At 38.1% G+C, this 144,179-nt stretch overlaps 1 protein-coding gene and 1 pseudogene across 1 annotated transcript in view; both read right to left on the bottom strand.

Annotated features, from left to right (window-relative positions):
- The window catches only part of LOC128638111 (C-X-C chemokine receptor type 3-2), a 3,349-nt gene extending 1,098 nt beyond the window's left edge, over positions 1-2,251 (bottom strand). The window contains exons 1-2 of the mRNA XM_053689974.1: positions 2,159-2,251; positions 1-407 (exon numbers count right to left, since the gene is read on the bottom strand). The exon at positions 1-407 is cut by the window's left edge and continues 1,098 nt beyond it. Of these exons, the coding sequence (XP_053545949.1) occupies positions 1-407; positions 2,159-2,215 (464 nt within the window). The 5' untranslated portion in view covers positions 2,216-2,251. The remainder of the gene's footprint in view (positions 408-2,158) is intronic.
- A 72,609-nt stretch (positions 2,252-74,860) lies between these two features.
- On the bottom strand, positions 74,861-113,672 carry LOC128638937 (C-X-C chemokine receptor type 3-2-like; annotated as a pseudogene).
- Positions 113,673-144,179: the final 30,507 nt, after the last annotated feature.

Below are 144,179 nucleotides of genomic sequence, written 5' to 3'. Positions count from 1 at the left end.
CTCTGTTTTTTATGAAATTCTATCGCATGCACAATAGACAAATATCGATTTATGCTGATACAAGCTAGAAAGAAGATACCACTGTACATATTCATAGTAAAAAGTGCTCCCAATATTTTACATGGAATGCGGCCGAAGATCCATCCATGGTTGAATTGAGATGCCCAGAAGGGTAGAGTGAAACCAAGAAGTAGGTCTGAAACTGCCAACTGGAACAAATAATAGTCTGCCAAGTGCCAACTGCAGCGTCTGCTCATCAAGACATGAAGTACCAGCCCATTTCCAATCAGACCCAGCAAAAACACCAATGAGAAGGCTATAGGGATGAAGATCTTGTTAAATTTAGCAGCTGCCTCCGTCGTGCAGGGGGATACATTGTTTAATGAATCAGGCAAACCAGTAGGACTCTGGAGAAACATTTAAATATATATCAGATGTCTATGAAGACCATTCTTTAACATAAATTACTGTTGCAGTATAGATTATCAAAAAAATAAAGTTAAACTGGAAAAATACAATAGGAAATAATTTTAACAAGTAAATACATTAACAAGTAAAAGCATAAAAACAATAACATTGTTTCCCATCAACATCACTGCTTATTTACATAAACTTTTAATTTCTTAATAGAAAATAGATTATGGTTTCATAATATAATCAAGATGGTGGAAAGTGTAAGACTTACCTTTTTAATACTACGGTAATGTTCAAAGATAAAATGAATCCCACGGCACACAGCTTTAAGAAACATGAAACTAGAGATGGACAAATGTTTCTCAACATTCGAAAAATAAAAATAATTTTAACACGTTCGTTTGTTTTGAATTTCGAATATTTGTACAACAATCTAGCATTCGTTTAATGTAATAGTATTTCTAATGTTTTTTTAAATGTAATATTCGATTACAAATGTTCTAATAATTTGATTAGAATTATTCAATATTTGAATTTGAAAAATTTAAATTGATATACAGGTATTTGTAATATTTCTAATGCTCTCTTTAAAAGTAATGTTCGAATTATATGCACTATTCAAAATAGAAACATTGAAATTGATATATTTGTATCTATTATGTATCAATTTACTAAATTCCCTACCACAAAGAATTTGTCAAATCAAATGTTACATTCGAAATTTTAAAATGTGGCTATTCAATCTATGAACATTTAAAAACGAAAGTAACATTCCAAAACCGGAAATAACAATCAATTTCTGAATTTTAATGGATTTTCATTCTTATCAACATTTGATTGTCCAAAACCGGTCGACAGGACTATTCGTTCCACCAAACAAATTACACTTTCAGCACATTTGTCCATCCCTGCATGAAACCCATAATATTTATTTCACGATTCAGAGCATGCAATTTTTAACAATTTTCCAATTTACTTCTATTATCAAATTTGCTTTATTCTCTTGGTATCTAATGTTGAAAAGCATACCTAGATAGGCTCAGGAACAGCAAAGCACTACTGGGAACTAGCTGCTGATAGGTGGTTGCACATATTTGCCTCTTCTCTCCCAGTGTGTTCAGCTAGTCCAATAGTGCATTGCTTCTCCTTCAGCAAAGAATACCAAGAAAATCAAGCACATTGTATAAAAAAAGCAAACTGGGGAATGCTATTTATAATTGTATGCTCTATCTAAATCATAAAAAAATGTGTTTCATGCCCCTTTAATGGCAAACATGAAGATATTAGTTAAGCAAGCATACATTAATATCGTTGATTTTTCTTTGTTCTCTTGGTATCTTTACTTGAAAAAGTAGAAATGTACATTTAGCCACCAAAAAGCAAGCGCTACCCAGGTGCTGAACCAAAAATGGGCCGGCTCCTAAGATTACATTACTGCTTTTCAAATAAAGATACCAACAGAACGAAGAAAAAATAATAATAGGAGTAAATTAGAAAGTTTCTTAAAATTGCATGCTCTATATGAATCATGAAAGAAAAAAAAAAAAGTTTTCCTATCCCTTAAAATAAATACAGGACCATTAACATATCCTAAACCACTTCCTTTAAACCACTTCCTAATATTTTTTGTGATTCCAGTTTTTTGTTTCCTCCAATCTCACTCTATTATGTAGACTTTTAGGAACCAAATACCATTTGATTCATGCATCTTTCTTTTATTGCAATCAATTGTTAATATACTCACATAGTCATAGTCATACATGGAACCTTCCTCGTCTTCTGATATGTTAATGTCTTCCATTATACACCTGAAGTCCTTTGAGATCAAATATAGATATTTAGGTTTTATCTTCTCTCTTTTATATGAATATTTTGCTTCTTTACAGTGAAATATGTGTTTTAGTTTGAACAACAAGGACTCATGAGGAAGGAATTAAGCCCTTATGTAGAATGAGGATGTGGTTAACTGTTTTGTAAATATTTATTTTCTGTATAAACATTTTACATTTATTTAGATACAGATAAATTATGAGATGTTGGGCATTTTGTGGCATAAATTCTCATCTGTATACAAAAAGGACAATACAGTGATATGCCTTCATTAATTACTTTTGTGATTGTCATCTTAATAGATTTGCAGTCCGAACATAAAGCTGACTAGAAAAAAAGAACCTGAACATCTCTATTAATAAAAAATATACCTTAAAATTTCCTCAGAAACATCTACATCTTATTGTAAAGGGTCTTTAAGCGGCCAATCAGGATACTAGTCCCGGGACTTGCAAGGGAGTGTGCATCTGGCTTGTGCAGCATATTCATGTTATTTCCCTCCTCAGTTTAAGGAAGTTTACTATGAAATCTTTTGAAATTTCAGTGAAATCTCATGAGATCACAGTAAAGCAAAATGTGACATCAGCACTTATGAAGCTGATTGGCTGTTATTGTTTTTTTCTTTTCAACATCCAGCTGACAGTAACTGAAGCATAACTGTTCACAGAGCACTGCTGTGAATTGGAAACATTCAGCTAGATTTAGAGTTTTGTCGGTAACGACCCGCGTAGCTAACGCTGGCTTTTTTCCCCCCGCACCTTTTAAATACCGCTGGTATTTAGAGTTCACAGAAGGGCTGCGTTAGGCTCCAAAAAGGGAGTGTAGAGCATATTTACCGCCACTGCAACTCTCAATACCAGCGGTGCTTACGGACGCGGCCAGCTTAAAAAACGTGCTTGTGCACGATTCCCCAATAGAAAACAATGGGGCTGTTTGAGCTGAAAAAAAACCTAACACGTGCAAAAAAGCAGCGTTCAGCTCCTAACGCAGCCCCATTGTTTCCTATGGGGAAACACTTCCTATGTCTGCACCTAACACCCTAACATGTACCCCGAGTCTAAACACCCCTAACCTTACACTTATTAACCCCTAATCTGCCGCCCCCGCTATCGCTGATACCTGCATATTTTTTTTTAACCCCTAATCTGCCGCTCCGTACACCGCCGCCACCTACATTATACCTATGTACCCCTAATCTGCTGCCCCTAACACTGCCGACCCCTATATTATATTTATTAACCCCTAATCTGCCCCCCACAACGTCGCCGCCAGCTACCTACAATAATTAACCCCTAATCTGCCGACCGGACCTCACTGCTACTATAATAAATGTATTAAACCCTAATCCGCCTCACTAACCCTATAATAAATAGTATTAACCCCTAATCTGCCCTCCCTAACATCGCTGACACCTAACTTCAAGTATTAACCCCTAATCTGCTGACCGGACCTCACCGCTACTCTAATAAATGTATTAACCCCTAAAGCTAAGTCTAACCCTAACACTAACACCCCCCCTAAGTTAAATATAATTTAAATCTAACGAAATAAATTAACTCTTATTAAATAAATTATTCCTATTTAAAGCTAAATACTTACCTGTAAAATAAACCCTAATATAGCTACAATAAAAATTATAATTATATTGTAGCTATTTTAGGATTAATATTTATTTAACAGGCAACTTTGTAATTATTTTAACCAGGTACAATAGCTATTAAATAGTTAATAACTATTTAATAGCTACCTAGATAAAATAATTACAAAATTACCTGTAAAATAAATCCTAACCTAAGTTACAATTAAACCTAACACTACACTATCAATAAATTAATTAAATAAAATACCTACAATTAAATCTAACACTACACTATCAATAAATTAATTACATGAAATACCTACAAATAAATACAATTAAATAAACTAACTAAAGTACAAAAAATAAAAAAGCTAAGTTACAAAAAATAAAAAAATAAATTACAAACATAATAAAAATATTACAACAATTTTAAGCTAATTACACCTACTCTAAGCCCCCTAATAAAATAACAAAGCCTCCCAAAATAAAAAAAATGCCCTACCCTATTCTAAAATTAAAATAGAAAAGCTCTTTTACCTTACCAGCCCTTAAAAGGGCCTTTTGCGGGGCATGCCCCAAAGAATTCAGCTCTTTTGCCTGGGAAAAAAAACACAATACCCCCCCCCAACATTACAACCCACCACCCACATACCCCTAATCTAACCCAAACCCCCTTTAAATAAACCTAACACTAAGCCCCTGAAGATCTTCCTACCTTATCTTCACCACACCGGGTAACACCGATCCGTCCAGGCTCCGAAATCTTCATCCAAGCCCAAGCGGGGGCTGGAGATCCATAATCCGGCTGAAGTCTTCTATCAAGTGGCAAGAAGAAGTCCAGAAGAGGCTCCAAAGTCTTCATCCTATCCGGGCAGAAGAGGAGATCCGGACCGGCAACCATCTTCATCCAAGCGGCATCTTCTATCTTCATCCGATGACGAGCGGCTCCATCTTCAAGACCTCCGGCACGGATCCATCCTCTTCTTCCGACGTCCTAAGTCCGAATGAAGGTTCCTTTAAATGACGTCATCCAAGATGGCGTCCCTCGAATTCCGATTGGCTGATAGGATTCTATCAGCCAATCGGAATTAAGGTAGGAAAAATCTGATTGGCTGATGGAATCAGCCAATCAGATTCAAGTTCAATCTGATTGGCTGATCCAATCAGCCAATCAGATTGAGATCGCATTCTATTGGCTGATCGGAACAGCCAATAGAATGCGAGCTCAATCTGATTGGCTATTTAATACCTATTGTACCTGGTTAAAATAAATACAAAGTTGCCTGTAAAATAAATATAAATCCTAAAATAGCTACAATATAATTATTCGTTATATTGTAGCTATATTAGGGTTTATTTTACAGTCGTGTGCGGTAGGCAGATTAGGGGTTAAAAAATTTTATTAGAGTGGCGGCGATGTGGGGGGACCTCGGTTTAGGGGTACATAGGTAGTTTATGGGTGTTAGTGTACTTTAGAGCACAGTAGTTAAGAGCTTTATGAACCGGCGTTAGCCCAGAAAGCTCTTAACTCCTGGCTTTTTTCTGCGGCTGGAGTTTTGTCGTTAGATTTCTAACGCTCACGTCAGCCAAGACTCTAAATACCGGCGTTAGAAAGATCCCATTGAAAAGATAGGATACACAAATGGCATAGGGGGATCTGCGGTATGGAAAAGTCGCGGCTGCAAAGTGAGCGTTAGACCCTTTCCTGACTGACTCCAAATACCAGCGGGCGGTAAAAACCAGCGTTAGAAGCCTCTAACGCTGGTTTTGACGGCTAACGCCAAACTCTAAATCTAGCCGATTTTGACTTAAAATATCTTCCTTTTTTACATAGAAATGTTCAGGTGATATTTTCTTGTCAGCTTTTAACAGTTATACTGCATCACTTTCAAGTGATTTAGCAAATGAGTATTATGTCCCTTTTAATGTCCATGAAACCTAAAATATTTATTTTGTGGTATGATCAGAGCACACAATTTTAAAAAAGGTTCCAATTTAATTTTATTATCAAATTTGCCTAATTCTCATGGCTTTCTTTGTTGAAGACCATTCCTAGGTAGGTAGTGAGCACACATCTGCAGCACTTTATGGCAGGTATCACTGCTGTTATTTAGTGCTCATGAAAATGTATAACATTCTTGCAAAACTACTGCATACACTTGCACACTCCTCAGTCTACTTACCTGCTTGTTCACAAAAGATACCAAAATAAAGTAAATAAATACCCAATAGAAGTAAATTGAAAACTTTTTAAAATTATAGGCTCTGAATTGTTAAAGAAAATGTAGATGAAATGTTTTTGTCCTGTGCACAGTACTATCATTGAGAGACACTAAACTGTGCTCAGAATGCCAGAGCTATAGGAGACGACAGATTCCTGAACTGTACAGAGCCTGATTCTTCATTGATGGCACCTTGTACAGAAACAGTGAATGAGGGTTCAGAGCTTGCAAGTGGGGCTGTTCAGAACATCAAGAGACAGAAAGCAGAGGTGGAAAGGTCACCTCAATCAGCATTGAGGTGATATTTGAAGCCATAGCTGTTGATAAGTTTACCCACTGCAGAAGTATAAATAGAGAAGAGTAGAAGGTCCAGGACAGTGCTTTGAGGTGCACCAACCCACAGAGGCATTAAAAAGGAGTCAATAGTAAATTACACATAGATGAAGAGAGCTGTAGGAGGAGGGGGATGCCATTGGAGTTGAAGGCAGCTGAGAGATCAAGTACGATAAGTATAGAGTAGTGGCTCTTTTTTTATTTAGCAGAAAGAAGATCATTAGTAACTTTTGTGACTGTAGTCTCAGTTATGTTTTGGGGATGGAAGAAAGATTGCAGGGGTCAAACAAGGAGTTTGAGAACAGTAAGTGGGTTAGGTGGTCAAAAACTATTTTTTCCAGGAGTTTTAAAGTTAGTGGAAGCAGTGATACAGGGTGGTATTTTGCAGGATAATTAGAGCCAAGATAGGATGGGGATGACCTTTACATGTGTGAAAGAAGAGGGAATGAGTTACTAGAAAGGGATAGGCTGAAGATGTGAGTAAGAGTTGGAGTGAGGGTGGAAGACAGAGAAGATATTAGATGAGAAGTGATAGGGTAGAGCTGGCAGAAAGTGAGGTGTAAGGAAAAAAATAAGGAACCCACTTTATTCTCAGTGGCTGGGGAGAAGATGCAGAGTGTGGCAGAGGGGGTAACCAGGGGTGGAGATGGAATATTGCAGGCTTGTGTTGGGATGTTGTTTCAGATATTAAATGTTTTGTTTAGAAATTAGTCTGCCAGGTCTTGAACACTAACGGGGAAGAAGGGGGTGGTGCAGGCGGGTAGAGGAGAAAGTTGAAAGTAGAGAAGAGACGTTTAGGCTTTGAGGAGTGAGTATATATATGTGAGAAGAGAAGTAGGTTTGGTTGGCTAAGTGAAGGGCAGATGTGTAAGAATAAAGAATACATTTATAGTGGATAAAATCAGGTTCAGAGCAAGATTTCCTCCAGGCATGCTTAGCAGTGCAGAAGCATTTTTGCAAGTAGGCTGTAACTGATAACAATAGGTTTTGCATGGTTGGGGAGGAGCAAGACTGTCTAGTGCAGAGGAGAGAGTGTTGCTATAGTGCGCTGTAGTAAAATCAGGGCAGGATATTGTGGAAGTACGGGGAAGGAGATGTTGGATAAGGTTGGAAAATTGGAGAGGATCCACAGCATGCAGATTTCTACAGGTGAGGGGGCGAGATGTAGGTTTATAGGTTTAGCCTGTGCATTAAGATTATATGTTAGCAGGTGGAGGTCTGAAATGGAAAATGGGCAACAGATGCAGTCAGATAAAGAGCAGAAGTAGGAGAATACCAGATCAATAGAGTGTCCGTTGTGGTCAATAGGGAATAGGGTGAATTGTGGGAGATTGAAGGAGTTTGCGAGTTTAAAGAAGTTTAAAGGCAGCAGACGCAGATAGGTTATCAATGAGGATGATGAAGTCCCCCAGAATTAGGGCAGGTATATTAGGAGAGAGAAAGTGAGGAAGCCAGGTGGCAAAGTTGTCAAGGAATTGGGAAGTTGATCCAGGAGGGCAATAGATGACTGCCACTCTGAGAGAGATGGGGAGCAGTTAACTCCAAAAGAGGAAAAGGAGAGAGATGGGAGTGAAGGCAGGTTTTGATAGGAACAGGAGGGGGAGTGCAAGATTCCAACAGTGGTAGTTTGTGTTCTGTACTATATTAAGGGCCAGATTACAAGTGGAGCATTATTTACCGCTCACTCTCAAACTTTTTTGCATGTGTCAACTAGCACTGGTATTACAAGTTGAAAGTCAAAATTTTGTGCTCAGACAAAACCTTATAAAGTTAACCAGAGGATATTGCGTTCACAATATTACAGTAACCCCTTTAAAATCAATAGAGCAGCGATGTTAAAAAAAAAAACAACCCACCTACACTTGTGCTTTAACCCCCATCATAATAAGCCCCCTACTCTAATAACTCCTAGACTGCCACAACCCCCACCACAATAAACTGCGGGGGACTATGTGGTGGTTTAGGGGTTAATAGTGTAGCAGGGTAATTTGTGGTGGGGAATGTGGCAGTTTAGGGATCAATAGTGTAGGAAGTGGATAGTGTAGTTGCAACTTTTTTCTCAGCCTAAACTCTTTACGTGAGCTTTGAGTTCACATAAAAGTTTGAGAACACAATGCGATTGCATTTACTATCAACTTATAATACAAGCGCTTCTCATGCAAATTATTGTGCTCCATATATAATCTAGTCCTTTGTGGATTTTGGTTCCTTTTTAGCAAGCAAGGTAGATCCCCCTGTTTCACAATAGGTCATGTCTCTTGGTGCCTTAAGGTAGGTGAAAGCAGCTCTAAAAGAGCTCACCTCCCTCCTTATATATCGCTCAATTGCTAATATACGGCCAGATTACGAGTTTTGCGTTATGAGCGGCTCGGTAATAACTTGCAAGTTATTTCCACCGCTCACCTTTAATAGCGCTGCTATTACAGGTTTTCCAAAAACCTGCATTAGCGGGCAATATGGTTGTGTTGAGCTCCATACCGCACACAAATACCAGCGCTGCTTTGAGCTGGTTTTACGTGCTCGTGCACGATTTCCCCATAGACATCAATGGGGAGAGCCGGCTAAAAAAAAGCCTAAAACCTGCAATAAAGGAGCGTAAAGCTCCGTAACGCAGCCCCATTGTTTCCTATGGGGAAAGAAAATTTATGTTTAAACCTAACACCCTAACATAAACCTTGAGTCTAAACTCCCCTAATCTGCCACCCCTGACATTGCCAACACCTACATTACACTTATTAACCCCTAATCTGCCGCCCCTAACATTGCCGCCACCTACATTACACTTATTAACCCCTAATCTGCCACCCAAACATCGCCGCCACCTACATTAGTTATTAACCCCTAAACCTCTGACCTCCCACATCACTAACACTAAACAAATATATTAACTGCTAAACCAAACCTAAGTCTAACCCTAACTTTACTATAATTAAAATATATCTAAATAAAACTTAATATCATTACCTAACTAATTCATATTTAAAACTAAATACTTACCTGTAAAATAAACCCTAAGCTAGCTACAATATAACTAATAGTTACATTGTAGCTATCTTATTTTTATTTCACAGCTAAGTTTATATTTATTTTAACTATGTAGACTAGTTAGTAAATAGTTATTAGCTATTTACTAACTATCTAGTTCAAATAAATACACATTTACCTGTAAAATAAAACCTAATCTGAGTTACACTAACACCTAACATTACACTAAAATTAAATAAATTACATTAATTAAATACAATTAACTAAATTACAAAAGAAAAGAAACACTAAATTACACAAAATAAAAAAGAAATGATCAAATATTTAATCTAATTACACCTAATCTAATAGCCCTATCAAAATAAAAAGCCCCCCCCCCAAAAAAATAAAAAAAACCCTAGCCTAAACTAAACTGCCAATAGCCCTTAAAAGGGCCTTTTGCGGGGCATTGCCCCAAAGAAATCAGCTCTTTTACCTGTAAAAAAAAATACAAACAACCCCCCAACATTAAAACCCACCACCCACACAACCAAACCCCCAAATAAAATCCTATCTAAAAAAAACCTAAGCTCCCCATTGCCATGAAAAGGGTATTTGGATGGGCATTGCCCTTAAAAGGGCATTTAGCTCTTTTTCTGTGCCCAAAACCCTAATCTAAAAATAAAACCCACCCAATAAACCCTTAATAAAACCTAACACTAACCCCCGAAGATCAGCCAATATATTGCGAGTTCAATCCTACTGGCTGATTGCATCTGCAAATAGGATTTTTTACACTTTAATTCTGATTGGCTGATAGAATTCTATCAGCCAATCGGAATTCAAGGGACACCATCTTGGATGATGTAATTTAAAGGAACCTTAAATTACAGATGTCTTGAAGATGGAGCCGCACCGCGTCAGAAGGATGAAGATAGAAGATGCCGTCTGGATGAAGACTTCTGTCCGCCTGGAGGACGACTTCTTGCCGCTTGGATGAAGACTTCTCCCGACTTCGTTGAGGACTTCTGCCCGCTTGGATGAAGACTTCTCCTGGCTTGAGGAGGATGGATGTCCGGTCTTCAAAAACTGTAAGTGGATCTTCGGGGTTAGTAATTGGTTTTTTTAAGGGTTTATTCAGTGGGTTTTATTTTTAGATTAGGGTTTTGGGCACAGAAAAAGAGCTAAATGCCCTTTTAAGGGCAATGCTCATCCAAATGCCCTTTTCAGGGCAATGGGGAGCTTAGGTTTTTTAGATAGGATTTTATTTGGGGGGGGTTTGGTTGTGTGGGTGGTGGGTTTTACTGTTGGGGGGTTGTTTCTATTTTTTTTTTAGGTAAAAGAGCTGATTTCTTTGGGGCAATGCCTAGGGTTTTTTTTTATTTTGGGTGTGCTTTTTTATTTTGATAGGGCTATTAGATTAGGTGTAATTAGTTTAAATATTTGATAATTTTTTTTATTCTGTGTAATTTAGTGTTTATTTTTTTGTAATTTAGTTAATTGTATTTAATTAATGTAATTTATTTAATTTTAGTATAATGTTAGATGTTAGTGTGAGGCAGGTTAGGTTTTATTTTACAGGTAAATTTGTATTTATTTTAACTAGATAGTTAGTAAATAGTTAATAACTAGTGTACCTAGTTAAAATAAATACAAACTTAGCTGTGAAATAAAAATAAAACCTAAGATAGCTACAATGTAACTATTATTTATATTGTAACTAGCTTAGGGTTTATTTTATAGGTAAGTATTTAGTTTTAAATAGGAATTATTTAGATAATGATAGTCATTTTTATTTATATTTATTTTAATTATATTAAAGTTAGGGGTGTTAGGGTTAGATTTAGGATTAGGTTTAGGGGTTAATAACTTTAGTATAGTGGCAGCGGTGATGTTGGGGGAGGCAGACTAGGGGTTAATAATATTTAACTAGTGTTTACGATGCGGGAGTGCAGTGGTTTAGGGGTTAATATGTTTATTATAGTGGCGGTGATGTCCGGAGTGGCAGATTAGGGGTTAATATTTTTATTATAGTGGGCCTCGGTTTAGGGGTTAATAGGTAGTTTATGGGTGTTAGTGTACTTTGTAACACTTTAGTTATGAGTTTTATGCTACAGCTTTGTAGCGCAAAACCCATAACTACTGACTTTAGATGGCGGTACGAATCTTGTCGGTATAGGCTGTAACGCTCACTTTTTGGCCTCCCAGGCAAAACTCATAATACCGGCACTATGGAAGTCCCATTGAAAAGGACTTTTTGAAAGGTGCGGTAGTTATGTTGCGTTACGGCCAAAAAAGTGTGCGGTACAGCTATACCTACAAGACTCGTAATAGCAGCGGTAGTGAAAAAGCAGCGTTATGAGCCATAACGCAAAACTTGTAATCTAGCTGATATTAATTTATATTTGTAATATGAACACAAAACTAAAAACACTATTGATTGAACTTGAGGTACTATTTAAATTAAATAGTATGAAATGCTAAAGAAAAAACGCTTTCTAAAAATTCTGAGCATTTTCCAACTTCCCTTTAATTTAGTTTATCTCAAGTGGGTAGCGAACTTTAAAAATTTTCAAGTAAATTATGTTCAGTATTTTAAATGAATATTTATATTTAAGTATACTATATGCATATACATTACTGCACCAGCAGTTCTTGTGTTAATTCGGCCCCCAATAGTTAATATGAGAAGTGCAAAATGCATTTATAGATAGAACACGTATTACACAACGTGGATGAACAGATATATTGTAACCTTGTTTGCGCAGACTCATGGTAACTAACGGTCCCTATACTTTCAATTATGAGCCAAAATCCATGGTTGTACTACAATAACATTAACACTGGAAATATTAACCAATTAAATGCTTATACAGGACTTCAGAAACCACAAAGCTGGCCTCTTAGGTTTTATTTTCACACTTTTTCAAGACCTTTTACAAAGAACATTACTTTTGTGCATAGAAAAATAAGCTAATGCCATTTATAGATATACTTAAAGGGAAATTGTACTGTATATTTAGTTTCCCTGTGATGTGTTTACAATGATTTGTTATACCAGCTGTAAAGTTTAAAACAGATGGAGAATTGCTCCTAGGTATATTTTATACATGAAATAGCTCTCTGCTAATTGAAGCCACAACATAATCAAATTGGCTGAGCTTGCAGGTAGAGGAGATCTCATTAGCTTACCTCTATACACAACATCATCATCTTTTCTCTCACGGTACACACAGTGAAACCATTAACATTTTATTATCTCTTTGACACCTCTCCCCAATTGGAGTTTCATTTCTTCCAAACTTTCTTGTTTACACTGCCTTTCTAAAACCAGTACTAAAGCACCTACAGTATAGGTGTGGATACAATAGTCAAAATCAGCTATTTCAAATGATAAAATAAACAAAAAGATGTTAATACACTCCAGCAGGTAAAACAGATAATTGGGAACACATTAAAGGGGAGAAAAAAATAAAGTACACTTTAATATACAGTGGTCTAGATTAAAGAGACATAAAACAAGTTGGGATAGAGACAAAACATAATAATATGTACTTTAATTACTTTAACTACAAATTTATACTGCAGTGCCTCGCCATTAACCCTTTCTTTTTAGTTTCTGAATTGTAAAGCTCTAACTCCCCCCACACATTTCCTTCTATGAGGCCTATTTATCAAAGGTCTGTCGGACCTGATCCGACAGTGCGGATCAGGTCTGACAGACCTCGCTGAATGTGGAGAGCAATACGCTCTCGGGATTCAGCATTGCACTAGCAGCTCTTGTGAGATGCTGGTGCAACGCCGCCCTCTGCAGATTTGCGGCCAATCGGCCGCCAGCAGGGGTGTCAATCAAGCCGATCGTATTCGATTGGTTTGAATTGTAGCAATCTCTGTCCACCTCCTCAGAGCAGGCGGACAGGTTATGGAGCAGCGGTCTTTAGACTGCTGCTTCATAACTGCTGTTTCTGGCGAGCCTGCAGGCTCGCCAGAAACACGTGCCCTCAAGCTCCATTCGGAGCTTGATAAATGGGCCTCTATGGCTGTATCTATATCTGCTGGAGCATGCCTAGAAGCTGTGAACTCAGTTGAAATACAAAGCCTGTGTCTAAACACTGATAAGAAAGGTGGAGTTGGCTGCTCCAGGCAGCTAAGCTATGTAATTTATTTTGCTTATTTTTGAAAATTATTTTAAAATACTTGTCAGCATTTTTCAAACTACTTTTTATGCAAACTATTTTAATTAATTAGCCCTTTCAGGATATGCACAGATCTCAACCTGTTTTATGTCCCTTTAATTAAGCCTATTTCTGAAAAGTAAAGTATTTCTTGTTCTGATGTAGTGACAATAACAATATATTTAGGTTGAAATATTTTTTATTAAGTTTATATCACATTCCAAAGTAAATATAAGCTGTAACATATGGTCAAAATGGATTCAACAATTTTCCAATTTGTTTTCAACTTTTCTTCGGTCCATCATTAAAAAAGTATTTTCATTAAGATTACAAATATAGAACCTTGAGTTAGTTTTTAAATTCCATTTGGAACAGATTTCCTTGACAGAATACATTGGTTATCGCACTTGTTACATATAGTTGTACATACTTACTAAAAATATATTAGAGGCTGTGAAATCAATTGTATTTTAAATGAAAAAAATATTATTGTTTAATCCATATGAAGTGGGGTATTATGGGTATACATTACATGTGTTTGTAAGGCGTAATTTAGATACAGTATACTGTAATAATGTACACATTTTTTTATTTTCGTGTGTTTTTGGTTTAGAAACAAAATTAACATTACGGGATAATACTAGCCTGTATAATAAAATGGCAGCAGCTTTTCCCAGTCATGATAATATTATGTTTTAAAACATTCTCCCCACTGTAAAAAGGGTTTTGTAAAAAGGTGCAATTTTTACCATTGAAGCAAATGAGCCAGTTAATATACGAGGTTAGTAGAGTGAGATTTAATGAACGCAATTGGTAGAGTGAAATACAGAGGCCCCACAATGGCCTAGTACCATCAACAGAAGTGCAAAAGTTAGAAAAAATAGACAGGTGCTCGCAAACGTGGTGCACCCTATGGTGCTAGCGGGGCAGGCTGGAACTTTAGCAGTAGTCCAGCTCACTGAACGAAACCTGACTCCGATCCAATCAAAGAGTGTACACAATATTCTTTTCCAGCTTGTGTTCTGGGAATAAAAAATGGACCAACATAGCCTAGTACTGTATAGCAAGGCAAATTTGTAAGATAGAAAAATCACACAAGCACTGTTTAGTCTAGATACACATGCAAAATACTGCTCTTCTTGTAATATAGGCCAATGTGAAACATAAAACAATAAAAAAAAACAAAAAATTAATTTTTCCATATGTCATGATTGTTGTATTTACTTTGGCAATGTCTCTTGATGGTCTTATCACAAACTTGCAAAATATGTTCTTCAGCAAATTTGTAAATTGGTCATTTTAAAAAAATTGTTCCTATATATATATGTTCATTTTTGCTTTACAAAATTCCCCTTTAAAGTCAAAGGGGATTTTTGTAGAAACGCAATACACTTTCAACTAGAATAGAATTCACATGATTGCGTGGTGCCTTTATGGAAACTATCTTTAGATACTGACATCTGCAATGATCATTAACCCATATGATAATCTTCAGGCTTGTGTAAAGGCGGGAGTTGTTGTAATTTACATTCAGCTAGATTATAAGTTTTGAGCGCTATAGGGATTTTAATGACTGCCACAAAAGCAGCGTTATTTCACCTCCCTACAACGCTGGTATTACAAGTTTTTAAAAAGCAGGCTTGTGCGGGCGATATGGTTGCGTTGAGCTCCATACCCCACCGAAATCAAGCGCTGCTGTTACGTGCTCATGCACAATTTCCCCATAGACATCAATGGGGAGAGACGGCAAAAAAAATGTCTAACACCTGCGATCGCGGAATGAAAAGCTCCGTAACGCAGCCCCATTGATGTCTATGGGAAAAATAAAACTAATGTTTAAACCTAACCCCCTAACATAAACCCTGAGTCTAAACACCCCTAATCTGCCACCCCCAACATCGCCGCCCCCTACATACAGTTATTAACCCCTAATCTGCCACCCTCAACATCGCCGCCACCTGCATACAGTTATTAACTCATAATCTGCCATCCCCAACATCACCGCCACCTACATACATTTATTAACCCCTAATCTGCCGTCCCCAACATCGCTGCCCTTACATAATGTTATTAACCCCTAATCTGCCGCCCACAACATCACCGCCACCTACATAAAACTATTAACCCCTAATCTGCCGCTCCCGATGTCGCAGCCACTATACTAAAGTTATAAACCCCTTAACCTCTGGCCTCTCACATCACTACCACTAAATAAATTAATTAATCGCTAAACCTAACACTAACTTTAACGTAACCCTAAGTCTAACACCCCCTAACTTTAACATAATTAAAATACAGCTAAACTAAAGTTACAATTATTAACTAAATAATACCTATTTTAAACTAAATATAAACTTACCTGTGAAATAAAACCTAAGCTAGCTACAATATAACTAATAGTCATATTGTAGCTTGCTTAGGTTTTATTTTTATTTCACAGGTAAGTTTGTATTTATTTTAATTAGGTAGACTAGATAGTAAATAGTGATTAACTATTTACTAACTACCTAGTTAAAATAAATATAAACTTACCTTTGAAATAAAACCTAATCTGTCTTACAATAAAACCTAACATTACAAAAAATAAAATAAACACTAAAATTACTAAAAATAAAAATAACTAAATAACATAAAAAAACAAACACTAAATTACAAAAAATAAGAAACAAATTTTCAAAAATAAAAAAGAATTACACCTAATCCAATAGCCCTATCAAAATAAAAAAGCCCCCCAAAATAAACAAAACCCTAGCCTACAATAAACTACCAATGGCCATTAAACGTGCCTTTGTGGGGCATTGCCCCAAAGATATCAGCTCTTGTACCTGTAAAAAAAAAATACAAACACACCCCCAACAATAAAACCCACCACCCCCACAACCAACATCCCCCAAATAAAATAACTATCTAAAAAACCTAAGCTAACCATTGCCCTGAAAAGGGCATTTGTATGGGCATTGCCCTTAATAGGGCATTTAGCTCTTTTACATGCCCAGACCCTGAACTAAAAATAAAACCCAACCAAAAAACCCTTAAAAAAAACTAACACTAACCCCCGACGATCCACTTACAGTTCTTGAAGTCCCACATGAAGGATCCATCCAGCCGGCGAAGTCATCATCCATGCGGCAAGATGTCTTCATCCAGGCAGCCTCTTCGATCTTCATCCAGCCGGTGAAGTCCTCATCCAGGCGGCAAGAAGTCTTCATCCTGGCGGCATCTTCTATCTTCATCCATCCGGCGTGGAGCGGGTCCATCCTGAAGACATCCGGCACGGAAACTGGAACTTCAATGCAAGTGACGCAATCCAAGATGGCGTCTCTTGCATTACTATTGGCTGAAAGATTTCAATCAACCAATAGGAATAAGAGCTGCTAAAATGATTGGAACAGCCAATAGGATGAGAGCTCAATCCTATTGGCTGATTGGATCAGCCAATAGGATTTTAGCAGCTCTAATTCCTATTGGCTGATTGAAATCTTTCAGCCAATAGGAATTCGAGGGATGCCCTCTTGGATTGCTTCACTTGCATTGAAGTTCCAGTTTACGGCGGCGACCGTATAAAGAGGATGCTCCGCGCCGGATGTCTTCAGGATGGACCCGCTCTGCCCCGGATTGATGAAGATAGAAGATGCCATCTGGATGAAGATTTCTTGCCACCTGGATGAGGACTTCGCCAGCTGGATGAAGATTGAAGAGGCCGTCTGGATGAAGACTTCTTCCCGCATGGATGATTACTTCGACGGCTGGATGGATCCTTCAAGCGGGACTTCAAGAACTGTAAGTGGATCATTGGGGGTTAATGTTAGTTTTTTTAAGAGTTTTTTGGGTGGGTTTTATTCTTAGTTTAGGGTCTGAGCATGTAAAAGAACTAAATGCCCTTTTAAGGGCAATGCCCATACAAATGCCCTTTTCAGGGCAATGGGTAGATTAGTTTTTTTTTAGATAGTTATTTTATTTGGGGGCTTGGTTGTGGGGGTGGTGGGTAGTGGGTGAGTTACTGGAAAGGGATAGGCTGAAGATGTGAGTAAGAGTTGGAGTGAAGTTGAAAGACAGAGAAGGTATTAGATGAGAAGTGATAGGGTAGAGCTGGCAGATAGTGAGGTGTAAGGAAAAAAAATAAGGAACCCACTTCATTCTCAGTGGCTGGGAAGAAGATGCAGAGTGTGGCAGAGGGGGTAACCAGAGGTGGAGATGGAATATTGCAGGCTTGTATTGGGATGTTGTTTCAGATATTAAATGTTTTGTTTAGATATTAGTCTGCCAGGTCTTAAACACTAAAGGGGAAGAAGGGGGTGGTGCAGGTGGGTAGAGGAGAAAGTTGAAAGTAGAGAAGATATGTTTAGGCTTTGAGGAGTGAGTATATATATGTGAGAAGAGAAGTAGGTTTGGTTGGCTAAGTGAAGGGCAGATGTGTAAGAATAAAGAATACATTTATAGTGGATAAAATCAGGTTCAGAGCAAGATTTCCTCCAGGCATGCTCAGCAGTGCAGAAGCATTTTTGCAAGTAGGCTGTAACTGATAACAATAGGTTTTGCATAGTTGGGGAGGAGCAAGAATGTCTAGTGCAGAGGAGAGAGTGTTGCTATAGTGCGCTGTAGTAAAATCAGGGCAGGATATTGTGGAAGTACGGGGGATGAGATGTTGGATAAGGTTGGAAAATTGGAGAGGATCCACAGCATGCAGATTTCTACAGGTGAGGGGGCGAGAAGTAGGTTTATAGGTTTAGCCTGTGCATTAAGATTATATGTGAACAGGTGGAGGTCTGAAATGAAATATGGGCAACAGATGCAGTCAGATAAAGAGCAGAAGTAGGAGAATACCAGATCAATAGAGTGTCCATCGTGGTCAGTAGGGAATAGGGTGGATTGTGGGAGATTTGTGAGTTTAAAGAAGTTTTAAGGCAGCAGGTGCAGATAGGTTATCAATGGGGATGATGAAGTCCCACAGAATTAGGGGAGGTATATTAGGAGAGAGAAAGTGAGGAAGCCAGGTGGCAAAGTTGTCAAGGAATTGGGAGGTTGATCCAGGAGGGCAATAGATGACTGCCACTCTGAGAGAGATGGGGAGAACAGGCGAATGCAGTTAACTCCAAAAGAGGAAAAGGAGAGAGATGGGAGTGAAGGCAGGTTTTGTTAGGAACAGGAGGGGGAGTGCAAGATTCCAACAGTGGTAGTTTGTGTTCTATACTATATTAAGGGCCAGATTACAAGTGGAGCATTATTTACCACTCACTCTCAAACTTTTTTGCATGTGTCAACTAGTACTGGTATTACAAGTTGAAATTCAAAATTTTGTGCTCAGACAAAACCTTATAAAGTTAACCAGGGGATATTGCGTTCACGATATTACAGTAACCCCTTTAAAATCAATAGAGCAGCGATATTAAAAAAAAAACACCTACACTTGTGCTTTAACCCCATCACAATAACTCCTAGACTGCCACAACCCCCACCACAATAAACTGTGGGGGACTATGTGGTGGTTTAGGGGTTAATAGTGTAGCAGGGTAATTTGTGGTGGGGAATGTGGCAGTTTAGGGATCAATAGTGTAGGATGTGGATAGTGTAGTTGCAACTTTTTTCTCAGCCCAAACTCTTTACGTGAGCTTTGAGTTCACATAAAAGTTTGAGAACACAATGCGATTGCGTTTGAGCGATTGCATTTACTTTCAACTTGTAATACAAGCGCTTCTCATGCAAATTATTGAGCTCCATATATAATCTAGTCCTTTGTGGATATGGGTTCCTTTTTAGTCACTATCCTCATTCACTGAAGACATTGGGTGGGTGATTGTCATTTTTAGGTAATCCCCTACTAATGACATCATATGAGATTCCTCATTGCAAGCAAGGTGGATCCCCCTGTTTCACAATTGGTCTTATGTCTCTTGGTGCCTTAAGGTAGGTGAAAGCAGCTCTAAAAGAGCTCACCTCCCTCCTTATAAATCACTCAATTGCTAATATACGGCCAGATTACGAGTTTTGCGTTATGAGCGGCTCTGTAATAACTTGCAAGTTATTTCCACCGCTCACCTTTAATAGCGCTGCTATTACAGGTTTTCCAAAAACCTGCATTAGCGGGCAATATGGTTGCGTTGAGCTCCATACTGCACACAAATACCAGCGCTGCTTTGAGCTGGTTTTACGTGCTCGTGCACGATTTCCCCATAGACATCAATGGGGAGAGCCGGCTAAAAAAAAGCCTAACACCTGCAATAAAGGAGCGTAAAGCTTCGTAATGCAGCCCCATTGATTCCTATGGGGAAAGAAAATTTATGTTTAAACCTAACACCCTAACATAAACCTCGAGTCTAAACTCCCCTAATCTGCCGCCCCTGACATCGCCAACACCTACATTACACTTATTAACCCCTAATCTGCCGCCTCTAACATTGCCGCCACCTACATTACACTTATTAACCCCTAATCTGCCACCCCAACATCGCCGCCACCTACATTACACTTATTAACCCCTAATCTGCTGAGGTAGATAATTATTTTCAGCTTAATTGCTCCAGACGTAATATTAGCAACAATTATTATACATGTGGTTAAGTTGTTGTTTTACCGGGGTCTACAGGACACCATTAGAAAATATCCCTTTTGATGTGCATACTTGTTTTTCTTCATATGTTAAATGTTTTTTTTTTTTTTTCTTTCATTGTATTCTCCTAATTTTTACACAACTTCAGTTACCATACATAATTCATTTAATAATTTGGGCCGCACATATTTACACCCATTAAGGTTTAGTGGCATGGCGGTCTCCTCTTCATAGTTATCAATTTGCAGAGTCCTGAACATATAATCCTAGGATACCCCTTCTCTAAGTCTCAACTAAACACCCCTCTATACTACATTATACCCTTCATCAGAAAAAAAAAAAAAAATCTGCATATTACCCTCTATCCTTATTCACGTTTAACTGCTACATCCACATTTTAATATCCCATAGCATCTTGCTATATTAAATCCCCACCTTATAAATGGCTCTTGACTCCTGTTCCCCCTATGCACCTCTATAACATATCCCCACTACCCCTTTACATTATTCTCAGAAGGTATTACCTGTTGTTTGACACATATATTTTGTTGAATGTTTACCAGTATCTAGCTCGCACACACTATATACCGCCTACTATATATTCTGCTCAATTGTCTTAGTAACTAATCTAAAGCCAATCCCTCCCTGGTTCACATAATGACCTCTTCATATGCTAAGCCCCCCTCATTTAGTTCATAAGTTTGGAAAGACCTAAGAGTGTCCTTAGATACGTTAGGAGGAATTTGTGCTTTAGCTGTCCTTCAGCCCATCCCATTAAGTTTATAATTAGCTCAATAGAGATCCTACTAAACCATATCATAGTGACAACACGTCCCCCCATTTCCCCTTTTTCTTTTAACCAGAGCGGCTCTTGCCCGCTGAATCCCCCCCCCAAAAAATAAAACCAAGATACTAACCCCCATCTTACCACAATACACTCTGAACAGATAAATTGCTATATGGTTTACACAGTAAGTTGGGGACCATTCTTACCTGTATTAAGTTAAAGGTTATAAAAAAAGGTTTTTGTAATATATGTTCCAGTTAGTTATCTTTACCATACGCAAGTCTTTTCTTTTTACTTTCAACCATATAAATTATACATCTTATAATTCACACCCCAGATATACTTCTATAATCTCTGCCAGAACCTATATTCTCATTGCTAGAATTGCTGTTTTGTCACTTTGTACAGTTCAAGCTCTCATTCGCAGGTACTTAGTATAGTTCTGGGTTAGACATGGCATTCATGACTATATTACTGGCACCTTATGGCTTTAGACTTAGCCTATTTACTACGTTAGGATGGTAAAGATGTTTTTTTTTCTCTCAAATTTGATCTGTATCTGGACATGTGTACTGTTGCTATGTTATTGTTTATTACCTCAATAAAAAAATTATTTAAAAAAAAAAAAGTATTTTCATTAAGATTACAAATATAGAGCCTTGAGTTAGTTTTTAAATTCCAATTGGAACAGATTTCCTTGACAGAATACATTGGTTATCTCACTTGTTACATATAGTTGTACATACTTACTGAAAATATATTAGTGGTTGTGAAATCAATGGTATTTTAAATGAAAAAAAACATTATTGTTTAATTCATTTGAAGTGGGGTATTATGGGTATACATTACATGTGTTTGTAAGGTGTAATTTAGATACAGTATACTGTAATAATGTACACATTTTTTTATTTTTGTGTGTTTTTGGTTTAGAAACAAAATTAACATTACGGGATAATACCAGCCTGTATAATAAAATGGCAGCAGCTTTTCCGAGTCATGATAATATTATGTTTTAAAACATTCTCCCCACTGTAAAAAGGGTTTTGTAAAAAGGTGCAATTTTTACCATTGAAGCAAATGAGCCAGTTAAATCGCATATACGAGGTTAGTAGAGTGAGATTTAATGAACGCGATTGGTAGAGTGAAATACAGAGGCCCCACAATGGCCTAGTACCATCAACACAAGTGCAAAAGGTAGAAAAAATAGACAGGCACTCACAAACGTGGTGCACCCTATGGTGCTAGCGGGGCAGGCTGGGACTTTAGCAGTAGTCCAGCTCACTGAACGAAACCTGACTCCGATCCAATCAAAGAGTGTACACAATATTCTTTTCCAGCTTGTGTTCTGGGAATAAAAAATGGACCAACATAGCCTAGTACTGTATAGCAAGGCAAATTTGTAAGATAGAAAAAAAACACAAGCACTGTTTAGTCTAGATACACATGCAAAATACTGTTCTTCTTGTAATATAGGCCAATGTGAAACATAAAACAATTAAACCCCCCAAAAAATTCATTTTTCCATATGACATGATTGTTGTATTTACTTTGGCAATGTCTCTTGATGGTCTTCTCACAAACTTGCAAAATATGTTCTTCAGCAAATTTGTAAATTGGTAATTTAAAAAAAATAGTTCCTATATATATATATGTTCATTTTTGCTTTACAAAATTCCCCTTTAAAGTCAAAGGGGATTTTTGTAGAAACGCAACACACTTGCAACTAGAATAGAATTCACATGGTTGCGTCGTGCCTTTATAGAAACTATCTTTAGATACTGACATCTGCAATGATCATTAACCCATATGATAATCTTCAGGCTTGTGTAAAGGCGGGAGTTGTTGTAATTTACATTCAGCTAGATTATAAGTTTTGAGCGCTATAGGGATTTTAATGACTGCCACAAAAGCGGCGTTATTTCACCTCCCTATAGCGCTGGTATTACAAGTTTTAAAAAAACAGGCTTGTTCGGGTGATATGGTTGAGTTGAGCTCCATACCCCACCGAAATCAAGCGCTGCTGTTACGTGCTCGTGCACGATTTCCCCATAGACATCAATGGGGAGAGCCGGCAAAAAAAAAACACCTGCGATCGCGGAATGAAAAGCTCCGTAACGCAGCCCCATTGATGTCTATGGGAAAAATAAAACTAATGTTTAAACCTAACACCCTAACATAAAGCCTGAGTCTAAACACCCCTAATCTGCCACCCCCAACATCGCCGCCACCTACATACAGTTATTAACCCCTAATCTGCCACCCCCAACATTACCGCCACCTACATACAGTTATTAACCCATAATCTGCCACCCCCAACATCACTGCCACCTACATAAATTTATTAGCCCCTAAGCTGCCGTCCCCAACATCGCCGCCCCTACATAATGTTATTTACCCCTAATCTGCCGCCCCAACATTGCCGCCACCTACATAAAACTATTAACCCCTAATCTGCCGCTACCGATGTCGCAGCCACTATATTAAAGTTATTAACCCCTAAACCTCTGGCCTCCCACATCACTACCACTAAATAAATTCATTAACCCCTAAACCTAACACTAACTTTAACGTAACCCTAAGCCTAACACCCCCTAACTTTAACATAATTAAAATACAGCTAAACTAAAGTTACAATTATTAACTAAATAATACCTATTTTAAACTAAATACAAACTTACCTGTGAAATAAAACCTAAGCTAGCTACAATATAACTTATAGTTATATTGTAGCTTGCTTAGGTTTTATTTTTATTTCACAGGTAAGTTTGTATTTATTTTAAACTAGGTAGACTAGATAGTAAATAGTGATTAATTATTTACTAACTACCTAGTTAAAATAAATACAAACTTACCTTTGAAATAAAACCTAATCTGCCTTACAATAAAACCTAACATTACAAAAAAATAAAATAAACACTAAAATTACTAAAAATAAAAATAACTAAATAACATAAAAAAACAAACACTAAATTACAAAAAATAAGAAACAAATTTTCAAAAATAAAAAAGAATTACACCTAATCTAATAGCCCTATCAAAATAAAAAGCCCCCCAAAATAAACAAAATCCTAGCCTACAATAAACTACCAATGGCCATTAAAAGTGCCCTTTGTGGGGCATTGCCCCAAAGATATCAGCTCTTTTACCTGTAAAAAAAAATACAAACACACCCCCAACAGTAAAACTCATCACCCCCACAACCAACCCCCCCCAAATGAAATAACTATTTAAAAAAACCTAAGCTAACCATTGCCCTGAAAAGGGCAGTTGTATGGGCATTGCTCTTAATAGGGCATTTAGCTCTTTTACATGCCCAGGCCCTAAACTAAAAATAAAACCCACCCAAAAAACCCTTAAAAAAAACTAACACTAACCCCCGACGATCCACTTACAGTTCTTGAAGTCCCGCATGAAGGATCCATCCAGCCGGCGAAGTCTTCATCCTGGCATCTTCTATCTTCATCCATCCGGTGCGGAGCGGGTCCATCCTGAAGACATCCGGCACGGAGCATCCTCTTCATATGGTCGCCGGTGTAAACTGGAACTTCAATGCAAGTGACGCAATTCAAGATGGCTTCTCTTGCATCACTATTGGCTGAAATATTTCAATCAACCAATAGGAATAAGAGTTGCTAAAATGATTGGAACAGCCAATAGGATGAGAGCTCAATCCTATTGGCTGATTGGATCAGCCAATAGGATTTTAGCAGCTCTAATTCCTATTGGCTGATTGAAATCTTTCAGCCAATAGGAATTCAAGGGATGCCCTCTTGGATTGCATCACTTGCATTGAAGTTCCAGTTTACGGTGGCGTCCATATGAAGAGGATGCTCAGCGCCGGATGTCTTCAGGATGGACCTGCCCTGTCCCGGATTGATGAAGATAGAAGATGCCGTCTGGATGAAGATGTCTTGCCACCTGGATGAGGACTTCGCCAGCTGGATGAAGATTGAAGAGGCCGGCTGGATGAAGACTTCTTCCCGCATGGATGATTACTTTGACGGCTGGATGGATCCTTCAAGCGGGACTTCAGGAACTGTAAGTGGATCGTTGGGGGTTAATGTTAGTTTTTTTAAGGTTTTCTTTGGGTGGGTTTTATTTTTAGTTTAGGGTCTGAGCATGTAAAAGAGCTAAATGCCCTTTTAAGGGCAATGCCCATACAAATTCCCTTTTCAGGACAATGGGTAGATTAGGTTTTTTTAGATAGTTATTTTATTTGGGGGGCTTGGTTGTGGGGGTGGTGGGTTTTACTGTTGGGGGGTTGTTTGTATTTTTTTACAGGTAAAATAGCTGATATCTTTGGGGCAATGCCCCACAAAAGGCCCTTTAAAGGGCAATTGATAGTTTATTGTAGGCTAGGTTTTTTTTGGGGGGGGGCTTTTTTATTTTGATAGGGCTATTAGATTAGGTGTAATTCTTTTTTTCTTTTTGAACATTTGTTTCTTTTTTTTACTTTAGTATATTTTGTTGTGGGGGGCTTGCGTTTTAGGGGTTAATGGGTATATTATAGTATATTTCATTGTGGGGGGCTTTCAGTTTAGGGGTTAGTAGTTTATTTTAGTATACCTCATTGTGGGGGGCTTGTGGTTTAGGCATTAATAGGTTTATTATAGCGGCGGTGTGGACGGATGGCAGATTAGGGGTTAATAATATTTAAATAGTGTTTGCGATGTGGGAGGGCCGGCGGTTTAGGGGTTAATAACTTTAGTATAGTGGCAACGATGTCGGGGAGCAGCGGAATAGGGGTTAATACATTTTAATAGTGGTGGTGATGTCCGGAGCGGCAGATTAGGGGTTAATAAATTTATTATAGTGTTTGCGATGCCGGAGGGCCTCAGTTTAGGGGTTAATAGGTAGTTTATGGGTGTTAGTGTACTTTGTAACACTTAAGTTAGTAATTGTTTTGTTACAGCTTTGTAACGTAAAACTCATAACTACTGACTTTAGATGGCGTTATGGATCTTGTGATTATAGTGTCTACCGCTGTAATATCTGTGCTATGTCTTTTATTACAAGCACCTCCCACCTCACCTTGCCTATTTAAGTTCACTTCCTTTTCATTTAAATGCTTGAATATTGGTAAAGCTACGGATAAGTATGCACCTTCTGATTTCCTACCTGTTCTATGGAACATTATACTCTCTATTCTACTTGACTCTTCAGTCATAATTATTGGCTGAATTGGCTGTGATCCTCCAGCCTTCCTGCAACACCCTCCATATTTACATTCTCAGTAACCGCAACTGATTCAGACCACACCTACAGCTTCCACCATCCTTAGACACGTTGTGTCTTACTCACCTGCTCCAACTGATTCACGGAAGACTCATCAGCTCCAGACCGCAAGTACTGCTTCTTCCTTTGATAGACATGCTGTGTCTCTCACTCCTGCTCCAACTGTCTCACGGTCACTTTTATGTGAACACTCTCCAGACCGCAAGTACCGCAAGTAGTAAACTAACAAACTTACCTGCTACATGTTGTGCTGATCTCATTTTTCAGTTACGCTAACAACAATTCTCTTTTATGCTCATAAGCTCAATCTCTCTTAGCTTGTTCAACATATATACGAATGCTTGTTTAAAGGGACTGTATACTCTCTGATCATTTATACCTGCCATCTACTCATAGATATAACTGTTACTATTACTCAAGTCGTATTGATTTATTACTGCAGCAGCCTCATATGATCTATCAAGTCATCAAGTCTATTTGTCTCTACTATCTCAGTTACTTGATCACTGTTCTCCTTTCTATGAACACTTATCCATATTTGTGTTCTAAGATAAAGACCTCTATAACCTATTTGCAGACTATATTGCTATCTCATAGTAATCTGTTCACTTCCTGTTATAAATGAGCAGTGACTATACATACAGTGGGGTAAAAAAGTATTTAGTCAGCCACCAATTGTGCAAGTTCTCCCACTTAAGAAGATGAGAGAGGCCTGTAATTTTCATCATAGGTATACCTCAACTATGAGAGACAAAATGTGGAAACAAATCCAGACAATCACATTGTCTGATTTGGAAAGAAATTATTTGCAAATATCAAAAGTTCATCTCAATACTTTGTTATATATCCTTTGTTGGCAATGACAAAGGTCAAACGTTTTCTGTAAGTCTTCACAAGGTTGTCACACTGTTGCTGGTATGTTGGCCCATTCCTGCATGCAGATCTCCTCTAGAGCAGTGATGTTTTGGGGCTGTCGCTGGGCAACACAGGCTTTCAACTCCCTCCAAAGGTTTTCTATGGGGTTGAGATCTGGAGACTGGCTAGGCCACTCCAGGACCTTGAAATGCTTCTTACGAAGCCACTCCTTCGTTGCCCGGGCAGTGTGTTTGGGATCATTGTCATGCTGAACGACCCATCCACATTTCATCTTCAATGCCCTTGCTGATGGAAGGAGGTGTGCACTCAAAATCTCACAATACATGGCCCCATTCATTCTTTCATGTACACGGATCAGTCATCCTGTTCCCTTTGCAGAGAAACAGCCCCAAAGCATGATGTTGCCACCCCCATGCTTCACAGTAGGTATGGTGTTCTTTGGTTGCAACTCAACATTCTCTCTCCTCCAAACACGACGAGTTGTGTTTCTACCAAACAGTTCTACTTTGGTTTCATCTGACCATATAGAGAGAGATAAATGGGCGCTTAGGATCCCTAAATTGTCAAGCATAGGACAGGGTTCCCCAATCAGAACCCTAGAGACAAGATAAATGAAAAAAGTGGGGGAGTGCTGGCGCTAGGATAGCTTAGGGGCAGTCTATATTTAATACAAAAAGCAAAAAGAGGGACAAGGGTATATACTAGACCATATGAGGATACACGAAAAGTGTACAATTCACTGTGAAGGATTGGAATTGTATTTAGTTGTAAAGCACTAAACACAAATAGCAATTTGCATGTCAATTTCAATTTAGTAGATATGATTCATTAGGACTAAGTCAAGATCGGAGAATGTGAGGCCCGTATAGCAAGTTAACTGTTCAGTAATTTCAACATGTGGCTCACCGGCCGTTTATCCAGTTGATCAGAACTTGGTCAAAAAGTTCACTCTGTTAAAGTAATAATGCCTCAGTGGGCCCACTTCACATACCTCCTAAGCATGAAAGCCGTTTATTCTCCTTTATCGAACAGATCCTTCCCTCAGGATATGCGTGTGCGGGTATGCTTGGAGACTCTCAGGAACCCAGTTCTGCTCCTATTCCTTCCGCTCGCTTGGGCCAGCCTGCCCCACGGATCTCCCTTTCGATTGTGAACGGCACATGCTTGATGGCACTAGAAGGGTGTGTGCTTACCAACCAATCCCGTTACGGCTTCTGAACACAGCTGCTCAGCCTGGTGGAACGGCAGAATAACAGTAGCAAGTGAGGACAAACACCACCACTGATAATTAAAATAAAGTTTTTATTCAAAAAGTTTAAAATTATACAGGACAGCAGTATCCAGTAAAAATAGTTAAAGTGAGTGGAGCAAAAATGGGCTTACGCGTTTCAGCATATAGCCGTAGTCATAGCCTGTTATTCTGCTGACACCCTCTGTTTAAAAAGCACAATCTGTAAGCTAATGGGGTCTCAGTGTAACTCCACCTTTAACTAATTAACACCCTAGCCAGTATGTGTTGGTGAAATGGGTTAACTCGCCTAGTGTTATTAACCTGTGAGAGAATCTCCCTGCAAAAACAGCCAATATTTAATCCTAGCTATATAACATAAGCCTAGGACTGGGCTGCTACTTATCGGACTGTATCAATATATTATATTATATGGAGTGGCTTGAAAAATACATTTAGAATGACTGGCAGAGCTAATTACAACCCTGCATAATAGAAAACACATATTGCAGTGCAACTTCATGTCGAAGCACCTCTTACCATATTATCACGTATTGTGGGGATAAAATATAAATATAAAATAAATCCTTCACGCATACGTTCTAACTAGCCTCTAATTCTATTTATACCCAAAAAAGAGAGATAGATTGTCAAATAATAAGAGAACATATTAATTTGGTATATACAATTTAAATAGAGAAACAAGAGGTCTTGTATGCATAGGTATTAATATACATTGCTTACACTAACTATTGGCAGAATATAATATAATAGAAATCCCTGTAGATATAACCTTGCTAATCTCTGTGTTATGTGTGTACTCAAAAGAATTTCATGAGATTAGATAACAAGTTGATATTAATATAGACTGTTGGATAAGGAAACAAGAGGTCTTGTAAACATTAGGTATTCTAATACATTGCGTGCATTGGTATACGTATAAACAGTAAAAATGGTGTAACAAGAGGTCATGAGGTTTCAGTCTAGGGTTTACAGATAATGACCTTATTTCTTACAAATAGTTATCACGGTTTAAGGGTGAATATCCTTAACTGGTGTGAAACCTTTAACTGGTGAAAAACTTTTATATGTACATAAAGTGTAGTTATAATAGATATCAGTCCATTAGGAACAACTTGAGAAGTAAAATTATTTGGGTTAACCCTCTCAAATAGTGCTGGTATATTCTTAGGGACAGAAGTGACCTGGTCAACTCGGGAGATACTGTTTTACTCCCAATAATTGATCAAATCATATCTAGAGTTTAGGCCCTCTGGATGTCTCGTCCTCAGTCTAAACATCCAGAAGGCTTCCCTCTTGGCCAGTAGTTTTTCCACATCACCCCCTCTTTTTGGTAGTTTGACCTTTTCAATTGCACACCACCATAACGTGTTGGTATCTCCTCTATGTTTATGTTTGAAGTGCCATACCAAAGGGGTGTTGGATTTCCCTCTAGTAATTGTGGATAGGCGTTCTCTAATTCTAGACTTTATGTCTCTAGAGGTAAGACCAATATACTGCATTCCACATGTATTGCAGTACAGTAAATAAATGACCTCTGTAGACATACAGTTCAGACAGGATTGGATCTTAAAGGACTCCCCTGTTACATGCGAGGTGAAAATCTTGGTTTTTGTGAGATGTTCACAAGGTTTACATTTATTGTGGCCACATGGGTACATGCCCAGGCTGGTCAACCAAGATGATGGTCTGTCTAATTCAGTCTTCAGAAGTGTAGGGGATAATATTGATCCCAAAGTTGGACACTTTTTGGAGCTACATCTTACTCCTGTTTTAACAAGGTCAATTAGTTTATCATCAGCCTCTAGAATGTGAATTTTTTTTTACTATTTTCACAATCTCTGGAAATTGTTTACTGTAGTTAGTAATGAAATTCACTCCTTGGTAAGGTTCATTATTTCTACATTTCTCAGTTAACAGGGAGGATCTCTGTAGAGCATCAACCTTTCTTTTTGCTGTTTTGCTGACTTTATTTGGGTAGCCTCTATCTTTTAGTCTGTTTTCTAATTCCTTTGGCTCCTGTGAGAAGTCGCTTTCAAGTGTGCAGTTTCTTTTGAGACGTATGAATTCTCCTTTTGCAACTGCTCCCACCGTATGTTTGGGATGGCAACTTCTACCATGAAGCAACGAATTACCAGATATTGGTTTCCTGTAGATTTTAGTAATCACTGGTCTCCCACTATTACCCCTAAGGGTAATATCCAAAAAGTTAATTTCAGCTGGCTTTGTCTCATATGTAAACCTAAGACCCACTTGGTTCTGATTGAGTAATTTTACAAAAATATTGACATCCTCTACCCTCCCCCTCCATATGAAGAGGAGGTCATCAATATACCTTCCATATAGAAAGATGTCATCTTTGTAGATATTTTCATCTCCAAAGATGTGGAACTGCTCCCACCAACCTAAAAAAAGTTTGGCGTATGAGGGGGCAAATTTGGCCCCCATGGCAGTTCCACATCTCTGGAGATAGAAAACATCCTGGAATTGAAAAAAAATGTGGGTTAAAAGAAACCGTGTTATTCTCACTACATACTTTTGGAAATAAATGGAAAACTCTGAATGATGCTTTAGATAGTATTCAATAGCCCTTATACCCTCTTTGTGCGGTATTGAGGAGTACAGGGCCACTGCATCTACAGTGACCCAACAATACTCTTCCAACCAAGTTACTTCCCTCATTAGATTGAGTACCGACTTAGTATCCTTAATATAGGATGGTAAGGTCTTAACAAAGGGGTATAAGATTGAATCCAGCCACTCAGAGATGCATTCAAAGATGGAACCTATCCCACTAACGATGGGGCGGCCCTGTACTTGATCTAAAGATTTATGTACCTTAGGGAGGTGGTGGAACAGGGGTGTTCTGGGATGCTCTACATAAAGATACTGAGCTGTTACAGTATCAATACACCCCTACTCCACACCATCATCGAAAAGGTGACTAAACTCTTCAGCAAATTGATTAGTAGGATTTTTAGCTAGTACAATGTAGTTGTCAGTATTGGTTAGCTATCTTAGTGCTTCTGCTACGTACATGGACCTGTCCATTACTACCACTGTTCCGCCCTTATCGGCATTCTTTATAACCAAATCTCTGTCCTGCTGCAGAGTTGTAATTGCTAATTTTTCCCTATGTGAGATATTGGACCTTGATGGATTACCCTTAAGTTTTAAATCAATTAGATCTTGTTCTATCCTTGAGTGGAAGATTTCAACAATATCCCCCCTTGACTGTATGGGGTAAAACTTAGATCTGGGTTTCACTGTTATACCCCTTGTAATGCTTCCTTCCTCACATAAGGAATCTGTTCTCAGGTTATCTAATGCCATAACATCACATATCTCCTGAAATGTTAATCTAGGGGAGTCTGTATGTACGTTGTGGTTACCTGTTTCCAAGGTAGTGTGATTGGTGATGCCCTGCTCTGAGAAATGTTTTTTGAGGGTAATGTTTCTAACCAACCGGTTGACATTTATCATGGTTTGAAAAATATCAAAATCTTCAGAGGGAGCAAAGGACAGACCATAACTCAACATTTTTATTTGTTCTGTACTCAATACTTTACTTGAAAGGTTAATTACATTACCTATTTGTATTTGCTTGTTACTTTTTGCCCCCTCAGAGGGTATCTGTCTTTTGTTTTGTTTTGTACCTCTGGAATGGCTGATAAGGCCAGGTCCAGGGGAAAAACCTGTTCAATATCTGATACATGTGACCCTTGTAAGTTAGAAGCTATTGGGGTTTATTTGGTTCCTACACTCTTGTTATACTGTGGTCTTTGTTCTTTTGGTCTTACTACTGGCTGCTCTGTAGCTGGTGTAGTGTTAACATTCTTAAGTATCCCTACAAAAGCTGTGTGTTGTTCCTCATTACCTGATGACCTATCTTCTGATGAAAAATCTGCTTCGCTGTCTGAAAAGAGACAGCCTTGCCTGATGTTTTATTGGCCTGTTTATTATTGTTCTTATTTTTGTTTTTACCAGAGTAGTTATTTCTTTGTCTATAACTATCCCTTTGTTTCTTGTTCCATATGTATACTGTTTTTGTGTCATAATCTGCTTTATCCCTGATGTATTTAGTATGTTTATTTTCCATCACTATCCTTTTATTTGCTGCCAGTGTTTCTCTTAAAAGGCTATCAAACCTAGGATAATTTACATCATTCATTCTTTTGTTCATCTCTATTGTGTGATAACTGATTTTTCTTATAATCAACAAGCAAAAGCATTAATCTAGATGCACAATCAGAAAGGACATCGTTCCACATGTCCACAAAATCAGTGTCGCTTATATCCACCTCAAAGGTGGGACATTTAAAAATCCTCAAGCCTCTTGGTATCATTTTAGCTTGGATATATTTCTCTAAAGTCCATAGGTCCCATTGTTACCTTGTTTCTTTTAACAATAGATTTTCCATCATGTCAAACAGGTTACTGAGTGTCAATATGCCTTTATCATTAGAAAATATCAGTTCACAGTCCATAGTATTTGCATTCCTATCAGAAGCTGGCATGAGTGAAAAAAAGTTGGGATTACTGCTGTCCATGTCTGTGTAAAGCCGTAAATATGTATAGCCCCTTGTTTAGAGTGTTGCCGTTAAACACCAAAAATTGATACAAAAAGCAAAAAGAGGGACAAGGGTAGTAACTAGACAATATGAGGATACACGAAAAGTGTACAATTCACTGTGAAGGATTGGAATCGTATTTAGTAGTAAAGCACTAAACACAAATAGCAATTTGCATATCAATTTCAATTTAGTAGATATGATTCATTAGGACAAAGTCAAGATCGGAGAATGTGAGGCCTGTATAGCAAGATAACTGTTCAGTAATTTCAACATGTGGCTCACCGGCCATTAATCCAGTTGATCAGAACTTGGTCAAAAAGTTCACTCTGTTAAAGTAATAATGCCTCAGCGGGCCCACTTCACATACCTCCTAAGCATGAAAGCCGTTTATTCTCCTTTATCGAACAGATCCTTCCCTCAGGATATGCGTGTGCGGGTATACTTGGAGACTCTCAGGAACCCGGTTCCGCTCCTATTCCTTCCGCTCACTTGGGCCAGCCTGCCCCACGGATCTCCCTTTTGATTCTGAATGGCACATGCGTGACGTCACTAGAAGGGTGTGTACTTACCAACCAATCCCGTTACGGCTTCTGAACACAACTGCTCAGCCTGGTGGAATGGCAGAATAACAGTAGCAAGTGAGGACAAACACCACCGCTGATAATTAAAATAAAGTTTTTATTCCAAAAGTTTAAAATTATACAGGACAGCAGTATCCAGTAAAAATAGTTAAAAATGGGCTTACACGTTTCAGCATATAGCCGTAGTCATAGCCTGTTATTCTGCCGATACCCTCTGTTTAAAAAGCACAATCAACAAAATAGAATTAAAAACTCCTTAATACTAAAATACCAGCACACATCAAACACGAATTGCACTCTGAAAGCAATTCATAGGAGAACACAAATAAAATACAAAAAAGACGTGGCGCTAGAAAGCTAGGTATTTAGAAATCATACAATGCTAAAAAAGAGAGTATATATAACTCTTAAAAACACTTAAATATTGCAATAAAAGTTATAAAGTACAGATATATTCAATATATACACTAATATTTAATCAGACACAGTGGGAAAATAAATACATATACACACAACATATAATAAAGCACACAGAAAATAACAATATATATACCACCGGTGGTAAGTGTGATTTACAATAAATGAACTTAATTGATATGCTCTAATAAAATTATACTAATAATTTAAGTAGGATGCTAAAATACTGTGAATACAGTTATACCCACAAAAACGATCGTATGAAAAAAGCGTTCAATAAGTGGTTTTAAGGCAGTCTATTGTTCAGCACTTTGTAAAGTAACAGTTAGCCGGTTCAAGGATAATTTTTCCACTGAAGCAAAAGTGTTTCCAAAAAGTGGTTAACAAATACCTTAGGCTACGGGACTGTGTATCCAGGGCAGACTCTCTTAGGTTCAGAGTCTCGATAGGAGTATAGAGATCACCGTAGTTCTTGGGTGTCCACATCCTCCTCGTAGCTAGGGATTTCCTCCGTCGAACACTTTTGGCGTGTGACGTAGTAGCACTTGTCACATGGGTGTGATCCTCCAATCACTGAGGGAGTTTCTCCGCTTCCAAATCCAAATGCGGGAAGTTCAAAATCAGTTCACACAGAGCGCTCTGTAATGGTGATAGTTCTCCCCAAGTCAAGATCAGTGTTGCATCTACGCGTTTCAGTTGTGTGACGGCCTTTATCAAGATGTATAAACTGATCCAAGTACTGCCTTTATATAGCCTTAACCACTTCCTGTATACAATCAATTCATTTCTGATTGTTAAAGTCCAATCTTTCTTTTTAGCATCTTAAAGTCAATTTAAAAAACACATATAAATCACTTAATAAACTTAATTAAAACTTTAACTAAAAACGGAAATTCATACAATATTTAAAAAGTTATAAATATGAAAATAGAACGAAATTTCATGATCGTTCTCAATATTGTATAATATATGTCTTCACATTAATTTACGAATATATTGGGTACATATTATAAATGGTCCTGGCCCTATTATTAGCAAAATATATATAACACTGACATTGATATTAATATACCTTTGTGTTAGATTAATCCAAAATTTTAGCATATTTTATATATATTTGGTTTTATATAGATGGATTTTAGTATATTATATATTTATTTTACATTGCAATTCTATTTATATATTTCCTTCTTCATTGCATATATAACTGTTATGGATTCCCTTTTATAATGATAAGGTCATACATTGAATTGCTGTAATTTGGGATTTATTTGTGCTCTTGGTTATTATGATTAACTTAGTGTATTATAAATAATATATATAATTATCACAATTATTATGAAAATGGGATTTGTATATTTCGTTCTATTTTCATATTTATAACTTTTTAAATATTGTATGAATTTCCGTTTTTAGTTAAAGTTTTAATTAAGTTTATTAAGTGATTTATATGTGTTTTTTAAATTGACTTTAAGATGCTAAAAAGAAAGATTGGACTTTAACAATCAGAAATGAATTGATTGTATACAGGAAGTGGTTAAGGCTATATAAAGGCAGTACTTGGATCAGTTTATACATCTTGATAAAGGCCGTCACACGGCTGAAACGCGTAGATGCAACACTGATCTTGACTTGGGGAGAACTATCACCATTACAGAGCGCTCTGTGTGAACTGATTTTGAACTTCCCGCATTTGGATTTGGAAGCGGAGAAACTCCCTCAGTGATTGGAGGATCACACCCATGTGACAAGTGCTACTACGTCACACGCCAAAAGTGTTCGACGGAGGAAATCCCTAGCTACGAGGAGGACGTGGACAACCAAGAACTACGGTGATCTCTATACTCCTATCGAGACTCTGAACCTAAGAGAGTCTGCCCTGGATACACAGTCCCGTAGCCTAAGGTATTTGTTAACCACTTTTTGGAAACACTTTTGCTTCAGTGGAAAAATTATCCTTGAACCGGCTAACTGTTACTTTACAAAGTGCTGAACAATAGACTGCCTTAAAACCACTTATTGAGCGCTTTTTTCATACGATCGTTTTTGTGGGTATAACTGTATTCACAGTATTTTAGCATCCTACTTAAATTATTAGTATAATTTTATTAGAGCATATCAATTAAGTTCATTTATTGTAAATCACACTTACCACCGGTGGTATATATATTGTTATTTTCTGTGTGCTTTATTATATGTTGTGTGTATATGTATTTATTTTCCCACTGTGTCTGTTTAAAAAGCACAATCTGTAAGCTAATTGGGTCTCAGTGTAACTACTGACTAACATTGATGAATCTAAGAAAAAGAACCTTAGAGGAAAGAGAGGAGGAAGGAACAGAAAACCCAAAAAAACTGAGAGAAAGGAGGGACAAACGATAGAAAATACAAACAATGGCATATTTAATATTAGCAATCATAACCTGACAGAAGTGTAACAAAGAGTGCTAAATCTAGGACTGTCTTTTGCACCCACATCTAGAATGAATAAATTCGAAACATACTTCCACATACATCAGTTCGTGAGGAAACTCACCCTAAAGAGATATTTTTTAAAAACCCCTATTGGAATTGACAGAAACCCGTCTACCAATGACAAATTTGTCCACACAAATCTAAGGGCCAAATCAAAATTCTATAGGTCAAACGACAAAGGCAAGAATTTAGAAATCTTTGAAAAAGTCGTTCTAAGGGATCTAGAAAAACTTGAAATGAGGAAACAGCCTCAAAAAAACCTCAATAAATCTGAGTTTGAAGCTTTAAAACAATTAAGAGACAACCAAGACATTATTATAAAACCAGCAGATAAGGGAGGAGGAATAGTGGTCATGGATAGAACATCTAGCAGAAGCAAACAGACTGCTTGGTGATCAAACTACATATAGAGAACTTAGAAGGGACCCAACAAGAGCTGATACAATTCTATTAATCAACCATCTAGAAAAAGCACACCAATTAGGTATCCTTAACCCAAAATAATTCAATTTCCTGTACGCAAAATTCCCAAAAACCCCCATCTTCTATTTTCTTCCCAAAATTTACAAAAACCTACAGACCCCCCCCAGGAAGGCCCATAATTTTAGGGATCAATTCAATTACAGCCAATCTCTCCCAATACATTGACAAATACCTACAAAAATATGTAAGAACACTCCCCTCTTACTTAAGAGACTCAACACAGGTATTACAGATTCTTAAGACACTTAAAACAGAAGGTGAAGTAACACTGACTACCTGTGACGTCACCTCTTTATACACAAATATTGAACATTCTCTAGGAGGACTAGAAGCCGTCTCAAAATTTCTAAGACAGGACAAAGAAATTAGCATTGAACAGAAAAACTTCATCTTAGATAGTATCAGCTTCATACTGAATAATAACACCTTCTCATTCAATGGTAAAATGTATGTACAAACTAAGGGTACCGCTATGGGCACCAGATTTGCACCAAGCTACGCTAACCTGTTTATGGGAAATTGGGTCGTGTAGCTTGGTGCAAAATCTGGTGACCTATAAGAGATACATAGACAATATTCTCATTGTTTGCAAGGGTAGTGAAGTCCACTTACACAAATTTTTTAATAATATGAACCATAATAACATAGGACTAAAATTCACTTACGAAACCAGCAAGACAAACATATCTTTTCTAGACCTCGACATTGAAATTGGTATAGATAGCTTCAACACTAAAACTTTCTTTAAAGATGTGGACTCTAATAACTTTATCCATGCTAAAAGCTGTCACCTAACACAGTGGAAAGAAAATACACATAAGGCACCATTTTTGAGAGTATGAAAAAACTGCACTACATTGATAGACTATGAAGAACAAGCACACATACTTAGCAGAAAATTTGCAGATAGAGGTTATAAGGAAGCATCCATCCTGAGAAACTTTGAACAAGTGAAGCAAGTAGAGAGAAAATCTCTATTACAATATAAAGATAAACAGTTGACTGATACCCTCGCAAATTCAGATGGCAGTGACATTAATGTACCATTTATCACTGATTATAATGGGGATTATAAAAAAGTAGAGAAACTCATAAACAAGCACTGGCACCTCGTTAGGGAAGATCCCATCATAGGAGATAAATTACAGATAAAACCAAACTTCGTATACAGGCGCTCAGATAATTTAAAACTGCTCCTAGCCCCTAGCGAATATAAAAACAAGGACAAACATTTGATACAAAAGGACTTACAAGGAAATTAAGTTAATGGCTTCTTCCCCTGTTTTTGCTGTAAATCATGTCATTTCAGCTCCAAAACTAAAGCATTCAAGTCTAATCATACAGGAGAGGTCTTCAAAATAAGGGATACTATTAGATGCACTGACAAGGGGGTCGTTTATCTCATTCAGTGTAGCTGTGGAAAACAGTACTTGGGAGAAACAATGAGAACTCTGAGAGCAAGAATTAGGGAGCATCTTTGGATCATTGAGAAAGGTAATAAAGATACTCACCTTTACAAACATTTTAAAGACACACACAATAACAGACTTAAGGACTTCAAGTTTTGGGGAATCTTAAGAGTAGAAGCTCATTGGAGAGGAGGGAATTATGAGAACAAACTCCTCAAAAAAGAAGCAGAACTCATTTACAAAATGAAGACCACCCAATAGGTTTAAACTCAGAACTGGATGTGACCCAATTCATGTATGAGTAACACCATCTCCCTCTGTATATACACCTATGGACCCTGAATACACCACCAACCTTCCATACTGATATTACCTTCATTGTAAAAGTATAAATTCAATCCTGCTACAAATGATAACATATAATAAAATGATAATGCAAAATAATAAAAATAATTTTTCTATATATTTTATATATTTTTTATATATTTTATGACCTCATCTAGATATCAAATTTCATTTAATGAAGCAATGTTTCCCTCCCCTCCACCATTTCTTATGTCTTCCTGCTTAAGTCCCAATGCTGCACTCATATTACTGACTATCCAGCAATAGGAAATATGAGAAACTTATCAGTTTCCTAAAGAAATGAACAAAAATACATTTGTCCTTAAGAGAAATGGAAAACGAAAATTCCACCTTAAAAAAGAATTAACAACCTGCAAGACACGACAAACCCACAACGGATTAACCAATAAGAATCAAGCTCAGCCTTCATAAAGACTGATGTCTCACAGTGTTACTCATTCTTGAAAAAGCCCCAAGCGTGGGGTGAAACGCGTTGATTTGAGTAACTTTTTTACTTTGTGAGTCTTCCCACAGCATTTCTACACTTCTACCTCAGTATCACTACTATTTGAGCAAGCTACGGTACTTAAAGGAGCCACCTTCTGCACTCCTGTATTAGTACTTTCATCACTGATATTGCCAGACATTGGCTAGCTTAAGAAACCTGCATCATACCAAAGCTGCACTAGGAAAAGTGCTGACCTAGGAATAACGGACCACAACAAAGGAATAACAATCTCTGCAAAAAAAAAATTACCACCAATACAGGCTACTAGCCTGACATCAATAAGCCCGCATTCCAAAAACTAAAAGTTTATCACCCGGAACCAGCACCCATCAACTTTAAGTGCGGCAGTAGAGGACGGTTACATTAGTGACCTACTGACACCCACTCATAACAACTGGCCACTGTTTTTTAAAAAGACATTGTCTAAATAACAGCATCCGAAACAGAGAACGTATTGCAACATATCACATACAAAGTCTGAAACCTACGTCATCATACACGACACACCCGGAAGTGACGTAAAGGGGCATAAACACACAGTGGAGATGGCCACGCCAAAACAGCGCTAAAGGATCAAGCGCGAGTGAGACAAGGACTCCTTACCTACTTATCCCAAGGAATCTGCAAGGATACACCAGAAAACACGCAAGTACTCGGTTTATACACACTGAGAGTACTCTCTACCACAACCATTTTTTAACCCCTATGAGAACAGATCCATTTTAAACAAGACTTATACGTTCTCTCACTCTAGACGTAGAGTGAGGAATCCATTAAGATATTTCTCAATTTTTTTTCCATTTTTCTGACTTATATGGTTGATTTTATATCCTATCATTAACCCAGTCCCCTTTTGTCTGTTAGAGTGCATATTACACTTTAGCTCTTATAATAGCCCTATTTATTATATGCTAACTTCCCCCTTTTTTAAATTAGTCTGGACGTCCAGTTTTTATAAATTATGAATAGCGACTCTTAATAAAATATTTATTTCTTTATCAACTTGTTTTTTGTATTCTTTACTTGCAAATTCTGATATTGACATAGAGGTCTAGCTATATTTATAATATGTGTTGTAGATACATGGTATCATTTCACATCAATTCTAACTATATGTACACAATATAGGCTATTCCACATTGTATCCATCACTTACATCCCTGTATTTACTGATCAAATGTATCTATAAACATTTTTATAACAGCCACCTATATTTCGATCCTGAGCACTCTCACATTATAGCTCTCAGATAATACAATCATGCAATTTGCTTGACATTTATGTCATTAAATATAGACTGCCCCTAAGCTATCCTACCGCCAGTACTCCCCCACTTTTTTCATCTGACCATATGACATTCTCCCAATCCGCTTCTGGATCATCCAAATGCTGTCTAGCATACTTCAGACGGGCCCGGACATGTACTGGCTTAAGCAGGGGGACACGTCTGGCACTGCAGGGTCTGAGTCCCTGACAGCGTAGTGTGTTACTGATGGTAGCCTTTGTTACGTTGGTCCCAGCTCTCTGCAGGTCATTCACTAGGTCCCCCCTTGTGGTTCTGGGATGTTTGCTCACCGTTCTTGTGATCATTTTGACCCCACGGGGTGAGATCTTGCGTGGAGCCCCAGATCGATGGAGATTATCAGTGGTCTTGTATGTCTTCCATTTTCTAATTATTGCTCCCACAATTGATTTCTTCACACCAAGCTGCTTGCCTATTGCAGATTCAGTCTTCCCAGCCTGGTGCAGGTCTACAATTTTGTTTCTCGTGTCCTTCGACAGCTCTTTGGTCTTCACCATAGTGGAGTTTGGAGTGTGACTGTTTGAGGTTTTGGACAGGTGTCTTTTATACTGATAACAAGTTCAAACAGGTGCTATTAATACAGGTAATTAGTGGAGGACAGAGGAGCCTCTAAAAGAAGAAGATACAGGTCTGTGAGAGCCAGAAATCTTGCTTGTTTGTAGGTGACCAAATACTTATTTTCCACCATAATATGCAAATAAATTCTTTCCAAATCAGACAATGTGATTGTCTGGATTTGTTTCCACATTTTGTCTCTCATAGTTGAGGTATACCTATGATGAAAATTACAGGCGTCTCTCGTCTTCTTAAGTGGGAGAACTTGCACAATTGGTGGCTGACTAAATACTTTTTTGCCCCACTGTAGCTACAAACTCAGTATTTATAACTAAGACAACTTAAACAGATAAAAGAAGTCAGGATATTACAATATATTCAAGTCTCAAAAATAAGGTTAACATTGTATTGAGAAAATGGATCCTAATGAAATAAACAACCAATTTGCTACATTGAATCAAAAAATAGATTAATTAGCCAGAGGGTTAACAGAGGTACAAGCAGAAAGCACTGCCCTAAAAAGTTTATTAAAGGACTTTATGTCTCCTAAAAATACAGATATTCCAGAACCACATATAAATCAAGCAAAGCCATTCTCAGGGAAAAGATCTGAATTCAGGGATTTTAAAAATGCCTTTAATTTACTTTTCTCAATGAAACCCCGCACCTATCAGACTGATAGAATAAAAAGTATGTACAACCATATCTTATCTTGCAGGAGAGCCCAGTGCTTGGGCTAATCGATTTTGAAGATAAGGATCCCATCCTCGACTCCCTGGATAGTTTTTTTTCTGCAATGACCATTCTGTATGAGGATTCAAATAAACAGATTGATGCAGAAAACAAACTACGCACACTAAGGCAGGGAAAACGTCCTGTAGAAGAATATATAACAGAGTTTCAAATGTGGTCAACAGATTCTCAATGGAATAACATAAGTTTGAAAAATCAATTTAGATTGGGTCTATCCGAAGCTTTGAAGGATGAGTTATCTCGTATAGAGTTGCCTGAATCACTTGAGACTCTGATCAAAACATGCATAACCATTGATCGAAGGATCAGAGAAAGATGAGTGGAAAAAACAATCAGATACATATTCCAAGAGCACTCTCACAATGGATAGGCCTGTACCCACATCTACTCCGATTGGCACCATGAAGGGACCTCTATCCCAAGAAGAGAAGACTCGCAGACTTCAAGCATATCTGTCTATATTGTGCAAGTAAAGATCATCTCGTCACAACTTGTCTCATTTTAACCCGACAGAAGAGGGGTAAGATCCATCCCATGTACTCACTTAGATCACCTACTAGTCTAACACCACTCATCTTAACATATTTTTGTCTTTTCAGTGGGATCAACATCATATCCAGACTAACGCCTTGATAGACTCAGGAGCAAATGGGATGTTTATGGATTCAGAATTTGCTGATATAAACAAAATACCTACCATTACAAAACAAGGTTATTGATGGATCTTTTATTAAACAAGGGCCCATTACTCACCACACCATACCCCTTTTATTAACTACACCTGATGGACACACTGAATATGCATCGTTCAATATCATTCCTATATCCCTTCATTCTGTAATTTTGGGTTACCCTTGGTTATTTAAACATAACCCAACCATAGATTGGACTCAAAATGCAATTAAACTCCAATCAGCGTACTGCCTGAACACGTTATCCACAGTTCCCTATATCTCATATAGATGTTGCTATTCCACCTGATTACCAAGACCTTATGAATGTATTTGATATTAAACAAGCAGAAAATGCACCGCCTCATCGTATTTATGACTGCCCGATTGATATCATACCTGGTTCACAAATTCCATTCGACAAAATTTACTCACTCTCTCAACAGGAACTTCAGCACCTTCAAGAATATCTTGATGAAAATCTAAAAAAAGGCTTTATCACACCTTCAACTTCATCTGCTGCTGCAGGAATATTTTTCATAACAAATAAAGATAAAACACTCAGACCAATTATCAATTACAGAGCCCTCAATTCAGTAACCATAAAAAAACGTTATCCTCTACCCTTAATACCGGAACTTCTCGAACGGTTAAACGAAGCCACTATTTACACTAAACTGGATTTAAAAGGCACATATAAACTTATCAGAATTAAAGAAGGTGATGAATGGAAGACGGCATTCAGGACCAGATACGGCTTGTATGAATATAAGGTAATGCCTTTTGGTTTATGCAATGCCCCAGCAACTTTTCAGCATTTAATTAATGACATTTTCAGGGATCTGATGGATATTTGCGTCATTCTTATCTATTCTAACAATATTCAAGATCACAAGAAACATTTCTGATGGGTTCTCACACGTCTATGTGACCACCGGCTTTTTGCAAAACTGGAAAAATGCCAATTCCATGTAGAAAAAAATAATTTTTTAGGTATATAATAACTCCTAGCAGTGTCCAAATGGATCCAGAAAAAGTATCTGCAATCATCAATTGGCCTACTCATACTACAGTCAAATCTCTCCAGAGATTCCTTGGATTCTCTAACTTCTATAGAAAAATAATTTCCAATTTCTCCTATATAGTGAAACCACTAACAACTCTGACAAAAAATCAGCCAAAGTTTCACTGGTCTTCTGAAGTTCAATCTGCTTTCGACCATTTAAAGTTTTGTTTCACAACAGCTCCCATACTACACTTACCCAACCATAACAATCAGTATGTCGTTGAGGTGTGCCTCCAACACAGGTATAGGAACAATTCTATCACAACGTGACAATGTTACCACAAGGATGCACCCAATCGCCTTTTACTCAGGAACTCTCCTACCAGCAGAAATAAACTATTCAATCGGCGATAAAGAATTGATAGCTATAAAATGTGCACTGGAAAATTGGTGTCACCTACTAGAAGGCACCTCTAAGCCATTTCTAATCTACACAGATCATAAAAATCTATAATATTTGAAACAAAACAAAACTCTTTCTTTATGTCAAGTCAGATGGGGGCACTTCTTTGATAGGTTTGATTTCTTACTCATGTACCATCCAGGCACACATAACACAAAAGCAGACGCTCTATCCAGACTACATGACAGTAATAAAGACCTTGCTGACCCCACACACATTATACCTCTTGGAAAAATTGTAGGATCACTCTCCACTTTTGAAAAGGATGTTCTAGAATTTTTAAAAAGTGATCCTGATGTACGTATAACTAAAATCACAAAGGATTCCTCCGGTCTACTCTATCATGGTAACAAGTTCATGGTAACAAGTTATATATACCAAATAAACTACGACCTTCCATTATCTCTCACTTCCATTATACTCCTCTTTCTGGACATCAAGGAGTCATCAAAATGAATGAATTAGTGCGGAAATACTTTTGGTGGCCTCAAATGGATCAAGATATACTTAAATACATTAAAGGATGTCATGTCTGTGCTAGAAACAAGGTTGAACACAAAAAACCTTTTGGTTATTTAACCCCGATTCCAATTTCAGAGACCCCATGGACCACAATATCTATGGAATTTATAGTAGAACTAACCCCATCAGAGGGGTATAACAAAATATTCATTGTTATAGACCACCTAACGAGATTGGCACATTTCATACCCATGAAACAGTTACCAACAGCCAAAGAAACTGCTGATGAGTTTATCACACATATAGTCAGATTACATGGTCTACCCACAACCATTATATCTGATTGAGGAACGCAATTCACTTCTCATTTCTGGAAGGCCTTATGTAAGCTACTGAAGATTGAACACAAGCTCTCCACGTCATATCACCTACAGACCACTGGCCTCATGGAGAGAGTCAATCAAATTCTCGAACAGTACCTTAGATGTTACGTCTCGCATCTCCAAAATGATTGGTTACCCCTTCTAGCCATGGAAGAGTTCTCTTATAACAACTTTATGAACTCATCCACAAGAGTCAACCCATTTTTTGCCACTTATGGCTATCATCCCAACACTTTCTCCTCAATATCTATCCAATATAAGTCTCCTGCTGTTACCGACTATACTTAAAAACTAAAAGAAGCACTGGATCTCTTAAAACTTCATGTATCAGAAGTGAAGGTTTAGCAAAAGTATCACTATGATCTGAGACATAGACCAACTCCACAATACCGCATTGGAGATATAGTCTGGTTATCCCCAAAATACCTGAAGATAACCGTACCATTAAGAAAGTTGGCAACCCTATTCATAGGACCATTTCCCATCAAACGGATAATCAATGATAATGCTGTTATTCTTGATCTTCCTGACTCATATAAGATTCATCCATCAGTTCATGTTTCATTATTAAAACCATATGTCCATGATCCCCATTCAGCTTCTGTCACAACTCCTTCACCACCTATCCAAGTCAATGATCATGAGGAATATGAGATTCAAGCTATACTAGATTCCTGTATAAGACGATGTAACCTAGAGTACTTGGTTCAGTGGAATGGTTATGGTTCTGAGGAAAATTCCTGGATACCTCGAAATGATGTTCATGCACCTAAGCTCCTGACCATTTTTCACCATAAATACCCATTGAAACCAAGTTGAGAATCCTCTGAGAGGATTCCTTGATGAGGTGGATCTGTAATATCTGTGCTATGTCTTTTACTACAAGCACCTCCCACCTCACCTTGCCTATTTAAGTTCACTTCCTTTTCATCTAAATGCTTGAATATTGGTAAAGCTACGGATACATATGCACCTTCTGATTTCCTGCCTGTTCTATGGAACATTATACCCTCTATCCTACTTGACTCACCCAGTCATAATTATTGTCTTTATTAGCTGTGATCCTCCAGCCCTCCTTCAAAACCCTCCATAGTTAGACATGCTGTGTCTAGGACAACTGTAGCAAGCTGACTCTCAGTAGCCACAACTGATTCAGACCACACCTACAGCTTCCGCCATCCTTAGACACGCTTTGTCTCACTCACCTGCTCAAACTGATTCACGGAGGACTAATCAGCTCCAGACCGCAAGTACAGCTTCTTCCTTTGATAGACACGCTGTGTCTCTCACTCCTGCTCCAACTGTCTCACAGTCACTTTCATGTGAACAATCTCCAGACCGCAAGTACCGCAAGTAGTAAACTAACAAACTTACCTGCTACATGTTGTGCTGATCTAATTTTTCAGTTACGCTAACAACAATTATCTTTTATGCTCATAAGCTCAATCTCTCTTAGCTTGTTCAACATATATACTAATGTTTGTTTAATGGGTTTGTATACTCTCTGATCATATATATCTGTCATCTACTCATACTTATAACTAAGTTTCACTATTACTCAAGTCATATTGATTTATTACTGCAGCAGCCTCATCTGATCTATCAAGTCATCAAGTCTATTTGTCTCTGCTATCTCAGTTACTTGATCACTGTTCTCCTTCTCCTGTTCTCCTTTCTGTGAACACTTATCCATATTTGTGTTCTAAGATAAAGACCTATATACCCTATTTGCTGACTATATTGCTATTTCATAGTAATCTGTTCACTTCCTGTTATAAATGAGCAGTGACTAAACATAGCTACAAACTCAGTATTTATAACTAAGACTACTTAAACAGATAAAAGAAGTCAGGATATTACAACCTCTCACTTTTTGGCCTCCTGGGCAAACTTGTAATACTGGCGCTATGGGAGTCCCATTAAAAGTGCGGTACTGATGTTGCGTGACAGGCTAAAAGGTGTGCGGTACACCTATACCGAAAAGACTCGTAATAGCACCTTTATGGAAAATGATGCGTTATGGGCCATAACGCTGCTTTTTCAATCATACCGCAAAACTCGTAATCTAGGTTATTATGGGCCAGATTACAAGTGGCATGCTATTTAGCGCTATTTTTCCGTGTTGGGTAGAGTGTATTACAAGTTTAAAGTAAAGATTGCGAGCAAGCAAAACCTGACATGCGCTAACCAAAGGACTTCAAATATTGTGACCCCCGTTAACTTATTTTCTCCATAGACAATGGAGATTGCAGATTTTTTTTTTTAGAAAAACACTTTTTTCCTATATATCTATATACTTTTTTCCTATATATCTATATACTTTTTTCCTATATATCTATATATATTTCCTATAGATATATACAGTTGGTAAATATATCTTTTTTACATTAACAGTATCAAATATATATAGAAATATATATTTAATATAATAATAACATTTTTTCTATGTGAAGAGCATAGAAATGTAAAATATACGTAACGTGCTTCGGGTTTCCAGCTTAAGGTCTAACGTGGTGACGGGTTAGCCCACATGAAGAATTAGTAATCTTAAAGTGTATTCTTGAAATATTACATATAAAATATTAAAAATAGTAATAATAATTATTAAAAATGATTATACATGATGTAAAAATATATACACTGGTGTTCAAAAGTTTAAATGAAATAATAATTTTCTCCTTCAAACTTTGCTTTCATTAAAAGAATCCTCGCAGACCATTGGCATTCTAGTTGTCAATTTGTTTATGTAATCTGAAGAGATTTCACCCCATGGTTCCTGTAGCACCTCCCACAAATTGGATTGGCTCAATGGGTACTTGTTAGATACCATACAGTCAAGCTGCTCCCACAACAGCTCAATAGGGTTGAGATCTGGTGACTGTGTTGGCCTATTCATTAAAGAAAGAATTATCAACTTACTGCTTCCTCCCTAAATAGCTCTTGCATAGTTTGGAGCTGTGCTTTGGGTCACTGTCCAATCAAGTGCCATCCACACAGTATGGCATGACGTTGCAAAATGGAGTAATAGCCTTCCTTCTTTAAGGTCCCTTTTATCCTGTACAAATCTCACACTTCACCACCACCAAAGCACTCCCAGACCATCACATTGCCCCCACCATGCTTGATAGATGTCCTCAAGCATTCCTCCAACATCTTTCTAATTGATCTGAGTCTCACAAATGTTCTCCTTTGTTATCCAACCACCTCAAACTTAGATTTGTCTGTCCATAACACTTTTGTCCAAACTTCCTCTGTCTAGTGTCTGTGTTCTTTTGCCCATCTTAGGCCCAGGTTACAAGTGGAGCACTAAACATCACTTTAATGAAAGCAATATTTGCACTCCACTTTGTAATACCAGCGCACGCTTATGTGAGCTGGTATTACAAGTTCAAAGCAATGCGAACGTGACCTCGCCTACGCATCACTGGGAAGCATTGCGCTCACCAGAGCGCGCTTCTATAGGCTCCTATGGGAGCCTCGTTCTAATGCTGTCAGAGACGTCATGAAGCGATGGCAGCAAATATAAATTTATATGTATATGCTGATATACATACTTATTTATGTGTTACTATGTGTATATATATATATATATATATATATATATATATATATATATATATATATTTACCTATGTGATTACCTTGTGTTTAAGTCTCTGTAGACTGCACCCTTATCTCAGTTCCTTTGACAAACATGCATTTTAGCCAATCAGTGCTGACTCATAAATAACTCCACAGGAGTGAGCAAAATGTTATCTTTATCAGCGGTCGCCAACCAGTGGTCCATGGACCACTGGTAGTCCATGAGAAGATGTTGGTGTTCCTTGACACCATCAAGCAGGAATTAATCTCCTCTGATGGTGTCACCTCCGTCGCGCCACAACTCCCTACAGTGCCTGGCTGGACATCAGTGAAAACCGATGCTTCCATTCTAAAGCCAGCAGAGGTTGGTATAGTCTTGGCTTGAAATAGTGGAATTGTAGTAGTATATAAAAAAGAAACATTTCTCATATTTCATTTCTTTTCTTCCCTTTACCTGTCTCTTTGTAGTAGTTTTCCTAATTCCTTCAGATGGACTTACATCACTGTTTGTCTTCCTCCCCTCCATCTTTTTTGTTTTGTTTTATTAAATATTAATTATTTTTCATTCTAATAATTTTCCCGTGCACAAAGCCTCTCCACCTGAATTCCAGTAATTGCCATCCAGCAGATCAGCCATATCCCACCAGTATTACAGTAATTGCCAGTAACATCAGTCGTGGTTATCTCACATCCATATTGAGAGCTTTCTGATATAAACTTAATTTATGACTCCAATGTCTGTCCATGATCATAAGTAGTTTTGAATAATTCCTAACTAGGAAGGTGACTTGGAAGTCTTGTGGTCCTTTTTAAACATAATTCTTTTTTTACCACTGTCTGCCTCTCTGTTTCCAGCTCAAAAATTGGCACTCACCCTTCATCTGTCATTTGGAAGTATTCTCTCAGTTCTGTCATTCAGTTAGTTAATTAAAAAAAAAAAAAAATCTTAAAAGTGTGCAAATATATACATAATGTAAACTTTGCTATGGTTATACTAGTTATGTACAGTATGTGTGTGTGTATATATATATATATATATATATATATATATATATATATATATATATATATATATATATATATACTGTATATGTATTATAGAGGTTTGTACCTTTTAAAAAAAAAATCATGTTAGTGGTCCACGGGATTCAAAATTGTGAGTTTAGTGGTCCCTGAGGTCTGAAAGGTTGGCGACCCCTGATCTATATCACACATAAACTAGCACTGTCTAACTGCGAAAAAACTATCAAAATGCACTTGGATAAGAGGCAGCCTTCAGCAGCTTAAAAATCAGTTTATGAGCCTACCTTCAACAAAGAATACCAAGAGAATAAATTTGATGCTAAAAATAAATTGGACAGTTGTTTAAAATTGCATGCCCTATCTGAATCATGAATTTTAATTTTGACTTGACTGTCTATTTAAGATATTGTCATCTGTTAAGGTTATTTACACACAGGATGATCTGTTAGAGGCTTGTGTAAAAGGAAGTTGCAATTATCATTGCATAGCAAAAAGTAATATGTGATAGTAAAGTTAGAATAATTGTTCATTATACTGTATGTAGATTTCTTGGTAGTATGTATTTGTATTTGTAATATGTATAATGTGCAATTATTTTTTATTTCTTATTTAGTATCACTTACACGTCATTCCCCTAACATGTCTCCTAAATAGACTTTTTTTTTATTTTTAAAAATGTATTTTTTTTTTATATAGTAAGTATAAATATAAGTGAAATACTTTATTTTAATATATTTTTAAGTTAACACATTACGTCAGGTCTCCAAAAGTGCAAATTGCCTTCAGAGCTATTTTGTGTTCCTCTTTAGCTTAAAACTTTACTCACTACTTGTTGGATGTTCACTTGTAAAACCAGATTTTGCTTTTTTCTTAGTGAGGTCCAAGCTCAAGATATAGTACCTGTGTTATTGATTGTGCTCCACTTGTTATCCAGCCCTATGTGTTTACTTTATGTACTTTTCTTGTAATAAAACATAATTTAAATGGATTTCTTGGCAACCATTATAAAGGATGGTCAACATGACAGATGTCACTAAAATAACTTGTCAACTATAGGGTGCTCAATAGGCTTTAGGCCTGGAGACATGCTTGGCCAGTCCATCACCTTTACCCTCAGCTTCTTTAGCAAGGCAGTGGTCGTCTTGGAGGTGTGTTTGGAGTCGTTATCATGTTGGAATACTGCCCTGCTGTTCAGTCTCCGAAGAGAGGGGATCATGCTCTGCTTCAGCATGTCACAGTACATGTAAGTTGGCATTCATGGTTCCCTCAATGAACTGTAGCTCCCCAGTGCCGGCAGCACTCATGCAGGCCCAGACCATAACACTCCCACCCCCATGCTTGACTGTAGGCAAGATACACTTGTCTTTGTACTCCTCACCTAGTTGCTGCCACACATGTTTGACACCATCTGAAGCAAATACGTTTATCTTGGTCTCATCGGACCACAGGACATGGTTCCAGTAATGCATGTCCTTAGTCTGCTTGTCTTCAGCAAACTGTTTGCGAGCTTTCTTGTGCATCATCTTTAGAAGAGGCTTCCTTCTGGAATGACAGCCATGCAGACCAATTTGATGCAGTGTGCAGCGTATGGTCTGAGCACTGACAGGCTGACCCCCCACCCCATCAACCTCTGCAATATTTCTGGCAGCACTTATACGTGTGTTTCCCAAAGACAACCTCTGGATATGACGCTGAGCACATGCACTTAACTTCTTTGGTTGACCATGGCGAGGCCTGTTCTGAGTGGAAACTGTCTTGTAAAACCGCTGTATGGTCTTGCCCACCATGCTGCAGCTCAGTTTCAGGGTGTTTGGCAATCTTCTTATAGCCTAGGCCATCTTTATGTAGAGCAATGTTGTAACACTAATGAGTCACATGACACCGGGAGGGAAAATGGATAATTGGGCCCATCTGGACATTTCCACTTAGGGGTGTACTTACTTTTGTTGCCAACGGTTTAGACATTAATGGCTGTGTGTTGAGTTATTTTGAGGGGACAGCAAATTTACACTGTTATACAAGCTGTAAACTCACTACTTTAGATTGTAGCAAAGTCTAATTTCTTCAGTGTTGTCGCATGAAAAGATATAATAAAATATTCACACAAATGTGAGGGGTGTACTCACTTTTGTGAGATACTGTGTATATATATATATATATATATATATATATGGCTCCAACCATCCACCACGTTTTCATATATTTAAAAGAACACACAGTCAGTCCAGAACTGACAAAGCAAAACAAACTGTGTGGCTGTTTATGCAAGTAAATATAGCAGTCAGATTGACTAAAAAGTAAAACCTAATAATATGCAAAAAAGGTTTCCTGCAGTTACATTCTGTCTTTTTTTTTAAAAAAAAAAACACTTTTTACAACTAGTCTAGTAACAAACAACTAGTCTGCAGCTAACTAAAGGAACTCCTTACAGCTCAAAGACTAGCCCGCACTGCGGGTTTGCACCAACGAGGGAAGGAGGAGCGTCATCACCTATCGGCATGTGACCTGGTGAGTGGTGACATCTGCATCTCACTTGCACAGCAAAAGCTGTGTGATTAGGAAAGGATAGGGGTTGAGTTGGCGGTCCTACAGGTACTTAAGAATAAGAGTAAATGAGTTTGCCAAGCATCTAGACTCTACCGCACATGCGGTAAAAAAAAAAAAAAGTTTTTTTTTTTTCAAACACAGTCTGGATTGGACCTTTTTTGGCTGAGTGAATAAATATAACTTTACCAATAGGGGAGCTATTGGAAAAATTATATTTATTCAGCCAACATTTTTTCTTCTTCTTTTGTCTTTGGGGGTTCACGTGCGCCTATGGAGGAGCCTCCACTGAGCCTGTGAGAAAGGCTAGGGAGAGTGTGAGAGTGAGTCAAAACTTTTGAGGGAATGATTCTGAGAGAAAGAGTGAAAGTGATAGAGACAATAAGTAATTGAACTCAGTCTGAACAAATTTAAATGAAACAAGGCATAGTGCTGAAGAATGCATAAATTAGAATATTATACTTCATGAAAGGGGCATTTCCAGAAATTATTTTCTATGGGTGGAGCATGGAGGCTCCTGGGCCGGCCCCTCTGGTCTAGGAAAATGCAGAGAATAGCTTTTTTTCATCTCTTCGTCTCATGTGGAGGGACAGCGAGCCTTCCTGCTGCTGCCTGCAGCCCTTTAGGTGAACATGGCTACGCTGCCTAGATTTAAATGGGCCATGTCCTAATTACAGGAACTCCCACCTGGAGTTGTGGGAGTTCCTATAAAAGCTAATTCAGCCTATTCATGTGGTCTGAGTTATTGCCTTACCTACCTTGTTCCTGACTGCAGAGACCAAGCATACTTACCTGATACCTGTTCAAGACAAAAAGATAAACAATGGCACTATAATAGGCAATCCCCACTAATATTCATTTTTAATATAGCAATAGGCAAAATTATGATTTGCTGCTATATTGTATTAAACTATATATATATATATATATATATATATATATATATATATATATATCAAGATAGTGCTTTGCATTAAAGATAAATTACAACAAAAGGTTGTGAATACAGAGAAATCCACAAAAAGAATGCAAATACAGCACTCTGTGACCAGACTACAAGGCAAGGAGGTTTCCAGTTTGCAGTTAAAATATAACTTTTAATATGTTGATTAAAACACAATTATGAAAACACACAAAAAAAAAGGAATTTAAAATCAACACTGTGAGGTTACATTCAAATAGAGGATAAATGTGGTGATTGATAATGATATTGTGCCTTATGTATTAGGGTATCAAAAATAACCACATAACTTATTGGGAATTAACAGAGCCTGTCTCCCTCTAGAAAGTGAGTTGTATGTATGTATTGGGTACTTGTAAAGCACGGCTAATCACCCGTAAGGGTCTCAAGGCGCGGCTCATTTTATCAACCTTGGAAGGATGAAAGGCTGAGTGGACCTCGCCGGGGATTGAAGCTGCAACCCTTGGCTTGCTACAGAACTCAGCCACAGTGCCTTAGCATGCTAAACTAAATAAATAACAGATTGAAGTGGGGTTGAGGTGGTCCAACTGATGATCACATCATGAGATGCAGCTAATAAATGCCTATAGGGCTAGAAAGAATGGTAGGAAACAGCAGGGGTTGTTAACAGCTATCAGTCTGGAATTCCTGTGTAGAAATCAAATTATCAATCTATGTGACAATTACTATCTGATATCTAAAATTAATTATTATAGGGACCACACTTGTGTGGAATGATAATCATATATATGTTGCAACCATGTTTGCGATGTGTTGTGCTTATACACATTACAACATAATTGATAACAACAGGATGGACGATAGCTATCAGTATAGAAATCCGGTGTTGCAGTCAGGTTTATCGAACCGGTGTGTCAGCAGTTACTGTCTAGTAACTAAAAAGTTTTTTTATTGAGACCACACTTTAATGAAATGATTATCATATATCTTATGCAACAAAGTGTGTTAAGTGTTATGCTTGTACACTTGAGGTTTCCAACTCTTATAGTCAGGGCAGCCTGGTTGGATAATGACTATCTATATATCACTCATGGCTTGTTATAATTTACTGCATAACATAAGCCAAAAATAAATAGTATCCAACTGTTAGTATTATCATATTGCCATTTGCCCCAGTTTGAATGAGATCAGCCTAAAATGCAAGCTCAATCATCCAATAGGATTGAGCTTGCATTTTATAGGCTGATTGGAACAGCCAATAGAATGTGAGCTCAATCCTATTGGCTGATTGCATCAGCCAATGGGATTTTTTCTACCTTAATTCCGATTGGCTGATAGAATTCTATCAGCCAAACGGAATTGAAGGGAAGCCATCTTAGATGACATCACTTAAAGGACACGTCATTGTTGAAGAAGCCGTCGGATGAAGAGGATGCTCCACGTAGGATGTCTTGAAGATGGACCTGCTCCGCGCCGGATGGATGAAGATAGAAGATGCCGTCTGGATGAAGACTTCTGCCCGTCTGGAGAACCTCTTCTTCCCGGCTTGGATGAAGGCTTCTGCCTGTCTGGAGGACAACTTCGCCCGGCTTCATTGAGGACTTCAGCCCGGTTGGGTAAAGACTTCTCAAGGTAGGGTGATCTTCAAGGGGTTAGTGTTAGGTTTTATTAAAGGGGGATTGGGTGGGTTTTAGAGTAGGGTTGGGTGTGTGGGTGGTGGGTTTTAATGTTGGGGGGTATTGTACTTTTTTTACAGGTAAAAGAGCTGATTACTTTGGGTCAATGCCCCGCAAAAAGCCCTTTTAAGGGCTATTTGTAATTTAGTATAGGGTAGGGCTTTTTATTATTTTGGGGGACTTTTTTATTTTATTAGGGGGATTAGATTAGGTGTAATTAGTTTAAAAAACTTGTAATTATTTTATTATTTTCTGTAATTTAATGTTTTTTTTCCGTACTTTAGATCATTTTATTTAATTGTATTTAATTGTAGTTAATTTAGGGAATTCATTTAATTATAGTGTAGTGTTAGGTGTAATTGTAACTTAGGTTAGGTTTTATTTTACAGGTAAATTTGTATTTATTTTAATTAGGTAGCTATTAAATAGTTAATAACTATTTAATAACTATTGTACCTAGTTAAAATAAATACAAAGTTGCCTGTAAAATAAAAATAAACCATAAGCTAGATACAATGTAACTATTAGTTATATTGTAGCTAGCTTATGGTTTATTTTATAGGTAAGTATTTAGTTTTAAATAAGAATTATTTAGTTAATTGTAGTTATTTTATTTAGATTAATTTAAATTATATTTAAGTTAGGGGGGCTAGGGTTAGACTTAGTTTTAGGGGTTAATAAATTTAATATAGTGGCGGCGACGTTGGGGGCAGCAGATTAGGGGTTAATAAGTGTAGGTAGGTTGCGCAAAACATTGGGGATGGCAGATTAGGGGTTAATAAATATAATGTAGGTGTCAGCGATGTTGGGGGCAGCAGATTAAGGGTTCATAAGTATAATGTAGATGGCGGTGGTGTCCGAAGCGGCAGATTATGGGTTAATAATATAATGCAGGTATCTGCGATGTCGGGGGCAGCAGATTAGGGGTTAATAAGTGTAATATTAGGGGTGTTTAGACTCGGGGTTCATGTTAGGGTGTTAGGTGTAGACATAAAATGTATTTCCCCATAGGAATCAATGGGCTGCATTAAGAGCTTTATTCTTTTCTATTTTTTTGCAGGTGTTTTTTTTCAACCGGCTCTCCCCCATTGATTCCTATGGGGAAATCGTGCATGAGCACGTTTTACCAGCTCATCGCTAAAGTAAGCAGCGCTGGTATTGAGGTGAGACGCGGAGCAAAATTTTGCTCTCTGCTCACTTTTCTGCGGCTAACGCCGGGTTTGTAAAAACCCGTAATACCAGCGTTGTCTTAAGTGAGTGGTGAGAATAAAATGCTTGTTAGCACCGCACACCATTACCGACAAAACTCGTAATCTACCCGCAAGTTATTGGCACCAAACTATTTTTTTCAAAAGTAATTTCCTGGCAAATAAGTGAACATCTTTGACAGTATTAAACCTTTCAATGGGGTGAGTAAGGACATAGGGCGCCATGTACTAAGCTTCGAAGTGACCGTCCGTCTGTATTTCTGCGTCAAAATTCGCTCACAATCTGCTTCTCGTATGTATCAATCTGCGATCTGCTTGAAAAACCACTATTTTCATCAGCGATCGTAATTTTACTCAACTCATCGTTCCGAAGCCTTTTTCTACTTACTACATGTTCGATCGCACGTAAATTCGCTGTAATCGGAAATTATGAATGTTACAACTAATCCGCCCGCTCCAACTTTCACTGTAACTTCGCGTGATTTGCTTCGCGACCATTTAGGTAGCGAATACAATAGAAAACTATAGGGGGTATCAACCTGACGCCAGGTAGAAGTACTTAAGTGAAAGGACTAGACTACTATTGTAGCATTATTGGTTTTTGGATCAGTGAATGAAGATGGAGACACTTTTACACATGTTTCTTTTCCGATTAATTCAATTACGAGGAAGAAGGGCTATACAGGCACCGGTTAACAACTTGCAAAGAAGGAGAGGTAGAAGAATTAGAGTCCCTAGAGTTTTCCTTCCACGTATGGGTTTGGAAAGCATTTCTGATCGAGAGATTATCCAGAGATTCCGTTTGGACAGAGAAGCTATTATGCAACTTTACAATGAAATAGCAGAATACCTTGAACCAATGACAGCGCGTTCACAAGCCATACCCGGACTATTAAAACTGTTGGCAGCCTTACACTTTTTTGCCACCGGTTCATTCCAAGCTGTGTCTAGCGTTATAATTGGCATCAGCCAGTCTGCTTTTTCGAGGCACCTAACCAAAGTTATTGATGCTTTGATGGTCGTCTTTCCAAGGTACGTGTGCCTTCCATCGACTCCAGAAGAGTGGCAATCTGTGAAGTCTAATTTTTATAGAATGGCCGGAATGCCCAATGTACTTGGAGCCATCGATTGCACCCATGTTGCAGTCAAACCATCCAGAGAACGTGAGGAAGTTTTCAGGAACAGAAAACAGTACCATTCCCTCAATGTTCAGATGGTGTGTGACCATAACATGAAAATAATCAGTGTCCGTTCCAACTTCCCTGGATCCTGCCATGATTCGTATATCTTGCGTCAGTCTGGGTTATATCGGAAGTTTGAGGAGGGAGAGATGCCTGAAGGATGGCTGTTAGGTAATTATATTTTAGGGATGTTATGTTACAGTATTATTATAATTGTCAAACGTAGTTTATGTCATGCATTGTTATGATAGATTTAACTAAAAAACATAGTTAATTTTCATTGAAATAATCGTCTTTATCATCTTTGAAATGTTAATCCTTTTTAATTTTTTTCATAGGGGACGCTGGTTATTTCAGTAGAGAATGGTTATTCACACCCTATAACAATCCTCGAAGAAGATGTGAGGTGAAATTCAACGAGGCACACAGATCCACCAGAGGAATCATCGAGAGAGCATTTGGATTGTTAAAAATGCGCTTTCGTTGTCTTGACCACTCAGGTGGTGTCATGCAGTATGCTCCAGAGAAGGTTGCAAAAATTATTCTTGTATGCTGCATTCTGCATAACATTGCAATAAGAAGAGGAATTGAAATTGATGAAGATGATATATCATTTGAGAACTTCCCTGAGGTCATCTGTAATGATGCACCAACAAGACAGGCTATTAATGCCAAAAATTTTGTCGCAGAGAACTATTTTAAGGATTGATTTCATCAAAAGATTGTAATCACAGGACTTCTATTTTTTGGTCTTTTGAATAAAAAAATAAATTTTCACTTTCTGAATAAAATCTTTTTTTTTTCATCATATACTTGTGTGATTTTTTATTTGTTTTTATTTTTATAAGTTAACAAATTATAATAAACGGTCACATTGGATATTGTTTTTTAATAAAACTTTAATTTTTATTTAAAACCAACATATTGCACAATAACTATATAAACCAAATAATCATAAAGATCTATAATTATATGACTGTCCTACATAACAAAAAAAAACTACACTACACTATAGATAACTCTATTACACAATAAAATATATACATCAAACTTCATTTACATTTATCATTACTTGAGAATGGCAATAAATAATACAACTTTTTTATAATTGTATCCAAAGAATTCTCACAATTTAGCAAATATACAATAATGTTGCATAGAGACAGTGAATAACGCGATATTGAGAACATTTTGGGATTTGACACACCCATCTAGAAATTTGCTATGGGACCAGGGAGGATGAAGAGAATTGCACCTTTCACATCTGGGGAAATGATAATTCTAGTGTATGTAATGGATAGATATTTTCCCAAACGCTTAGGGGGTGTCCGGGGGGTCATTCAAGATGAAAGGGACAAAACTATCTATGAAATGATACGCAGAATGTATCGTGTATCAAAAATTAAAAGGACCAGGCGTCAATGTTTGAGACGATACAGTGATGTTAAACGTCGAGAACCACTATATTACCAATCTATTAGGAGCCTTTTAAGGACATGTAAGTTTATAAAATTGTTATTATTTTAAATTATAAATTCTATGCAAAGTTCATCATCAATATGAGAACTGAAATTATAAGTAGGTTTCAGTGTACCATATTGATCACTTTCATGTCCATAATGTTTCTTAATGGTATATTTTTTTTTTATTCTTTTAAATTATAAATTCTATGCAAAGTCCATCCTCAATATGAGATCTGAAATTATAATTAGGTTTCAGTGTACCATAGTGATCACTTTCATGTCCATACTGTTTCTTACTGCTATATAATTTTGTTATTCTTTTACATTATAAATTCTATGCAAAGTTCATCATCAATATGAGAACTGAAAGAATAAATAGGTGTACCATATCACTTTCATGTCCATTTTAATTTAAAACAAATGGAAACACTATAAACATTCTAACACACGAAAATTGAAAACTTTATTAAATAACACATTTTAAAACTAAGAAACTTTAAACAAACATATGTACAAATTTTCTATTTCAGATAAGAAGAAAGAAAATATTTGTGGTGCTCCTCCTCCACGTTATGTAAGGCCTATTCTAAATTTGACACCTAGAAGTCAGGCTAGATCCCCACCCTTGCCACTGTCTTTGCTTGACAGACAATTGTCCCCACATAAAGGAGGTGTCAGGTGCCTAACTGTCGTTCATACACCTCAAGGTACAATAGAACCATGGTTTACATATCTATAGTTATACAACTGTTAAATTTAATCATGATTAGCTTGTTGTGTTATTTACAGAAACCAATAAAAGTTTGCAGAAAAAGAAGAAAACAAGGTTCACAAGAATAATACAAATATCTTCTACAGAAGGTATTTTTCTTATATTTTGTACCATTACCATTTTTCTACTTACAATTTTTTATATAGAATTCTTTATTAATCTTTCATAGATAGTGACAATGAAGCAAATAATGCTCCTGAAAGGATGTCATTAACTTCACCCTAAATTCAACTAGGTAATTGTTTATACATTTTTTGATTTACTATATTATAGCTTATAGTCAAATCAATACCAAAATATATACCTCTATTTCTAAATATATATTCCAGATGCAAGTAGTGAGAAAAACTCAACCGATATTTCTGATATTGATAACGACTGGGACATATCTATGGTTTCTAAATCTACACAGACAAGTAGATCTATGGATAATACCCCGCCTCTAACCAAAATGGTAATACAATTTTGTTACCTGCTTATAAATAATCTGTTTTTATTTTAAACATGTTCTCATAATCCTTAATTTATTTTCTAATTTTTGTCCCTTCTCTAGATTCCAGTGTACCAGTTGTATCACAAGTTCAATCCTCTGTCTGTGAAGATATTAAACAAATAATGGATACTATAATGAATTTAAATACACAGTTTCAGAATCTCTACAATACTTATGTAGTGGAAAACAGATAATCAATGATTGCATTTTAAATAAAAAAAAGTTTTTTTGTTTTTTTTTTGTTTTTTTTTTGAGGCCACCAAAATTGTCATTTTTTGGTATGTTAAAAAGTTTATTCAAAACCCCAAAAAATACTGTATTGGCCGTGAGCACTATTTTCTATAATGCCATTTTGATTCAATTTTGTTAATATTTTGGATGTAATAAAAATTATAATTGTTTAACTTACATTTGTCTGTGTGTACAATACATTTTAAACCTTTAACTGATTTTAAATAAATTTAAAAAATAAACAAGAAAATTAAATAAAAACAGGATAAACTTTAATAAAACTATGTAAAAATAACAATATATTCTTTGTCAACAACAAAACAATAATAATAACTTTAAAATTGTCCATAACAATGCACTAATTAAACCGTGGTCTTTTTGGATCTGGCGACTCTTGGCTCTGATGTCTATCTCTAATCAATTCTAACAAAGTTTGCATAGTATTTTGAGCCATTCGCATGTTGTCTTCAGCTATTGTCAAGGCCCTGTTTATATGTAGGTTCCTTTCTCTGTCCATTTCTCTTCGCCAGTTAAAGATTTCACGGTCCAGTTCCAACCGTTGCTGGTTATAAGTGTCAAACCTTTCTAAATGTCCAGACAAAATTTCCTGGACCTGTCTACTGTCTGCTCTATATCCTCTGGCAAGATTTAACATTTCGTTAAGACCTGCATCTTCCAAAGGTGCCTGCTCTTGGACAATAGCTTGTGGTTGTTCCAATAGTTCAATTCCCTGTGCTTGAACTCCATGAACAGGTGGTGAATTAGTATTTTCCTCATCACTACGGGGGTTTATAACAGGCTCATGTATGTCCAAATCCTGATCTTGTGCCATCTGTGTTAGGTCAGGAGTCAGGCTTCCACTTTCTGGCGATCTACCCTCTGGTGCTGGAACTGGAACAAGATTCAGAATCACCTCTCTTGATGAATCGTCCTCCTCAGCGATATCTAAAAAAAAAAAAAAAAAAAAATTTGCATTAATTTCCAAAAAAAAAGATGCAGATCGAAATTTATTCAAACATTAATGGTTAGAGGGGTTACTATACAAGAGAAATTTATAGTGTCATGTTATACTGTCATGTTGGAATCTTACAATAAGATTAAATACCTTCCTTACTACAACTGTTTGCATATAAAATACATCAATCTCACAGTATTACAGTTTGAATAACTATAAAAGTTTAAATGGTTCAATTTTGTTTCTAACATAATTATTTGTCTTCTCATCCGATATTTACTTTAAAAAAGTAACTTACCATCAAAAAGTGGTGCTGATTCGGTCACCATGGCTCTGAAGAGACGTCCAACATCGGCTGTAAAAATTAAAATTAAACATTAATATCTAATTTATAAACAAAAATTTAGAAGGTGTATATATAAGTGGTTTAAAGATACATACCAGAGCTTCTTCCAACAGCTGTATCTGGTGTACTGCTCCTTACATCTGGAATAGTATCTGCAGACGATAGGCTGTGGCTGGTATTTGTAGTTGACCGTAAATATTGCCCTTGTTGTTGTTGTCTTACGTTCTGAGGCTGAGAAGTTGAAGGACGTGGTCTCTCTGATGAAGAGGTAGATGGGGTATGGACAGATGCAGAGGTTGACGCTCTAACTGAACCACCTAGGAGTTAGTAAATACAAATTTAAATTAATTCAATCAATAAAATTAAAAGTTTATGTGCAATTTATGAAATGCTAATTAATAGTTAAATGTACTCCCATTATAACATTTTCTAACTATGATTTGTATCTTGCTTTAATATACACAAATTAAAAGGTCTCTAAAAACATCTTTCACAAATAGAGAATACAATAAAAAAGAAATTACAATTAACTACTATTATCTAATTTGCTTCATTCGTTAGTTCTCCTTTGTTGAAGAAATAACAGCTAGCGAGTATTTCTAATATCAATATATGTTATTCAACAAAGAATATATAGAAAATAAAGCAATTTAGATAATGAAAAAAACAAAATTAAAGGTGGGTTAAAATTGCATGCCCTTTCAAAATCAAACATTTGGGTTTCATTTTACTGTGCCATGTAGGCCTTATTTTTTTAAAATACATTAAGCAATATGAAAAAAAATTGAGCATATTAGATAATTTAAAATGTTTTTCATGCTCCATCATGAATGCTTTCCTTTTTCGTTCACTGGAACTTTAAAAAAATAGATACAGAGAGAAGTTATGTAAATCATAAATCTATTTTAAAGGAACAGTAAAGCAGAAATTGTACACTCAAGATTCCGTTAACAGAATCCAATTTTGTAAAACATGAACGTAAGAGAAACAATTTTGGAGCAGACAAGTAAACAATATAAATATTAATTTATAAATTATAATTACCACGAATATCGCTATCACAGTCATCGGTTATGCCCTCAATGACCTCCGTGCCAAGCCTCTGTAAAACTTTTCTTTCAAAGTCTGTCAAATCTGCGACATAAGGTTGTCCGCCTCCAGTACCTCGGCCATATTGCTTTTCTTTGGCAATTTTGGATTTAGTTTGACGCTTGATATCGTTGAACCTTTTTTTGCAGGACTCGATATCTTTTTTAGTGGGTCCTTGAGCACTCACTGTGTCACTAATTTTCTCCCAAATAATTTTCTTACGAGCGCCTGGGGTTTGCTTGACTCGACTACCATAAATATTGTCATAATATTCGAGTACTAGATCAACAAGTACAACATTCTGTTGATGCGAGAAGTTAGGGTTGCGAGTCTTCTTAGAAGTAGCAGAATCTCCGGAGCAAGCCATCTTGTCAAAGTGAATACCGAAAATTAAATAAACAATATTCTAAGATTTCTGGGAAAATGCACATTCTTATACATGTCAGCAGCCAGACGTTGCCGCTTGTCTGGCGATTATGACACCTAGATCGTCACGTGGGTAAAGAACTAAACCAATCAGGTCGCAGACTGCTTCTTAACTTTGCTCTTTCGCGCCGAACGAAGCTTCAAAGTTATCAATAATCCGATTGTCTTCGACACACAATAGACGCGAAATTTTACGGCTTGGTTTTTAGTACATTCATGTAACGAAGTGCCATCCGCATGGTGCGAATGCCGGCGGGTTTTTTTCGATACGGTCTGTGCTAAAAAATTGACGCCTTAGTACATGGCGCCCAAAGTACAGACCCTTTCTAAGTACATTAAGATGTTTATCACTAAGGACATTAGAAGAGAGATTTATTACTTGTAAGTTTTCTTCTTGTGTGGTTTCGTGGATTTCATTGATCGAGTGTGTATTGAGGTTCTTAGGTTTCGTTCAACCTCGTCTGATGTGTTTCCTAAAGGGACAGAACCTTGGTGTGGGGTTATTCTATTCTTGCTATTACCTCTAGATCCCCTAAGGGTCTTCTTTGTCTGAGGAATCAGATTCTGTTGTTTCACTATCAGATTTGGTGGAGTTTCTGTTGGTATTTTTTGTTTTCCAGAGATACACCCTTTTATTCTTATATTCATTTAGATTTCTATCAACCTTTTGTTATTTCTTTTCAGATATGAATTTATAAAATAAAAAACGTAATCTATTGTTTGTGCTATGACTATAACATTTAGTATGTGGGTATGTCCACCCGCACCCTTGCTACTAGAATAACTAAACATCTCAGTAACATCCATAATGCCAGTAAGGCATTAGAAAAAGGAAAATGAATAACCATTGTGGCCAAACACTTTTTGACACATCACATTGCTAATCCTAAAGCTCTAAAATGCTGGGGGTTAGATACAATTAAATGTGGTATCAGAGTGGGAGTTGCTCAGAAATCACTAATACAAAAAGACACAAAGTGGATATTCCTTATGAATAATGTGTGCCCCAATGGAATGACTGACAATAACAATGAGTGGGTATATTTATAAATCAAGGATCTTGAAATAAGCAATGCTGTGTAGAAGATGCATTTTATGTGCACTAGGTTAACATGTTTATTAAACAAATCTGTAAATCCATTTTGCTGAAAAACAGTTAAGTTGCTTTATTTAACATCTAACAACTCAGTTTAACAGTATAACACCTTAACCCTACAGCGTAACCTATTGTATTAGTATCCTTTTATTTTCCCATAAGATTATAATAGGGGAGTAGGCATTGATGTGAAAGGTTAATATTATCCAAATGACCAGACTGTCTATACTTCCTTAGTCCTCGATCAGGTAGCCTTATCACATAAACACTCTTTTGACTTTGTTCATAAAGTTAAAATGGAGGAAAAGGCATTAACGTGATTGGTCAGTTACAGTCACATGATCAGACTTTGTATATACTGCCTCAGTCCTCAATCAGGTAGCCCTGTAATGCACACATCTCTGCACTTTTTGCCATAAGGGTACTATGTCCGTGTAGGCGATAATGGGATTGGCCAACAACAGTCACATGATATAGCTAAGAAAGGAAATCACAGCCAGCCAATAGGTAATCTGTAAGCCCTCATTCCTCTTTCAGGTAGTAATTAACCGGACCAATGGGGAAGAGGGCGGGAACGGATGCTAGGCGCAGACTGGTCGCTTCCAATTTTTAAATTGCCGTCTTTGGTGTGAGTCATTTTTCAAAATTCTTTTGAACATACATGCTTGACAAAGGCCTGTATATGGGCTGAAACGCGTAGCAGTTCTATTTCTATTTTCCTTTTTTTTTCTCTTCCTTTTTTTCTCTATGTGAAACCTGCCTGCATACCCCCAACTGATGCCGACATAACCAGCTATCAGCAAGGAATACCGGGGGTATTGCTGTAAGCTACCTCTCCTCTTTTTTTTGAGCTTACCAGCACAGGTTTCCTAGTGTGTTGTTTGGTGTTTAAATAGGTGTAGGTTCTTAGAACCGAGGTAGCCACCATTTACTATGGTGTTTAACTGTGTGTAGGTTCTTAGAACCAAGGTATCTACCATTTAATTCAATTAAAGATTAAGTTTTAAATTTAATATATTCTAAGGGAGCTGATTGTGCACTCGCAAACTCTTATGTGTCCTATATGGTCAAGGGTTTGACCTCCTGACCATATAGTATTTCATGTAGAGGAGTAGCACCTGGTCACTGTACCAGTTTTTTTGGCCCCATACTACTGGCATAGTGCCACATCTACCCCTTTTAACTCTTCCAGTGTAGGGTTGCTTGTCCGAAGGGAATGAATTAAGGGCCTTACCCCCTGCCTGACATGAGATCTAGCAGTGTGTTACCTTGCAACATTGTTGCAAGGTAAGGGGTGGATCTTTGTACTCACTATTTAAGTTGAATGCAGGACTGTATTCATCCTCTTTGTTCCAATTTGTTCAAGTGGTTTTTCTGCAGCTGTGTCCAGAATGGAGCGTGCCAAGAGATCTGCAGCAGTGCTAAGTCGTTTCAGGGAGTCTTCCGCGTCTCCTTCCCAGCGGGTGTCATCTGCAGAAAAACAAATGAGTATCCAGAATGTGTCTGAACCCATTTCTGACCCTACAGCTCCCCCTCCTACCCTCTCTCCCCTGGTAGCTTTCTCCTCTCCTTCTACAGCCACCTCTGCCCCCCCCCCCATGGGGACATCAATCTAGCCTCTGCCTCCCATGGGCTAGGCATGGAGTCCTCTTTTACCCTATCCGGCACCCCCTCCTGATTTACTCAGTCGCTGTTAGCTCGGCCCCTGACGCCTCCTTGCAGTTACCCGGTCAGGGCTTGAGGTATCCGGCGTTGGATGCCGAAATCCTGGTCTCTCCAGTGCCAACAGGCCTGTTGGCTGAGGCCTTGTCAGCAGTTGTATGCCTGATGTGGGTCATCGCGGCTGCGGTGGTCCCCGGGGGAGCGACTGGGGCGGATGTCCCCCTCCTCTGCCTCTATCCATTCATTCCAGGCCCCCACGGCATTATTGGGCCCAACTGGAAGTGTGAGCCTTGGAAGCATGGTGGCTGGCCCCTTCACTTCCGGTTCAGCGGTCCTCCAGGTGCATAGCAATGACGTCACTTCTGGCATCATTGCAAAGAGCGCAACAGAACAGCACAGCATGGCAGGCAGACAGGCAGCATGAAGTGAAGGGCCTCTCCTATGCCCACCGGTAAGATGAGAGTACCCAGAGCTGCGGGTGGGGGCAGGGGGTCCTTGGGGACTTGTTCAGCAGTCAGCTCAGGCAGTTAAGGGAGCAACAGCAATTATGAGGGGCAAAGCAAAGAAGCAAGTGCAGGCTTTAAAACCACAGCATTTAGGTTTGGCAAATCAGATAGGAGAATAGGTGTGCAGCACAGTGTGAATGAGATGGCACAGCTGGCAACTGGGGTTGTAGCTACATCCACCCCTGTGCACCATGTTGGGCCTATGAGTGTGAGTAAGAGCATGCATGGTGTGAATGCTTTGGCAGCTGGGGGATGCACAAGTTGTGTAGGCCCACACACTGCAAGCCTGGGTACTCCAATCTCCCTTTTCTCTCCTCCTCAGGTACAGGCAGCTGGTTCCGGATACATGGCGGCTTCTGCAGGACCGTCTACTTCAGGAGATATATCTGTGGCAGTTTCTTCTCAGGGAGTCAGCATCTTGGATCCCACATAATCATCCAGCGGGCACAGCACTTTGATGCAAGGTAAGATAGTACCTCTTGGGCAGTTGGGAGTGATAGCGTCCAACAGCGAATCTGACTCTGACTATGGGCATTCACTGGGGTTGAATTCCAAGGGTCAGAGGAGGATGTACCGCATGGTTAGGGCATTAACATCAAAACAGGGAACCCCTAATAGGGTGGCGGCACTATTGGCCGCCCCTCCAGGGGTGTCAACTCAGAGTGCAGTGTCGCCCATCCCTCAAGAGATGGTGCAGCCTGCGACTGGGTACACTAGTGGAGGTAGTGCTGGTAGTGCAGCAGGGCCTCTAGTGCTTTATGAGTCAGTCCAGGGAGGTGGTACTGTCATTCCACCTAGGAAGGTTGCCATGGGAGGGGATTCTTACCCCTGCTTTGTTCCCTCACTCCATGCCCATTTAAAACCCAAAGAGACACCAAATATGTTAACATATTTGAACTTTCAGTTGAGGCTCACATAAGATAAGGAGATGAGATACGGAGCGCAGCGAGGATGGGACGGGGCCCAAGAATGTAAAGCACCCAGACAACTACCTTAAATGGCTGTACTGCTTTCGGGTCCTGGAATCCTGCTACATAGATCATCACCCAGATAGAGCCATAGATATCATCAAGTACATGGACAAGATAGACTATGTCTATGCTAGATACAGTGAAGGGTTGTGGCTTAGCTATGACATGGAGTTCCGTCGCATGCATCTTTGGGCAAGGTTGGGACCAGAACAACCAATGAGTCAGCCCGAAGCCCAGTGCCTTGTAGCAATTCGAAACCGCCAGGGTGTTCGGCATAAAGGGAGGGACAGCTGGAAATTCAAACAGTGGGATAGAGGGAGCAGCTGCTCTTTTTGCCACGTCTGTCTGTATTGCAGCGGCCTTCACCCAGGGGTGGACTGTAACCGGAAAAAGGACAGTACAGGACCCAGAGGATCCGGCTGAGGTTTTGTTGCAAACAAGGTGCCCAACAAACCTGAAGCTGGCTGCAATTAAACCATGGCTGGACACCTACCCGGACAGGGTGGCGGCCTCAATGATATTTTTGGGAATCAGGGACAGATTTATTATACCAGTGTCATCTCTGGTGCGGGGGGCATCTAAGAATCTGAATTTGCAGTCCGCCAGTGAGCATCCAGTGGTAGTCAGGGAGAAATTGGGTAAAGAGGTTGCTTTGCAGCGCATAGCGAGTCCATTATCCAAGTTGCCTCTTCTTTATTTGGTGGTCTCCCTGTTAGGGGTGGTACCAAAGAAGGAACCAGGTAAATTTTGGGTCATCCAACACCTGTCATATCCTAAGGGTCAGTCAGTAAATGACGCCATTGATCCCGCGATTAGTTCAGTTCATTACCAGTCGTTTGATCAGGAGCTTAAAGGGACAGTCAACACCACCATTTTTGTTGTTTAAAAAGATAGATAATCCCATAAAATCCCATTCCCCAGTTTTTCAAAACCAACACAGTTATAATTATACACGTTTTACCTCTGTAATTACATTGTATCTAAGCCTCTGCAGACTGCCCCCTTATTTCAGTTATTTTGACAGACTTGCAGTTTAGCCAATCAGTGCTCACGCCTCAGTAAATTCACGTGCATGAGCTCAATGTTATTGATATAAAACCCATGAACTAATGCCCTCTTGTGGTGAAAAACTGTCAAAATGCATTTCGATTAGAGGTGGCCTTCAAGGTCTAAGAAATTAGCATATGAACCTCCTAGGTTTAGCTTTCAACTAAGAATACCAAGAGAACAAAGCAAAATTGGTGATAAAAGTAAATTGGAAAGTTGTTTAAAATGACATGCCCTATTTCATTTATGAAAGTTTTTTTTTTTAAATTTGACTGTCCACTTGGTAAGACAGGAAAGGGTACGGGTGTTTGATGGCGAAGCTGGATATTGAATCTGCTTTTTCACTTACTTCCCATTCATCCATCTTCTTTTAAGGTTGATGGGCATCAAATTTGAGGGTTCTTACTATGTGGACAGGTGTTTGCCTATGGGCTGCTCAGTCTTGCCTATTTCGAGATGTTTAGTACATTCTTGCATTGTGCGGTAGAGGTGGCAGCAGGTGGTGGCACCATAGCGCACTACCTCGATGACTTCCTGTTAGTACGGGCTCCTTGGTCAGGTGTCCGGCTAATGGAAATAATGTGGGAACTGATACAAAAATTTGGGGTCCCCCTTGCTGAGGACAAAACCCAGGGCCTATGTACAAAACTCACCTTTTTAGGCATCGAAATAGACTCCATAGTTATGCTTTGCCGCCTGCCAGAGGAAAAAGTACAGCGCATACTGGAAGCGGTATCTATGGCTGCTGCAGCTCGCTGGATATTTCTTCCGGACTTGCAATCGCTGTTGGGGCTTCTGAATTTTGTGGGTAGAGTAATCCCCATGGGTCAGGATTTTAATCGTTGCCTGGAGGAGCCGCTGAAAGGTGGAGGTAGGAAAGGTAGACAGATCAGGATTACCTTTGACATGTGTAAAGATTTAGGTATTTGGCAGCAGTTCTTGAGGGAATTTAACAGGGTTTTGTTGTAGAGGGAAGGCCTGGTGTCCAACCAGGTGCTTCACCTGTACACAGATGCTGCAGGCACTTTTGGGTATAGGGCTTATATAGATGGAGAGTGGAGCGCTGAGCCATGGCCCATTAGCTGGGTAGCACAAGGTCTTACTAAGAAATTGACCCTGTTGGAATTATTTCCAATTGTTGTGGCAGTAGAATTATGGGATGAGAATTTTCTGGTCCGACAATCTGAGCGTTGTCTTTGCAATTAATAAATTATCTGCCTCTTCCCAGATGGTAGTGAAGTACCTGCGCTACTTAGTACTCAAATGCTTGCTGCTGAATATTAACTTTGAGACGTGTCACGTGCCTGGAGTTAAGAATGTGGTAGCAGACACATTAAACAGGTTTCAGTGGGCTCAGCTTAGGAGATTGGTACCAATGGCTGCAGCTAAAGGTTTCCAATGTCCTCCTTATCTGGCAGATAACAGAAGATGGAACACAGTCTTGCCTCTAGTACAGGCATTTTTGGCCCCAACAACATGTAAGACTTACACACTCCACTGGGAAGAGTGGTTAGTTTTCTGCCAGGTTAGTTTCTCTGATTGATAGTTCACAGGGACTGCTGTTAGATTGGTTGCAGCGGTTGCGGAATGATGGTGTTAAAAAAGGTGGAGTGCATGGTAGGTTATCAGCGTTAGCATTCTTTAATAAGATGCATGGCCTGCCTGATTTCTCTGGTATGTTTTAGTATGCCCAGGTGGTGAAAGGTTTGGGTAGGCTAGAACCATGTTAGTGGGATGTAAGTGAATCTATTACGGCTCAGCGCCAGCAGGACCTTATTGGGTGCCTAAATCAGGCATGTTTAGGTGATTTTGAGACTCGCCTTTTTGGTTTAGCATTCGCATTAGCCTTCTTTGGCACATTGCGGGTCAGTGAGCTTGTATCCCCGTCCAAGCAGACTTGCGGGAAAGGGATTCAAGTGACACATGTAAGAGTCTCGGAGGAGTCTCTGCTTATTTTAGTGCCTCGATCCAAGATGGATCAAGAGGCTTGTGGGACATGGCTAACCCGTCCTGCACAAGCAGCGAAGTGTGTTTGCCCAGTGGCATTGGCTAAGTCTTACATGGAAGTTAGACCAGTGAGTCGTGATCAATTTCTGGTTCATGAGGACAGGTCAAACCTGTCAAAATACCAATTCCAGCGGGTATTATCAAAACTTGCAGCTATGGCGGGTCTTGATACAAAAAAGGTTGCTCCACATTTGTTTCACATTGGAGCTGTCAATAGTGCTGCGGCCCTAGACTGGCCCGTGGAGGCAATAAAGAGATTGGGGCGCTGGAAGTCCCAGCATTATAAGGTGTATATTTGCGTATTTGTGGGTAGTTGATTGGTTTGCATGCCTCTTTCTTCTTTTTCTTGTCAAGGTTTTTCTTCCCGTCCCCCTTGTTTTATTGAATGGTGTGTTTCACGTTCATGGAACAGTGCCATAAATATTTTCATTTATTTTATTTGTCTCCAAGTGGCCCTCTAGTGTATAGATAGTGGGGGACTCTTTTATTTACTGGGCCTCCATCAAAGCTTTATCCCTTCCAGATGGACAGCAATTAGAATTCCCCCCTTCTCTGGCTTCCTTGCGATGGCTTTGGACCGAATTGCCCCGGTTACTTTAAGAGGCCCTGCATAGATGGGAAAGACCCCATGTAATTATTCTGCATGTAGGGGGTAACAATTAAGGATCGGCCGCAGCATTGGTCATTATCACAGCCATGAAGTCTGATATTCGTTGGCTAGCAACGACATTCCAGGGAGTTAAAATAGGGTGGTAATTTCCCCCCCAGAGCTGCATATAGGGTCCGTAAAAAGGCCAATAAGGAGTTGGGTAAAGCGGTCATGACCACTGGGGGGTTTGTAGTAAGACACAAGGCCTTGTCAGCAGATAAAAGGCATTTCTACAGGACGGACGGCGTTCACTTGTCTGATGAAGGTTTAGGGATTTTCCTTGCTAACCTAAGAAGGTCCTTGCTTACACAAATGTAGGGGTTGTGACAGCAAGAGCTTTCCTTAAATTGATAAGGTAGTCTCTTGTGGCAGGATGTTAAGGCTCCATCTAAGGGCGTAAGCCCGAAAGGAGGGACGTTCAAGCTAATGGGTGGAGCGATGTCCCTAGGTGCCAACCATGGGGTGCTCCACTCCACGGGCCTGCTAACCGTGCTCCTCTAGGGTGTTTTGCTGCTCCGCATGAGCATGGCCTAGCAGAGGTCACGCATAACCAAATTCCTTTCCAGCCCTGTCCACTTGGTGTTTGTGGTTTTAGCTAGCTTGCTTGTTTAGCCGCCACTTGTGATGTTTGACTTCCTGGAAGTCTATAGTTAATAAAGTTAATTTATTTGAATAAAAGTGACCATGACCGGTGTCTGAATTTTTTGTCCAGTGTAATTAGTTAAAAGCAGGGTGTTTAGTAGATAGGAATGTCCAATGGGGGTTTAGCCCTTAAGGGATCAACACATCAATATAAATTAAATAATGTGGTACTGCAGCAGCACAGATCATTGATAGCTGTTAGTGATGATTCTTGTAAGCATTCTGGTTGTCGAAGATCTTTTATCAAGCTAGACTCAATGTTCACACTAATAAAAGTGATATCATCAGACTACAAGCACATACCGCAGCCCACACGGGCAGAGAACCCAAAGAAAATAGTATGTGGCATTAAAGTTGTATTGGATGTATTGCTTTATTAGTTGGTTTGGTCAGAAAAACATTGTATATTCAAAAATAAAAACAAGATCCAATTTTAAAATTAGATCCAAATTGATTAATATTTGGCTAAATTTGCTACTATTTAAAAATGAGACATTTTTGGGTATACTGTCTCTTTAAACCTTTCTTTACCAATTAAAATTTTTTACCATGTTCTTTCATATACTTATATACTTATGTTTAATGTCCTTTTAACTGTTTATATAGCAGTTAGCACTATGGTATTCATACATTTTAAAAAAAAAAAAATTCCTACAACACAGCCCTAATCTTATTCTATAAAAAGCTGCCTTAAGAACTAAAAGAAACATTAAAGTCAGCTTTTTTTTCTGTGCTCCATTATTTTAAAATATGTTTCAGTCTTTGTTCATTTTTTCAACATATTCCCCTCTCTTTTGTCCCACTATTTTTTTTAATACAATGTCCCTTTAATGGCTGTGTTTCCACCCCTGCATGCTTTTAAATGTACTCTCTGTATTTCATCCTCTATCTGCTATTACAGCTTCTGAATAGGTCACTTCTATTTTCTTATCTTTGCAAGGCAACCAGTATCCACCACACCAGCTTCTAAATCACACAACTAGTCATCTAATTGCTGGTATAGTGTATGTTCCTGTATAGCTTACTATTGAATTGAAAGCAATAAAAAAACAGCAAGCAAAATGTATCTTGTAATACATAGTTCCAGCTTTAAATAGTTACAGAAATCTATAAAATTTATAAAGTGGCTGAAGTGTTAAATGCAATATTTTTTTTATGTTAATCATTTTATGTAGAGATAGCAATGTGTTTTAGCTGACCTTTAACAACTGAATAAGGTACATGGAAGTAACTTTAAAGCCCTTGTTGGCAAACCTGACCTCAGGCCTCCCCAACAGGTCAGGTTTTCAGGATTACGTTGGATAAAAGCAGGTAAAATAACCATGTTTACTAATCAACTGATTATTTCACATGTGCTCCAGTTGAGGTATCCTCAAAATGTGGCCTGTTAGGGAGCCCCAGAGGACAGGTTTGAAAACCAGTGCTTTAAAGCAATCACATTCGCATATTGGATCACAAGTGGAGCAATAATAATAGCGCACACGATAACCAATATTGATTGACCCCGATACCATAAGCGGTCAACTTTGATATTACAAGTCCATAGTAAAGTGTGCTAACCAGACAATGGTTAGCGTGGCCATCTTCGCTCAATCGCAACCTATACTTTCAATTGAGGTTGCCATATTGCTGATTTAAAGGGACATGAAACTCAAATTTTTATTATTCAGATAGAGAATACCATTTTAACATGTTTTCCAGTTTAGTTCTTTTATCAAATTTGCCCTGATCTCATGTTATTCTTTGTTGAGGAGATATCTGGATAGGTAGCGTGCACATACATGTCCGCAGCACTACAAGACAGTAAATAGTGCTGCCATCTAGTGGTCTTGCTAATGTAAAACATTGTTGAAAAACTGCTGCCATATAGTGCTGCAGACACGTGCACACTCCAGAGTTTACCCTCCTGCTTTTTAACAAAGGATAACAAGAAAATGAAGAAACATTTATAATAGAAGTAAATTGGAAAGCTGTTTAAAATTGTGTGTTCTATCTGGATCATGAAAGAAAACTTTTGGGTTTTCCGTCCCTTTAAGGAAGGACACTTATGAAAAACATATATGTAAGGGGCTGTTTAAAGGAATGTTTTGTATAATGTTCCATTATAAGAACCCTGACACAGATGTATTTTTCATATGTGTCCTTCTTTAAAGTGGCAATATGCCCACTCTCTTAATGGCTATTGCGACCAAGCTAACTTGCACTGCAACTACAAATTAAAATGTATGGTTTGCGCTCAAGCACAAGCCAAAACTGTGTTAGAATATTAACCGTGGCTTGAGACCTAGAGGTCAATTTATTAAACTCTGTATGGAGCTTAATGCCCCTGTTTCCACGCGAGTGACGCGACCTTTCAGACTCGCCGTAAACAGAAGTTATGAAGCAGCGTTCTAAAGACCACTACTCCATAATGTGTCCGTCTGCTCTGAGGCCGCAGACAGAAATCAACCCGATCGAATATGATTGGATTGATTGACACCCCCTACTAGGCCGCGAATCTGCAGGGGGCGACATTGCACCAGAAGTTCACAAGAACTGCTAGTGCAATGATTAATGCCCGACAGCGTATGCTGTCGGCATTTATCGATGTGCAGCGGACATGATACGCTACATCGTATCAGGTCCGCTCGCACTATGATAAATCTACCCCTAATTTAAACTGTAAGGGTTAAAAAAAAGTAGCACAAACCACATGTAAAACACATTCAAATAAAGTATTACACACATATATACACTTTTTAATAAACAATATTTATTTTAAATGTTAAAAAAATATATTTTAAAGGGTTAAAAGGTATATAGAATATGGCAAAATGTCTATATAGGTGTATGTGTGTATATATACAGTATATATATATATATATATATATATATATATATATGTATATATATAAGTATATATGTCTATATAAGTGTATACATGTGTATTTATGTATTAATATGTGTAAATATGCAGGTGCACACATGTAAACAGTGCATCCCATAGAAGTCTAAGGGAAAAATGTGCACTAACCCGTTGCGATACATTTTGTACTTTTGTAGAGCACTACTTGTATTCTTGTCTATTGTGAACAGTTTAACATTTTTTGCATTCATTAAATTCAAACATTATTTTGTCACATATCTACATCCCCCCATTTTTAACAGGGACTCACTTTAACAGTGCAATCCAATCAATCACCAACGATATCACCCAAGCCTCTGACTGCTACAGAATTGTTGCCTTTTATATATCTCATCATCTAGGATAAGATTCTTCAGATCCAATTCTGAGAACCCACTAGATTTTTCAGAATGTATGAACTGTAGCACAGGTGACATAATCATAATCAGTTATTTATTAACCGTGGTCAGCTAACCAGTTCTCATCCAAAGTAATCCTACAAATGTGGCTTGTTAATGGGTCCAGTGGATCTGAAATTGAGGAACTCTGCTTAAGGAGATATCAATCCCCCAAAAAGAAGCTTTGTAAAAGTTCCTGAGCACTTTCCTATAATAGCCAATGTCTTGGGATCATACTGCTGATGATTAGCCGTACCTCCCTAATTTTTGGATAAGAAACCTATAGGAGAGGGAGCAGGTATGTGGCGGCAAAAGAGAGTGTGGCTTTAAATTATTCAAAAAGTAACAATTTATATGTTTAACATAAACCAAGCTATTCCTAATAAGGAAAATGAGTAAGGCAATAAAGTTAAATATCATTACTTTCATGTACTTTTACATTAGTCTATTTCACACAATTTGAAAGTTACAGGTGATCAGCAAACTAGGTATTTCCAGTTAATTTATGTTGATTTTTTTTATCAGAACAACATTTATATTTTATATAATGTATGCAGATACAGAAGGAAAACAGAATAAATGTGAAACATAAAACAATGAAACCACCCAAAAAGTTATTTTGCGAATGATACAGTTCTTATATTCATTTTCCTGTACATTTCCTCTTCACAACATTATAAAATATGTGTCCTTTTAATATCATTTATTTATTTAACTTTTCTCTAAAAACAAAATGACCCATTAAAGTCAAAGGTTTTTGTAGATAAATTATGTGATACACTTTTAACCACAATATAACCTACACCATTTAGCTGTACCTTCCTAATAACTTACCTTGGATATTGTCATCTGTATTGATCATTCACCCACATGACAATATGTTAGATGTCTGGGTAAAGAAGAACGTTGGTGTGATTGAAATTATATGGACAATATATATTTTGAATTTGTTTTTGTTTTTATCATAATTCCCCTTTAAAGTGGAATTAAAGGGATTTCTGTAGATGCATTATTTAATGGGGTTAATGGGGTTTTAAATGTAATATAATCTACACCATTGAGTGATATATTTCTGAAAAACAACTTTATTTATTTTCTTCTGCAGCGATTATATACCCACAGAATTATCTATTAGAAGGGCAAGGAGAGAAGGGGTATGATTGACCTGATGTGAGGAACAGTCATCTATGTACATCTGATTATATTATGTAACTTTTAAACAAGGTGGCAGGTTTAACACTAATTTCACTATACATTTTAACATCTATTTTACTTGCCTATTTTCTTTCTAAAAAGCAATAATGTGTTCTTTAGCATGAGTTCATAGAAAACAGTACATGACATATGTATTGCTTGGATAGTAAACTACTGTTAAATAGTTATATCACATGATTCTGGAATAGGAATGATTAGATTCACTAAAAAAGGTGCTTAGCCTGCTTACTATCACTTCTGATTGGGTGCTCTCTATTGGACCTCGTTTAAATATTTTAGAAAGTTCTTGTCTGAACTTTACACCAACAAAGGCATATATTATAGGATTGAAACACACATGAGCAAGTCCCAAGCTCTCTGTAACTGTAGACCCAATATCCAACATCCTCTCCATCTCACAGTTTCGTTTGATGATGCCTAATCTTGAAGTGACTGTCAACAAGCATCAGAATGTTGTATGGTGCCCAGCACAACACAAAGGCAAGCAGTAGGACCCACAATAACCACCTGAGATCTGTAAGTGTGGCCCAGTCTAGACATGCGAAGGGTATAAAATATCCTGGAGTAGAAGTAAAATATTAGGATTAGAGGTATAATAAAACCCATGATTAGGTTTACACCATGCAGAGAAACTCTCCACGTATTTGCATATTCTGTTTCATAATTATAAAAACACACAATTTCCCAAGTTTGGGATAAATATTGTACATCCTCTGAAGTAAAACTCTTGCCAGGAGAGAATACCAGAGAGAGCCCAGACAAAAATACATATTATCAAAGTGTGGATTGGCTTCTGCTTTCGATGCAATTCCACTGCATGCACAATTAAATAATATCGATTGAAGCTGATGCAGACTAAGAAGAAGATTCCACTGTACCATGTTGATTAAAATAGAGCTCCCAATATTTTACATGGAATGTGCCCAAAGATCCATCTATGGCTGAACTGTGTTGCCCAAAAGGGTAGAGTGAAACCAAGTAGTAGGTCTGAAACTGCCAACTGGAATAAATAATGATCTGCCAAGTGCCAACTACTCCGTCTATCATAAGTACAACGAAGAACCAGCCCATTTCCAATCAGATCCAGTAAAAACACCACTGAGAATGCTATAGGGATGAAGATGTCATTGAATTTGCTAGTCGCCTCAAATGTGCATGGTGCTGCACTGTTTAATGAATCAGGCAGTCCTGTAGGATACTGGGGAAATATTTAGATAAATTATAAAAAAAGACATATTTCTTACCTGTTAGGAGTATAACCATGAATTTGTATCACAGACAAGGAGTAAAGGCAGACTAAATGCTAAACATATGAAAAGACTGAATCATTTTGTTCAGTAAAGACAAATGACATTTTAAAAATATTAAAAGAGATGATATTTCATGGACATTTCATACATTGTATATAAACACATTTTTTACCAAGAAAGGGATTATCAATTAATGTTGACAACCACTATTATCTAATTCAGTTGTTCCTAGCCCCAGCTTGTTAGTAAGTAGACAAGGCTAGTCAAGAGTTGTTTTGACGTATCTTATCAGACCTTGCTGCTGAGACCAATTAGGGTAGGTACCTAGAAGAATTAAGCATTTGAAGCCCAGCAGTATATATTTTAGGTTCCTGGAATTGCAAATTCCCACAATTTTAAAAGTTAAATTACAGAAAAAATGTGGCAAAAATAAATAACATAATTATATTACAAATATTTTTAATTTATTATGTATTGTTGTCATGATACCCTTGAACACTTATCAAGACACACAGGTATATTACAATACACTTCTTGGAAACTAAAGATTAACAGCACCAAAATGTAAGTAAAACACCGTACATTAATTAAAAAAATAAAGATATACTATAAAGAAGGTTAATCCCATAAACAGAAATAACAATGGTCAATATTGATAAAGCATTTTTGCACAATAGAGATAATCATTGATTCCTAAACTCCTACAATGGAAAAATGTAGATTTATCATAGAAGTGACAGGTATCCATTCACATATCGAATATATTATATTGACAGTGAGTTTGCATGATATGGCTATAAACACATTTTCAATGCAATTGCATACAATGTGCACAATTGGATAGGTCCTAATTAGGCTATAAAAGGGGATACCTAAATGTTTAGGAATGCTACCCCCATTAAATGCATTTCTATATTGCTGTTAATACTATCAATTATGTAAATACTTACGTCTTCATATGATATGAAAATCTTCCAGTTTGTCTGAGAAGTTATCATCCATTCTATACCTTAAGACTTTGGAAGTAAAAATAACAGAGACTTTAATTTTTTTCTTGAGTGGGAATAACTTGCTTCTTTGCAGTTGATCGTTTTGATTGTGAACAGGAGACAGTTCCAACTCAGGAGGGGAATCATGTATGTGTAAAAAAAAGGGGATGTGGTTAATTGTTTTGTAAATATCCCAGAATTGTTAAATACAGCAAATGCTTACAATATAGGCAAATAATTGACCATTTATTTTGTATGAATAAAGTACAAAGGTGATCTACTGTTGATAAAGAACAAAATATGTAATAATTAATCAGATAATTGAATTAATTAAGTGATTTTATGATTCCATGTACAAATAATTAATCAAATAGCTAGGGGCTGTATTACAAGGGGAGTGCAAATTACTGCTTCTGCTCCCATGCTAACTCTGCTTGGCTTCTGTGCTTTGCATGCATTGGGTATAGCTCATATTACAAGTAGTGATGTCCCGAACTGTTCGCACCCGGCGAACAGTTCACAGCGAACATAGCTTGTTCGCGTTCGAGGCTGCGGCGAACACATGCGATGTTTGATCCGCCCCCTATGTGTCATCATTGAGGAAACTTTGACCCTGTATGTCACAGCCGTCTGACACATTAGAGCCAATCAACATCAGACACTCCGTCACAGACCCTCCCAGGCTACTCGGGAAGCCGCCATTTTAGACTCAATAACGACCTTGCTTTCTTAGTGAGAGGACGTGTGTGTTTGTGCTGCTGACATTATAGGGAAATTCATAGCTAGGCTAGTGTATTTAGTGTCCACTACAGTCCAGAAGGACTCCACTCATCTCTGCTGCAAGGACAGCACCCCAAAAATCCCTTTTTAGGGCTATATTTCGTGCTGTTTTTTTTTTTTTCGTATTTTTATTAGCATTTTGGCCTGGCTTTCAGTCTGTGTGGTTTAAGGCTCACAGCATATGCTGTGATTACTGCCACCACTGATATCTCCCTAACAACATTAGTTTAAATTTAACCAAGCAAAAATTTTAATTATTTTGCTAGTGTAATTTTTTTTCATTTTTCTATCAGGCCTGTGCCACACAGCATATACTCTGGTTCATTGCTCTGTGCCAGCCACCAGTGTTAATATCCGTTTATAACATTATTTTAAATTTAAAAAAAAAAAAAAATAAATAATTTTGCTAGTGTAATCTAATTACATTTTCTATCAGGCCTGTGTCTGTCAGGCTCACACAGCATTAATATACCTCATTTTTTTTCAGTCTTTTGTTTAATTGGTCTGTGCCAGGCAGCCACCACTCATATCTTCTTCACCTTAATTTAAATATAAAAAAAAAAGTTTAAATTTTTTTGATAGTGTAATCTAATATCATCAGGCCTGTGTGTTTTGCTGACATACAGAGCCTACTGTGTTTACTTGCTGCCCTCCCTAGTCTATGAGCCATGACTCATATGTGTTTAACCTTTTTTTAATTTCCCCCCAAAAAAAATTTAAATCATTTTTCTAGTGTAATCTAATAGTATTTTCTATCAGGCGTGTTTGTATCTGACTTACAGAGCCTACTGTTTTTAATAGCTGCCCTTCCAAGCTATCAGCCACGACTCATATGTATGTGTTTAACCTGTTTTTTTAAATTCCCCCAAAAAAGTATTTAAATCATTATGCTAGTGTAATCTAATTTTATTTTCTATCAGGCCTGTTGTCTAACTGTCTATCTGACTTACACAGCATACTGTTGTTAATTGCTGGCCCTACGTAGCAGCCAGCCAGTGCGACCACTCATAAGTGCATTGCACTTCTTAACATTATTTAATATTAAAATCTAAAATTTTAAAATATTTTGCTAGTGTAATCTAACTTAATTTTCTATCAGGCCCTGTGTTTTGTCACTTACACAGCATACTGTGTTAAATTGCTGCCCTACCTACCAGCCACGACTCATTATCTGCCATCCTGTGTGCCAGGCCCAACTAGCGCAATTAGTGGGCACCAATCATAATTCTTGCAACAGTATCAAAAAAATTAAAAATCATAATTTTTTGGACTGCAAATATTCAGTCTACTAGTGCCATTGAATTGCAGTATCCTCCTGCCTGCCAGCCTGTGTGCCAGGCACAAACTAGCCAATTAGTGCCACCAATCCTAGTTGTTGTAAAAGTATTGTTAATCTTTAAAATTCCAAATTGATCGCTTGTGATCATCAGTTGCTCGTGCCCATTGAATTGCACTTTCCTCCTGCCTGCCAGCGTGTTTTGCAGGCCCAACTAGCCAATTAGTGGCACCAATCATAATTCTTGTAACAGTATATAAAAAATTAAAAATCATAATTTTTTGGACTGCAAATATTCAGTCTCCTAGTGCCATTGAATTGCATTTTCCTCTTGCCTGGCAGCCTGTGTGCCAGGCCCAAACTAGCCACTTAGTGCCACCAATCCTAGTTGTTGTAACAGTATTGTTAATCTTTAAAATTCAAAATTGTTCTCTTGTGATTCATCAGTTTGCTTGTGCCATTGAATTGTACTTTCCTCCTGCCTGCCAGCGTGTTTTCCAGGCCCAACTAGCCAATTAGTGGCACCAATCATAATTCTTGTAACAGTATATAAAAAATTAAAAATCATAATTTTTTGGACTGCAAATATTCAGTCTCCTAGTGCCATTGAATTGCATTTTCCTCCTGCCTGGCAGCCTGTGTGCCAGGCCCAAACTAGCCACTTAGTGCCACCAATCCTAGTTGTTGTAACCAGTATTGTTAATCTTTAAAATTCAAAATTTGTTCTCTTGTGATCATCAGTTTGCTTGTGCCATTGAATTGCACTATCCTCCTGCCTGCCAGCGTGTTTTCCAGGCCCAACTAGCCAATTAGTGGCACCAATCATAATTCTTGTAACAGTATATAAAAAATTAAAAATCCAAATTTTTTGGACTGCAAATATTCAGTCTCCTAGTGCCATTGAATTGCATTTTCCTCCTGCCTGGCAGCCTGTGTGCCAGGCCGACTTTCAAAATATTTACACCAATCATATTTGATTGTCACAGTATTCTTAATAATTAAAAATTAAAATTTTTGGTAATTGTTGTTCTGAATCCTCAGTTTGCTCGTGCCATTGAATTGCACTTTCCTCCTGCCTGCCAGTGTGTTATCCAGGCCTAACTAGCCAATTAGTGGCACCAATCATAATTCTTGTAACAGTATGTAAAAAATTAAAATCATAATTTTTTGGACTGCAAATATTCAGTCTCCTAGTGCCATTGAATTGCATTTTCCTCCTGCCTGGCAGCCTGTGTGCCAGGCCCAAACTAGCCACTTAGTGCCACCAATCCTAGTTGTTGTAACAGTATTGTTAATCTTTAAAATTCAAATTTGTTCTCTTGTGATTCATCAGTTTGCTTGTGCCATTGAATTGCACTTTCCTCCTGCCTGCCAGCGTGTTTTCCAGGCCCAACTAGCCAATTAGTGGCACCAATCATAATTCTTGTAACAGTATATAAAAAATTGAAAATCATAATTTTTTGGACTGCAAATATTCAGTTTCCTAGTGCCATTGAATTGCATTTTCCTCCTGCCTGCCAGCCTGTGTGCCAGGCCGACTTTCAAAATATTTACACCAATCATATTTGTTGTCACAGTATTCTTAATAATTAAAAATTAAAATTTTTGGTAATTGTTGTTCTGAATCCTCAGTTTGCTCGTGCCATTGAATTACACTTTCCTCCTGCCTGCCAGCATGTTATCCAGGCCCAACTAGCCAATTAATGGCACCAATCATAATTCTTGTAACAGTATATAAAAAATTAAAAATCATAATTTTTTGGACTGCAAATATTCAGTCTCCTAGTGCCATTGAATTGCATTTTCCTCCTGCCTGGCAGCCTGTGTGCCAGGCCCAAACTAGCCACTTAGTGCCACCAATCCTAGTTGTTGTAACAGTATTGTTAATCTTTAAAATTCAAATTTGTTCTCTTGTGATTCATCAGTTTGCTTGTGCCATTGAATTGCACTTTCCTCCTGCCTGCCAGCGTGTTTTCCAGGCCCAACTAGCCAATTAGTGGCACCAATCATAATTCTTGTAACAGTATATAAAAAATTGAAAATCATAATTTTTTGGACTGCAAATATTCAGTTTCCTAGTGCCATTGAATTGCATTTTCCTCCTGCCTGCTAGCCTGTGTGCCAGGCCGACTTTCAAAATATTTACACCAATCATATTTGTTGTCACAGTATTCTTAATAATTAAAAATTTAAATTTTTGGTAATTGTTGTTCTGAATCCTCAGTTTGCTCATGCCATTGAATTGCACTTTCCTCCTGCCTGCCAGCCTGTGTTCCAGGCCCACCTAGCCAATTATTCCCAGCAATCATATTTCTTTTAACAGTATTGCAAAAATTGTCAATCATCACTGTTTTGACTGTCAGTATTCAGTCTCCTAGTGTCCTTGAATTGCATTTACCTCCTGCCTGCCAGCCTGTGTGCCAGGCCGTCTTGCCAACTATTTACACCAATCATAATTGTTGTCACAGTATTGTCACTAATTAAAAATAAAAAAATTTTGATTGTTGTTCTTAATCCTCAGGCCTAGATTTGGAGTTTGGCGTTAGCCGTGAAAACCAGCGTTAGAGGCTCCTAACACTGGTTTTAGGCTACCGCCGGTATTTGGAGTCAGTGATTAAAGGGTCTAACGCTCACTTTTCAGCCGCGACTTTTCCATACCGCAGATCCCCTTACGTCAATTGCGTATCCTATCTTTTCAATGGGATCTTTCTAACGCCGGTATTTAGAGTCGTTTCTGAAGTGAGCGTTAGAGCTCTAACGACAAAACTCCAGCCGCCGGAAAAAAGCAGGAGTTAAGAGCTTTCTGGGCTAACGCCGGTTCATAAAGCTCTTAACTACTGTACCCTAAAGTACACTAACACCCATAAACTACCTATGTACCCCTAAACCGAGGTCCCCCCACATCGCCGCCACTCGATTAAAATTTTTTAACCCCTAATCTGCCGACCGCCACCTACGTTATACTTATGTACCCCTAATCTGCTGCCCCTAACCCCGCCGACCCCTGTATTACATTTATTAACCCCTAACCTGCCCCCCACAACGTCGCCGCCAGCTACTTACAATAATTAACCCCTAATCTGCCGACCGCAAAGCGCCACCACCTACGTTATCCTTATGTACCCTAATCTGCTGCCCCTAACACCGCCGACCCCTATATTATATTTATTAACCCCTAATCTGCCCCCCTCAACGTCGCCGACACCTGCCTACACTTATTAACCCCTAATCTGCCGAGCGGACCTGAGCGCTACTATAATAAAGTTATTAACCCCTAATCCGCCTCACTAACCCTATCATAAATAGTATCAACCCCTAATCTGCCCTCCCTAACATCGCCGACACCTAACTTCAATTATTAACCCCTAATCTGACGACCGGAGCTCACCGCTACTATAATAAATGGATTAACCCCTAAAGCTAAGTCTAACCCTAACACTAACACCCCCCTAAGTTAAATATAATGTAAATCTAACGAAATTAATTAACTCCCCTAACCTTACACTTATTAACCCCTAATCTGCCGCCCCCGCTATCGCTGACACCTGCATTATATTATTAACCCCTAATCTTCCGCTCCGTAAACCGCCGCAACTTACATTATCCCTATGTACCCCTAATCTGCTGCCCCTAACACCGCCGACCCCTATATTATATTTATTAACCCCTAACCTGCCCCCCACAACGTCGCCTCCACCTGCCTACACTTATTAACCCCTAATCTGCCGAGCGGACCTGAGCGCTACTATAATAAAGTTATTAACCCCTAACCCGCCTCACTAACCCTATCATAAATAGTATCAACCCCTAATCTGCCCTCCCTAACATCGCCGACACCTAACTTCAATTATTAACCCCTAATCTGACGACCGGAGCTCACCGCTACTATAATAAATGGATTAACCCCTAAAGCTAAGTCTAACCCTAACACTAACACCCCCCTAAGTTAAATATAATGTAAATCTAACGAAATTAATTAACTCTTATTAAATAAATTATTCCTATTTAAAGCTAAATACTTACCTGTAAAATACATCCTAATATAGCTACAATATAAATTATAATTATACTATAGCTATTTTAGGATTAATATTTATTTTACAGGCAACTTGGTAATTATTTTAACCAGGTACAATAGCTATTAAATAGTTAAGAACTATTTAATAGTTACCTAGTTAAAATAATAACAAAATTACCTGTAAAATAAATCCTAACCTAAGTTATAATTAAACCTAACACTACCCTATCAATAAATTAATTAAAGAAAATACCTACAATTACCTACAATAAAACCTAACACTACACTATCAATAAATAAATTAAATACAATTTCTACAAATAACTACAATTACATAAACTAACTAAAGTACAAAAAATAAAAAACGGAACAGCCAATAGAATGCGAGCTCAATCTGATTGGCTGATTGGATTGAACTTGATTCTGATTGGCTGATTCCATCAGCCAATCAGAATATTCCTACCTTAATTCCGATTGGCTGATAGAATCCTATCAGCCTATCAGAATTCGAGGGACGCCATCTTGGATGACGTCCCTTAAAGGAACCGTCATTCGTCGGGAGACGCCGGAAGAAGAGGATGGATCCGCGTCGGCTGATTCAAGATGGACCCGCTCCGCACCGGATGGAAGAAGATCGAAGATGCCGCTTGGAGAAGATGTTTGCCGGTCCGGATGTCCTCTTCTTGCCGGATAGGAGGAAGACTTTGGAGCCTCTTCTGGACCTCTTCAGCACCGGATGCCAGGACAGATCGGTGATACCTGGATGGTGAAGACAAGGTAGGAAGATCTTCAGGGGCTTAGTGTTAGGTTTATTTAAGGGGGGTTTGGGTTAGATTAGGGGTATGTGGGTGGTGGGTTGTAATGTTGGGGGGGGGGTATTGTATGTTTTTTTTTACAGGCAAAAGAGCTGAACTTCTTGGGGCATGCCCCGCAAAGGGCCCTGTTCAGGGCTGGTAAGGTAAAAGAGCTTTGAACTTTAGTAATTTAGAATAGGGTAGGGCATTTTTTTTATTTTGGGGGTCTTTGTTATTTTATTAGGGGGCTTAGAGTAGGTGTAATTAGTTTAAAATTGTTGTAATATTTTTCTGATGTTTGTAAATATTTTTTTATTTTTTGTAACTTAGTTCTTTTTTATTTTTTGTACTTTAGTTAGTTTATTTCATTGTATTTATTTGTAGGAATTGTATTTAATTTATTTATTGATAGTGTAGTGTTAGGTTTAATTGTAGGTAATTGTAGGTATTTTCTTTAATTAATTTATTGATAGGGTAGTGTTAGGTTTAATTATAACTTAGGTTAGGATTTATTTTACAGGTAATTTTGTTATTATTTTAACTAGGTAACTATTAAATAGTTCTTAACTATTTAATAGCTATTGTACCTGGTTAAAATAATTACCAAGTTGCCTGTAAAATAAATATTAATCCTAAAATAGCTATAATATAATTATAATTTATATTGTAGCTATATTAGGATGTATTTTACAGGTAAGTATTTAGCTTTAAATAGGAATAATTTATTTAATAAGAGTTAATTAATTTCGTTAGATTTACATTATATTTAACTTAGGGGGGTGTTAGTGTTAGGGTTAGACTTAGCTTTAGGGGTTAATCCATTTATTATAGTAGCGGTGAGCTCCGGTCGTCAGATTAGGGGTTAATAATTGAAGTTAGGTGTCGGCGATGTTAGGGAGGGCAGATTAGGGGTTGATACTATTTATGATAGGGTTAGTGAGGCGGGTTAGGGGTTAATAACTTTATTATAGTAGCGCTCAGGTCCGCTCGGCAGATTAGGGGTTAATAAGTGTAGGCAGGTGGAGGCGACGTTGTGGGGGGCAGGTTAGGGGTTAATAAATATAATATAGGGGTCGGCGGTGTTAGGGGCAGCAGATTAGGGGTACATAGGGATAATGTAAGTTGCGGCGGTTTACGGAGCGGAAGATAAGGGGTTAATAATATAATGCAGGTGTCAGCGATAGCGGGGGCGGCAGATTAGGGGTTAATAAGTGTAAGGTTAGGGGTGTTTAGACTCGGGGTACATGTTAGAGTGTTAGGTGCAGACGTAGGAAGTGTTTCCCCATAGGAAACAATGGGGCTGCGTTAGGAGCTGAACGCTGCTTTTTTGCAGGTGTTAGGTTTATTTTCAGCTCAAACAGCCCCATTGTTTCCTATGGGAGAATCGTGCACAAGCACGTTTTTGAGGCTGGCCCCGTCCGTAAGCAACTCTGGTATCGAGAGTTACATTTGCGGTAAAAATGCTCTACGCTCCTTTTTTGGAGCCTAACGCAGCATTTTTTTGAACTCTCGATACCAGAGTTAATTTTATGGTGCGGCCAGAAAAAAGCCCGGGGAGCGTTAACAGCCCATCTACCGCCAAACTCCAAATCTAGGCCTCAGTTTGCTCGTGCCATTGAATTGCACTTTTCTCCTGCCTGCCAGCCTGTGTGCCAGGCCGACTTTCAAAATATTTACACCAATCATATTTGTTGTCACAGTATTCTTAATAATTAAAAATTAAAATTTTTGGTAATTGTTGTTCTGAATCCTCAGTTTGCTCGTGCCATTGAATTACACTTTCCTCCTGCCTGCCAGCATGTTATCCAGGCCCAACTAGCCAATTAGTGGCACCAATCATAATTCTTGTAACAGTATATAAAAAATTAAAAATCATAATTTTTTGGACTGCAAATATTCAGTCTCCTAGTGCCATTGAATTGCATTTTCCTCCTGCCTGGCAGCCTGTGTGCCAGGCCCAAACTAGCCACTTAGTGCCACCAATCCTAGTTGTTGTAACAGTATTGTTGATCTTTAAAATTCAAAATTGTTCTCTTGTGATTCATCAGTTTGCTTGTGCCATTGAATTGCACTTTCCTGCACGTTATTGCAAACAATTTGGGAATGTTAGGTGATTTAGGCCCTTTATGGGTTAAAAGCAGACTCTGCATAAACTATGTAATTTTCCAGGGGAGTTTTGCCAGGGATCCCCCTCCAGCATGCCACAGTCCAGGTGTTAGTAACCTTGAAACAACTTTTCCATCACTTTTGTGGCCAGAAAGAGTCCTTGTAGGTTTTAAAGTTCGCCTGCCTATTGAATTCAATGGCGGTTCGCGCGGTTTGCGGGTTTGCGAACAATACCGGAAGTTCGAGTCCGCCGTTTGCGAACCGAAAATTTTAAGTTTGCGACATCACTAATTACAAGTTGAAAGTAAATATTTTTCGCTCATGCGCTAACCCAGTGTGTGCAAAGAACAGACTGCATTAACATACTCTCCCATAAACTTTAATGGAGAGAGAAAACACCCATACTTATGCGCTAAACTTAATTGCCATAAGCCCCCTACTCTAATAAACACTAACCCACCGCACAGCTCACTGCAAAATCCCCACTACCCCTAAACTGCCACAACCCCCACCGCAAAGTAATCTACTACACTATTAACCCCTAAACCTTCACAACCCCCGCCTCAAAGTAACCCACTAAACTATTAACCCCTAAACCCCCACAACCCCCACCACAAAGAGACACACTACACTATTAACCCCTAAACATCCACAACCCCCATTGCAAAATACCCACTAACATTTAAACCCTTAACAATGCCTTTTGAAACAGCGTTTACAGCTGAGGAACATGTTGCCGTTTTGTTGTTCCCTTAATGTGTTTTTCCTTTTTAATAAAAGGTTTTAACCAGTAGCTGCATTGGGAAATTACCCATACCTGGAGCCTGTGTATACTGAACTGGCTGCTGTTGTGGGTGATTACACTTACCTGGAGTTAGTGAGCTGAGACACTGTAAGCTCCCAGACTGTGTAAATCAGCACAATCAAGTGCTGCCAGCTTTTGAGTTCATATGTCTATGCACTGAAATAGTTTAGAGCTGCATATTACAGTATTGCACTAGAAGGCATTTTCTATTTGTTTCTGTTTTTTTGTACCTTACCCGTAAAAAAAACAATAGTACCTTTACAAATAAATAACCTAACCTTACCTTAAAAAAAATAAAAAAACCTAACCTTACCTTTGAAAATAAAAAACCTTAGCATAAAAATAAAAAAACCTAAGATTACCTTTAAAAATAAAATTACCTAACATTGCAGAAAATAAAAAAATCTACCATTACAGAAAAAAAAACAAAATTACCAAAAATAAAAAAACAGTTATGCCTATTCTAAAACTGCACTTAAAAAAACCCCACCCCAAAATAAAAAAACAGTACTGTAATAAAAAAAAACGTACTAACACTAAACTACAGCAATAGCCCTTAAAATGGCATTTTGTAGATCACTGTCCTAAAGTTATTTAGCTATTAAAAAAAAACAAAAAAAACACAAACACCAATTTACCCCCCCCAAAAAAAAGGCTATATAAAAAAAACAACTATTCTAAAAATTGCCCTGAAAAGGGCATTTGATTGGTCATTGCCCTTAGAATGGCATTTAGCTATTTTGCTGCCCATAATACATTTTTTAAAAACCTCCAATTTAAAAAAAAAAAAAAAAACACCCAAAAAAATTCTAACAATCACCAAAGTTTAATCTGGATGGCAGCACTCCATCTTCATCAAGGACACAAAGAAGAGTGCCCAATTCTAGGCCAACCAAAGGGAAGTGCTTGCTTCTGGCCAAGCAATGGAGAGCGCTCACTTCTGGGCCAAACAAAGGGGAGTGCCTGCCTCTGGGCCAAACAAAGGAATAACAGGGTATTGAAACCAGGCTGCAAGCAGAGGCAAACAGAGGCTGTGCTAGAGACAGGGCACACAAAAAGGCACAGGAGGCATTAAGCTATATGAGCTGTGAAACTGCAGCAGTAAAAGTCCAAGAAAAGAAAAAAAAACTGTGCCAAATGCAGAGACAAGGTGAGGAAAGTCCAAGATTTAAAGGCACTAAGAAGTATCCAAACTTATGCAAGATCACAAGCAGGAAATCCATCAGGAACAAAAAGAATATAATGTCAGAGAAAGAACTAAAGGCTTAGGCCTCTATTTAACAAGGTCTGGAGGACCTGATCCGACAGTGCGGATCAGGTCCGCCAGACCTCGCTGAATACGAAGAGCAATACACTCTCCGTATTCAGCATTGCACCAGCAGCTCACAAGAGCTGCTGGTGCAACGCCGCCCCCTGCAGACTCGCGGCCAATGGGCCGCCAGCAGGGGGGGTGTCAATCAACCTGATCTAACTCGATCGGGTTGATTTCTGGCGATGTCTGGCCGCCTGCTCAGAGCAGGCGGACAGGTTATAGAGCAGCGGTCTTTGCGACCGCTGCTTCATAACTGCTGTTTCTGGCGAGTCTGAAGACTCGCCAGAAACACGGGCTGTCAAGCTCCTTTCAGAGCTTGATAGATAGGCCCCATAGGCTGCTCAATATATAGGCAGAAAGCACCTCCTTGATTGGCTGGCATCCCAAAAGTGGGGAGCTGGGAGACACACCGGCTGATGATAATATTTTTGCACAATACCCTGCAAGTAAGCATCCTCCAGTGGCACAAACAGAGCAAACTGGACCCTGAACCTGGAGTTCCTGGTTCTATTCTAGGCAAGACACAGTGAGGAAAGTCACCAGTGGTGTCCTTGTTGTGTAATTTTCATTTTGGCAAGAACAGAGTTTATGGGGTCCGTACAGTACCTGTAACATATCTCAGCCTAATGTCACTATCCCTTTAAGACTTCCTTCTCTGACTGCTGCATTTGGGCAGTATTCACATTCAGCTTGCTTGCCTGCCTGATTAATCATTCATGCACCTGATTACCTCAGCCTCTTTTTAAGCCTTCTCAGGTCTAATGTAGGGATAGGCACGAGCCAAGGCTGTGGCGGACATTTTCTAAAGTAAAGACCTTTAGTGAAGGACACCAAGGTACATTTACAATTAAAACTATTATTTTATAGTGCTGAATTTTATTATAAAGATGCAGAAGATACACATCCAGTATTTCACTCAGGCTTTATTTATTCCATAACTTATCACCCAATATTGCTAGCAGTCTCTTGACAAGCCACTAATTTTATTCTCACTAAATATTTTCCCTTTCCTATTATTTAATCAGAAAGAAAAGGTATTCTAAGGTTATGATTCACAACCTTACTATATCTTTTCTTTCTATTTAAATACTACTTATAATAAACCTTAGATGCTGGTTAAAGTGCTTTACCTTTGCATATAAAGCTCCAGGGACACAGTGGCAGCTTGCTTCTTGAATCTTCCCTCCCTCTCTGTCTCACTCAGAGTCATTTTCTGGTACTAAGCGGCATCATGTGGGAGTGGCCACAAGCCTGCAAAACGTGGCGCTGCGCGTGTTAAGGAGGAGTCAGGTCCAGTATTCATCTGTTTTACTCCCTCCCCATAGCAAAATGGGCAGCGGACACTGCAAGGGCCAGTCACGGACACCAGTGTCTGTGTACGGACACCTTGCCTATCCCTGGTCTAATGTGCTTTGCATTAACATTGAAGTTGTGATCCTGAACAACAGAGGTCTGTGACTGTTTCCTGTATGAATTTACCAACTATTTCAACCTACAGCATTTTCTATTCCAATGCCTAAAATCATCAAATCGCAAGTATCCAAATAATTCCATTTTCTGTTTCCTGGACACTGCTACTTAACAAACTCAGAACTTTATTATAAATCAAGCATACTTTTGGTTATCATCACTCTCTAATTACAACAGCATCTTACTCAGAACTTTAAACTATTTCTCTGCTACAAGTTGTCATTGCTGAAATATCCTGCTGCAAATATGTTAACATATTCTGAACTCTGCATCTATGTGTTCAATTAAAAGCTTTCATGTGATTCTCCAATATATGTTCAAACAGTAATTGATGCCTTAAACTTAACTTTCACCTGTGCTGCTCTGCTAATTACTGACATACAGCTCTTTATAATATTATATACTGTGAACCTGCAACAAACCAAGTTTGCATCTAAATGCACAAACAGTAATTAATGCCTAAACTTGCAGCTTGTCTAAGTACCTGTGCAGCTGTGCTTAAACTCTGACATACAGCTTTATATAATATTATGTACTGTGAACCTGCAACAAACCTTAGTTTGCATCTAAGTGTCAATCTTTTACTAGATTACTCTGAAGCCTGAACATTCCACATTGCTATATTTTTTCTCTCATGTAATTCTGCAGTTACTTCTATTAACTAACTATAAGTCACAGTGAAGTCAGAATATATTGTATACAAATGTTGCACTCTCCAATTATTCTACAATAACTTCTAGCAACTATGAATCACAGAATATCATCTATTCCACGTCCAGGATACTCTTCCCGGTCAGGGGTCGGTGTCTTCAAATCCTTACACTGCCCCGAGGGGTCTGTGTCCTGAGCGCATGTACAACACCGGATCATGACAGAATGTTAATGCCTAAAAAAAGGGATCCGCAGTGGTAGTGGATGCACCGACCCTCAAAGGAAAATAAAAAATTACAACATATCTCAGACCCAAGCAATCCCTAAAGGAAAAACAGAAGATTTTCATACTTTTAAAAATTTAAAGACACAGTACTCTATTCTAGACTGTCCTCTACTCATGTTCGTGGTTACCATTTTGGTGAAACTGATCCTGATCTGACTATGAAAATGAAGAGGATTTAACCATAGCTTCAGCAGAAAAAATTCAGATCTTTAAAGATTAAAGAGACAGAGCCACTTTTATAAAATGTCATCTGTTCCTCATGTTCGTGATTACCATTTTGGTGAAACTGATTCTGAATCTGACTATGAAAATGAAGAGAATGTATCCATCGATTCAGCAGAAAAAATTCAGATCTTTGAAGATTAAAGAGACAGAACCACTTTTCTAGATTGCATCTGTTCCTCAGGTTCGTGATTTCCATTTTGGGTGAAACTGATTCTGAGTCTGACTATGTAACTGAAGAGGATACATTCATAGATTCAGCAGAAAAAATTCAGACCTTTAAAGATTTAAAGGAGACAGGACTACTGTTCCAGAATACCATCTACTCCTCCTGTTTGTGATTCCTATCCTGATGATACTGATTCTGAGTCTGAATATGTCAACAAGGAGGATGACTTCACAGATCCAGCTGAATTGGCATTAGACTGGTATGAGCGCAACTTTAATTCTCCCCAAACTCAGACAAAACCTCAACCTATTTGCTATAATGACATCCTTTGGTTGTTATATTTACAATATGGATGATACAGACAGCTCCCATCATGAAACCTCTCAATGGAAATACTGATCTTCCTATTTCTGATTATTCCCATGGAATCGTTAGATTGGACAGATTCAGAGCCGGAAGAAAAGACATCTGGTTTACAGACTGCTGTTTGGAGAAAAGGTCCCCTAAACTACTATGCAGATTTATTACATCAGAATTATGCATCCAGTGGATGATGAAGAGGATTTCTGTTCTCAACCTGATATAAGGTACTACAAGCCACAATGGCAGCAACCTAAGAAGCCCTCATACTGGGAAGAAATATCAGTTATCTAAGCTCTCTAAGAAAAAGAAGAAGAAAGTCTTTCTGCCTACAGAAAATCAAAAGTGCAAAGAGGAAACTCAGCCTGAATCTCCTGTTTCAGTTTCTGTTTGTGCCAGACCCTTCTCTTGCCTCATGACACTGTCAACACCAAGCTGGATGTTGTCTCTAGTCACCATCTGTCTGTTCTTAAAACATCTAATGGTATCTCTTCTCAGACTCTACAACAACTACAAAAACTGTTTCCAACTATTGATATCTTGCATCCCACTCATGCTGCCTCAAATGTCTATAAATCCTGTGCTAGAAACAAAAGATAATTTTTGTTCCAGATATACAATCTAACAGTTTACCAGAGATAATCCCTGGAGAATTTATGCTATGATATTCAAACTCAAATAAGCATGCCTGCTGAACTCCAGATAACTTCTCAGTCAGAATCTTGTGTCACAATTCCTCCGCATCTACCTGAGTGTGGCATATTTCAGTAAACTTCACCTTCTCAAAATTCTTCTGTTACTGCATCTAAGAAATTGTTTCCCTTGGGAGATACTTTGCATCAACCTACATTTTCTACTACATCAGTTTCCTGTACAGGAATTCCTGATACTGAATCCTGTGAGGACAACTTTGAACCAAGTTTGCAAGTGGACATTCTTGACCCTGAAACTTGTACAAAAGTTCTTCATGAAGATTCCCCAGTGCCCATTCCTGTTCCTGTTTTCCATGATTATACTACTAAACCTGACATCAAGGTGGACTCTCCTGTTTTTGACCCTGGTATGGGTATTCCTTTGTTTAACCCAGAAATGGGTGTAATAATACTTGATCCTGAAGATAGCCATGCCCTCTACTCAGAAGCGAGTATGGTTCTTGGCTGTAAAGTGGGTCTTGTTAATTCTTCGTTTATGAACCCTGAAGAAAGCCTTGCCCTCTGCTCAGAAGAGAGTATGGTTCCTGGCTCTAAAGTGGGTTCTTTTCCTTTCTCTGTAGTTGAACCTTGCCCTGACATGGGCATTCCTACACTTGATCATATTGAGGATATTCCTGAACCTTGCCCAGATGTGGGTATTCCTGAACCTTGCCCTGGTGTGGGCATTCATATACCTGTTCTTAGTGAGGACACTTTTGATTCTGAATCCAGTAAGGAGACATTTCATATTGAATTAGAAGATTGGCAATAACTGGACAAATCTTGCATTCTCTACACTCCTATCTCCTACTTTGAAGAAAGCCCTGCTATTGCGTTAGAAGTGGCTATAGCTTTTTCTTTTGGAGTATATCTAATCCTCAGCCAAGAGGTTTAATTTTGAGGGATACTCAAATCTCTGACCCAAAGGTGCTTAATCTGGTTATCAATCCAGAATGCTGCATCTCTATTTCTGAAGCTGATGAAAGCCTATTCATATCTCTAGGACTTGGCTGCCTTTTTCATTGGCTATGTACAATGGTCATCTATCATGAAGAACATCCGCCCTATCTACCCTCAGGATTGATTCTGTGGTAGGAAGCTCATTGTATGTTACGTTCATGCATTCTCACGATGACTACAAAAAAGTTGACTTCAAATTTTGCTCTCATCATTGTCAAGATCTTTTTATACCTGAATTACATGGCCTTTACTTCGTCATTCAACTTTTTCAAGAGATCTCCAACCCTCCTTTCTTGATTTCCGATTGGACTCACTACCTCCATACACCTACTACCGGTTCTCCATATCATTTTTGTTCTCTTCTCCTTTTGGATTCTGTTGGCGCCCAGAGGTCGCCTTTGAGGAGGGCGATCTGTAACATATCTCAGCCTAATGTCACTATCCCTTTAAGACTTCCTTCTCTGACTGCTGCATTTGGGCAGTATTCACATTCAGCTTGCTTGCCTGCCTGATTATCATTCATGCACCTGATTACATCAGTCCTCTTTTTAAGCCTTCTCAGGGTCAAATGTGCTTTGCATTAACATTGAAGTTGTGATCCTGTAACAACAGAGGTCTGTGACTGTTTCCTTATGAATTTACCAACTATTCAACCTACAGCATTTTCTATTCCAATTGCCTAAAATCATCAAATCGCAAGTATCCAAATAATTCCATTTTCTGTTTCCTGGACACTGCTACTTAACAAACTCAGAACTTTATTATAAATCAAGCATACTTTTGGTTATCATCACTCTCTAATTACAACAGCATCTTACTCAGAACTTTAAACTATTTCTCTGCTACAAGTTGTCATTGCTGAAATATCCTGCTGCAAATATGTTAACATATTCTGAACTCTGCATCTATGTGTTCAATTAAAAGCTTTCATGTGATTCTCCAATATATGTTCAAACAGTAATTGATGCCTTAAACTTAACTTTCACCTGTGCTGCTCTGCTAATTACTGACATACAGCTCTTTATATATTATATACTGTGAACCTGCAACAAAACCAAGTTTGCATCTAAATGCACAAACAGTAATTAATGCCTAAACTTGCAGCTTGTCTAAGTACCTGTGGCAGCTGCGTGCTTAAACTGCTGACATACAGCTTTATATAATATTATGTACTGTGAACCTGCAACAAACCTTAGTTTGCATCTAAGTGTCAATCTTTTACCAGATTACTCTGAAGCCTGAACATTCCACATTGCTATATTTTTTCTCTCATGGAATCCTGCAGTTACTTCTATTAACTATAAGTCACTGTGAAGTCAGAATATATTGTATACAAATGTTGCACTCTCCATTTATTCTACAATAACTTCTAGCAACTATGAATCACAGAATATCATCTATCCACGTCCAGGATACTCTTCCCCGGGTCAGGGGTCGGTGTCTTCAAATCCCTACCACTGCCCAGAGGGTTCTGTGTCCTGAGCGCATGTACACCGGATCATGACAGTACCTTATGGGATCCTCACATGTGTGGAATATTCAATTGTTATTTTTGCTAAACGCTCGCTATATATATGTTGGGCAACATCTTAGAGAGAAGTTAGATACAGCATCTGTCTGTGTTACACTGAATGATGTTTCTAAGAGCTGTTGCCTGCTATTAACACCTTATCTGAAACCTGAAAATAAGTAATGCGTTAATAACGTAATCACTGCCTTGCTTTGTAAGCTGATTACTGATTTATGTTATTGCAATAAGTTCATAATAAATATTCACCTAGATTACAAGTTTGTGTGTTTGTCTTTTAACACAGAAAATATGGTATTTTCAGCGTTAAAACAGCACAGCAACCATTACAAGTCTTCTCGGTATAGATGTACCGCAAGCCTTTTAGCCTGTATCACAACATCAGTACCGCACTCCTAAAAATGAAGTTTTTTTCATGGGGTATTACGAGTTTTGCAGTGAGGCTAAAAAGTGAGTGTTACAGCCTAAAATGACAAGATCCTTAACGCCATCAAAAGTCAGTAGTTATGAGTTTTATGCTGCAAATCTGTAACATAAAACTCATAACTAAAGTGTTAAAAAGTACACTAACACTACTCAGATCTACCTATCCACCCCTGCACTCTCTCCTTCAGTCCTTTCCCACATCAGCAGCTGCTTATCTGGCATTTTTTCCTGGATGGCCTCTCACCACCTAAAAATCAACTTGTCCAAGACTGAGCTTCTTCTAATCCCCCCAACTAATTCTACTCCAGTTTCTAACTTTACTATCACTGTCGGTGACACCACTATCTCCCCATCACCCCAAGTCCGCTGCCTTGAAGTTACACTCGACTCCAATCTGTCCTTCATACCCCACATCCAATCGCTCTCTTCATCCTGTCGCAACCACCTACGCAATATCTCCAAAATTCGTCCTTTTCTGAGCGCTGAAACTACTAAACAGCTAATCCATTCCCTAGTAATTTCCCGGCTTGACTACTGTAACAACCTACTAACTGGCCTTCCTCTCTCCCGCCTCTCCCCCCTTCTATCCATCCTAAATGCCTCTGCTAGGCTAATCCACCTCTCCCGACGCTCTGTATCTGCCACACCCCCTCTGTGAGTCCCTTCACTGGCTCCCCATTCAGAGCAGAATTAAATTCAAAATTCTCACTTTGACCTACAAAGCCCTTACCAATGCAGCCCCCCCATACCTGTCCTCACTCATCAACAAATATACTCCAGCCCGTCCCCTAAGATCCAACAACGATCTACTCCTTGCCTCTTCTAACCATCACCTCCTCTCATGCTAGACTACAGGACTTCTCTCGTGCGGCACCATCCCTCTTGAACGCACTTCCTCGTGCTGGTCAGACTTTCCCCCAACCTCTCCTCCTTTAAACGCTCCCTAAAGACCTTCTTGTTCAGGGAAGCCTATAACCAAATCAGTAACTAATGAATTCCACTTGCCTAATAGTTGCCCTCATCTAACTTCACACTAACATCATTCCCACCTTTGCAGTCCCCAGCTCCTGTTTCTCCTCCTACCCATTTAGATTGTAATTTCCCATGGGAACAGGGCTCCCAATTCCTCCTGTATTTGTTTGTTAAATTTTGTCTGGTGTCTCATATTGTACTATCCTTTTATCTTTGTTACCTATGAACAGCGTTGCGGAATCTGTTGGCGCTTTATAAATAAATAATAATAATAATAACACCCATAAACTACCTATTAACCCATAAACTGAGGCCCTTTCGCATCACAAACACAATTTAAAGTTTTTAACCCCCTAATATGCCGCTCCCAAAATCACTGCCACAAATTTTTTTTATTAACCCCTATTCCGCCGATTGCCGACATCGTCACCACTATAATATAACGTATTAACCCCTAAACTGCCGCACTTCCGCATCGCAAACACTATTTAAATATTATTAATCTGCCGTCCGCCCACATCATCCCCACACTATACTAAAGTTATTAAACCCTACACTGCCGCCACTATAATAAACCTATTTACCCCTAAACCCCAAAGCCCCCACAACGAAATATATTAAACTAATAACCCCTAAACTGAAAGTCCCCCACATTGCAATAAACGAATTTAAACTAGTAACCCCTAAACATAATGCCCCCCTAACTTTATATTACAATTTCCCTAGCTTAAATTAATTAAAACTTACTTGTCAAATTTAAAAAAACTAAGTTTAAACTAACAATTATACTAATAATCGGCTAGATTACGAGTTTTACGGTAAGAGCTGCTCGGTGCTAACTTGCAAGTTATTGCCACCGCTCACCTCCCTATAGCGCTGCTATTACAGGTTTGCAAAAACCCAGCATTAGCAGGCAATAAGTGAGTGTTGAGCAAAATTGAGCTCCATACCGCACACAAATACCAGCGCTGCTTTGAGCTGGTTTGATGTGCTCGTGCACAATTTCTCCATAGACATCAATGGGGAGAGCCAGCTAAAAAAATGCCACCTGCAATAAAGAGAGTAACTCTCCGTAACGCAGCCCCATTAATTAATATGGGTAAACAAAATTTATGTTTACACCTAACACCCTAACATAAACCCTGTGTTTAAACACCCCTAATCGCTGCCACCTACATTATATTTATTAACACCTAATCTGGTGCCCCCAATGTCGCCACTACCTGCATTACAGTTATTAACCCCTAATCTGCCGCCCCCAATGTCCCTGCCACCTACATTACAGCTATCTCCTAATCTGCCGCCCCCAACATCGCCGCCACCTACCTACACTTATTAACCCCTAATCTTCCGCCCCCAACGTCGCTGCCACTATACTAAAGTTATTAACCCCTAACCCTAAGTTATTAACCCCTAACGTAACCCTAACACCCACTAACTTTAATGTAATTAAAATAAATCTAAATAAAACCTACTATTAATAACTAAATAATTTATATTTAAAACTAAATACTTACTTGTAAAATAAACCCTAAACTAGCTACACTATAACTAACAGTTATATTGTATCTATCTTAGGTTTTATTTTTATTTCACAGCTAAGTTTGTATTTATTTTAACTCGGTAAACTAGTTACTAAATAGTTATTAACTATTTACTAGCTACCTAGTTAAAGGGACACTGAACCCAAATTTTTTCTTTGGTGATTCAGATAGAGCATGACATTTTAAGCAATTTTCTAATTTACTCCTATTATCAATTTTTCTTCATTCTCTTGGTATCTGTATTTTAAATGCAAGAATGTAGATTTAGATGCCGGCCCATTTATGGTGAACAACCTGGGTTGTTCTTGCTGATTGGTGGATAAATTCATCCACCAATAAAAAATACTGTTTCTCCATAGACATCAATGGGGAGAGCCGGCTAAAAAAAAAGCCTAACACCTGCAATAAAGGAGCGTAAAGCTCTGTAACGCAGCCCCATTGATTCCTATGGGTAAACAAAATTTATGTTTACACCTAACACCCTAACATAAACCCCGAGTTTAAACACCCCTAATCTGCCGCCCCCGACATCGCTGCCACCTATATTATATCTATTAACACCTAATCTGGTGCCCCCAATGTCGCCGCCACCTACATTACAGTTATTAACCCCTAATCTGCCGCCCCCAATGTCGCTGCCACCTACATTACAGCTATTATCCCCTAATCTGCTGCCCCTGACATCGCAGCCACCTACCTACACTTATTAACCCCTATCTTCCGCCCCCCAATGTCGCCGCCACTATATTAAAGTTATTAACCCCTAACGTAACCCTAACCCTAACACCCACTAACTTTAATGTAATTAAAATAAATCTAAATAAAACCTACTATTAATAACTAAATAATTCCTATTTAAAACGAAATACTTACTTGTAAAATAAACCCTAAGCTAGCTACAATATAACTAATAGTTACATTGTATCTATCTTAGGTTTTATTTTTATTTCACAGCTATGTTTGTATTTATTTTAACTAGGTAGACTAGTTACTAAATAGTTATTAACTATTTACTAGCTACCTAGATAGAGGGACACTGAACCCAATTTGTTTCTTTGGTGATAAGATAGAGCATGACATTTTAAGTAACTTTCTAATTTACTCCTATTATCAAATTTTCTTCATTCCTCTTGGTATCTTTATTTGAAATGCAAGAATGTAAGTTTAGATGCCGGCCCATTTTTGGTGAAAAAACCTGGGTTGTTCTTGCTGATTGGTGGATAAATTCATCCACCAATAAAAAAGTGCTTGTCCAGAGTTCTGAACTAATAAACAAGCTTAGATGTCTTCTTTTTCAAATTAAGATAGCAAGAGAACAAAGAGAATTTGATAATAGGAGTAAATTAGAGAGTTGCTTAAATTGCATGCTCTATCTGAAACACGAAAAAAAAAAAATTGGGTTCAGTGTCCCTTTAAAATAAATAAAAATTTACCTGTAAAATAAAACCTAACCTGAGTTACACTAAAACCTAACCTTACAGGGTTTGGGCTGAAAAGAGCTAAATGCCCTTTTAAGGGCAATGCCCATCCAAATTCCCTTTTCAGGGCAATGGGGAGCTTAGGTTTTTTTAGGAAGGGTTTTATTTGGGGGGGTTTGGTTGTGTGGGTGGTGAGTTTTACTGTTGGGGGGTCTTTGTTTTGTTTTTTACAGGTAAAAGAGCTGTAAAAGATCTTGATAAAGGCAGTTTAGTCTGCCGAAATGCGTAGAATTTGCTTACTATCGGTGGGCACTACTCACCATTCATTGCCATTTTTGCACTTATACAGGTTCATCTCTATCTCTACAATATATTTAGAGTTAGTCATATGAATAATTTCCTGTGTGCATTTCCTATATGCTATTATCAACGATTAATATCTCCTTACTGGTTTATATTGGCACTTATAACAGGTTCATCTCTATCTTCTAACATTTCTTTGAGTTAGACATGTGAATAATTCCTGTGTGCTTGCACTTTGTATCCAGTTTTAACTATCAAGGTTATTGTTTGTTGCTATATCCTCCTGCACAAACCACTTGGACAGAGGATTCAAAACTATCCGGAGGCTCCTACATCCACAGACGGAATACTGTTTGTATCTATGGACTCAACATTGCTGAAGTTAGCTGTTCCATCTACCATCAGAAATAACCGATACAAGGAATCATTGTCAAAAGCATTTGTTGACACATCTATACTCTTTGTAACTTTGTCGATTCAGTAGAGTGATACAAAGTTTTTTCTGCCGACAGCTTTCAAACGGATACATAATCTAGACCTCTTGGCAACCATTGGACCATTCCAAACAGGTCAGGTGACGTGACGTCACACAACCACGGATCTTTCTCACAGCCAGTTCTAACGGACACACCACCGGGTCTGTAACTTTGCCTTGTGTCCCGGTTCCAGGACTGCTCCATAAGAGTCTAATCCTTCTTTGCTTTTAGACGCAAGTAACACTAACAGAATATTATTGTGTTTAATCACTGTCTTTATCTCTCTATATATACGCTAGGTCATAAGCCAATAATAGCAATACTACGGTTGTTTGCTTATTAATTTTATTTGCTAGCAATTATGGTTACTAGTTTTTTAGTACTATCTCCTTTATCATTAGTGATATCTTTTAATTAATTTTAAATTTGATGCCGCATTGTTATATTAAAATCATCATTTTATAAAATTGTTTGCATATTGCTGACCATTGTTTGCATACTGCTGATACTTCATTATATATTAAATGAATTAATTTCATTTTTTCGTTATTTGTAGGACAGTATACTATAAAATTGTTTTTCCCTTAATGTTTCCAATTACTTTTTTTTACCAGCTGCAGAGTATAAAATTGTATGAGATTTGCTTTTTTTAAGGCTTATTTGTGTATATGAATTAGCTGATTTTGTGTTTTGAAGCCACAACCTAATAAAATGGGTTGAGCTTGTAGGTATAATCAGATCTCATTACTTTATCACATTGTGTACATATACCTGCTTCTTTATCTATATCTGTCCATAAACCCAATCACCAATACTTGGAGAGAACAATGGAAAATTAACATTTATTACCTTATCTCTTCTATACCCCACTGGGAGTGTAATTTCTTCTACTGGCTGTGTTAATACAGCTTGGCCTCGTGGCCAAAAACTTTCAGGATGGGCGGGAATACCACAGGCTAAATAAACTAATTCAAATGCCAATATAAGGTTAATGGAAATACTTGTAAACAATTTTACTTGTAAACTGTCCCTTTGACCATATCAAATATATTCATATATATTTATTTTCACTAACTTTATTTTGGTTAGATTTTTACACTTAATCACTTTATTTGGTTAGCTCCATCCAGAGCGCTTATCCTACCCCTACCAATCACTCGTTAGTGTAACTCAGGTTAGGTTTTATTTTACAGGTAAATTTGTATTTATTTCAACTAGATAGTTAGTAAATAGTTAATAACTATTTATTAACCAGTCTACCTAGTTAAAATAAATACAAACTTAGCTGTGAAATAAAAATAAAACCTAAGATAGCTATAATGTAACTATTAGTTATATTGTAGCTAGCTTAGGGTTTATTTTACAGGTAAGTATTTAGTTTTAAATAGGAATTATTTAGTTAATGATATTAATTTTTATTTAGATTTATTTTAATTATATTAAAGTTAGTGGTGTTAGGGTTAGGGTTAGACTTAGGGTTAGGTTTAGGGGTTAATAACTTTAATATAGTGGCAGCTATGTTAGGGACAGCAGATTAGGGGTTAATAACAGTAATGTAGGTTGTGGTGATGTTAGGGACAGCAGATTAGGGGTTAATAATATTTAACTAGTGTTTGCGATGCGGGAATGCGGCGGTTTAGTGGTTAATATGTTTATTATAGTGGCGGCGATGTTGAGAGCGGCAGATTAGGGTTAATAAGTTTATTTTAGTGTTTGCAATGCGGGAGGGCCTCGGTTTAAGGGTTAGGGGTTATTAGGTAGTTTATGGGTGTTGGTGTACTTTTTAGCACTTTAGTTATGAGTTTTATGTTACGGCTTTGTAGCATAAAAATCATAACTACTGACTTTCAGGTGGCGGTACGAATCTTGACGGTATAGGGTGTACCGCTCGCTTTTTGCCCTCCCAGCAGACTCGTAATACCCGCGCAAAAGAAGTCCCATTGAAAAAGGACTTTTGGAAAGCTGCAGTAGTTACGTTGCGTTACGGCCAAAAAAGTGTGCGGTACACCTAAACCTACAAGACACGTAATACCAGCGGTAGTGAAAAACAGCCTTAACGCTGCTTTTTGACTCATACCGCAAAACTCGTAATCTAGCCGAATATTATTAAACTAAAATTAAACTAACTACTAATTAAATAAAACTAAACTACACATTAAAAAAATCTTAACACTGCTATAAAATTGCAAACTATCTAATTACCAAAAAAAAAAAAATACTGTTACAAAAATTAACAAACACTAAATTACAAAAATAAAAAAACAAAATTATCCAAAATAAAAAAAGAATTACACCTAATCTAGTAGCCCTATCAAAATAAAAAAGGCCACCCAAAATAAAGAAAAACCCTAGCCTACAATAAACTACCAATGACCCTTAAAATGGCCTTTTGTGGGGCATTGCCCTAAATATATCAACTCTTTTACCTTTAAAAAAACACAAAGACCCCCCAACAGTAAAACCCACCACCCAACCAAACCCCCCCAAAATAAAAAACCTAATTCTAAAAAAAACCTAAGCCACCCATTGCCCTGAAAAGGGTATTTGTATGGGCATTGCCCTTAAAACTTAAACTAAAAAAAAAAAACACCCTAAAAACCCTTAAAAAAAGCCTAACACTAACCCCGATGATCCACTTACAGTTAGATCTTTCAACTAGGAACCAGAATACAAGCTGGATTAAACTCTGAATGGGATATAGAGCTATTTGTGGACTGAACAATATTCAAATAAACGGCGTAACAAATTCTCAATTTAGAAATATGTATTGTGCCCTGTTTCTATTGCTATCTGTTAGTATACTTAAAGTAGCTTAATTATGGAATTAATAACAAACAAGTAAATTGATTGAAAACATGAAACTATGTATTGTCTAAACAAATATCTCAAACTTTCTTTGATGTTCAAATATATGTAAGAACATATGAGATATCAAAGATTTAACATAAATAAGTTATCTTTTTGACAATGAAGAGCCATGCCGTATTAGGATGTTAAGGGTTAACAAACGGCTAGATTTAGAGTTTTGCGGCCAAAGGGGTGCGTTAGCTACGCATGTTTTTTTCCCCCCGCATCTTTTAAATAACGCTGGTATTGAGAGTTCTCTGAAGGGCTGCGTTAGGCTCCAAAAAGGGAGCGTACAGGCATATTTACCGCCACTTCAACTCTCAATACCAGCGTTGCTTACGGTAGCGGCTAGCTGGAAAAACATGCTCGTGCACGATTCCCCCATAGGAAACAATGGGGCAGTTTTGGCTGAAAAAAACCTAACACCTGCAAAAAAGCAGCGTTCAGCTCCTAACGCAGCCCCATTGTTTCCTATGGGGAAACACTCTCTAAGTCTGCACCTAACACCCTAACATGAACCCCGAGTCTAAACACCCCTAACCTTACACTTATTAACCTCTAATCTGCCGCCCCCGCTATCGCTGACCCCTGCATTTTATTATTAACCCCTAATCTGCCGCTCCGTACACCGCCGCAACCTACATTATACCTATGTACCCCTAATCTGCTGCCCACAACATCGCCGACACCTACATAATATTTATTAACCCCTAATATGCGCCACCCCAACGTCGCCGCTAACTTACCTACACGTATTAAATCCTAATCTGCCGACCGGACCTCGACGCCACTATAATAAATGTATTAACCCCTAAACCACCTCACTCCCGCCTCAAAAAGCCTATAATAAATAGTATTAACCCCTAATCTGCCCTCCCTAACATCTGCGACACCAAACTTCTAGTAATAACCCCTAATTTGCCGACCGGACCTCGCCGCTACTCTAATAAATGTATTAACCCCTAAAGCTAAGTCTAACCCTAACACTAACACCCCCCTAAGTTAAATATAATTTTTATCTAACGAAATAAATTGAATCTTATTAAATAAATTATTCCTATTTAAAGCTAAATACTTACCTGTAAAATAAACCCTAATATAGCTACAATATAACTAATAATTACATTGTAGCTATTTTTGGATTTATATTTATTTTACAGGCAACTTTGTATTATTTTAACTAGGTACAATAGCTATTAAATAGTTATTAACTATTTAATAGCTACCTAGTTAAAATAATTACAAAATTACCTGTAAAATAAATCCTAACCTAAGTTACAATTAAACCTAACACTACACTATCAATAAATAAATTAACTAAACTACCTACAATTACCTACAATTAAATCAACTAAACTAAATTACAAAATCAAACACTAAATTACAAAAAAAAAAAGATTATAAGAATTTTAAACTAATACTCTAAGCCCCCTAAAAAAATAACAAAGCCCCCCAAAATAAAAAAATGCCCTACCCTATTCTAAAATAAAAAGTTAACAGCTCTATTACCTTACCAGCCCTTAAAACGGCTTTTTGCGGGGCATGGCCCAAAGAAATCAGCTCTTTTGCCTGTAAAAAAAAACATACAATACCCCCCCAACATTACAACCCACCACCCACATACCCCTACTCTAACCCAAACCCCCCTTAAAAAACCTAACACTACCCCCCTGAAGATCTCCCTACCTTGAGTCGTCTTCACTCAGCCGAGCAGCGATGGACTAAAAGAAGACATCCGAAGCGGCAGAAGTCTTCATCCTATCCGTGCAGAAGAGGACATCCGGACCGGCAAACATCTTCATCCAAGCGGCATCTTCTATCTTCATCCATCCGACGAGGAGCGGCTCCATCTTCAAGACCTCCGGCACAGAACATCCTCTTCTCCCGACGACTACCGACGAATGAAGGTTCCTTTAAGTGACGTCATCCAAGATGGCATCCCTCGAATTCCAATTGGCTGATAGGATTCTATCAGCCAATCGGAATTAAGGTAGGAAAAATATGATTGGCTGATTGAATCAACCAATCAGAATCAAGTTCAATCGGATTGGCTGATCAAATCAGCCAATCAGATTGAGCTCGTATTCTATTGGCTGTTCCGATCAGCCAATAGGATGCAAGCTCAATCTGATTAGCTGATTGGATATTAGAGTAGGGGTATGTGGGTGTTAGAGTAGGGGTATGTGGGTGGTGGGTTGTAATGTTGGGGGGGGTATTGTATGTTTTTTTTACAGGCAAAAGAGCTGATTTCTTTGGGGCATGCCCCGCAAAAAGCCCTTTAAGGGCTGGTAAGGTAAAAGAGCTGTTAAATTTTTATTTTAGAATAGGGTAGGGCAATTTTTTATTTTGGGGGGCTTTGTTATTTTTTTAGGGGGCTTAGAGTAGGTGTAATTAGTTTAAAATTCTTGTAATCTTTTTTTTTTAGTGTTTTTTTTTTGTAATTTAGTTTAGTTGATTTAATTGTAGGTAGTTTAGTTAATTTATTTATTGATAGTGTAGTGTTAGGTTTAATTGTAACTTAGGTTAGGATTTATTTTTACAGGTAATTTTGTAATTATTTTAACTAGGTAGCTATTAAATAGTTAATAACTATTTAATAGCTATTGTACCTAGTTAAAATAAATACAAAGTTGCCTGTAAAATAAATATAAATCCGAAAATAGCTACAATGTAATTATTAGTTATATTGTAGCTATATTAAGGTTTATTTTACAGGTAAGTATTTAGCTTAAATAGGAATAATTTATTTAATAAGATTTAATTTATTTCGTTAGATAAAAATTATATTTAATTTAGGGGGGTGTTAGTGTTAGGGTTAGACTTAGCTTTAGGGGTTAATACATTTATTAGAGTAGCGGCGAGGTCCGGTCGGCAGATTAGGGGTTAATACTTGAAGTTCGGTGTCGCAGATGTTAGGGGGGGGGGCAGATTAGGGGTTAATACTATTTATTATAGGCTTTTTGAGGCAGGAGTGAGGCGGTTTAGGGGTACATAGGTAGTTTATGGGTGTTAGTGTACTTTATAGCACAGTAGTTAAGAGCTTTATAAACCGGCGTTAGCCCATAAAGCTCTTAACTCCTGACTTTTTTCTGCGGCTGGAGTCTTGTCGGTAGGGGGTGTACTGCTCACTTCAGCCAAGACTCTAAATACCGGCATTAGGAAGATCCCATTGAAAAGATAGGATACACAATTGGCGTAAGGAGATCTGCGGTATGGAAAAGTCGCGACTGGAAAGTGAGCGTTAGACCCTTTCCTGGCTGACTCTAAATACCAGCGGGCGGTAAAAAGCAGCGTTAGGAGCCCTTAACGCTGCTTTTGACGGCTAACGCAGAACTCTAAATCTAGGCAAAAGTAATTAATGTGAAAGGGGTGTTTTCATACCCTATATAAGTTACCTAGTCAGTGTTTACATCTATGAGTCATTGAGAAAGTATGTTATTAATGACGAAACGTGTTTGATTCTATTATTCTGTTCACCTATGGAATTGATTTATTTTTATCATGGAATAAATAGCTTTGGTTTTATTTGCTATTTTTTTGGATTGAGCCTGTTATTTTCCAAGTCCGTTTGCTGTGATTTTCTCTTACTGTGTGGCCGCATTAAAACATTATAGTGAATAATATATATTTGATCTGTCTTCAATGAGTTAATGAAGTTACAATGTTGCACTAGGACAAGGAAGTCTATATGAAGAGGGGATTTTCAGGGACGTATAGAGAGGTTGCATGAATTTAAGACTTGAGTGTGATGTTGTTGCATATGTTTTTCGTGTTTTACTTATAAAGAAATAGGAAGCACAGTTTCACACAATTTGCTGGTTTGGCCACTGTTTTTAAGGCCCCGTCACTTAGTATTCTGACTGTAATTTGAGTGTAGGGTTTCTAAATTAAAATCATATCTATCAATCTATCCATCTATCTATCTATCATCTATCTACAACACACAGAGAAAGTCCAAGTCTCACTTACAAGCTCAATAATAATAAGCTGTAATCACCCCAGACATATACAAAACACAGAAGGGGACTGCACTCTTAGACCGGACCGGGTACACATCCCATGACCCTGCAAGAACCATAGTGAAAATTACAAAACAAATTAATAGAACACACAGAGAAAGTCCAGCACTCACTTACAAGCTCTCAGCTAAGATTAAAAGCAAAAATGGAAGGGTTAGTTGCCGCATTTGGCCAAATGGGACAAGCCTAGGTGCCACGTTAAGGTCCCTTTCAAAAACCTGGGACCCTAAAACAGCCACACAATGCAAGCTCTCAATTCAACAAACTGGGAACATGCTTATGTAATCACCCCAGACATATACAAAACACGGAAGAGGACTGCACTCTCAGACCGGACCGGGTACACATCCAATGACCCTGCAACATGCCCAGACCTGGGTGCTCACTGGCACTCACAGGAAGCTGTGCTGTCCCCAGAGTCACAGGCAGTTAACCCCAGACAGGTCTGGGTGCAGGAACCATAGGGAAAATTACAAAACAAATTAATACAACACACAATAAATCTATAAATATTTATGCAAATTTACATTATTACACTTATACATTTCTAACTAAAATAAGCTTATTATCTTATCTTAAATGAGAAGTTTAGATGACTGCAGGCCTTATATAAATATAAGTTGCCAAACACTAGCAGAGGCTAGATACACAATTCAAAAGAATCCAGAGGTTAGAGACAGCTAAATTGTCAGCAGGGAGACACTGGACACATAATTCCAATGCCTACAGACAGAGGCTTGATAGACACATAAGAAAGCATTAAGCAGAGACTGACGCAGAGTTCAAATGACTACAGGCAGAACCAGGAGGCACATTTGAAATGTCATTAGGCAGAGCCTGGATATACAGCTAAAAAACCAGCAGGTAGAGATTGGACACAAAGTTGAACTGGCAGTAGGCAAAGGCTGGACACACAGTCCAAATGCTTATAGGCAACGGCTTGAATGGGACTTTAGATTGTATCCGGTAGAGACTTGAAACATATTTGAAATACCTGCAAGCAGATATTCTGAACACAGTACAAATGGCTGCAAGTAAAAAATTAAAATACCTACAGGCTATTTTCTGCTATTACGAAGGGGCAATGTTAACACACGTCTAACAGTGGGGGGCAACAAAATCCCTCAGCAAATGGAAAACTATAGAGCAGGCCTCGTTAACACACCACACATATCTATCAGATTTAATTTGAATTCCCCCTTCCCCCACTCTCGCTGAACCTTAAACATTACTAACCCTATAATCTTTGAATGTGGGACAAAATCAGACATTATCCTCACATAGCTCCACACCCCTCCCCGGTTACCTCTATGGGACTTCCCAACTCCCACCCCCAAAAGTGGACACAACTAGGAATAAAGGTAGTCTAAGACCTCTGGTCTTCCCTTTCACAACCACGTTTCTACACTCTAGAAGTAATAAAAGATGACTCTCCAATATCTCAATATATGAAATTCGAACACACTAGACTGAAAAGCTTTTTGACCAGTTGGGGTTTTTAACCTGAACTGTCTCGCCCTGGCACATTGTGGGAAACCATATGGAAACAGGGCAACAGATTACACAAACCTCTATCTCTACATTACTCCCTTATAGGCAACACAGACTGCAAAAATAAACTACCTCACCTGCTCAAATGGGAGCTATACCTCAACACTACCATTTCCCTACAAATCTGGCAATCTACTCTAATCCTTACTAAAGAGGCGCTACGCTGTGTCACATTATCTGAGACCTACTGCAAGCTGCTGACGCACTTGTACTATATTCCCACTAGACTTGCTAAAATGTACGGGTCTGTCTCGCCTGTGTGCTGGCGTGACTGTGGTCAGGTAGGAGACACTTTGCATATCTGGTGGGAATGCCCCAAACTTATTCCCCTGTGGAACACATGCTTTTGTGTATTGTCTGGACTAGGTATAACCCTCCTCAAGACCCCCTCCAATGCTCTCCTTCATATTGGTACCTACACTCTTCCTAAACACCAGGCATATCTATGTATATATCTCCTAACCGTGATCAAGGCGGCAATTGCCAAGTCATGGAAAAACACGTCCCCTCCAAGTTGGCCTATGATTCTAACTTCCATGGCATATATCTATACAATGGAGAAAGGTATATTCTACACCCTAAATAAGTCAGATTTATTCAAACTCATTTGGGCAGATTGGGGGGCATGTTATGATATTACATGGGCACCCAACGCCACAGTTAATTCATAAATCTTGATTACTGGATGATATTGACCCTTCCCACCCTGATCATCCCTTCCTATTTTCCCACATAACTCCATCCCTTCCCCATTACCTCTTCAGTTTCTCCCTACTACCCAGAAAAATCAGACAAGGTTATTTTTCATGTTTAACTGTCATACTCTGCAAGGGAGCAGGTTCAGGAGTAAGGAGCTTTTGTGCAGAGGTGTCAGGTTTTCGGGTTAATGTTGTGTTTTGTCTGCATGAGTCTTTCCTTTTAGGCATAATTAAACAGGTACAAGGTTTTAGGAAATAAAGGAGATGGTTTTATTTATAGGATAAAGCAATGTAGAGATATGCAATTAGATAAGAAAAAGTCTATAGGTTGTTGTATTAGGCAGGAATACAGTTGTTTGTAATAAAAGGCAGGATACTTGCATATGCTGTAGACTGGAACAGTGAAATAACAGGCATATGCTGTAGAACTGTATAATAACAGGCAGGAATGCAGAGCTTTGTGTAACGGACAGGATATTTGCATATGCTGAAGACTGGAACTGTGTAATAACATGTAGGAAAGCAGAGCTTTGTAATAACAAGCAGGATACTTGCATATGCTGTAGAACTGGAACTGTGTAGTATCAGGCAGGAAAGCAGAGCTTGTATAACAGACAGGATACTTGCATATGCTGAAGACTGAAACTGTGTAATAACACGCAGGAATGCAGGGCCTTGTAATAACAAGCAGGATACTTGCATATGCTGTAGACTGGACACAGTTGTAACAAACTGGAAACTTGCATAAACTGCAAACTGGTACTTTAAGGAAACTTGCATAAACTGCAAACTGGTACTTTAAGGAAACTTGCATAAACTGCAAACTGGTATTTTGTAGAAACAAACAGGAAACTTGCATAAACTGCAAATTGGAACTTTGTAGAAACAAAAAGGATACTTGCATAAACTGCAAATTGGAACTTTGTAGAAACAAACTGAATATTTGCATAGACTGCAATTTGGAACTTTGTAGAAACAAACAGGATACTTGCATAGACCGCAAATTGGAACTTTGTAGTATCAGGAAACAAGCAAGCAAAAGTACCTGAGTCAGTCCTTAGGAAAGAAAGTTTTAGGCAAGATCAATTGCCAGGAAATCAATCCAAAAATGAAACACAGTGCCAAGGGATTATACAGAAGAGTAGTCTGTAATTGTAGCAGAAATCAGGAACCAGGAAATCCAACAAATCTGTATTTCACACAGGAAACAGGAGCAGAGAGTCTTTCAGAGTATAACTCTTAATATCAAGGCCCAGAATTGCAAACAAACATCCCAGATAAAGCAGGCTGCTGATTAAATGATTTGTTTCAGCTGGCAGGCAGGTGGAGCCAGAGAGCCAAAGTTGCAGCAAACAGAAAAACACAATATTCTTTTCCTGTGATCAAGCCATCTGGTGGCATAGTGGTAAAACAACAGGCTGGGAAAGAACAGCAGCAGAAATAGAGACATGTCCCAGGTTCAATTCCAGGCTGAACCATGACAGTACCCCCTCCTCAAGGACGACCTCTGGGCGGACCCATCATTCTTATATAGCACCAGATCTTTAATACGTGCCATCAGAGGCATATGTACAATCAGGGGGTATTTTCTTTTTTGAAGGGCTCTTCAGGAGAGGATTCTGGGGACTGGAATTAGTATAGAGGGCCCCAACAGGACTGACCTTTGGTTTCTGTGCAGTTCTAGGCTTGTAGGTTCTGGAGAGGTGGGTCTGAGCTTAGAGGTGGTAAAGGACCTTTTAACCACACAGCAGTTTGAAGCACTGTCCCTCCAGTGTCCAGAATCAGTATCTTCTTCAATGGTTGAATAGTTAGAAATTTTCTCTGGAAAGCACAAAGATAAGAATGTAGCTGGATCTGGTAGGAACATCTCTGGATTCATAGTACTAGGATTCTGTGGATGACATGTTAGTACTTCACAGGAATCAGAGTCTTTGAAAGGTGCAGTCCTAGGCTGATCAAATTGGGGATGTAAAATAGAACCCATGCAGAGTTCATCTCCAGAGGAATCTGAAGTGGGATAACAGTTTGACTTCCTCTCTGTAGCCTGTCCATTTGATGACTCAGGATTTAGAGGTGGAGACCGTGGAACAGACTTCTTAGGGGGTCTCACTGGACAATAGGATATTACATGCCCAGTAGCTCCACAATAGAAACATATGCCATTATTTCTCCTTCTGGCCATTTCATCAGTGGTAAGAGGGGTTGTAATCCTCCTTTTGATTGATAAGGATACAGTCTTTGGGGTAGTGGGCACAGGAGTGCCAAAACCCAGGCTGAACCATGTATATATGTGATATTTCATTATTATTTGTACAATTTACATCTTTGACTTCAGGGGCCTGTGAGCCTCCTACACTTCTACCTATATTGATTTTTGTACCAGATTACATGTTGCAGTGGAAGCGGTGGTTCGGTGTACAACCAATTGGCCAGGAGTTGATGCAGTATTGTATTGTATTGTACATGACAGGCATTAACCATATATATTTCTACTCACACATAACTTCTTTCAATTCAACTCTGAATTTTATCTTCAAGTATGTGGCACGGCAACGGGGGCAAAATTTGTCCCCTCATATGCCTATTCATTTTTGAGCTGGTTCGAGGCTTCATTCATTTTTGGTAAAGATAATATTCACAGTAAACACATTGATTTCTATGCCCGATACATAGATGATCTACTGTTTATCTGGCATGGAAACGATAGAGAAGCAGAGGAATTTGTCAAATTCCTCAATACCAATCACTTAAACTTGAAGTTCACTTACCAGCTAGAAAGTAAACAAATAAATGATCTTGATGTAACACTGAAAGTAGAAGACAAATTAATTCTTGCAGAGCTATATAGAAAAGACATAGCAGGAAATACACTTCTAAGAGCAGACTCATGTCACCCTCACCACCTTAAAAAGGGTATTCCAAAAGGACAACTGTGATGAACACACTCACTTTAAAAGGAAAATTACTAATGTTTTGAAAATAAAGGTTTTGTTGCTCTTTTCTTGTTCACAGCAAGTAAAAATGTCTTGATTTACCAGCTTGCACAAGGTGAGACTTTACTTTTGTAATTGAAAATAAAGAATGAGCAATCTCATATGAATTGATAGAAACTGGAATTTGAATATGATGCAAAAAACAAATAGAATCAATATAATCAATGTAGCAAAAATGAATATATGAGAAATTGGTACTTGAAAATATATATATAGAGAGAGTAGCTTTCATGTACTTGTTGTGCAGGAAGTACTTTGCAGGAGTTTAATCCAGAATATATGTTCTTATAAATGTCAGCAAGAAGTTCACGCACTCACACAATCATACTATTTAAAATATATACAGTCCAAGCAAACACGCAATTTAGCCCCAGCTAAGAGGAGGTTAATTCAGGGAAGAAATACCTAACTCAGAGAGACACACTTGTAAGTCAATTATAAGAGGCTTAAAAAAGGTATACTGCTTTAGCAAGTAACGATACCAAAAGGAGCGTGGAGAGCGGATCCTATCCCTTCAGATGCGACAGAGCAAGTAGCGTTGAGAGCGGTAGTACCGCTGAGATGAGAGCTGACAAGGGAAGTGCTGGTAGCGGTGATCCGGTAACCGCTTGTGTGAGCACAACTTAGGCTTGCGTGTGGATGAAGATCCGGTAGGCGTAGGGATCCAGAGATGAATTCCGGTCAGAGACAAAGTTCCAAAGCAAAGCAGCAGCTGAGGCTTTGGAGTTTCAATAAGCAGAGAATGTTAGGACCTGAAAGCAGAAATACAAAGGTAACAAGTAACTTGTTCACAGAGAGAACAATATAGTGAGAATCCACTTCAATTTTCAGGCCCTGAGTGAGGTAATAGTACTTCCTTAAATAGGGAGGAAGTACTATTAGGCAGTGAGTCTTAAAGGGATATCACATCTCCCCCTTCTCAGGAAATTACCCCCGGGGATTCCAGGTGCGGCTTGAGGGGGTATTTTCGATGAAAAGTCCTCACCAATCGGGGTGAATGTACTTCAGAATGGAAGTGCCAAGAATTATCCTCAGGACCATAACCCTTCCATTTAATGAGATATTCTAGTCTGTGCCTATGTATCCTGGAATCGAGTATCGACTCCACCTCAAATTCATCCTGATGATCCACCACAATGGGAGGTGGAGGGTCATCCAAAGTGCAAGACATAGTCTGGCAAGGTTTTAACAACGAGATATGGAAGGCGGGATGTATCCTGTAATCTTTAGGTAACTTGAGCTTGACCACATTGGAGTTGATCACCTGTTCTATCGGGTAAGGTCCCAGAAACTGGTTCACTAATTTTTTACAGGGAACATGAAGCTTAAGATTTCTCGTTGAAAGGAGTACTAAGTCCCCAATTTTATATTCGGGTCCTATTCTATGTTTCTGGTCATAATATTTTTTCTGGTATTCTTTGGCTTCAGAAAGATGTTTCTTTAATTAAAGCAATCTTTTTTGAAGATTGGAGGAAAATTCTGTTGCTGTGGGTGAATTTACTGTTTTGTTAGATAGAGTTATGGTATTAGGGTTATAACCATAAGTTGCATAAAAGGGGGACATTTTGATTGAGGCACTTATTGAATTATTATATGTAAATTCTGCCATAGGGAGAAATACTGTCCAGTCGTCTTGCAGATGTGAGATGTAACAACGTAAAAATTGTTCTATAGTCTGGTTAAGTCTTTCGGTCAACCCATTTGTCTGGGGATGGAAGGCAGTGGTGTAACGGTGGTTTATTTTTAACAACTTACATAGGGATCTCCAGAAAGAGGAGGTGAATTGGGTACCCCTATCAGTAATTATGTTAGAGGGTAGTCCATGTAATCTGACAGCCTGTTCAAGAAATACTTTGGCTGTGGTTATAGCAGTCGGTAATCCCTTAAGAGGGATAAAGTGTGCCAGTCTTGTTAAATGGTCAACTATTACCATGATCGTATTGTATTGTTGCGAAACAGGTAATTCTGCTATAAAATCCATGGCAATAGTACTCCATGGTTTATCTGGAATAGGCAGAGGTGAGAGTAAACCAATGGGTCTTTTGTGATCTAATTTGTTTCGGGCGCAATTCTCACACCCGGATACGTAGTTGTATATAAATTTATTCATTCCAGGCCACCAGAATCTTCGTCTGGTAAGGTCAATGGTCTTTTGGATTCCTGGATGACCAGATATGGTATTATCATGGGTGTGTGAGAGAATTGATGTTCTAATACTCTCTGGTATATATAATTGAGTGCTATGATAAAAGAGTCTGGTTTGAGGGTCTTTAGAGCAATACTGGATGGGTATTGAATCTTGTTTTAAGGCTGTGTAAACTTCTTGTTCTATGGGTGTCAAATTACCTATTATTTTTTCTGGTGAGATAGTGAAATTAGGTAGTTCTTGAGGAAGTATCTCATGTATACGGGATAGAGCATCTGCTTTAGTGTTTTGACTTCCGGGTTTATAGGTGATCACAAAATTAAAGCGATCTAGAAATAATGACCATCTTGCCCTTCTGGCTGTTAAAGTTTTGTTCTTTTTTAGGTATTCAAGATTTTTATGATCAGTAAAAATAATAAATGGAATATCTGAACCTTCTAAGAGGTGTCTCCATTGTTCCAATGAACTCTTTATTGCTAGGAGTTCTTTGTCTCCTTCACTGTAGTTAGATTCAGCACTAGTTAGGGTTCTTGAATAAAAGGCAATGGGGTGAATTTCATTATTGTCTTTATTTTGTTCAGAGAGTACGGCTCCTATGCCTGTGTTAGAGGCATCTACCTCCACCTGGAATTGCAATTAAAAGTTAGGCAATGATAGAATTGGAGCTGTAGTGAATAACTCTTTAAATCTATCAAAAGTTTCTTGGGCTTTTTCAGACCACTTGAAATGCTGATTTATACTAGTTAGCTGTGTCAGTGGTCTTATTACTGAAGAGAAATCCTTAATAAATTTTCGGTAAAAATTTGCGAAACCTATGAATCATTGTAACAATTTCACTGTAGTGGGTGTAGGCCAATCCTTGATGGCTGATACTTTTTCAGAATCCATTTGTATTTTGTTTGGGGTTATTATGTAACCCAAAATTTTTATCTTAGACACATGGAAAACGCATTTTTCTAATTTTGCATAAAGTTTATGTTCTTTAAGACGTGTAAGCACCCATCTAACGTGTTTTTCATGTTCTGTGGGAGAGTTAGAGTATATCAAAATATCGTCTAAATAGATGATGACACAGATATCCATTAGATCATGGAAAATTTCATTAATGAAATGCTGGAAGGTTGCGGGAGCATTGCTTAAGCCAAATGGCTTTACATTATATTGAAAAAGTCCGTAACACGTTCTAAAGGCGGTTTTCCATTCGTGTCCTTCTTTCATACGTATTAGATTATAAGCGCCCTTTAGATCTAGCTTTGAATATATGGTAGCCTCATTAAACCGTTCTAGAAGTTCAGGTATGAGGGGTAAGGGATACCTGTTTTTAATTGTTATTTCATTTAAGGCTCTATAATCAATGATTGGTCTTATTGTACCATCTTTTTTACGCACTAGGAACATTCCAGCAGCAGCTGGAGATGTTGAGCGAGAGATAAAATCTTTACGGAGATTTTCATCAAGATATGACCGTAAGTAGACCAATTCCTCTTGTGAAAGAGGGTATATCTTACCGTGAGGTATTTGAGACCCAGGTATTATATCGATTGGGCAGTCAAACTCCCTATGTGGTGGGAGATTTTCTGCTTCTTTTAGATCAAACACCTCTGCCAGGTCCTGATAAATTTCAGGCAATTCATGTTCTATAGCAGAGATTACCTGATAAGGAAAACATGTCTTTAAACAATAGGCTGAGTCTAACGTTACCTGTGTTGATGACCAATCTATACGTGGGTTATGTATTTGTAACCAATTTAAACCTAGGATGAGTGAATGCATGTAAATAGGTATCAGGTCAAAAGTAAGGTACACAGTATGCCCATTGTCAGTTGTTACCAATAGAGGGATTGTCTGGTGAGTAATGGGGCCCTGTTGTATGAGTGAACCATTAATGAGTTTAACAGAGACAGGATGTGATTTGCAAACAATTGGGATTTTATTAAGTTTAACATAGGAAGTATCTATATAATTTCCTGATGCCCCAGAATCGATCAAAGCGTTAGAACGCACGTTTTTTTCTGATCCCGCTGTAAAGAAAGGATGAGAGTCAGTTGAGGATTTTGTGTGAAATGCAAAATATTATGTCTGATCTGATTCTTACCCTTCTTCTGTCTTTGTAGTAATGGGCAATTGGTAACTGAATGTTCTTTTTGCCCACAATAAAGACAAAGATTCTCAGATCTGCGTCTGGCCTTTTCTTCAGGTGTTAGAGGACCTTTTATGGCTCCAATCTCCATTGGAGTCTGATTTGAAGCAGCCTTTTCCATGGTCGAAGTATAAGGATAAAAACGTCTCGGCATAACTTCATAAGAAGCTCTTTCAGCCTTCCTTTCACGCAATCTGCGGTCCAGGGTGGTGCTTAATTTCATGAGTCCGTTAAGAGTTTCAGGTATCTCTAAACGGGACAACTCATCTTTTAGCGTTTCTGATAGTCCCAATCTGAATTGTTTTTTTAAACTGATCTCGTTCCATTGAGAATCGTCTATCCACATTTGGAACTCTGTGATGTATTCTTCGACGTTCCTTTTACCCTGTTTTAGAGATCTTACTTTTGTTTCAGCAGTTATTTGAGTGTGGGAATCCTCATATAAAGCAGTTATAGCCAGAAAAAATTCTTCTAGGGAATCTATTATTGGATGTTCACTCTCAAAAAACCTATTGGCCCATGAGCGTGGCTCCCCCTGGAGGAAAGAGATAGTGGTGCAGACCTTGATCCTTTCTGTATGATAGGTTTTAGGCCTGAGAGAGAATAGGAGTTTGCAAGCATTTTTGAAATCCCTGAATTCGCTACGTTTACCCGAAAAGGGTTGTGGGTAATGAATATGAGGTTCAGGGATTTCTGCTCCTTTCACAGGCATACATTCTTTTATTAGGGTTTTGAGAGCTTTATTTTCTGTTTGTACCTCAGTTAAAGCCCTGGCTAGATATTCCAATTTCTGATGGATATTAGAAAATTCATTTTTTATTTCATTAGGATCCATCATAGAAATTATAGATAGATATAGGTTATAACCTTTTTTGGGCCTGAAAATTCTGTGATGAACACACTTACTTTAAAAGGAAAATTACTAATGTTTTGAAAATAAAGGTTTTGTTGCTCTTTTCTTGTTCACAGCAAGTAAAAATGGCTTGTTTTACCAGCTTGCACAAGGTGAGGCTTTACTTTTGTAATTGAAAATAAAGAACGGGCAATCTCATATGAATTGATAGAAACTGGAATTTGAATATGATGCAAAAAACAAATAGGATCAATATAATCAATGTAGCAAAAATGAATATATGAGAAATTGGTACTTGAAAATATATATATAGAGAGAGTAGCTTTCATGTACTTGTTGTGCAGGAAGTACTTTGCAGGAGTTTAATCCAGAATATATGTTCTTATAAATGTCAGCAAGAAGTTCACGCACTCACACAATCATACTATTTAAAATATATACAGTCCAAGCAAACACGCAATTTAGCCCCAGCTAAGAGGAGGTTAATTCAGGGAAGAAATACCTAACTCAGAGAGACACACTTTTAAGTCAATTATAAGAGGCTTAAAAAAGGTATACTGCTTTAGCAAGTAACGATACCAAAAGGAGCGTGGAGAGCGGATCCTATCCCTTCAGATGCGACAGAGCAAGTAGCGTTGAGAGCGGTAGTACCGCTGAGATGAGAGCTGACAAGGGAAGTGCTGGTAGCGGTGATCTGGTAACTGCTTGTGTGAGCGCGACTTAGGCTTGCGTGTGGATGAAGATCTGGTAGGCGTAGGGATCCAGAGATGAATTCCGGTCAGAGACCAAGTTCCAAAGCAAAGCAGCAGCTGAGGCTTTGGAGTTTCAATAAGCAGAGAATGTTAGGACCTGAAAGCAGAAATACAAAGGTAACAAGTAACTTGTTCACAGAGAGAACAATATAGTGAGAATCCACTTCAATTTTCAGGCCCTGAGTGAGGTAATAGTACTTCCTTAAATAGGGAGGAAGTACTATTAGGCAGTGAGTCTTAAAGGGATATCACAACAACTGATTAGAATAAGAAGGATCTGTAGCACAGGCCAGGATTACCATTTACACTCGCTAAAACTAGTAAACAGATTAACAAAACGTGGCTATGACAAAAAACTACTGACGTCCCTAAGAGCAGAAATAGCCCAAGTCAAAAGAGAATCGCTTTTGAAAACTTCAAAGAAGAATAAATCCAGAAGACCAAAAAAAATAGAGCTAACACAGAATATAAAGAGAAATCAATATTTTTTGTCACACAGAGCATGGAATTAAGTTTGTACTGAGAAGGGGACCTACAATATGGAGCAAAATCATCCAAAATGTTTATAAAGATAAACAAAAAAACAAATAAACATGGCTAGCTAAAAAAGGCTTTTGTAAATGTGGTAAACACCCCTGTAATCTATGCCAAAATTAAGCAGTAGAGGAAACATTTACCTCTACTACTACAGGAAAAAATTATAGATTGGATTGTTGACCATGCTACGTCATCTATTTAATTACTTATGACATTTGTAAGAAACAATACACAGGGTGCACCAGTAGGTTTCTAAAAGATAGAATCTGAGAACATCTCACTTCCCTTAAAGGAGAGCCCTTGAAAACTCCAATTGCAAAACATTTTTTCCAACATGGTTACACAGTTAAGAAAAAATCCCTTAAATTCAAAGCTATTGATTTTGTACCAAAAAATACCAGAGGTGGGGACAGGTTTAGAGATCTTTTGGACAAAGAAGCCCAATGGATCTTAAATCTGGGAACAAAAGAACCAAAAGTTATCAACTCTAGATAGAATCTAGATCTCTACCAGGGTAAATAAATAGTTACTATGAAAACACCATATCTAAATACTTTATTAGTAACTGCCAACAAAGTGATCCTTGGAGATCTCTAAATAGGGATAATAGATAAGTATCAAGATAACATCATATTAGCAGGCTCCACCATTAGCCCGTTATATCTATACTATATATCACATAGCTTTTAGTTTTGTATTCATTAATATGTATTTCAATTATTCATATTTCCATTGTCTGAATAATAGCTGATAATGCACTGTCATTTATAATTAATTTGAAAAGTTAGTTGAGATATATATAGTCACTTACTAACCATTTCCCTATCTATCCATATAGAATTTTACCAGCCACTTAGAAGGGCCTAATGTCGTTACTATACGAATTAGGATAGGTTTGTAAGAAACTTATACTATGTATATATATATATATATATATATATATATATATATATATATATATATATATATTCACATACTATTATATTAAAATCTCTAATTCAGGGGTTAATAACTTCTATTTTACCTTGTGATTGCTTGTAACACTGTTGCAGTTAAGTATTGCGGTATACTTATGCAATGTAATCTATGCTATGTTTTCAAATTGTCACACTTATCCATATAGCCATACTAGTTATAATCTTAACCTTTTTATAAATCATGCTAATTTTTTAAGTTGCATCTATATAGACTGAAGCAACTAGTTTCAAATTAACTACTAAAAGTGCCTGCTACTAAATTACTACTGCAAAAATTATGGCCATAATATAGTTGATGCCTGTCATGTATAATGTGATATGATACTGTGTTTGCTTTTTGCTTGGTTGTGCACCGAGTTGTTGCTCTTGCTGTGGTGCGTTCTGTGGCAGGATTGCCCTGTGGGCAGTACACCAATTGTTTTTACTGTGTATCATTGTATCGCTGTATAATATTTTAACTAAACAGTGTAATGTATCTTAAAAGGTCAATAGAGATTAACACGTCTAAGGTGCAGAGGTGGTACCTAAATATTCACGTTCAGGTGTGTAGAAGGGTACCTCCTACTAACACACCTATCTTTGACAAAGCGCCAGTAAGGCGTGAAATGTGTCAGATGACGTCATTCTCCGACAGCACCTATGCTCCTAGGTCACTGCCATGTTTTCACAAGCCTTGATTGTTTTAACCGATGTCTATTAAAGGTATGAATTTTTCTTCACTTATCTAAAAAAACAAAAAACCTACAGGCAGAGATTCTGTACACAATTTAAATGACTGGAGGCAGTTGCTTGAAGGACATTTTAGATGATATCAGGCACAGGCTTGACACAGTTCAAATGCAGACAGAGGCTTGGAAGATACTGTAGATTATATCAGGCAGAATCTTAACAAACATTTCATCTGCCTGTAGACATAAGTTGGACACACATTTCTAATAACAGGTGGAGGCTGGACAAAATGTTTAACTAGCAGTTCAAATGCTTGCAGACAGAAACTTAAAAGACTCTTCAGATGGCAAGCAGACGCTTGACACACAGTTCTAATGACTCCAGATAGATCCTGGACACACAGTTCTAATGACTCCAGATAGATCCTGGACACACAGTTCACACACAGTGCCTCTTCACACTAACTTGTGCCTTTTCACAAAGTTGTGCAACTTCACCCAAAATTGTGCCACTCCTTAGAAAGTTATGACCCTTCCCACAAATGTGTTGCCCTTCACACAAATGTGTCACATTATACATAAAATAATGCCTCTCATGTATAAAATGTTTCTCTTTATACAAAACTGAGAGTGATTTAACCTTTGAGAGAAGGATCGAGAGGGGAAAAAATGAAAGAATAAATTATATAGACAATATGCTTCATCTTTCAATTGAACCCAAACAGTCTGAGCAGCATCTTAGACCAAACTTATAGTACAGTGTCACAAGAATATAACTAAATCCAAAAGGCTTACCCCCATAAAGCCACTATTTTATGGACTGTGTGAAATTGTGGACTAATATCACATGAAACTCTTATAATCTTAAAGTATGTCTCTGCAAATTAAGACAATCTTAGGTTCACAAGACAATGCTGTATATTTTTTCTGGCCTCCAATAACCTCAGCATAATAACCCAGTCTGCTTTATGAAGGTGATGGACCATGCCTTAATGTCATGTGCATTCAATGCCAACGTTTGGTGTAATCCCATGGGTTAGCAATTCTAATGGTAAATAAAGGTTTTACCTTATATTGTAAATACATTTAGACGTGCAGAGATGAGAAGGCAGCTACAAATCAGGAGCAAGCCAAGGTCAGTAACCAGGAGATCAGTCAGTATAGCAGCAGAAGTGCCTAAGGGTAGTCCAAAAGGGTAAGCGTATTTTATGAGCCAAAATATATTAACCAGGGAATCAGTAAGCATCAGTCATATAAACAAGGGTTAATGCAAAAGACACAGTCCAGAGGGTATATTTATTAATTTGCAAGCGTACATGATACAATATAGCGTATCATGTCTGCTGCACATCGATAAATTTGATCGTGTTGATTTCTGTCCGCGGCCTCAGAACAGGCAGACAAGTTATGGAGCAGTGGTCTTTAGACCACTGCTTCATAACTTCTGTTTCCGGCGAGCCGAAACAAGGGGCATCAAGCTCCATATGGAGCTTGACAAATCGCCCCCAGGTATCAATCCAAGATCAAGCCAGGCAAAACAAATAGGAAAAAAGTTCCTAGGTTCTCAACACAAAAATAACCAAGCAACAAATGAAAGGAACCGCAATATTTAAAAGGGTGCTTGATCAGTAATGAGCTCCAGCTGGAAATTCAGGTGAGCAAGAATAGAAGCCAATTAAACATAATAATAACAGTGCACAGGTGTACTTAGTTTGTTTCTAGTTCTATTCCCAATACAACTTAAGGAGAATGACGTGCTAGGAATCTTACAGTAATAAGGGAGTCATATATTTCACCCACTTAGCTTACAGGTACCCTCAGGTTTTAAAAGCAACAAAAAAGGAGCTTATATGGAACCATTAACTTTTGCAGTAATTATTGTGCAAGTAGTCTGTCTCTAACCTGTGCATGCAGACTTTGTTTGCAGTCTTCCCTGAAGTACATGCTGTGTTGTGATTGGGCACTAAGTATGATAACTGTATTAGTCTTATTAAAACCTGCTTATCTCCAGAGTGGCGATCCTCTTGGGGAAGAAGCTCTCTTACGAGGTAATTCAGGTAGATACGGATCAAGAGGGGAGATATTTGATGGCTAAAATCAAAGTTTTTAAAACGTTGTACACATTTTGTAACGTATATGCCCCCAACGTGTTTAGCCTCCCATTCTGGGAAACGTTACAAAATAAGCTTCTCTTATTCTCAGAAGGGTATTTAATACTTGGAGGCGACTTCAACATGGCCCCTCAGTACCCGGTCGATAGGCTTAGGCAAAACTCTGCTCTTCATAAAACCAAAAGAGACAATCTAGAGTCAAAGATGTTTATGAAGTTGTTTAGCAACTTAAAACTTTGTGATATTTGGAGGATCCAAAACCCTGATCAAAGGGAGTTTACATGCCATTCCAGGGCACATAAAACTCTCTCAAGAATAGACCTAATTCTGCTGGATGAAAGAGTATGTAAAACGAAGATGATGGCTGGAATTTTACCCATCACCATCTCAGATCATGCCCCGACCACTCTCGACATTCAATTTAACTCTCCAAGTGGAAGGAACCCCGGTTTCTTTTTTCCACGTTTCCTAGCATCTGACCTTAAATTCAAAAATTGGCTTATCTCTAGACTCCGCGAATATGTATCTTTCAACCAAGAACACACTTCACAGCCCGCTTTATTTTGGGAGACTGCCAAGGCAGTTCTCCGTGGGGAAATTCTAGCCTATTCTATTTCTAGATCAAAAAAACTCAAAAGAAGGGAAAGTGAAGTATTAAAGGCAGTCATAAATGCATACAACCGTTATATTTTTCAAAAAACTTCTGAAAATTGGTCTAGATACATTAAGGCATTAGCTGTCAGGGACTCTTTTTTACTTTATAAATCGACCCAGAGAGATCTCAGGCTACGCGCCAAGCTATACCGCTATGGTAACAAAACAGGCAAGCTTTTGGCAAATTTGGTTAAGGCAGACAGATCTTCTTCTATTATAAAGTCTATCACCTCGGGTTCTAAATCTCTTACCTCCCCAGAAGAAATATGTAAGGAATTTGAAGATTATTATAAGATATTGTACTCCCATAAGGTCTCCAACTTTATTCAGAGAGAAGATTTCTGGAATAAAATAGTGGTACCAACTTTAACCCCCGACTTAATAGAAACATTACAATCCCCAATCTCTGAAACAGAAGTCTCTACAGCAATCCAAAGGCTAGCCCTTAATAAAGCTCCGGGACCGGATGCGCTCCCGAATGAATTTTACAAAATACTTGCACCAGAAATAACATGCTATTTAACCTCACTCTTTAACGATATCTATATCACTGGTAGTAGCCCCACTAAAGAATTTGTCGCATCATATACAACTCTCATACTTAAGCAGGGGAAAGAACCAAACAAAAAGGAATCATACAGGCCCATTGCGCTTCTAAACACAGACTACAAGCTTTTCACAGCTATCATAGCACATAGACTTCAATTATTTCTTCCCACTATTATACATAAGGATCAAGCTGGTTTTATTTTGAAGCGAAACTCTTCAGCTAAGATAAGAGAGGTTTTCTTGACTATAGAATATTTTAAGAAGATGGAGGAGTCGGGAGGGCTGGGGGGGGAGGACACCCCTGACAGGGCAATTATTTCTATAGATGCTGAAAAGGCGTTTGATTCGGTACATCATGATCATCTGTCCTTTACAATACAGCAGTTCGGTATAGGAGGTAATATGCTTCGTCTACTTAATAACTTATATAGGAATGCCTCCACGAAAATCTTAGTAAATGGTGATATGACTCAGGATATAAGACTCGAGAGGGGAACCAGGCAGGGGTGTCCTCTCTCCCCTCTCCTCTTCGATATGGCTATTGAGCCTCTTGCCCTACAGATTAGACATCAACTGCAAGGGATCAAAATAAAAGATAAAGAACTGCAAATCGCACTATACGCGGACGACGTATTGGTATATATGTCGGACACAGCTAGGAACATCCCTAAACTTCTTGAAATTGTGGAACAGTTTGGCTAATTTTCTGGCTATAAGGTGAACATCTTAAAGTCTGAACTATGTTGGCTTAAACAAATCAAAGACTCATGCGAAAATATTCCGTTCTCCATAGTTCAGGATGCTTTTAGATACCTAGGCATCTGGATCTCTCCTAACCCCAAAGCTTGGTAGGATTTAAACATTGTACCCATTCTTAATAAGGTTAAACAAGCCTTTAAAAACTGGCAGAATCTCCCTTTGTCTTTATCAGGACGAATAGCACTCTATAAAATGTCTTTGTTACCTAAAATTTTATATGTACTTCAGAACACTCCACTTGTCTTGAAAACGAAAGATATATCATCCTTTAACTCCGCTCTTCGCTCTTTCATCTGGCAGAATAGGAAACCAAGGATTTCATTGTCTAAGTTAGTGCTCCCCACAGAATATGGGGGACTTTCCTTACCCGACATTCGACTGTACAACATAGTGTTCCAGGCCAGAGTAGCTATGGACTGGCTAGATAACTCTAATTATGTAACAAGCTTTGAACTGGAAAGTAACATAGCCTCCCCATGCTCCCTGATAGCCTCATTACACTGCAAAAATAATATACTACCGCCTGAAATAAAAAAGATAAAATCTATCTATAACCCAATTCAGATGTGGAAGAAGTTATGTTCTTTGTCACATACTGAATTTAGGACTTCGAAATATTTACCACTTTTAAATAACCCACAATTTCAACCTGGGATACAATCTGCCCTCTTCACTAAATGGAAATCGATGGGCCTTATAAATATTTCTCAGATGTTAGACTTCGAAAGAAGGTGCATTAAAACATTCGACTCACTTAAAGAGGAATATCACCTCTCAAATAAAAATTTTTACGCTTACCTTCAAGCGAGACACTTTGCTCTTCAATTAACAAATGACCTCGGCTGGGATTGGTCCTTAGGTATTCTTGAAAATTGGCTCACACTAGTCAGGAGTGGCATAACCTCGATGTCATATATTTATCAAAAAATGATCTCCCTTAAAGGCCCAGATATAATAGAAAAGTTGCAGGCCAAGTGGGCAGAAGCTCTATTGGAAACTTCATTAGAGGCAACTATAGTAACCTCATCATATAAAGCAATCTCGCGCGCTACTCTCTCTGCCTCTTGGCGTGAGGCACATGTAAAACTACTCCACATGACATATTTTACTCCAGAAAAAGGGACTAAATGCCGGAATGCAAGTTTTAATAAATGCCCAAAATGTTCATATATATCGGCTAGCCTTATTCACATGTTTTGGTATTGTCCAAAAATTAGAAACTTTTGGCTTAAGATACAGTATTGGTTAAGTAAAACGGTGGGTGTTCCTTCTTTGACATTATCTTCTTCAAATATAATTTTCCCTCTCACAGAACTAGGCCTGCCTCAGGATAAACTTAAAACCGTTACCCTGGTAATACTGGCGGTTAGATATTTAATTTTGAAAAAATGGAAGCTGAAAGCAACCCCGAGTATCTCAGAGGTTAAAAATTGTTTAAAAAAGCAATGTATTATCGAACAATATGATACTGATTTACATAGTGACCTAGACGTGAAGAACTTTTTCTCCAAGTGGTCGAACTTCATTAAAGCTTTATCTCCTAGCGAGATTGAATACTTAATATACCCATTTAAAGACACGGAATTGGTCCTTTTGGGAGTGTGGTGACCCTCCCCAGCCAAAATTCAAAAACTCAAAAATTATAGTCATGTATCTTATTTTTGTATTTAATCTTCCTTTTTTTGTTTTTTTTTTGTTTATGGTTTATTTTTATTGCTTATGTATCTATCTATTTATTTATTTATTTTTTTTATTTATTTTTTTTTTTGTTTGAGTGCTTAGTTGTTTTCTTTTACCTACCTAAAATAAAAAATAAAAAATCCCAACTAGGTGTACAAATATTTCATATAAGGGGATCAGTAAGTTGATATATGAAACGTGAAATTTTTGATTTAAAACTGCCTTGTTCTGAACATTTTATGTTATACCTGGCCCTGCGTGGCATAAAGAGGTTGAATTCATTTGATTGTACACTTTCTTGGTTATAAATAAATATTTAAAAAAAAAAAAAAACCTGCTTATCTCAGAAAATGCTTTGCTTGTTCAACATGTTTGTTGAGAGTTATATATATATAAAAAAAAAATAATAACATTTTTGAGAATGTTTTGAGACGTACTTTGATTCTTAAAGGGACAGTCTAGGCCAAAATAAACTTTCATGATTCAGATAGGGCATGTAATTTTAAACAATTTTCCAATTTACTTTTATCACCAATTTTGCTTTGTTCTTTTGGTATTCTTAGTTGAAAGCTTAACCTAGGAGGTTCATATGCTAATTTCTTAGACCTTGAAGCCCACCTCTTTCAGATTGCATTTTAACAGTTTTTCACCACTAGAGGGTGTTAGTTCACGTATTTCATATAGATAACACTGTGCTTGTGCACAAGAAGTTATCTGGGAGCAGGCACTGATTGGCTAGACTGCAAGTCTGTCAAAAGAACTGAAAAAAGGGGCAGTTTGCAGAGGCTTAGATACAAGATAATCACAGAGGTTAAAAGTATATTATTATAACTGTGTTGGTTATGCAAAACTGGGAAATGGGTAATAAAGGGATTATCTATCTTTTAAAAAAATAAAAAATCTGGTGTAGACTGTCCCTTTAAATTACATACTCTATCTATAATTCTCATGTGGTTTCTTAGGTGACATGAGGTGAAGGAACTTGTTGTTAAACTTACCATCCACAAGATAGAGTTTTCCTAAAAGCTAAAAATGTAAGTTCAATATGGTCCCTATTGTATTTCTTTTTTTAAATCAAAGTATGGTGAGATAGTGCTTTTGAAATTCTCTTTTGATATATAAATATTTATATATGTTCCTTTTCTGGACCTCAAGTTGTGAGAAGTATTACCTACATACTGTAAGTTGCAAGAACACTTTAATAAATATATGATATTCCTGCTTTGGCTGGTTTAAATCGGTCAAGGTTACATTTGTGTTGATTTAACATGCACATCTATATTATATCAGTATGATACCAATACAGAGAAAGCCTGGGAAAGAGGTACTATACTGTATTGTATAGGAAGTCATACTATTTTACTATATTACTTCACATGCTACTTACACTGAAGAAGTACTTCTATCTCATAAATATTCTTCCTCCTTTGGCCAAACAGACTAACTTCTCCTTTAAAGAGGTGATTGCATGCTATTTTCACAACCAGTGAGCAAATAACATGAAACCACATTTATGTGCACACTGATTAGCCAATGACATCTCTGTCATAAAACAGCCACTGCTCCTTTTCCCTCAAGAACTAACATTTATCTGAAAGGTTTTCTCAGAGGTATAAATACAAAATGTATGCTATGTGAGTGTTTAAGGAGAAGTGTTTGCCATATACAATATAGTACACACAGTACTTTGTAAAATACAAGATTTGAAACCCTTAATTCATATAGGGGATGTAAATAATTCTCAGCTGTTCCTAAAGTAATTCAGCAAATCTCCCAAGTGTGGGATGCCAAGTCAGGTCCATAAACAACTTAGAGTGCCAGTAAACTTTAAAAAATAAAATTTCATATTTCAAATTTATTTAACTAATTATATTATGTAAGCTATATAAAATAAATATTACTTATATATATACTTATTACTATGTATGATCCGTTAGACATCCAGCATCAGTCTTCCTTATTAGCTTTATTTCTGTACCATAGTGCGTCAGATTCTTAGAGCATGCGCAGCAGGTCCCTTCTGCAGCTCTTTGTAAACCTCTGGAGACTGATCTGCGCATTCATAGCATCTAGTTATAGTGCAATCAATATTGCTATAATTGGACCGTATTTTTAAATCAAAGAGAAAAAAAAGCAGCGAACCCTTGGGTGGTCTGTTGACACTCCCCTGTAGTAACATTTTATACAATTTTTTATGGATATAAAATGTTTATACACAATTTAATAAAATTGTTTGTAAGTAATACATAGGGTATGTTTAAAATTGTAAAGTTTTTCTCTTGGTTTACTGCCCCTTTAGCTACATGGCATCCAGCTGTATCATGCATTAGCTATTTGTAAGAATCTACAAATGAGCTGTTGAATTTACAAAGAATTTCATTTTTCAAACACTGACTGTTAATTTAAAAAAAGACTAGAATTAACCCAAAGGTGTTTGATACAGTGCTTCATGAGAGATTAAAGGGACAGTATACACCAATTGTCATATAACTTCATGTAATAGACACTACTATAAAGAAGAATATGCACAGATACTGATATAAACAAACATCCAGTACAAAAACTTTTAAAAACTTACTTAGAAGCTCCCAGTTTAGCACTGTTGATGACGTTAGTCTGGGACAGCCACTGAAAGGTGCTGGGAAAGCAATAAGAGTAGACGCTCACCCCCCATTCCTTGCTTATCAAAAGACATATAACATAAACAGGAGCCAGCAGGAGTGTATACATCTGACACTTTGGGGCTTGGTTAGAAGTCTGAAAATCAGCACAATGTTTGTAAAGAATAAGCAAAAATATAATTATTTACAAAAACACAACCAGATGAGCTATATAAATGGATGACCTACAAAACATTTATGCAAAGAAAAATCTAGTGTACAATGTCCCTTTAATGTACAAAATGAAGGGACATTTGTAACGCGTCCGTCAGTGTCGCCAGTTGCACACACATCCTCAAAGGAATTTTGGCTGCGTGAGGCAGCCAAAAGAATGTTGGCTGTGCGTGCAGCCAAAAGTTGCATCCAGGTGGATTCCAAAAATGGCAGTGTGGTGAAAGAATCCACCTGCCATTTTCGGAATCCACCTGGATGCAGTGGACCCTGCCATTTTCGAAATCCATCTGGAAGCAGCGTAGGAAAATCCGAAGCCTTAAATAAAAAAAAAAAAAACACAACCGCTTGCATGAAATAACTAAAAAACACGCAACCGCCCACAAGAAATAAAAATAAAAACACGTAACCGCCCCCCACAAAGTATAACAAAAAAAATATAACCTCCCACACAAATTATTAACAAACACCTAAACCTTCAACCACCACATCGCAAAACACTAAAGTAATTAACACCTAATCCGCATAAAACTTAATTCAAATATTAACCCCTTAACCATAAACCACCCACATTGCAATAAAACTAATTAACGTATTTACCCCTAAACTGCAAAACCCCCACATCGCAATAAACCTTTTTAACCTATTAATTCTTAAACTGCCAAACACCCACATCTCAATCAACTAAATTAACCTATTAATGTCTAAACTGCCAAACCCCCCACAACGCAAATAACTGATTTAATTACTAAGCCCCCTAACCTAACACCCCCTAAATTAACCCCAATTACTACTAAATTACAATTAAAATAAAAAAAAAAAATAAGATTAAGTTACAATAAATAAAAAAGTCTAACATTACAGAAAAAAATAAACAACATTTTTAAAAATATTTTTTTTTTATAAAAATCTCTATGAAAATATAAAAGCCCCCCAAAATAAAAACATTCCCTAATCAAACTACCAATAGCCCTTAAAAGGGCCTTTTGTAGGGCTTTGCCCTAAATTAAACAGCTATTTTACCTCTAAAAAAATACTAAGTCCCCCCCAACAGTAAAACACCTCCACCCATCAAACCCCCCAAAATAAAAAAATAGCTCTTTTACTGCCCTTAAAATTTCAATCAGCTCTTTTTCAAGACCCAAAATACCCTAATCTAAAAAAAAACACCCAAAAAATTAAAATAAAAAAGCCTAAACCTAAGCCCCAAATAGATACTCACTGTTCCTGAAGTCCGGCGGAGAAGGTCCATCCCCTTCTATCTTCATCCGGATCGAAGGTGGCATGGTGCAAATCTGTCTTCCCAATGCCTGGATTCTCAGCAGCAGTCCTCGGTGGTGTGGAGGCTCCTCTTCATGCAATTGTGTTTCAACACTGAAGATTGAATGCAAGGTACCCCATATTTATTTTATTTATTTTTTTATTTTTTTCCTATTGGATGAAATTTTTAAATTAGTCAATAGGATGAGAGCTACTGAAATCTTATTGGCTGATTTGAACAGCCAATAGGATTTCAGTAGCTCTAATCTTATTGGCTGATTTCAACATTTTAGCCAATAGGAATGCAAGGTACTCCAAATTGATTGCGGTACCTTGCATTCAATCTTAAGTGTACGATGGACATCGAATGAAGAGGAGCTTCCATGCTGCTGCCGAGGAGCACCACCGCTGAGGACCGCCGCTGAGGATCCAGGCGTTGGGGAAGACAGCTCCGCACCTGCGCTCTGTGCCGCCTTTGCTCTGGATGAAGATAGAAGATGATGGAGCCGTCTGGTAGAAGACCTGCTCTGCCAGACTTTAGGAATGGTGAGTATCTATTTGGGGCTTAGTGTAAGGATTTTATTTTTTATTTTTTTTATTTTTAAGATTAGGGATTTCATGGGTTGGAAAAGAGCTGATTGCCCTTTTAAGGGCAGTAAAAAATGAATGCCCTTTTAAGGACAATGCCCATATAAATGCCCCTTTTTATTTTGGGGGTGTTTGGTGGGTGGGGGGGGTTTACTGTTGGGGGGTAATTGGTAATTTGTTTAGGTAAAAGAGCTGTTTAACTTAGGGCAATGCCCTATAAAAGCCCTTTTAATGGCTATTGGTAGTTTAGTATTAGATTAGGGGGTGTTTTTATTTTGGGGGGATTTTCTTATTTTTATAAGGGTATTAGTTTAGGTTTAAATTGTTTTATTTTGGATAGCTTTGTTTATTTTTTTCTATAATTTTACATTTTTTATTTTTTCTAATTTTAGCTTTGGGGGTTGTATTTTTTTTTAAATAGACTGCCCTCTGGGCAGGCTTAACACCTAGTATTTTCATAAACACCATCAGTACAGTGCAATACTGATTTTCATAAACAGGATCTGTATAGTGAAATACATATTTTTATAAATATCATTGGTACAGTGCAATACATATTTTCCTAAATGTGAATGGTACAGTGTGTAAGAAGTGACTCATTAGTTTCATTGTTAGAAATGGCCCTTTTTACAAAACACATTTAACAGTATAAGAAATCTTTCAAAACACGCTATCATGACCGGTAAAAGCAGTGACTATTTTTTATGCTGGGTATTAATATCCTGTACTGTTAATCTTACTTCTAGAACAAAAACACACCACATTTTCAACAGTAAGCAAACTTATAACTGTATAAGGAACATTTTTACAGTATAATGCATATACATTTTACAGTATAATACACTTACAAAACACATGTACTGTATACACATAATGCCTCAGCTCAAATGGATTAAACTTTTTTTTTTTAACTTTAAAAAGCAAATACCATTGATTTCACAACTTCTTAATATACTGTATATGTTATTGTCACCAAAGCACAACATGAAACACTGTACTTTCAAAAATAGCCTTATTAAATCAATACCATTATATATTAAAGGGGAAGTGTACAGTAATATGTTTTCAATTATCTAGTTTACCTGCTGGAATGTGCTAATGTTTTAAATTTATGTTTTCATTTGAAATAGCTGACTTTGCCTACTGCACACCCAACTGTACTGTAAATGTCAATAGTTCAATACTGGTTATAGAAAAACTGCTTTCATCCTATTGTTTGACTTGAATTTGAAGAATCAGATCAGCCAGTCAGAATGCAAGGGTACCCCTATATAAAAGGGGTACCTTGCATTCAATCTACAGTGTGCGGCTTGAGATATCATGAAGAGGACCTCTGTGTTGCTTGGCTAAAGATGAGGACCAACGTCACGCCGCCATCGATGATGACATTGCCGCCTTCGCTATTGCCACCAGGATGAAGATAGAAGATGGACCGCGGCAGGGATGAATATTGAAGAAGATGGTTCCGCGATGGATGAAGATGGAGCGCCGCCGGGATGAAGATGGAGCGCCGCTTTTCATCAATGGTGAGTACCAATTTTGGGGTTTTATTTTATTTTTGGAGTGGTTTTTTTTTAAGATTAGGTGTTTTTTTTTTTTTAATGGACACAAAAAGAGCTTAAAGGACCAGTCAACACAGTAGATTTGCATAATCAACAATTGCAAGATAACAAGACAATTCAATAGCATTTAGTCTGAACTTCAAAAGAGTAGTAGATTTTTTTTCTGACAATATTAAGTTATGTCTTTTTTCACTCCCCCTGTACCATGTGACAGCCATCAGCCATTCACAAATGCATACACGTACCATGTGACCAATTTTGGGGTTTTATTTTATTTTTGGAGTGGTTTTTTTTTTAAGATTAGGTGTTTTTTTTTTTTAAATGGACACAAAAAGAGCTTAAAGGACCAGTCAACACAGTAGATTTGCATAATCAACAATTGCAAGATAACAAGACAATTCAATAGCATTTAGTCTGAACTTCAAAAGAGTAGTAGATTTTTTTTCTGACAATATTAAGTTATGTCTTTTTTCACTCCCCCTGTACCATGTGACAGCCATCAGCCATTCACAAATGCATACACGTACCATGTGACAGCCATCAGCCATACACAAATGCATACACACTTATTCTTGCATATGTTCAGTAAGAGCTGGTGACTCAAAAAGTTTAAATATAAAAAGACTGTGCACATTTAGTTAATGGAAGTAAATTGGAAATTTGTTTAAAATCGCATGTTCTATCTGAATAATAAAAGGTTAATTTTGATTGAGTGTCCCTTTAATGCCCTTTTAAGGCCAATACCCATCTAAATGCCCTTTTCTGGGGGAATGGTTATATAAGGGATTTCTTAGTTAGGTTTTTTTTTTATTTTGGGGGGGTGGGGGGTTGTAATGTTAGTGGTTAATTGTTGTATTTTTAAGTAAAAGAGCTGTTAGCTTTATGGAAACACCTTACAAAAGGCTCTTTTAATGCCTATTGGTAGTTTAATTGTAGATTAGTGTTTATTTTTATTTTATTATTTTTTATTTTTTTATTTTGGGGTTTTAGAATAGGAATAATTTTTTTAATTTGGATAAAAAAATATTTTTTTGTAATGGTAGGTTTTTTATTTTTTGTAATGTCAGGTTTTTTATTTTTTGTAATGTTAGTATTTTTTTTATTTTTGTAATGTTAGATTTTTTGTAATGTAGGGTTTTTAGTTTTTGTAAATTTTTTATTTTTATCAATTAATGTTAGTTTTTTTGCTGAAGCTTAGGTTTTAATCATGTTTTACATGTAAGTTTTTATTTTTTTAAAGGTAGTTAGTTTATTTTAACTTTAATTTCATTATATATGAATTGGGAATAAGTTAGTTGGTGTTAGGTTAGGGGGTTTAGATATTAATTTAATTTTTTGCGATGTGGGGGATGGCGGTTTAGGGGTTAATAACTTTAATTATTGTTTTCAATGTGGGGGGATGGTGGTTTAGGGTTAATAACTTTAATTATTGTTTGCCATATGGGAGGATGGTGGTTTAGGGTTTTATTAACTTTAATCAGTGTTTTTAATGTGGGGGTGCGGTTTAAGGGGTTCATAACTTTAATTAGTGATTATTTTAGGTTTAACTGTTTGATATGTGCGGCTGAAATATATATGAGTGCACATGCGTTAGGTGTTTGTTAATCCTTCCAGGGACTTATACTATTTTTTTACTGTGTGCAAGGGTTGCTGCTCCTGCCTATCGGCTAGATTACGAGTTTTGCGGTGAGCTGAAAAAGCAACGTTAACAGGTCCTAACGCTGCTTTTTCACTACCGCTGATATTACGAGTCTTGCAGGCTTAGGGGCCCCGCACACTTTTTTGGCCTTACCGCAAACCGACTTACGTAAACTTCGTAAAGGTTTTTTTCAATGGGACTTGCATAGCGTTGGTATTACGATTCTGTCCTGGGATGCCAAAAAGTGAGTGGTACACCCTCTACCTCCAAGATTCCTAACGCATTTTAAAGTCAGTAGTTATGAGTTTTACAATACAACGCTGTAGCATAAAACTCATAACTAAAGTGCTAAAAAGTACACTAACACCCATAAACTACCTATTAACCCCTAAACCGAGGCCCTCCCGCATCGCAAACACTATAATAAAAATTTTAACCCCTAATCTACCGCTCCGGACATCGCCGCCACTAGAATAAACATATTAACCCCTAAACCGCCACACTCCCACCTCACAAACACTAGTTAAATAATATTAACCCCTAATCTGTCGCCCCTAACATCGCCGCAACCTACATTATATTTATTAACCCCTAATCTGCCGCCCCTAACATTGCTGCAACCTACATTATAATTATTAACCCCTAATCTGCTGCCCCAACATCGCCGCCATTTGGATGGGCATTGCCCTTAAAAGGTTTAGCTCTATTGCAGGCCCAAAGCCCTAACCTAAAAAAGAAACCCACCCAATACACCCTTATAAAAATCCTAACACTAACCCCTGAAGATTCAATTACTGGGAGAAGTCTTCATCCAAGCGGCAAGATGTCCTCAAGGAAGCCAGCAGAAGTTCCAATCAGTCAATGGAATGCGAGCTCAATCCTATTGGCTGATCCAATCAGCCAATAGGATTTTTTCTACCTTAATTCTGATTGGCTGATAGAATTCTATCAGCCAATCAGAATCTAAGGGACGCCATCTTGGATGACATCTTTTAAAGGTACCTTCATTCGTCGTTAGTCCGTCGGTAGAAGAGGATGCTCCACGTCAGATGTCTTGAAGATGGACCCGCTCCGCGCCGGAAGGATGAAGATAGAAGATGCTGTCTGGATGAAGAATTCTGCCCGTTGGGAGGACCACTTATGCCCGCCTGGAGGACCACTTCTGACGGCTTCCTTGAGGACATCTTGCCGCTTGGATGAAGACTTCTCCAGGTAAGTGAATCTTTTTTAAGGGTGTATTGGTTGGGTTTATTTTTTAGGTTAGGGCTTTGGACCTGCAATAGAGCTTAATGCCCTTTTAAGGGCAATGAACCCCAAATGCTCTTTTCAGGGCAATGGGGAGCTTAGGTTTTTTTAGTTAGTATTTTATTTGGGGGGTTGGTTGTGTGGGTGGTGGGTTTTACTGGGGGGTTGTTTGTATATTTTTTTACAGGTAAAAGAGCTGATTTCTTTGGGGCAATGCCCTACAAAAGGCCCTTTTAAGGGCTATTGATGGTTTAGTTTAGGTTAGGGTTTTTTATTTTGGGGGGCTTTTTTATTTTTATAGGACTATTAGATTAGATGTTTTTTATTTTCTGTAATTTAGTGTTTTTTTGAGATTTAGCTAATTTAATTTATTTCATTGTATTAATTTATGTAATTTATTTAATTGTAGGGTTAGGTTAGGTGTTAGTGTAACTTAGGTTAGGTTTTATTTTACAGGTAAATTTGAATTTATTTTAGCTAGGTAGTTATTAAATAGTTAATAACAATTTAGTAACTGTTCTACCTAGTTAAAATAAATACAAACTTGCCTGTAAAATAAAAATAAACCCTAAGCTAGCTACAATGTAACTATTAGTTATATTGTAGCTAGCTTAGGTTTTATTTTATAGGTAAGTACTTAGTTTTAAATAGGAATAATTTAGTTAATGATAATTTAGTTAATGATAGTAATTTTATTTATATTTATTTAAATTATATTTAAGTTAGAGGGTGTTAGGGATAGGGTTAGACTTAGATTTAGGGGTTAAAACATTTAATATAGTGGCGACGACGTTGGGGGCAGCAGATTAGGGATTAATAAATGTAGGTAGGTTGCAGCTACATTTTGGGAGGGAGATTAGGGGTTAATAAATATAATGTAGGTGTCAGCGATGTTGGGGGCAGCAGATTAGGGGTTCATAAGTATAATGTAGGTGGTGGCGATGTCCGGAGCGGCAGATTAGGGGTTAATAAGTATAATGCAGGTGTCGGTGATGTCGGGGCGGCAGATTAGGGGTTAATAAGTGTAAGATTAGGGGTGTTTAGACTCGGGGTTCATGTTAGGGTGTTAGGTGTCTCCCCATAGGAATCAATGGGGCTGCGTTACTGAGTTTTACGCTGCTTTTTGGCAGGAATTAGGCTTTTTTTCAGCCGGCTCTCCCCATTTATGTCTACGGGGAAATCGTGCACAAGCACGTATGACCAGCTCACCGCTGACTTAAGCAGCGCTGGTATTGGAGTGTAGTGTGGAGCAAAATTTTGCTCTACGCTCACTTCTTGCCTTTTAACGCTGGGTTTGTAAAAACTCGTAATACCAGCACTGTAGATAAGTGAGCGGTAAGAATAAACTGCATGTTAGCACAGCACAGCTCATAATGCAAAACTCGTAATCTACCCGTATCTGTGGCAAGCTGAAAATGAAGTAAAATATATCCATTCTGCGTGCGTAAGTTCATGTGCTGCCTTTGTGATGCTAGTTCTATGTTAGTCTATGGGAGTATAAAATGCGCACGTCGTGTGAAATCTACGCGCGTAACGCGTGTGTTGCGCCAGTTTCGTGATTGCCGGATGTGAAAAATAATGGCGACAATGGTTTTTACGCACGTCGCCAATTATGTGCTTGAGGCCCAGCTGAATGAGATCTTTAAAATCATCTAAGAGAGCACATATGTCTGGTTAGGTAATGTGCAGATTCAATAAGCCATTCAGAGTGGTTGGAAAATACATTGATTTTGTCACGCAGTCAGGAGGTTGGTCGTGAAAGAAACTTTACTACTTCTAATAAATAATAATAATAACATTAATTAATACTAACAAGATCAGGGCTTAGAAAAAGCATATAACAATAACATGAATCAATAAATAAAGGACAGAAAACACAGAAAATAAAAATAAAACAACCTAATATTAACTTTAAGAAGAACAGTTTAGTAATGGTCACCTCCTGTCTTTAAAGGGACAGTATACGCCAATTTTCACATAACTGCATGTAATAGACGCTATTCTAAAGAAGAATATGCACAGATACTGATATAAACATCTAGTATTTAAAAAAATTACTTAGAAGCTTCCAATTTAGCACTGTTGATGAGGTTAGACTGGGACACCCACTGAAATGGGCTGAGAAAGCAGGGGCACACCACCCTCCCCAGCATATGAAAGGACCCATTAGACAAACAGGAGCAGCAGGAATCAGAAGACATCATTATACATCTAAAACTTTGAGGCTTAGTTAGGAGTCTGAAAATCATGTTATTCAAAAATAAGCAAAACTATACATTTTTACAAAACACTGCCAGATTGCCTGTATAAATGGATCATCTATAAAACATTTATGCAAAGAAAAATCTAGTGTACAATGCCCCTTTAATAAGATTATTTGTACAGCAATATTATAACTATCGGAATTTTACAGCAAGTGAGAACATATTGAGAAGCAGATTTAAGTAAAACCAGGAAAAGGAGTAACATCCTTTCCTTGGATACTATCTCCAATGCTTAGAGAACTAGTCTGTTGTAGAACTGACAGAACCTAGAAAGTAGTTGACATGTTGTTGTGATGTATTGAATAGTGATTTCGCGAACCTAAAAATTTCGGTTTGCGAACGGCGGACTCGAACTTCCGCTACTGTACGCGAACTGGGCGAACCGCCATTGACTTCAATAGGCAGGCGAACTTTAAAACCCACAGGGACTCTTTCTGGCCACAAAAGTGATGGAAAAGTTGTTTCAAGGGGACTAACACCTGCACTGTGGCATGCCGGAGGGGGATCCATGGCAAAACTCCCACAGAAAATTACATAGTTGATACAGAGTCTGGTTTTAAGCCATAAAGGGTCTAAATTACCTAACATTCCTAAAATGTTTGCAATAACGTGCTTTAAAACATCAGTTATGATGTTGTATCGATCAGGTAGTGTAAGGGTTACGTCCACTTCACAGTGACAGACCAAACTCCCCGTGTAACGCACCGCAAACAACCGCAAACAGTCCATTTGTACAACCACGAGATAGATAGATTTGATAGATAGATACATAGATTACATAGATCAATAGATGCAATATACATATGATAGATACAAATTACATAGATCAATAGATGCAATATACATTTGATAGATACAAATTACATAGATCAATAGATGCAATATACATTTGATAGATAAGAATTACATAGATCAATAGATGCAATATACATTTGATAGATACGAATTACATAGATCAATAGATGCAATATACATTTGATAGATACGAATTACATAGATCAATAGATGCAATATACATTTGATAGATACAAATTACATAGATCAATAGATGCAATATACATTTGATAGATACGAATTACATAGATCAATAGATGCAATATACATTTGATATATACTAATTACATAGATCAATAGATGTAATATACATTTGATAGATACGAATTACATAGATCAATAGATGCAATATACATTTGATAGATACGAATTACATAGATCAATAGATGCAATATACATTTGATAGATACGAATTACATAGATCAAAAGATGCAATATACATTTGATAGATACGAATTACATAGATCGATAGATGCAATATACATTTGATAGATATGAATTACATAGATCAATAGATGCAATATACATTTGATAGATACGAATTACAAAGATCAATAGATGCAATATACATTTGATAGATATGATTTACATAGATCTATAGATGCAATATACATTTGATAGATACGAACTACATAGATCAATAGATGCAATATATATTTGATAGATACAATTGATAGATAGATTCGATAGATAAATAGATAGATTTGATAGATATATAATTTCCCTGACAGAGAATTACAATAAGACGTGCGGTCTGGGACCCATGGTAAGGTTCCCAGAGGCAGTTGCGCCGCCAGGGGATGTGTATATGGCATGGATTTTCCGAACCGGGAGATGGAAAAAGATGCTTGGTCGGTCCTCCTGTTTCAAATTTGGGGCACTGTGCGTGCAATGTATTGTGCCACCAGATATGAGTGGTGTGTTAAGTAGTGCTATTCTTAGCAGTTTAATACCTGTTACCCCCCCCTATCGGGGGAGGTGTATATGGCATGGATTTTAGGAACCAGGAGATGGAAAAAGATGCTTGGTCGGTCCTCCTACTTCAAATTTGGCCGAAACACAAGTGGCTGTCACAAAACAGTCCGGCCACGAGATAGATAGATTTGATAGATAGATACATAGATTACATAGATCAATAGATGCCATATACATTGGATAGATACGAATTACATAGATCGAAATATGCAATATACATTTGATAGATACGAATTACATAGATCAATAGATGCAATATACATATGATAGATACAAATTACATAGATCAATAGATGCAATATACATTTGATAGATACGAATTACATAGATCAAAAGATGCAATATACATTTGATAGATACGAATTACATAGATCGATAGATGCAATATACATTTGATAGATATGAATTACATAGATCAATAGATGCAATATACATTTGATAGATACAAATTACATAGATCAATAGATGCAATATACATTTGATAGATATGATTTACATAGATCAATAGATGCAATATACATTTGATAGATACGAATTACATAGATCAATAGATGCAATATATATTTGATAGATACGATTGATAGTTAGATAGATTCGATAGATAAATAGATAGATTTGATAGATATATAATTTCCATGACAGAGAATTACAACAAGACGTGTGGTCTGGGACCCATGGTAAGGTTCCCAGAGGCAGTTTCGCTGCCAGGGGACGTGTATATGGCATGGATTTTCAGATCCGGGAGATGGAAAAAGATGCTTGGTCGGTCCGTCTGCTTTAAATTTGGGGCACTGCGCGTGCCACCAGATATGAGTGGCGTGTTAAGTAGTACTATTCTTAGCAGTTGAATACCTGTTACTCCCCCTATCAGGGGAGAGTTGTATATGGCATGGATTTTAGGAACCGGGAGATGGAAAAATATTATGCTTGGTCGGTCCTCCTACTTCAAATTTTGCCGAAACACAAGTGGCTGTCACAAAACAATCCGGCCACGAAATAGATAGATTTGATAGATAGATAGATACATAGATTACATAGATCAATAGATGCAAAATACATTGGATAGATACAAATTACATAGATCAATAGATGCAATATACATTTGATAGATACGAATTACATAGATCAATAGATGCAATATACATATGATAGATACAAATTACATAGATTAATAGATGCAATATACATTTGATAGATACGATTGATAGTTAGATAGATTTAATAGATAAATAGATAGATTTGATAGATATATAATTTCCCAGACAGAAAATTACAAAGACGTGCAGGCTGGGACCCATGGTAAGGTTACTTCCTTTTGCACAATCGAGTACAGGTTGGGGTCCGGGATTGCCTTTTGTGCAAAGAAATTGTGGCCGGGTACCTTCCACTGCGGTGTACCCTATCAGGGGACATGTATATGGCATGGATTTTAGGAACCAGGAGATGGAAAAAGATGCTTGGACACCCAGTAAAGGTTGTTCTCCTTCAGCCTTTTTATACGAGGGTCCCCGACCCTCAACAGGCACGACAGCATGAAAGACCCCATATGCCATGAATTCCTTTTGCACAATCGAGTACAGGTATGGCATAGATTTTAGGAACCCGGAGATAATTTTTAGGAACCGGGAGATGGAAAAAGATGCTTGGACACCCAGTACAGGTCGTTCTCCTTCAGCCTTTTTATACGAGGGTCCCCGACCCTCAACAGGCACGACAGCATGAAAGACCCCATATGCCATGAATTCCTTTTGCACAATCGAGTACAGGTATGACATCGATTTTAGGAACCCGGAGATAATTTTTAGGAACCGGGAGATGGAAAAAGATGCTTGGACACCCAGTACAGGTCGTTTTCCTTCAGCCTTTTTATAAGAGGGTCCCCGACCTTCAACAGGCATGACAGCATGAAAGACCCCATATGCCATGACTTCCTTTTGCACAATCGAGTACAGGTATGGCATCGATTTTAGGAACCCGGAGATATTTTTTAGGAACCGGTAGATGGAAAAAGATGCTTGGACACCCAGTACAGGTTGTTCTCCTTCAGCCTTTTTATATGAGGGTCCCTGACCCTCAACAGGCATGACAGCATGAAAGACCCCATATGTCATGACTTCCTTTTGCACAATCGAGTACAGGTATGGCATCATTTTTAGGAACCCGTAGATATTTTTGGAACCAGGAGATGGAAAAAGATGCTTGGTCGGTCCTCCTACTTCAAATTTGGGGCACTGCGCGTGCAATCTACTGTGCCACCAGATATGAGTGGTGTGTTAAGTAGTACTATTCTTAGCAGTTTAATCCTTGTTATGTGCCTTTTTTTAGTTTGGGTTTTGAAGCCACAGTGCAGCACCAGATGCCAGAAAAATTAGGCATGTATACATGCCTGAAAAATCAGGTATTGTTGCAGCCGCTGCTGTAGCAGCGGCCAGAAAAATTGATGTTTTTTTGACAGTTAGAAAGTGCCCTAAAACATTGCGGCTTGAACCCTAGTTGTTGGCGGATAAGTCACGCAAGTCATCCGGCATTCGAAGATAAAATACAGCAGCGTGTGTACCATTTTTAGCCCAAGGCAGCTCATCTCATCAGGCCTTTTTTACTCGAATGTATCGCCAAATGTCAATCCCTTTGGGATCCATCCCTCATTCATTTTAATAAAGGTGAGATAATCAAGACTTTTTTGACCTAGGCGACTTCTCTTCTCAGTGACAATACTTCCTGCTTCACTGAAGGTCCTTTCTGACAGGACACTTGAAGTGGGGCAGGCCAGAAGTTCAATTGCAAATTGGGATAGCTCAGGCCACAGGTCAAGCCTGCACACCCAGTAGTCAAGGGGTCCATCGCTCCTCAGAGTGTCGAGATCCGCAGTTAATGCGAGGTAGTCTGCTACCTGTCGGTTGAGTCGTTCTCTGAGGCTGGATCCTGAAGGGCTGTGGCGATGCATAGGAGTTAAAAAGGTCTGCATGTCCTCCATCAACAACACGTCTGGAAAGCACCCTGTCCTTGCCGGCATGGTCATGGGAGGAGGATTACTTTCATCTCTTCCCCTGTTATATTCCCGTTGTGCTGTGACATCACCCTTATACGCTGTGTAAAGCATACTTTTTAATTTATTTTTGAACTGCTCCATCCTTTCCGACTTGCGGGAATTCGGTAACATTTCAGTCACTTTATGCTTATACCGGGGGTCTAGTAGCGTGGACACCCAGTACAGTTCGTTCTCCTTCAGATTTTTTATACAAGTGTCCCTCAACAGGCACGACAGCATGAAAGACCCCATTTGCACAAGGTTGGATGTCGAGCTACTCATGTCCCGTTCCTTGTCCTCACTGATCTAACTGAAGGTATCTTCTTCCCCCCAGCCACGTACAACACCACGGGTACCAGATAGGTGACAACAATGAGCACCCTGGGATGCCTGTTGTGCTTGGTCTTCCTCCTCCTCCTCCTCAAAGCCACATTCCTCCTCTGACTCCTCTTCCTCACAATCCTCTTCCTGCGTTGCCGCTGGTCCAGCAAGCGATGCTGATAAGGCTGTTTCTGGTGGTGATGGAGACCACAACTCTTCCTCTTCATGCTCATCTACGGCCTGATCCAGCACTCTTCGCAGGGCATGCTCCAGGAAGAAAACAAATGGTATGATGTCGCTGATGGTGCCTTCGGTGCGACTGACTAGGTTTGTCACCTCCTCAAAAGGACGCATGAGCCTACAGGCATTGCGCATGAGCGTCCAGTAACGTGGCAAAAAAAATCCCCAGCTCCCCAGAGGCTGTCCTAGCACCCCGGTCATACAAATACTCATTAACAGCTTTTTCTTGTTGGAGCAGGCTGTCGAACATTAGGAGTGTTAAATTCCAATGTGTTAGGCTGTCGCAAATCAAGCGCCTCACTGGCAGGTTGTTTCTCCGTTGGATATCTGACAAGTGTGCCATGGCCGTGTAGGAACGCCTGAAATGGCCACACACCTTCCTGGCCTGCTTCAGGACGTCCTGTAAGCCTGGGTACTTATGCACAAAGTGTTGTACAATCAGATTACACACATGTGCCATGCACGGCACATGTGTCAACTTGCCCAATTTCAATGCCGCCACCAAATTACTTCCATTGTCAGAAACAACTTTGCCAATCTCCAGTTGGTGCGGAGTCAGCCACTGATCCACCTGTGCGTTCAGGGCGGACAGGAGTGCTGGTGCGGTGTGACTCTCTGCTTTCAGGCAAGTCAACCCCAAGACGGCGTGACACTGCCGTATCCAGGATGTTGAATAGTACCTGGGGAGCTGGAGGGTTGCCGTTGATGTGGAGCAAGATGCAGCAGCAGAAAAGGACTCAGCCGAGGAAGAGGTTATGGAAGAGGATGGAGTAGGAAGAGTAGAGGAGGCAGCAGCAGGCCTGCCTGCAAGTCGTGGCGGTGTCACCAACTCCTCTGCAAAGCCACGCATTCCATGCTTGTCAGTCTTCAGCAGGTTTACCCAATGCGCAGTGTAGGTGATATACCTGCCCTGACCATGCTTTGCAGACCAGCTATCAGTGGTCAGATGGACCCTTGCCCCAACGCTGTGTGCCAGACATGCCATTACTTCCTTTCGCACAATCGAGTACAGGTTGGGGATTGCCTTTTGTGAAAAGAAATTTCGGCAGGGTACCTTCCACTGCG

The sequence above is a fragment of the Bombina bombina genome, chromosome 8 (assembly GCF_027579735.1).
Source record: "Bombina bombina isolate aBomBom1 chromosome 8, aBomBom1.pri, whole genome shotgun sequence".
NCBI classification, from domain to species: Eukaryota; Metazoa; Chordata; class Amphibia; order Anura; family Bombinatoridae; genus Bombina; species Bombina bombina.
The sequence above is the reverse complement of the archived record's forward strand: the minus strand, read 5'-3'. Positions and strand labels throughout refer to the sequence as shown.